General features: G+C 47.6%; 4 protein-coding genes across 14 annotated transcripts; 1 reads left to right on the top strand and 3 right to left on the bottom strand.

Annotated features, from left to right (window-relative positions):
• Window positions 1–1,309: 1,309 nt before the first annotated feature.
• On the bottom strand, window positions 1,310–43,404 carry CPNE1 (copine 1). 8 transcript variants are annotated; one of them, XR_013922904.1, is made up of 17 exons: window positions 35,998–36,143; window positions 16,438–16,566; window positions 15,674–15,853; window positions 14,868–14,942; window positions 14,564–14,635; window positions 13,835–13,918; window positions 13,307–13,396; window positions 9,564–9,662; window positions 7,808–7,894; window positions 7,650–7,709; window positions 7,112–7,245; window positions 6,434–6,488; window positions 6,310–6,361; window positions 4,805–4,938; window positions 3,578–3,814; window positions 2,050–2,471; window positions 1,310–1,938 (listed from the first exon to the last, which is right to left on the bottom strand). XR_013922904.1 is itself a non-coding variant. In XM_080354415.1 (17 exons), the coding sequence occupies exons 3-17, from the start codon at window positions 16,564–16,566 to the stop codon at window positions 2,355–2,357; spliced, it is 1,605 nt and encodes a 534-aa protein (XP_080210541.1). In that variant the 5' UTR covers window positions 40,484–40,566; window positions 43,275–43,404; the 3' UTR covers window positions 1,310–2,354. The 8 variants fall into 8 exon arrangements, 7 of the variants coding, with proteins under 7 accessions (XP_080210541.1, XP_080210542.1, XP_080210544.1 ...); XM_080354415.1 differs by lacking the exon at window positions 35,998–36,143 and adding exons at window positions 40,484–40,566; window positions 43,275–43,404 and having other exon boundaries at window positions 1,310–2,471; XM_080354416.1 differs by lacking the exon at window positions 35,998–36,143 and adding an exon at window positions 43,275–43,368 and having other exon boundaries at window positions 1,310–2,471.
• On the bottom strand, window positions 31,386–43,391 carry RBM12 (RNA binding motif protein 12). 3 transcript variants are annotated; one of them, XM_080354413.1, is made up of 3 exons: window positions 43,275–43,391; window positions 40,484–40,534; window positions 31,386–36,185 (listed from the first exon to the last, which is right to left on the bottom strand). In XM_080354413.1, the coding sequence occupies exon 3, from the start codon at window positions 36,161–36,163 to the stop codon at window positions 33,530–33,532; it is 2,634 nt and encodes an 877-aa protein (XP_080210539.1). In that variant the 5' UTR covers window positions 36,164–36,185; window positions 40,484–40,534; window positions 43,275–43,391; the 3' UTR covers window positions 31,386–33,529. The 3 variants fall into 3 exon arrangements, with proteins under 3 accessions (XP_080210539.1, XP_080210537.1, XP_080210538.1); XM_080354411.1 differs by having other exon boundaries at window positions 40,484–40,566; window positions 43,275–43,326; XM_080354412.1 differs by lacking the exon at window positions 43,275–43,391 and adding an exon at window positions 42,948–42,999 and having other exon boundaries at window positions 40,484–40,566.
• A 1,631-nt stretch (window positions 43,405–45,035) lies between the features above and the next one.
• Window positions 45,036–60,210, bottom strand: NFS1 (NFS1 cysteine desulfurase). The gene is made up of 13 exons (XM_080354881.1): window positions 60,091–60,210; window positions 59,930–59,997; window positions 58,573–58,689; window positions 57,921–58,004; window positions 57,125–57,277; window positions 56,027–56,120; window positions 54,006–54,140; window positions 52,463–52,620; window positions 50,317–50,422; window positions 50,064–50,145; window positions 48,627–48,710; window positions 48,414–48,503; window positions 45,036–47,799 (listed from the first exon to the last, which is right to left on the bottom strand). The coding sequence occupies exons 1-13, from the start codon at window positions 60,197–60,199 to the stop codon at window positions 47,736–47,738; spliced, it is 1,344 nt and encodes a 447-aa protein (XP_080211007.1). The 5' UTR covers window positions 60,200–60,210; the 3' UTR covers window positions 45,036–47,735.
• A 22-nt stretch (window positions 60,211–60,232) lies between these two features.
• Window positions 60,233–62,765, top strand: ROMO1 (reactive oxygen species modulator 1). Of its 2 annotated transcripts, none has more exons than XM_080354879.1 (3): window positions 60,233–60,296; window positions 60,749–60,879; window positions 62,419–62,765. In XM_080354879.1, the coding sequence occupies exons 2-3, from the start codon at window positions 60,749–60,751 to the stop codon at window positions 62,525–62,527; spliced, it is 240 nt and encodes a 79-aa protein (XP_080211005.1). In that variant the 5' UTR covers window positions 60,233–60,296; the 3' UTR covers window positions 62,528–62,765. The 2 variants fall into 2 exon arrangements, with proteins under 2 accessions (XP_080211005.1, XP_080211006.1); XM_080354880.1 differs by lacking the exon at window positions 60,233–60,296 and adding an exon at window positions 60,317–60,373.
• Window positions 62,766–121,481: the final 58,716 nt, after the last annotated feature.

The following is a 121,481-nucleotide window of genomic DNA, read 5'->3' as shown; positions in this document are numbered from 1 at the left end:
TCGTTCACATTTCAGACCCTTACCTGTGGGTAAACAGCATCTCCCTCAGACCTGCCCCTTCCTGCCCAACACAGGGAAGGTCTCTCCTGCCATCAGTAGGACCAGCACCTGGTGACACCTCGGCTGGCTGCAGAACAGACCCCACTCCTCAGAGTCAGGGCAGAGACGGAAGATTCACTCTCTTCCTGGAGTGGAACTAGCAGTTCAAAAAAAGAGGTGAAATGAACTTCCTACTGTGCATTCTGCCATCTCAGAGCTCATCTTCTGGCCCTCAAGGCTGGAGCAAAGCAAAGTCCCCATGTGCTTCTGACATCTTGTCAAAGAAACCATTCACTGAAGCCAAGCACTACACACTGCCACTGGTACCTTGTCCAAACAAGGGACTGGTGAGCCTCCAGAACTGCTGCAGCAAATACCCTTTAAAGAACACTTCATTTAAAAGAAAAATTTAAAAAAGATACACAAACGTACACAAAAACCAACCATAGGTTTGCTTCTACACATAGAACGGAAGGAGAGCTCTGCCCACGGGTTGTAAGCAGCTGAACATAAGAGTAGAGGACGTTCTCAACCACGGTGCAGTTTCTCAGAGAACACTTAGCAGTTTTCCTCCCTCTCTTCCACACTTATAACACATCTCCGTTTAGGCAGCCACTCAAGAAGAGAGGTTGCTTGGTTTCCTTCCAGGATCTAAGTTCGGTGCAAACTGGGAGCTGCAGGCTGGATGCTGGAGCGTTTCAGGAGAGGCAGTTGGGCTTTCTCTCGAGGAAGCTGCCTCGGAGCAGCTCTGCTGCCTGTGGAGCTGGGAGAACACAGCGTGGGCAGAGCCAGGTGGGAATAAAAAAACCAGCACATGTTCACCTTTGCCAGTTTGGTGGCAGGTACCGTCTGGAACGACCAGTCTAGCTGAGGATGAGGATTGAAACCCAGGTTCTGCTTTCACACGGGTTTGTCACCTGCTGTTTTCATAGCCTGAATCATCAGAGCAGGCTCCCTCCTACTCTCACAATTTCCTCGTTTACCTGGTAGAACAGACAAGTTATTTCATAATTTCACAGGAAAGAAACAGCTTGTCTTACTGCAGGATACACATTCAGCAGTCTCTAGTGATTAACAGGTGACAAAACTAAGGACGGGCAACTTGCTGTGCTTTTGCAGCTCATCACACTCAGCCCACGCTAACTCAGGCCAGTACTATGGCAAAGACTTCCTATAAACCTCTATTTCTGCAAACCATCTACAGTGCTGGAAAACCAAAGGAAAAACTCAGACAGGAAATGAGTCCAGACACGGTAAGTAAAAGCAGATTTTTTATTTATGAAACTGAAAGCGATGACCACTTGTAGTGCAATGACAGGCCCAAGTTTCTTAATCTCTATTTTGAAGTGAACCATCAACTCCCGTCTCTCAAAACAATTCGTGCTTTGCTCTTACGTTCCACAGTCCTCAGGCCACGTAACACACACCTCACACTTCCGAGGACATGGAAGCGCCTCTTTGGAGCTCCACAGACAGTTACTTCTTCAGTTTGTAAGTTCTGTGATGCAAAGAAATCACTCAGAGCATCTTTTTTTCAGTGTTTCCAGTTGCTGGATTTTTAAAGTCACATTAATGTGACTCATTAATCCCACCCCCCTGATCAATTAATGGCTAATCCTCGTTAATCCCACCAATAATGAGCAAAGTGCAGTGTTCTTAAACTGTAACAGTGGCTCCAAGCAAGAGGCCATCACAGAAGCAATTTTTGATAATGTGATTAAAAAAAAGATCGCACAGAATGGTCACTGAAATTTAAAAATAAACCTCTACGTATAAAAATATACTGGCACTTCATGAAGGCACAACAGAACTACCTCAGGCATCCAAGCAACAGACTTTGGTACCAACCAGTACAGAGAGGTCCCCGTTTCCAAGGCAGCTGGATAGAAGGAGAAACACCTATGGAGGAAGACATGGTAAGTCTAATTACAGAAAACATGACTGCAGTGCTGCTTCTACCAAACTCAGGCTGCAGCAGCGCTGCGGGAGCGGCTCGGTGCTCGTGCTCACCCCGACACCCAGCACGGCCGGGCTGTGCCAAGCAGTGACGCGTGGTGTGATGTGTCAACAGCGCACGGTGGAAACCCAACAAGGGTTTCTGTGACAAAAGCTGCCAGCAGTTGTGTTTTTTCTGTATTTACAGTTCTTCCAATAGGGAACACAAAAGATCAGAGATACAGAGCACAAGCAGGTAAGCGAGTTAGTGTGACTGGTACAATCTTGAGGCGCTGAGCATCCCAAGTGTGCAAGGAGAGTGTGGGTGCAGCTAGCTCCCTTCACCCCAGCGATACAGGTGGCCAGGGGCAGGCTGCAGTCTACAACTTCTTTATTTCTGGCGGTTTCACTGGTGCCCATCCCTGCCACTTGTAGTATGACACCAGCTGCTTTGGCACTTCAGCTAGAACCATCTGGGAAAGAGCTTCCCGAGGAGCCTGCAAGGAGAATGGGGAGAATAAATCAGAAATGCTGCAGAGAAATGGTTTATCAGCCCGGTGACAAACTCTCCTGCAGATTTCTGAGTGTGGTCCCCCACTTACCCTGTTTCAAGAGTTCCTTGCTGCAGATCTACGAGCACTTCCCATCAGGCTCAGAGAGCGCTGCTGATGAAAGTCACTTGTTCCCACCCCTGCGCTGCTCCCACCTAAAGCCCAGGCTCACACAGCCTCTGCACCACAGAATCCCAGAACGTCAGGGGTTGGAAGGGCCCTGGAAAGCTCATCCAGTGCAATCCCCCCATGGAGCAGGAACACCCAGGTGAGGTTACACAGGAAGGTGTCCAGGTGGGTTGGAATGTCTGCACAGAAGGAGACTCCACAACCCCCTGGGCAGCCTGGGCCAGGCTCTGACACCCTCACCGGGAACAAGTTTCTTCTCATATTTCAGTGGAACCTCTTGTGTTCCAGTTTGAACCCATTGCCCCTTGTCCTCTCACTGGTTGTCACCCGAAGAGCCTGGCTCCATCCTCCTGACACTCCCCCTTTACATATTGATCCCCATGAATGAGTCACCCCTCAGTCTCCTCTTCTCCAAACTATATGGCCCTGGTCTGGGTGGGAAACTGCCCCAGCCACAAGCAGTTTCTCTTTTCATTTGACTCCACTCATCAACCCAATTCACTGTGCAACGTGCATGAACGCTTGTGCCAACAGTGGGAGTCAGGATGAGCAGGGCAACGACAGGACTGCTTTCAACAGCAGGAAAGACTTAGCTCAGCTGAAACCACTCATGGGACTCAACAACAGACTGATCTCAGGTCCATGCCTAAATGTTTGCATCCAGGAAACATCTCATTTAACTCTGCAATAGCCACGAGACAGTACATTACATCAATGACACAAGGAGAGCTCTGTAAGAGAAGCTGCAAGAGCTGCGAGAAGGCACACAGCTTCAAACACAGAAGCAAACACCTCAGCTCTCTCTGGAAACAAGCAGCTTGGACAGCACTTTGAGCATGCTACCTTGCCATGCTCGTTTTTTTAGACATAATAACTGCATATATACTGGCACCAGGACCCCTCTCAAGTTAAAGACAACTCACATTTTTGAACTGTCGGAAAGGCACGAACTGGACAATGTCTCGTGCAGCTGGCTCTCCTGCCGGGGACCTCAGCACACCGTTGTCTCCATCCAGGAACTCCATCGCTTTGAAATCAGCTTCACCGACTCCAACAATGATGATGGACATGGGCAGCTTAGAGGCGTTAACAATCGCTTGCCTGGTTTGGTCCAGGTCAGTGATCTCTCCATCGGTGATGATCAGCAAGATAAAATATTGCTGAAAAACATTAGAGAACACCCAGTTAGGGAGTTCAACAGCAAAGCTCACATAACCGAAGGCAGATGGAACCATTTTGTTCCTCTAAGAAATCTGAGGGGAGACCTTCTGGTCTCTGAACTGCCTGAAAGGAGCTTGGAGCATGGAGGGGGTTGGTCTCTTCTCCCAAGTAGCAAGTGACAGGACAGCAGGAAACAGCCTCAAGTTGCACCAGGGAAGGTTTAGATTGGATATTAGGAAAAAATTCATCATGGAATGGGTTGTCAGGCATTGAACAGGCTGCCCAGGGCAGTGGTGGAGTCACCATCCCTGGAGGGGTTTAAAAGGCGTTTAGACACGGTTCTTAGGGACATGGGTTAGTGCCAGAGTTAGGTTAGGTTATGGTTGGACTTGATGATCTTGAGGGTCTCTTCCAACCAAAACGATTCTGATTCTATGACTGAAGAGTTCTCCGACTACTTTGTTCACCTGGTCCGCCAGGTACCCTGATTCTGCGTGCCACCATGGCAGGACAGATGGTTGAGCTCTCTGATGTTTTCCTTGGAGGCCGTCTGTTTACACTCTTGAGAGCAAAATCGTTTGGAATAAAATCTCTAGGAGCCCTGTATACCATCCGCATGCCCTGCAGGTGGTGGAGCTTGGCCAGAGCGGTCAGAGCGAGGCAATCACTGACAGAGTGCAACTGCTCTGAAAGCCAACGCAGCACCCCTGTGTACTTCAACAGTACGTACAACACCAGCAAACCGCGAAAAGATAAATAATATCACCTGAGCAATGGAAACTAATGTCAGTGTCTACCAAGTAGAGGTTCATGTCAGTCTGTACCAAGAGAGCACCAACAGCCTCTCTGGAGGCTGGGAGGAGAAGACTAAACTTGGGATCCTAAGGAAGGAACACAACAGCACTTTACCATCCCATTCTATCCCATCATGAACATGAAAACAGAGACAGCAACCCAACGCAGATCCCCAGGAAAGGACACGCACTCACTGAAGCAGTTCCCTGTTGTGCCGAGTGCGCTGCAAACCTTGCCACGTGGTTTATAATCGGGGAGAAATTGGTTGGCCCATAGAGTCGGATCTGTGGAAGGATCTGGCGATAGGCGTCCACTATGCCTTGGATCCCTGGAACACAAGGAAGGCGAGCTGCCAAGAGAGCCCCACAACTTCTCCTGTAATTATTGCATAAGCATTACTAAATAGTACAGCAAAAGTAACTAATAGTACTAATAGTACAGCAACTTTCACACAGCTGTGAACTCCTAAAGGACAAATAAGCAGCAGGATAACAGCAAATATGCAAAGCACAGGGCAGAAACCAGTGGCCATCTGTAGAGAAGGGATTTGCAGATTTCTCCTCCATTCTACATTCCTCACAGTATGCTTTGTGCTTCTAATATCATAAAGCTCATGGAAGCTGCAGGAAAAACTATCCAGTGAAGGTCTGCTGATGCATATGTTTACCTTGTTATCCAATTTGTCTTGCTTAATTGCTTACAGTCTAATTAGACAACAAAGTCAGAAACTCCCTGGAACAGCAACTTTTCCTTGCATGAAAGTTAGACAATGATCTCTGATTCAGTATTCAAATATTTCTGTAACAGAAATAGCAATCCCTAAGGATTTTCCTACACAATAAGCTTTTCTCAGGTTAAACAAAATCTTTTTAGAAGTCTGATTTTTAAATGGTACATATTAGTCTTTGAATTCATTGAAATTGGCCTGTTCCTGGCCTGTATCAACGTAGCTTCATTTGCCGCTGCTACCTGCATTGTCCATCGAGCAGCTTTTAGTGCAGTAACTCTCAAAACTACCGCACAGGATCCCTTACAGCATGAAGACAGAGACCCCAACGAAACACACAACGCTGAGGTGACAGAGGAATGCCTGGATTTTAAAACTGAATCTCAGATTCCGTATTTTGTTGGTCTTAGACCAGAGAGAAAAACAGAACTGAGATTAAAATGCTTGTTCAAGAACAATTCAGTGTCACGGCAGGCTGAGAGAGTTCTTAGTCCTAAAACATCACAATCCTTCTCAGAGAGCAGCCATTAAAAGCAACTGAGACAACCTCCACTAAAGAAGGTGGCTATACAGAAAATAAGCGTTGAAGACAACCCTTTAGAAGACAGCATTCAAACACAGACACACTGCCGATGGACTGAGTGTCCCTGGCTTCTGACAGCCTTAGCAGCTGGTCGCTCTGGAAGCACAACCAGCACAGACACATTGCAGACCTAGAACATACCAAAAGTATTCAAGTTGCAGGAACAAGAATTTCAGCACAGACTAACAATCAAAGTAAATCTAGACCCCTTCACTGGAGCTTACGCAGACCGCGCCATCACACATCCACTCTTCTCAGCATCCAGGTGAGAGCAGATCTAGTTCGCTGCAAGTCTTGGTGCTGCATCTGTTTTTCACCAGTCATGAGACAAATACACCATTCAAACATCTGTCCCTCTCGGTGAAACATTCATTAAGAGGTGTCCTCACCTTGACAGTAAGGGTTGCTGGGGTTGAAGTTCAAAGCAAACTCATGAGATACCTGGGAAAGGGGATATCACAGTCAGGGAACGCAGATGTGGACACTGACTGCCCGGCGCTGTGAGGGCCCTACCTGCCAGTTAGGAGGAACCTGAGCTCCAAAGCCGAATGCAGGAAACAGCTTGTCCCTGGAGAGAAAGGGCAACAACAACAAGTGAGAAAGAGCAATACTTTAATAACTCACTATTCTGTTTTATGGCCAAAAAGCAGCTGGAGCCAAGGTTCAATTCTTGCCACAAGGCATGGGTATGCCATCCAACTCCTCATGGCCAGTCACCAATTTCCCAAGGGTTTTGAAGCTTAGACCCGACAGATTCAGAATTTCTTTCAGTGCAACACTCCAAAGTATGCTCAGGAGATTTCAAAGTAGCAAGAGAAAAGCCAACCCAACCATGGTCTGGCTAAAGGACACAGCAAACATGCTCCCATTGCATCAAATGTTCATGTTTGAAATGCACCATCAGCAACAAGGGATTAGTGACCACCTAAAGCAGCATTACAAAGTAACCCAGGGCCATAAAAGGGTAGAGCTGGATGGATAAAACAAACAAATCTGCCAAATTACAAAGGGCTGCTGTTGCCCTCCTTAGCAGCAGCTGAAGCAGGAATGCTGAGGGGATGTGCCAAGGAAAGGCAGCACCTCAGTCACTCAAACACTCAGCTATGGAACAAGCTGTCAGCCGTGACCACTGACACTACCCGCTGTGACTCGTTTGATGCGGCGGTTAGATCTGTTAAGATCATTACGTACGTGTCATAATCCTGGACTACACTTCCCACACTCCAGATGGCAATCAGGTACTCATTTATCCCATCGGGGCTGATGTAGTGAAGAGAATCTGGTGATCTGGGATCTCCGTTGGAGCCAGTGAAGTCTACACCCACCTAATCAGTCGAGATGGCAACAGCAAGTCACTGGTACGTCACCATAAGGAAACGAGAACTAATAAGAAACAGAATCCAGATCAGGCCCACACAGCTCCCTCCTCCAGGCACACATGCAGCCGGATACGGGAACAAGCCTGTGCACAAGCCAGGGTACATGAGTGTTTAAGAAGCAATCCTTCCCACTGACTGACTTCTCCAAAGCTAAGAAACCCTAGTTCTGTTAAAATCACTACTTGATCACAAGTAGTAAAAATACAGTATCATTTGGTTTTTTGCAGTCTTCATGACTGCAAATTCACATTGCATTCGCTGTCATCCACACTGCAAATTAAAGTACTCATCACAACTTCATTGCTCTTGTCCTGTCATTTACCAAAACATGCCGTGGGGAAAAAACTCACCGTAAAGTTAATCTGGCAGCCTCCCATGACGTAGTCCAGAAATGAATATTCTGTCTCGATCTAGAGGAACACACACTATTACACCTCGTCCCCACAAGAACAGTTTTCATTACGATCAGAAAATTTAAAAAGCCAGAAACAAACAAAAATCTTCCTACCTTGCAGGATTTTATCCTGATAATGCCAGAGTTTTTGTAGCTCTTTTTCTTCTGCTTTTTCTCAGGATGAATGCATTCAAATTCCACCTACAGAAAGCAAGCATGCAAGAAGCAAGTTCCAGAATATCTGCATTTACAGCAGGGAAAATTATTCAAATAGACAGTGTCAGACACCACACATCTTCAGAGAGATCCAAATATCTGGCAGAATTCTGAAACTTAATTTTAAAAAGGTTTGCAACTACTTGGACTGCTATCTGACGAGTTAAACAGGATGTTTTTGCTACTAGCACTGAAGACCTCAGAAAAGTCTCTCTCCTTCACAATATAACTGGTATTCTGCGTGCAATCATGGAACAGTGCCATTTATCAGAGGGAAAAAGAGATCACAAATTGGAGTATTTCTCTTAATATAACTGGGTTCTTTTTTGTTAAGGGAAGGGAATGCAAGAGATGACAAGTAGGCAAAATCTCAGGGCGGGGGAAGCCAAAAAAGGTTGCAGGTTCCCAACTGCACTGTTTAATGTCTAGTTTCACTCACACTGGTTCTGATTTCACATGGGCCAGGGAAAAAGGCAAGAATCTTCCACCAGCTTTAGGATCACAACAACTATATCAAGCTGACTGGCGACTGGAAGCAGTCGTTGGCTACGTCCTGTCTGTGGATTCTGTCTCAGACGAGACATCTCCACCAGAACGAGAGTTCAGGTTTTCTCTGCAGACAACAGAGAGAAACCAGCACCACTAGCAAATGATTCAACTTAATCTAAACTGGATGCCCAAGACAAGGTAAGAAGAGTCCCCCTTGGAAGCACCGCTGCTCTCCATTAGCTCAAAAGGTGACCAGAGTGCTCGTGAGGGTGACAAGCTCGAGCACAAACGTTACCTGAGACAAGCCAACCTCTGAACTCATCTGTTAAAGTGTGAACAAGCCCTTTTATTTTCACCTGACTCAGCAGAGGTACCAGCAAGCTGAACTGCTGGGAAAAGCGGCTGGTGGGCAGCAGACAACAGATGTCTTCAGGAATAGTAATGGTAACAGCACCCAAGGAAAACAGAGCAGTGTAATTCTGCTCTGCTGAAACCCCCCTGCAGTGCTAGTCCAGCTCTGGGTCCTCAGCACAGGACACACATGGACCTGCTGCAGAGGGGCCAGAGGAGCCACAGGAATGATCCCAGGCTGGAACAGCTCTGCTGGGGGACAGGCTGGGAGAGCTGGGGTGTTCAGCTGGACAAGAGAAGCTTCGGGGAGACCTTATTGCAGCCTTTCCAGACTTAAAGGCAGCTAAGAAAGATGAGGACAGATTTTTACAGGGCCTGTTGCAACAGAACAGAAGGTGATGGTTTTAAACTAAAGGAGGGGAGATTTAGAGTAGATATAAGAAAGAAATTGTTGGCCCTGAGGGTGGTGAGAGCCTGGCCCAGGTACCCAGAGAGGTGGTGGATGAACCATCCCTGGAGACATCCCAGGCCAGGCTGGACGGGGCTCTGAGCAACCTGAGCTGGTGAAGATGTCCCTGCTCATGGCAGGGGGGGCACTGCGGGAGCTGTCCCTTCAACCCAAACTATTCTGTGATTCTATGATTCCCACACCAAGTTTTACTCTCCCCAGATGTTGGCTTAGTAACACAAAGGTACAGACAGAAAAATCCACTTTTGGAGCCAACAACTAGAACTATATCTCCAAGGTCAATATTAAAAAGGGTTTGTGAAAGACCGAATTCTGGACCAAGCTGAGGGGGTGCAGAAAGCTCACCGGAGAGCTGCCACCCGCGTTCTGCAGCTGAGTCAGGTTGGTTTCAAAAGCGCCTATCAAGTCATGCGACCCGTCGCTGTCGTGATCTGCACACTGTACCTGCAAAGGGAGAGAGCACAAGCAATGGACAAGTGTCCCATGTTATGGACAGCAGCAGCTGCTCGCCACATGATCCCCTGCTTCCGAGAGCGCCGCAGTCGTGCGAGTGAGCTCCCGTCACATCGCAACTGGAGGTGTCATCCGTGGCACTAATTGAAACCTGATAGGAAGAGGGACACCCGGAGTGAATCTCAGAAAAAGGGAGATGTTCAATTGCTCACTCATTTAAGTACACACAGTGAAAGTTTTAATTAAAACCCTTCCACACGTTAAATACAATAGATTTTAAACAAAAACAAAACCCCCCCAATATTTCACAGCCCTCATGTACAAATGTGAGATAATTCAGGACAAGATATGCAACTGGGATAATGGAAAGAGGCAATAAAATTTTGTTCTCTAAGCACTTTCTGAATGTACTATTTTCTTCTACCCAGCAATAGCATCAATTTACAAAGAAACTGTAATTTCCACACACACTAAGTCTGTCTTTTTCTGCATATTATACCAAGCAAATTATAAATATTTAATTCATAACCAGTCATGTTTAAATCAGCATGAAAGCTTCAGAAGCAGATAATGCAGAAAAGCGATGCCTTTAAAAATAAAAATATGCTAATAACTATGGTTTAGAGCAAACACAGTAAGACGCGTATTGTCGATAGTTCCCCACAAAATCAACTATGAGGAGCATTTATAACATGTGCAATATACATGACTGCAGAACGCAAGTAATTCCAGACACAGCCAGTCAAGAAACAGCCTGTGAACAGCTGCTTCCCCCCTGCTGAAGTTCACATGCCGGACACATTCAAAAGCTCTCTGAGATCTGCCTTCAGTAGCCAAGAAATCGATGTCACCCCAGTACAAACCACAGTGACAGCTTTTCCTCAGGATGAAAGGACAAGAAGAACCCATGGGTAACACCTCAGTAAGGATGCTAAATTCAGTGGCTCGATATTAAAATTTGAGACAAGGTTCTTCTAGGTCTACTGTGGTCCAGTAGAGATCTGCCACTGGGACAAATAGGAAACCTGGACAAAAAGCTGGGTGGATTATGGCCTAATCCAGTCACCTGAACAGGAGGCACCGTGTGATCCTTCAAGATCACCCCAAAGACTGTGCCCCTTCTCCTACTCATCCTTCCCAACTCCCCCCTTGTCACTCCTCTCTTCCACACACTCCCAAGAAGCAACTCCCCCACTCCCCCCGAGCTTCACAAACCCTCTTCCCAACAATTCCAATGTTTAAACACCACTTAGAAGCACCAGGATTACACCGGAGAGGCCAACGCAGGAGGCTCTTGCACAGCAGCCCAGGGCAGCTTCTCCTCCGCACCAACACACACAGAGAACTGGGCAGCGGCCGCCCCCACACACCTCCCCTGCCCTCCTGCTCACTCCCACCCCGCCACGCCAATAAAACTGTATTTAGGACCAGTTTTGCCATTAGTTCGCAACACAACACGGCTTAAAACAAAGCTCTTGTTGCAAGGGTTTTCTAAAACTGGCCAAGATTCACTGTGTGCAGCCCAGAGAGCGGTGCTGCTGCAAACAGCATCCTGCTGGCAATGCTGCAGGACACTGCACGTGCTTATTTACTGATTAACTATGTCTTCGCAAATGAACTATCCAATATTCATGACAAGCCTTGGAATACAGTCACAGGATAAAAGGCCCCTTTCACCTACAGGAGGAACTTTCAAAATGCACAGAGAATGGATGTGCTTTTCTGTATATGCCATCAAACGCACGAATCGGCAGCTTTAGTGCCAATACCAACACCTACAAATTCCACATTTGCTATCTCCATTTAAATAACTACGGGGGAGAGATTCTACTCACATTGGTCCCTATTTGCAACAAAACTGTCAAGATTAGGCAATGTCACAAATCTGAGCTGTTCTTAACACAGAACAAGGAGAACATCACGCTGAACAAAGAATCACCGAAACATTAGGCAGCACCATTAATTTGACCAAGAGATTTATGCTCACACACATATTCAGTACAGAACCCTCCTACACAGCTGGAAAGCTGATGTTCAGGGGACGCATCGAAACAGCCGTTTCCACTGTGCTGAACTACAGGGAGTTCTCCCCTCGCTACTGTTATTTCACGCATAATTGTTTCTATGCACATTTTCGGAAGCCTCAAACAAGAGGTTCAGAGCAGCAAATACCAGATGAAAAATGAAACACCAACGCAATATTTTGTTCTCTAGTGCTGCCTGTCAGCCTGGATTCCCTGGGCTCACTGATGTCCCTAACGTGTACGTACAAGAACAGTGTAATCCTTTTTCACAGCTGCACTGTGAAACTTGTTAGATTATTTGCACATGCACCAAGAACTTGGGCTGAAACGAACTAACAGCAAAAATCTACCCTTTTTAAGAAGCGGGTCATTCCAAAGTGAATTCCAAAGCACAGCAAGTTTCTGGAAAACAAACAAACAAACCTAAAACAAAGAAAAAATAAAGAAAAACAAACAAAATATAATTTCTAAAACACACACAAATCTTTTTGGACTACAGCAAGCGCAGCCTCATGTAACAGCATGTGTAAGCCATGCCATCCTGGGTCAGTTTTGACAACAAAGTCTCTTTTTCCCACAGCCCTGCCACGTTTGCTGCTCACTTTTAGACCAGGATTCCTGCTGACCCAAGACTGTTGACTCTCCAACAGTAAAAGCTCATAAACACCACTTAGAATGTGGCCACACACCAACAAGCCCAGCACATGTGAACATCTATTTCCAGGTTAATAACCTCAGTAATTCTTTGGCCCTGCCATGCTGCACAAATAAAATATTGGCATGCATGCATTTTGCTAAACCTTTCAGGTCAAACTTCCAGCATGAGATGTCTTCACAAACAGGACAAGGCAGGAAAATTCTGCAAATGGAAAGTGTTTAGGAGTCGGATAAGCAGAGAAAGACTACACGGACATAGAACTATGTATAGATTTAAATGCCTTCACAGTATCTATGCATTGCTTCAAACAGAAGTTAAAAAATTCATTTGCTATCAGATTTTCTTTTGTAGAAATTTATTTAACAAGATGTAATTGTCCTGCTATCATTTCTATAAGCCAAGATCAGAGAGAATTAGTCATCACATACAAAACCACAAGGAACTGCAGTTCTGACTCAAAACTCCATTTCTAGTTGGAAAGACAGAAAATGAGTTGGGACAAGCCTGCTGGGCTCATGAACGGAGGAATCTACACAATGCATTACAATCCTCTCCATGTCAGCATCCTAAGGCACTCAAGCTTGTCCAACATATATGAGCTACTCGGTTAACTTAGAAACAGTGCTAGAGAGACACAACTAAAAAACAAAAACAATCCCACCACAACAAAAAGCAATACCTGAAACCTTGGCCAGAGTAGTGAGAAAACCAGCTGTAATTGTTCTTATGGCTATTCATTAGAAAGTGTCACTTCTGCATTTCCCAACTTCTCAATCTGACAACTCATAGTGTTTTAATACAGACATCATATGTAATAGACATATAATCACTTATCTGTCACACTACTGCTCTAGAAAGGCAATCTAAACATTTAAATATGACTAGACAACGTGATAGTTAACATCAAAGATTAGATTACTTATAACAACAAAGAGACTTCCCGAAAGCTGTACCTTGATGGGTTTATTAAAATCTCCACCACAAAACGTCTGCAAGGGAACACTGAACTTCCTCCAGCACGGATTTAAGTTGTTCTTAATCACCTTAAAAAAAATTACAGCATAACGTCACATGAGGGATGTGACATGCGAGTCACTATGATCCATAACCTGAGGGTTAAGAACAGCCTCAGACAGCCCACCCCGACATGCAGGGACAGCCAAGCAAAAGCCCTCTGAGAAATAAAAGCTTGAAGTTCAGGGTAAAGTTAAATTTTAGAGCCAAGCCAACCTAACAGCTCATCACCACTGAAAGGGAGGAGAGTCCGGCCACTCTGCTCACGCGGTGCACGGCTGCACCCTTCACTGAGCCACCACGCGGCAGATCAACAGTTTCCTGCCAAGCCAATGAGCAGAACCCCTTTTTTAGCGCACAAGACGACTTTCGTCGCAGAGCTGCAGCAGCGGGACTCCCAGTTTCAGGAGGAGTAAAATGTCTGATCAACTCAAGAAAAACATCAGCATAGAGATACTAAATCCTACCTCCGATCTGTACACCAGCTGCCACGTTCCAGCATTGCTCTGCTTGTAAAATTCCAAAAATGGATCCGATTTACCTAAGAAATCCTGCAAAGAAAAAAAAAAGGCAACTGAAGTAATGAGCCTCCTGTATTTTACTCAGATGAGAGAAGAGCTGGCTAATCACTACACAATATTTCAACCAAACTATAAATCTGTTTTCTTCTATTTTCTCTTTTAAACTGCTGCACTAAGTCATCAAAGTCATCAGCTCTGATTCCAAGACGGTCTTCTCAGACCATTTTTGTCAGTATAAGTCACATAATTTTGCCGACTGAGGAGTGAGGTCACTAAATCCCTGGACTGGGATTTAAAGAACATTGAGGAAGCATACCAAAATTTCCACCTTTTCTTCCTTCCTAACATTACAAAAAATGCAGGTCACAGCTACAATATTCATTGGACACAATTATGTAATTGAACTGTATTAAAATCCAGAATATTGCAAAGATTAAATAATCCCGCAAAACTAAAACTCGGCGGTGGAGTTTCTGGTTTGACATTGTGGTTTTCAACAAGAAATTACATCTCCAGTTTACATCGCTTAAGTAACAAAACACAGTGAGCCTTTTGTCATCCATGGATTGCCTAGCTTAGTTGACTGTCTGCAAAAACAGAAAGATTCCTGCCCAAAAGCCACTGACTGTAAAGTATCGTAGAAGCACGCAATATGGTTTTTAAAAAAATCAATACCTTTTTGTCCAAGTTTTGGGCTTCAATTTCCAAGCACACAACTCTGGTATCTTTGATCTCCTCTGCTGAAATCTGTGCCACGGAAATTTTTAAAAGAAAATAAATAAATAAAATTAACCAAGAAACCCCACAGAGTTTTGCTTGTATTTTGTCTGTGAAATAAACTGCAGTTCCAATATCTATTTTTCCTGTACACATATAGCATTTGAAGATATACTGACAGAAGCACAGAAATGTTACTTTGTGCCAGACAACATACAGAAGAATAAGAAACCGTTTTTTTCTACGCAGAACCTTTACTTACTGTAATGGTGCCCTTCCCTGCTGGCTTTCCCTGCTTCAGTTCCAGTGGTCGGGTGAACACCGAGCTGGACACCACCTGATGTTAAAAGACAGGTAAGAGAAACATCGAGTTAGACAAAAAGCAAAGAGGTACTTTTCAAACTCTCCTAAAAGATCTAAAAGGATTTAAATGCATTTCCAACAGTGACACAGTTTGTGCTCCTGAATTGAAGAGTCTGAAAATTCTGAAGTTACCTTCTCTCACTATCTACCAAACATTACTCACTAACGCCTCCAAACTTCAGCCTCCTGTTTTTATAAGACACACGAATCATTTTCTACACAAGTAACCAAAACACTACTAAAAATCAGAAAATACTATTTATCAAGTCGTCCTTTAGTAGCACAAATCCTGCTTTTTTTCTCTCCTACCTAGCTGTACAAACCCCTCCTTGGGAAACGCAACCAAATCTCAAACAGCCTGACTTCCCCAGATTTACTGCCTGTGATTGCTTTGTGCAAAGGAAACTCCACCGGAGCTCCCCAGGCACCACGCCCTCTCCACCCCAGCCTGCCTGCAGTGCCACAAGTGCCTCCGAAGTTAAGCAATTAACTGCAAACCATGTGTACCTCTAACCTTCACTTCACGATTGACATCATCATTTTCTAGCTAAGTTCAACAGTAACACAAACCAACCTGTTCAACAAGATGTTTTCAGATTTGAGCATGTTGAAGCCTTTGATACAGCAGTCTTCCACCCCATTTTTCATAACAAACCCAACACTTGCTGCTGCTTTGTAGATCACTTAACCCGTGCCTTTGCGTACCTGTCCCAGCGTGCATTCAATCCCCCCAAGGTAGTCATCATCACTTAAGTCAAGGGACTTGTTATCGATATCATACACGCCGAATTTCAGCTTCTGCACTTTCTCGAAGTAGTAATCCACAACCACTTTCTTGCAGAATTCAGGGTCCTGGCAGTTCTTGATCCTCTCCGTGCGATCTAGCTGCACAAACACAGAAGCAAAGCTGTTGATGGTGAGCAAGAACCACGTTTTCTCCCAGGCAGCTTTTCATCTGCGTCCCCAGGCCCTGTGCTGGCTGAACGCGGGCATGGGCTGGGCTACACACCCCGGGCTGTGCCTGGAGCTCAGGGGGGACCCAGGGCACTGCCGGACTGACCGACAGCTCGCCAAGAGAGGGAATTGCACTGGATAACAAAACACTGCAGTACGGGGAAATTCTGAAAATCAGGGGAAAAAAGGCTGGTGCAATGCTGTGTTCTAGACTGCGTGCTGTGGGGTAAAGAGGACAGGCCACATCGTAACAGGCAAACCAACGTCCTGATGCAACTCTAAGCAAACACATGAGCAATTAATGAAACCAAGCAGTGTAAAACCCCAGAGCTGGAGTGTGGGCATCGGGGACTGCTCAGGGAATGCAAATCTGAATTAAACACATCATGTGCCCACTAGGAAAACCAGTGCCATGGAAACGGGGAAAGTCGGTGTGTTTGCACCCTCACCTCAGCCCTCTCCTCACCTCAGCCCCTGCCCCCCCCTCAGCCCTCCCCTCATTCCCCTGCCCTCACCTCAGCCCACTGCCCGCCCCCCGTGTCCTGCAGCAGCACACAGAGCGGGTCGGAGCGGGAGCCCAGGTCCTTGTCCAGGAGGCTCCGGCAGGACACGGACAGTTCCACGCGGGACACGCACCCGGCCATCTGTGGGCAGAGCACAGCGTCAGACCGACCGACCGACAGACCGACCGACAGACCGACCGACCGCGACCGCCCCCACGTGCTCCCGGCGGCGCGCGCGGTCGCTGCCGGGTGGGGCTGCTCGGGGCGCGTGGCCAGCGCGAGACAGCGGCGGGAGCGCGCCCCGCCCGGCCTTGCGCGCCCCCGGCCAGCGGCACCGAGCGCGGCCCGGCCCGGCCCCGCCGCCTCCCCCTCCGCCGCTTCCCTTCCTGCCTCTCCCTGGGGCTCCGGCCGCTGCTCGCGGCAGCTCCCGCTCCCCGCAGCCCCGGGCCCGTCCCTCCCCCGCCGTCGCGCTGCTCCCCCGGGAAAACCAGCTGTTAGCAACTGTCGCGCATGTTGTGACTCCGTCGGGCAGCTGTTGATTCACCCATTCCCGCAGCTCAGGCTGCGCCTGTGCAGACGCTCTCGCAGCGCGTCAGTGCCCGGGGACACGACACCCGGGACAGGCCGAAATCCGCCGAACGGCCCCGGGAGCTGCACAGCCCAGGTACCTGGGGTGCTGCCCCCTTCGGAATGAACTAACCCTCCTCTGGCAAGGTGACAGCTACATTTTATTAGACATCAAACTGCGGGCACTGCTGTTCAAGGAACAGCAAGAATTCTCAAAAGTGAATTTTGAAGATAAGCCTTCAAGCATCAAAGCATTAAAGAGAGCTTGAGAGCTCTAACACGTACTTCAAAAGTGAGTATTTCACAGAAAAGCTCCTTCAGAGTTTGGAAACAAAGAAATAATTGTTTGCTCTTTCTAGTATCCAAGTATTCACACAGCTTTCTCATAGTCACAGGGTGTAAATATTTATCTCAATGGAAAGATGAGCTTTTATTAGACAACATTTAATCTCTTAGACCTCCCAGTCTGCCCTGGACAGATGTCAACAAGGTCACTTAATACACTATCACACAGCACTTGGATGCTCTGGTGATGGGGCAGGACAAAAGTGGCGCTCAGCAAGAATTAGCAAAGCTTTAGGCAAAGAGGATCATCGTTCAGCTTTCTACTAAGGTCATCGTCATCATGATCGGCTTTAACACTGGCATCTTCAAAGAGGCCAGTTTGAAGTAGGCTGCTCAACTGTCCAAACTACTAGTTAGAGCCATCCATCTTCCACCAGAGTCACCTTCAACCCCAAGTAAGATCCACAAAGAAACCACTGCCTTGAATAAATATGTTCCTCCGCAAACCGCAAGTCCCAGGTATCAGGTTTTTCCTTTACCCACACATACCATTCCAGCAGAGCAGCCTCGTGTCTGTGGTTCTACAGACAACATACCGGCTCTAGGGCACCAGGGGACATCAGCACAGCCAGCGCTGGCTCCCGCACCAACATCCCTGCTCTGCGTTCCTCTACTGCATCAGACGTTTCTGTACCAACAGGAGACAGAACCAGGAGCCACCTTTCCTCCCCACGAGAGTACAAAGGATCAGGAGTAAAGTTAAGCTCAAAGCATCCCCAAGCAGAAGGAAATGTTCCTACAGGTTTCAAGCTGCACGCAGAACAAGTCTGTATGTATTTATTCCATGTTACAAAGACACCCCCAAGGAAAAGCTAAAATTTTGAGATGCGAACTGTCAAACCACACAACGAAGCCAGGAGCTGAAGTTACACACAAGCCCTCAAACCTGACCACCTCCCATCTGCCATCTGAATCCCTTCTCCAGATCAGCAGCAGCGAAATTACAAAAATACTCCTCTGTTTTAAGCATTTATCTTTCGATACACTAACACCCAGCAGGCTGTCTCATCCTAATGTTGTGGGTTTAGTCATGGCCCAGGATTTCCCTTGAAACACAGCCCAGATGTGCTGCTGAAGCCCTGGGAAGTCGCAAACCACAAGGGATCTTTCCCACTGTGTCCTCAAGGCACAAGGTGACGCAGGGGACAGCTCAGCCACCCTCCTCACCAACTCGGGGGTAACCAGAAAGCAGGTTTAACAACTAGAGGCAGAACCCATATGGAAAGCAGAGGGATAGCTCCCTAACAGATTCAGATTAAAAAAAAATCATGTTTCATTTGAAAACATCAGTGTGAACCCCAGCCAGCACTTGTTTATGTATTGCTGCCTACGGACAGCCTTGACGAGCCCACACAAAGTTTCTTTACACTTCACAGCTTTCCAAATACACTGCACAGTGTTCTCCAGCTTCAATCCAGCCCTTGAATAATTGCAGCAGAAAATCCTGATTGCAGACTAGTGTGAGTATCTCAGCAGCCAGGGCCGGGAGCAGCCTGGTCTGTGAAGACACAACGTCCATTCCAGTCCCAGCCGCAGACGTGCTCAGCTCCAGGTAAACACCCTCACTCCGCTGGCCCCAGTTAGTGAGAGAAGTGCAAACCTCCTGAAACCTGCCTACGTCTGAAAAGCTTAAAAAGATCAAAAGCTTCATATATTTTAATTGTCAAACACACACACACACGAAATAGTAAATAGAGATCCTCAACAATTAGGAGAACTAACCCCAACTTCCGTTATCAGCTGTTTTTAAAACAGGATTTAATGATGATAAGCACTGGTTCAAATATTCTCTTTTCCTGCCTAAGCAGGAATTCTGGAATTTACTTTCATTCTTCACAGAATCAGAATCACACAATCAACTGGGTTGGAAAAGACCTCAGAGATCATCCAGTCCAACCCTTGGTCCAGCTCCAGTCCATTGACTAGATCATGGCACTAAGTGCCATGGCCAATCTCAGTTTAAAAACCTCCAGGGCCGGTGAGTCCAGCACCTCCCTGGGCAGCCATTCCAATGCCTGACCACTCTCTCTGCACAGAATTGCTTTCTAATCTCCAGCCTCAATTTCCCCTGGCAGAGTTGAAGCCCATGGCCCCTTGTCCTATTGCTGATGCCTGGGAGAAGAGACCAATCCCCACCTGGCTAGAACTGCCCTTCAGGTAGTTCTAGAGAGTGCTGAGCTCACCTCTGAGCCTCCTCCTCTCCAGACTAAACAAGCCCACAGTAAACTGTATTTTACTATAGCAATTGGCATCTCTTTTCCTATAAAAACCTGACTTGCCTAAGTGAAGTGCATCAGTTGACTTCCATCTCTCTGTAAAGGCTCCATGCGCCTCCTCCGGGAGCAGTGACCAGCCCAAATGCTTCGAAAACGGCACCGAACAGCCTCACACCCAACACACCACCCATCCTGCTTCTCCGAGAACCCTGCGATACCTTCTCTTTCCTCTTAACCTTCTGTGTTCTGAGCATCCGCACAACCCTGCAACACCCTCCTGCTGTTTCATCTGGAGAACACCCATCTTATTCAGCTTGCGCTTTCGAGTCAGTATTTCAAAAACAAATGTCATGTTGTTTCACTGAGTTTTTGTACAGCATGCTTATACCCATTCACATACACAAATCACTTCAGCTTCTAGACTTTCAGTAATTAATCTTTACTATGACAGAATATTATCTAAATTCTATTTTCCAACAGTTCCAGAAATTCTAAGATTCATTGATTTCTTATTTTCCTTCCTCACAACCATGCTGATAACTAATATTGATGTCTATTATTTGAAACTTCTGGTTTACAGAAGACAATGGATATTCCTGAAGCAAACCCAGCAGTTAAAGTGAATTGCTTTCCATAAAGGTATCTAAACATATTCAATTTAGAAAGGATTTCTTATAGATCGATCCTTAACAGCTTGTAGTGACGACAATTTAACAACCTCTCCAACTTACTCGCCACTGGCACTATAAGGTACAGCATGGCCTGGAAGTCACAAAACTATTCCAGCAGCAGAAATTCAGTTTGCCAAGTAAAAAGGAACTCCAAAAACAGTGAGAAATTCAAACTCTATTTAAAAAAATACATAAACCAGAGGCACTGGGTGCATCCCAGCATAGGGGGTTCAGAAGATAAGGCAATGCAAGCAAGTACCGGGTAAGTGCTGCTAGAAATAGCCCATAAAACCACAACTGATGTTACGTTAGGTTATACCCTCACAGTCAATTTCTATTGCCAAGAGCCACACGCACCTGATCCAAGGCTCTCACAAGCCGGGGAGCTCGCTGACCAGAGGCATCGCCCATGGAGTGTCATCTGGAGCCAAATCCTGCACGTTCCTCTGCACCCCCTCCTCTCCAGGGGAAGAATGTTCAACACTCAGCTTCACATCCAACACGCACCTGTATTTTCTTGCCTTCAGTTGGAATTGCACATGATATAACACAACATTTTGAGGAAAAATAATACATCACCAATGTTATCCCTATGAACTCTAGAGCAGAACAGTGTCCACAGACACCTGTGCAATCCTGAGCACATACTCACTGCTGAACGAGACATCATTCCCAGTTATTCAAGTAAAACTGGGCTAAGTACACTTTAAGAAGTGCTTAGACAACCAAACTGAGGTCCACCTTAAAAAGTTAAAATTACTTTTATGATGCATACCACCCTGTAAAGAGGCTCATTAACTCCAGCACATGTGGAACACAGAAAGATAAACCCCGTATTTGCAACAATGCTCTTCTACACTGAATTAAAGCACATCATGGTCCCAAATAACCAAACCAACACCAAAAATGTGGGACATTCTAGGAAAATCACATAGGAGATCCATGTTATACATTCAGAAGAATAAGGAGTTAGCTGCTACTTTCTCAAGTTTTATATAAGCTTTGCAGAGCTTCCAACCCTTTTCACACCATTCTACAGAAAAACCAGCTTCCTTTCACACAGAACAGTCTCCCATGCAAACAAAACCAACTCCACAGACAAGTCTAATATTAATTTTATAATTAATATTCTAGCAATTCAGCCTAAGCAAAGCTACAAGCAAATCAAATCTAAGACAAGAAAGCACTGCCCATCTCTGCTTGAATAAAGCTCCAGAACAGGAGTGCTGAAAGACTTTCCCTGTCCCAATTCAGAGCTTTGGAGCGTCTCACAGTGCCCCAAAACGCCACATACGGGTGTTTGATGCATGAACAAACTCCTCTGTACTCATCCCTCTGCAGTAAGAGACCCACCGTTTGATCTACTAAGGATCAAGCATTACACGGCACAGGGTGAGACTTAGAGAACGACATTTCTTGTTCAGACGCTTCCAGGCCGCGCTGGGGCTGTGGGAGCACAGGGGGACGGGAGCGACGCAGCTCACAGAACCCACGGACTCACTCGGCGGACAAGAAAAATCTACCAGCTTCATACCACTGCCCTGCCTGCGTCTGAAAAGCTTATTCCATGTTACAAAGACACCCCCAATGAAAAGCTCAAATTTTGAGATGCAGGATTTGTAGAGGGCCAGGAGCGAGGACTTCCAGAGGGAAAATGTTCATGTTATTGCAGAATCCAGTCTCACCGGTCACCTTGGTTTCAATGCTCCACGTAAGATGGAACATAAGCAAGGATTCGGCACAGGAAAACCTGCAGTTTGTTCCTAATTACAGTAATAAATTCTCATCGACTATATCACTCTGTACAGGATACCCTACGCACTCTATTTTAGTGTACACCAAATATTACCCACTAATTCAGAAGTGCGGCTTTAACACACATGCTTAAGGACAGCTGATTTCCCATGAGCTTGTTTTGTACCAGGCTGAGCACAGCGTCTGCCTTACATTCTGCTTATAGACACAACAGCAATGCCAAAAATCGTGCCAGCCGTACGTACCAACTGCAATTTTCACCGTCTTGGCGTTATTCTACCCCAACAACTCAAGAAATACACCAACAGAACATCCCAGTTAATAGATCCTGCACTTCCCAACAACCCATAGTCCCCTCCTTGTCCATTGCTTACTAATTCCACATTTTACAGCTAGCACCCTACCTCCTTCAAAACAGCTTCTCCATCCTGCTGCGGCCCCTGAAGGTGCAGGCTACCAGAACCGATGCTTTCTCACAATACCAGCTCAATTTTCAGGGAGCAGCCTGTTACGCTTCAGGTTTTGATATTATAAAGCTGATGCTGGTGCCAAGGTAGTATCAGCACCACTTTCTAAACACATTATCAACATAAAAATTCTCATGTGATCCTGAAGCCCCATAAGGCTCTAAAAGAAACCATAAAGCTAGCTTTGTATCACTAGACGTACTACGAAAGTGTCTTTAGTTTAAACTATCAAGAGTCTCACGAGAAAGGCCACAGTCCACAGAAGTTCTTAGTAAATACGGCCTCTTGCCAGCACACCAGCTCCGCCATGGACCACACAGCTCTGCAGAGAACAGAAATGGCTACTGTTTTCTCCACCATTTCATTATTCCTGGTGGTTTGGAGCTGGGACAGTTAAGCCCAGCATTACTACAGGCAGATAATAAATCAATATTCTCTATATGGTGTTCCAGCACACCCAGGGCACCACTGAACATGCACAGGAGCCAGGACCTGGTTCCACTCACCGAGATGTCTCCATGTGAAGCTCCAGTATCACCACGAGAACTGGGGGTTCGTATCTGAAGGCATCACGGGCGCAAGTGCTGAGCGTGCGCTGGGCAACCCGACCTCCCAGGCACCCATAGCAACCGAGAAGGCGAAGCTCCCATTTACAGAACCACAGGGCTGTTCAGGTTGTTCAGACCTTTAAGATCATCAAGCCTAACCATTAACTTAATACCGTCATGCCCACCACTAAACCATGTCCCTAAGTGCCATATCTATATGTCAACAAAATATCTATGTGGTAGTATATACATTACCTATGTGATAATAAAAATAAGTTCTGGACAGTTTGAAAAAAAAGCTGAAATAAAGCACAAAAATCACAAATGAGACTGTAATTCCAAGCATAAAATGCAAAAGAACTTCAGTCATTTCATCTCCTTCACTGCAGCTTTTCCCTCCCAAGGACCAAGAGCCACGTCCCAAATCCAGGGAAAGACCTTCTACCCACTGCTGTTCACCTCCAACTTACCACCAATATCCCCTTAACCACAACCAACAAGCTCAAAGGCCAGTGCCAGCCTTTACTATCTACCTCTGCTCCACTTTTCTGAGAAATACATAAACAAATGGATAGGTCAACACTGATTCCATTTCAAATATAAGTTCATAATATATTAAATTACAATGGGGTTCAAAGTAACACCTCAAACAAAACCTACGTTGCTTTTCCAAGTAACTTTTCTTCATGCAAAAGAAAACACATTTCAAAGTCTTTCATAGCACTCAGGAGCAGAATATCAAAACCTGCTTCCTTGAAAAACAAACTTAAAGCAGGTTGGGCTTTGGAGTCAATCATTCTTTAAGCTGAAGCCGGAACAGTAACTGTAACACTAGAATTGCTCACCGATTTCTCCCAACAAGGAAGATTTCTTTCAACCCTTTCACACTCTTTCATTCAGCTCCTTTTTCCACCTCTCCACTGCGATTCTCCAATATTTATTACTGAAATGTAAAGAGCAACCTAACTGAAAAACAGACTTAAGCTGAGACTGAAGACTATACCACACTCCTCTTCGGTTCTTCAACTAAACTGCAGCTTCACCCACAAGTATCTCTAGGTACCACTTGCTATTTACACGCACCCACGATTCCTGAGGCGACATCTCGGCCCCCATCCCGCTGAGCCCTTTACAACCCCTGCCCTCCCCATGGGCTGCAAACCAAACCCACCCTGTACCCACTGCAGAGCCCATGGGATCCCACCCATTCCCTCAAACAGAGTCGTGATGTTACACTTCAAGGCACAAACTCATCAGGGTCCATCTGTTTGGACTAGTAAACACTGTATGAACAGCATGTGTTCAAAATGAGACTTTAAAAAGAAATATGCCAGCAAAGCATCCAACTGATATGTGCTGCTTTATCAAACAAATCCACATTACTGAAGAATTTCAGGGACCACGCAGCATCATTAGCCACTCAGCTAATGAAATGTTTGCCATATTTCTTGTTTGTATTGCACTGCTGAATGATCACCAAAAATGGCTGAGATACCCCAGATGAATTTTTCAAACCGTTCTCAGTTGCCCTGGAGTTATTACTGCACAGTGACAACTCTTGCCCACAAAATGAATAAGGATATAGATTAGAAGTGGCCTTTCAATTTCTCACTCATTATAGAACATGCTCTCACATGATATTCAGGATTTCTTCTTTATGGACTTCAGTTTTGAATCTAGCTCCTTGTGAAATACAATCTGGTAAAAAAATCCCATAATATTGCTTCTGCAGCACTCCTAAGAAACTGATTTCAATTTATTCATTGCAAGTTCAGCCTTTCTTACATCTTATTTCAGTTCTTTCTCCTTCTGAGCAGATGCTTCGTTTTACAAACGAGATTCACACCCCCATCATATTTTTTTTGTGACTTAATTATTACCATCTGTAATATGAACATCTTCAATTCTCCGTTCTAATCTGTCGCAGAATAATGATGCTTCAAACCAGAAAAACCTACCAAAAAACCACCACCACAAAAACCTGACGTCAAGTAGAACAAAGGAAAGGGTTGAAAGGGTTTGGCAGGGACTTTAAAGGTTGTTTTTTCTCTCCTCCAGCCAGACTACAACCAGAAGTATTGAAAGGCCACAAAACACCACGCTGACCTCCCATCCCTTTTCTGGGCTCCAGATCCACCTGCTCCCGCCAGTGTCCCTTCCCAAAAGCACAAGCTCATTATGATGACAGATCCAACCTATTCCCCTTGTCTCGGTGCCAAAACGACCACAGCACCTCCCTGCAGCAGCTCCACCACAGCAACAGGCATTTCTTCAAGTGCTTCTTCCACATGTGCTATCGTAGTATATATAGCACGATACTTTCCAACCTGGACCCTAGAAAAGTCTGTTGTCAGTAAGTTTGAATTTGCTACAAAAGTGTTCCACACCCTTTAGAGTCATCATGGAATCACTCTGGGTGGAAGAGACCCTCAAGATCAAGTCCAACAGAAAACATGCCTCTGCAAGTCAAGAACCTGAAAACCCTATAACCCAAGAGTGGGAAGTCTCAGATTCTCCCACGGGGCAGCATCTTTATTTTCTCCAAGTCAAATGAGTAGTTCCAACAATTTTTTCATAACTACGACCAAACTAAGGCAGAGAAAAGTTCTCTGAGCAAAACGTTATCTGAGCATAAAACTCATCCGATGAAAAACCTAAATTTAACAGCTGTAAAAGTATGAACTGAATTACATCTACTCTAAGCAGAGAGGCTGGGAGTTGTCAGCGTTAGGTGGAACCTGGACACCTGGGTCACAACCCGCAGGTTCTCTGGGCAACAAGCACCATCTGTGCAGGAACAGAACAGCTCAGCACCCGAGACGGGCAGCGCTGGGACAGACCATCAGAGCAGCTTATTCATCACCAATCCCGCACCAGCAGGGCTTGGACACCTACCTAACACAGCAGCAGAGGGACTCGAAGGTCACAAAGAGATGAAAACAGTGGCTGTTTTCACGTTATACATGTAAACAACCTTGGAGTGCGGGCTGCTCAAAAACGTTCAAACCAACAGGTTCTTACTCCCTTTCCAAGGCTACAACAGAGAGGACGGTTCCATCCCACAGCCCCAGACCATGGGTGGCACAGGGATTCCTCTCCCCTTCCAGTCACAGAATTCAATGATACCACAGTCACATTCAGTCAAGCCGCTGCACTGAGAGTAGCTGGTATTTCATACAATGTTATCTGCAGACTCATATTAGGATTTATGTTAAATTGATTTACTATTTTGTCTAAACCAAAGCATTTTTGGTTTCAGAAAAATTTACTCTTTTCTCTGCTGAAAGTTATTTTACAGGCACGACCAAAGACAAACTGCAGAAGGAAAACAGTCTGCACACTCTCCTTTCTGCTCCTGGAGTAATTAGGGCAGCCAAATACTACCTGCTCATTCAAGAAACAGCATGACATATTGCTTGTGTTGCAAGGAAGAAATGCCATTTGGATTATTGTCTTAACAAAAACAGTGTCAGTTATCCAAAGGGAGGGATGAGCATCCAGATGACAGCAAAGGCCTCCAAAAAATCCAGGACACTTGTGCAGCATGTCGTGGTGTTGCGTAATTTTTCAGATACATTTAAAAGTCTTTTTCCTTTAAGAAATGCATCCAGTTTACTCAAAATGCTTTTATATAACATGGGTTAGCACTGACTTAACTGACAACAACTACAGTTGGTCTTTGAAAACCTTAAAACAGACTTGACCATCAAAACCAATTCGGATTTACAACCTAGGAATATGTAAGACTGTGCAGGGCTCAGGTTTAACCGTTTAACAGCAAACCACTTAGATAATTACACAGCTCATACATTCTATCATTAACAACTGAATTTAAATTTCAGATTAGTTAAAGAGTTTAACTATCTACTCACTGTTTTATTCTGCTCTTTTTCACACGAGCTCGGTGCTGAAGTTTCTGAACCAAAAACATTCTTCATGAGATAAGGGCATCACTTGGTTGTTTTCACTCAAGCTAAAGAGTGAAGTTTGGCCTCAAACTTTCAACTTCAACCTAACGCCACTTCACCGTTAATGGGATGTGCCTTGAAGGTGAGGACGCAAACATTCGCCACCGGCTCCTGGTTACACACGAGCTGCGCACCAGCATCCCGCACACACACTTACCTCCCGAAAGCACTCGCATCCACAGCTGAAAACAGCTCTAAGAGCTAGAAAAACACTCCGCTTGTTCGCATGACATTGGACCTATAACACAGACAAGTGGCGCTGCAGCACTGCTGGAACGTAGCGGAGGAATCCTGGGCAACTGAGTTACTAATACTGAACAACTCCACCTTCCCTCCTTGAAGAAGGGATTTCACCTACATTCAGTCTAATTTTACTCTGTGCTTTTGTAGCTGATTGCATTAGTGTTCCTCAAGAACACGGGATTCTTAAGTACTGTCCTTTTGTTAGAAATATTTGGCTAATAAAGAAATGGTATTGACAACCATCATTTTCAATTGCAAGCTGAGCTTTCAAAGAAGCAAGGACTTTGCACATTTCATATCCACTGTCCTGTCAAAACAAGCAGCGATGCTTCGGTTATACTGCTGAAAACAAGAGTTTCATTAACAGCTTGTATTATGGAGCACATTCTGGCAAATGCCACCCCAGGGGGAAGGTCATCAAGCAAACAGATGGTACACAGAGGCTTGAAATCTTAGTAAGAGACAGCAGTCCTATGAATTCTGTGCAACCTACTCTGGTGAACCTGCTTTAGCAGGTGGGTTGGACCAGATGATCTCCAGAGGTCTCTTCCAAACCCAACCAGCCTGGGATTGTGTGTGAATTTTATCATAAGCAGCACTAAATCAAAATTACCTAGGAGGAATTCTCAAAGTAGTTTAGGTTCTGACTATACCGCTCTGTGCCTCCCCAATTCTGGTGTCATTTCTAAGCAACTAGAAAGCATTTCCAAGCTTTCTAAAGTCACTCAAAGCAACAGTACATCTGCATAGTCACATTTAATGGGAAACGGCTGAAATCAACCTCATTGTTCAAAACTATGAAATATCTAGCTGGAAGTTCCACCTACCTTCAGATGGCCACAAATCAGAGCAACACCATCCTACCAATTCTTCAGTTAACAGTTCTGTAACTACAACATGAAGATTTCAAAAGTTCACCAGCCTTCCAGAAGCAGCGACAGGTCCAAAAAGCCAGGCTATGCCGACCAAAAGGGTTTTAGGCAGGATCAATTCCTTCCAAGTCCTTCTCAGCTTGAAACTTCCCAGGGAAATGGGGCTCCCTCAGCCGTGGACTCTGTGGGTGATCCCCACCGTACCCCGTGGAGACACCCTGGCTGGGTTCCGTTACCAACTGAGTGAGGAATGCCAGCCTAGTTCACTGGTCACTCGTAACAAAAGACCCCCCAAAAGTCAGGGAAAAAACAATGAAAGTGGTGTGACAGCGGTAAATAGAGATTTACAAAATCGATTTTGCAGAAATCAGACTCACGTTGAAAGGAAATATACTCGCTGTTCCTGAAAGCTTACTTGAACATAGTTGGGAAGCAACTGGTGAGACCATTTGAACTTAAGGCTGTAGACATGAGAGCATACAAGGAAAAACAGGGAGCTTGGGACAGAACTCATCTGGTTGCTTCTCTCCTAAGCTGCCATGCTGTCAATACACATAGAAAAATAGAAGAATGATAACAAAAGAAGCTGCACAGAACTGAGAGCCAGCGAGTGAAGAGAATCGCAACTAAACCATCCGACATCTATTGTCAGTCCGGAGCTACCGAATACAACACTTCAGGGCTGCGCTTCTTACGCACGGTATTTATAGCCAAGTCAGGAAGGTGAAAAGCTCTCCCTGGCCAAACAACACCCAAACATCGCACACAGTAACAAAGCTCTGAGAACATTACTGACAGTGTCACCTGTACAGAAAACAAGCTCCAGAATACCTACCTGACCATGAGATAGGGAAAGAGCAGCAGAGTTCAGTACACAGCCACAAATATTAAGTCAAATGCATACACTACCAACCAACACATTTCCATTCCGTGGGAAAGCCAAATCTTTCACCTACAACCATGTTCTCACTGCCAAAAACAGATAGGAAGATAATCCCATGAGGTTACTCTTCCTGCAGAAGCATTTAACAGTTTCATTTCCTCTTGTTCCAGGAAGAGTCATTTGCTCCGTACACAAACTCCAGCTCAGCTTTCCCAGAACCATGAAAGAACACGCAGCCACAGGACAGAAGGGAGCAGCAGCAAACCTACGAGAGGGCAAAGACGAGCACATGTATTTGGCAGCGCTGCCTCCTGGCCCAAGGCACCATTTGTGTAAAACCTCTTCCAGCAACAGAATTTAGCATCTCTATTTTCTTTTTAAAGACCTGCACAATACCTAAATAAACTGACATAAAACAAATTCGCATCTCTAGACTCAAACTAAACATTTCCTAATATACCAGTCCAGTTTCAAAACTGCTTCCTTCCAACCGATTATCTTTGTCAGAAATAGAAACTAGTCTTTTGCTTGTACTAGAGTCTGTATTCAATAGGAATTACAGTTCCTTGATTCAGGGTCTAATCCATATATCTGGATAATCACCCTAAAACACCTGCTCTCAGGGTGGTCCACTGGCCAGCCAGGGGCTTTAAGAGCTCCATAATAAGGAGTAGTTTCAATTTTGCAGAGCAGAGACGCGCACAGCTGAGGACCAACAGCATCTGCTGCGGGAACCACCACAGAACACTGAGGAACAACAAAACACAGAAACTGAAAGTTATTCAGTCAGTCCGTCGCTGCTGTGCCCAGGTAGCTAGAGATTTTTTTTCCCCAATTCTTCAGTGTACTAAAATAGTCTGAGCGGAACAAGCTGCTCATTTCACACAGTATAGGCAACAACTTGTGTAAGGCCAGCCCAAGTAGTTCCAAAGTGACCGGCGCCAACGTTCGTTAGAGGGCAGACCTTCAAGAGCAACTGGCGCACCACTACTCTTCATTTTTGGATCAATCTTCCTGCCCACTCACAACAAATTCACAGCACAGACATTCAAGGAAAACATTCAATGCTCCAAAAGGAACAGTACTTAGAACAAAAGAGAAGTTTCCTTCCGTTTTCTTTAAACCTACAAAGCCTCAAACCTCTCAGAAATCTACATTTAGAACATGGCAACAATCCATCAATAAAGAACTGGCTTTAATGTCTGTGATATTACAGAAAAGGAAAACTGACTGCGACATTTACATGTAACTGCTTGTAAACTTGGCAACTTTTAAGTCACACTTTCATCTAACCAGTGCAGTTCTTCCATGTAGGTCACAAGTTAATCACTGAAAAAATGTATTACAGTCATACCTTCTCCTGTGAACGGGACAACAAAAATAAGTATGTTTACAAGAAATCATGTTGTGAGTGTAACATTTTACCACTTTTTTTTTAAACAAGTAGTAATTTAACACTTAAGGAACTGCTAAAAATGCCATATTAGCCAGTTATATAAACCCAAGTACCTTCTTTCTATAGCTTGAAGAAATGGGGACACCAGTGTGACTGACTGCATTGATCTGAGGAGGTTAAGCAGGGGGTCAGGTCCTGACACTCAAAGCATCAAGGCTAAAACAGCTGCGGCTTGGAGCTGTGTCCACCAGCCGAGTCCTCCTGTCGCTACCTTGACGTGTCTGTGCAAGGGCAGTTTGTACCCCCCACAACAGAGAGGGGACCTCAGAGGTCCGACTCTCGTTCTTAAGGCTGTTCACTAATATAATCATGTGCAAAGTAAGCAATTTTATCAAATCCAGCCATGTAGTCGTTAACATAAGGGCATCCCTCATAATTTAGCATGACATGGTTTAAAGCTGCTTCTGACATGACAGAAAGTTCTTACATTTGCAAGTGACACTCGATAATGAATTTTTCTTGACACACACTTTAAAAGATCAACCGTAACTACTTGGGACAGCAGCTGTATTTGTTAGAATATATACGGAAAGTCTCAATATGCTACAACTTCTTGTTTTTTCCAAGAGCCGACTCTGGAGGAGGAGGGGACATTTACTGACTAATTTATGCTACAGGACATGGAGCATCAACTGCCTGGCAAGACAAAGAGCCCTGTCCCCAGCCCGCATCCTCCGCTGCAGCATTCCATCCAGGTCAGCGTTCCCAACACCAATGGCTTTTTGTACCGGTTTGCATTGTTTTTTTCTTAAGACAAGCATTTAAACATCTTTAGACCATAAAGAAAATCAAGAATCAGAAAATGAAAGATTTCCAAACCAAACCTGCGCTTTGAGCAAGTCCCAAGGACCAGGCACGCAAGCACGCTCCGCAGCACACGCTATGTCGAACGCAAACACTAATCACCCTGGATCCCTTACCAAGGGGATCGAGACAGGAAATCAAAAGACAGAACTGTGTATCTAATCCCAGACACCTGTAGTTTAATTACATTTCACAACAAGTCAAGCATTGTTGTGATTCATTTGAACTTGGATAAAAAATAAACAGTTATCACCAGTTTCCACAAGGCAACACACACTAATATCTTAAAATCAATTCTGTGAACAATGAAGCCAAGTTTTCCTTTTCAGTAATTTTATTCTAATGTGAAACATGAAGAAACAAGCACCCAAATAACTCCGATATAGTATGAAACTTTAATAAAAGTTGTTTAAAAAAACAAAGAGCAAAATGTTAAAAAATAAACGGAAAGGCTTGACTCCTAATCACACATCTTTCTGACATCAGCAAGAGAACTTTCAGACTTTCAAAGAAAAATAAAGGAAAAAAAAATAAAAAAGAAACAAAGATCTGGTGTTGAAACATTACTCCCAAAGACTGTTGAAACGCATAACATGAAGCTTCAGAGACAGACAGTTTTATTAACAGGAGGCTTAATTTTAAACAGTATATACAAATCACATGACTTTTCCAAAGTTGGGACCACCTAGTAATCCGTCAAAACAAAATTATGCTAATGAATTACAGAAGCATCTGTGTAACGTGACCGCCTCTTTATTGACGTACACCTTTGCACACTCCTCGCACAGTCCTGGCCTGGGAAATCCTCTGGGGATGCAGCGCCGCACAGGTTTGCAAATCTCTCCTACACACCACGGGAATAAAACTGTTGCCACTTGCACCTCGCAATTTTGCCTGACCATACACTTCAGTGTTCCATGATATGCAACACCAAAAGGCACTGGTTTTCTTTGTCCAAAAAACCAAAACAGTTTCAAGTTTGCTATGTTTAAGTACAATGATTTGCAGGGAATAGTAGTGTTTTTCAGGCAATGCCCAAGCTTTAGAATTTATCATAAGCCAAGCAAGGATGAACAACAACAACAACAGAAATCTACTTTTCACGTGTGTAAACACTTCCTTTCCAATTCTCTGGTTTTCCGTGGAAGGTTTTACTGCACAGCAAAGAAAATGGCAACTCTTTACAGACTTTGAATACACACAACTTTATTGCAAAAATATATAGTAAACTCAGTATTTTCAAGTTTTGGAGAAAAATAAATGTTATCTCTGAATTCACCCAAAGCAATAATTCTTGACAGAGTTGCTGAAGATAAAAATTTCTTTCATATATAAACTAATTTAAAACTTTAGCTGGACTCCAATCTTCTACTAATAATCACCACTTTGGTTCTCTTAGCAGAGACTACAGGAGGAGTTCGAGAGACACATGAGAAATACAATGCCAATATCCAACTAGTGTCAAAGATCCTATCCCAACGGATTCACATAATCCTAACAAATCAAGCTACTTAAACAATAATGAATATTTTCAAGTTGTTGCTTCTGCTGCAAATGTTTTATAAGTGTACTATAAAACTCAGACGATAATGTTTGAGGTTAGCTGTATTTGTGGCAAAAGTCTTATTCTGCACAGTTATAATTCCAATATATAAATAACTAAAGGTTATTCCACAAAGAAGCAGCTTGAATTTTACAGAACGATTCTGCTCATACTTATAGGAATTAGTTTCGTAGACACACCAGCAACGGGCATAATTCAACTGTTCATACAGTGAGAATCTTGGAAAAAATAAAGATACATACACAAAACAATTCATCTGTGTACACTGAGAATTCGTTCAGTTGCAGAGTAAAATCAGGACTTTAAACAAAGCTTTGACCTGTAAACAAAGCAAATTCAGCCAGCTTTTAACCAAATCTAGAATGAGCTATCTATTTTACAATGGCTTGCAAGAGCACCCACCGAAGAGCTTCACTGACTTCATCTAGTTCCCTTATCCAAAACTACGTAAAACCAATCTAGAATCCTCGAGAAGCACTGCGTCCAGTACAGTTTACCAGACTTCTATGACGAGTAAGAATCTGCCTGGTTTCTCCACATATCTGTACGGGAAAACCCACTGCACATCTGGCCCGGCAGTGTTCCGTATGTAATGGCTAACGCAGTGCTCTGTCTTCTCAAAACCAATCTGTTTTACAATTTGAACAATCCACAGGTTCTATCCTGGAAATACTACAAAAACCAATCCGGATGCATTTATCACAGCACTATGAATATCTATTCTACAACTACTTCATATTAACAGTTACCCTAAAACAAGTTTTACTTTTCTGGAGCCTATAGGCCTGTCATTTAGATCAACAACAGCCGCCATAGCTTCATCACGAGACTCGAATGCAACCATTGCTTCTCCAGTGGGCATGCCTTTTTCATTGTATTTTAAGCACACCGAACCAGGGATCACTTGGTAACCATAAAAGAAATCCAAAATTTCATCCACTGAAACAGTAAAGGGCATATTTTGCACTTTAATGACTGTTGGTCCTGGCTTCCCAGACCCTGTTCCAAAACCTGGGGGTCCACTAATATGTATATTTCCTGGTCCAGGTCCAAAGCCTGGAGGTCCAGTTAAATGTCCAAGACCACTAGCAATTCCTGGAGGACCAGCACCAAAGGCAGGGGGTCCACTTAAATTGCCAGGACCATTACCAAAAGTCTGAGGACCCCCTGCAAAACCTGCCGGTCCACTCAAATTCCCAGGCCCACCTGCGAACGCAGGGACCTCGAGAGCTGCGGCAGGTAAACCGCTCGCTGCAACCGCGGGTATTCCTGGCCTAGCGTCAGGAAAGCCACCTATTCCAGGCGGCGGGAGAGGGGGACCAAACGTGCCGGACCCGCTGAAGTTACCAGGGAAGTTAAATGGTGGCCCGTTGTTTGCATCTTTAGAATTTCCCCCCAGAAAGGCATGCTCATCCCCAGCAGCGCCCTGCGCTCCTGGCACAGCCACATTTCCTTGTATTGGTATTTTCAGTATTTTTTTCCCTTGAGATGGTGGGTTTCTCTCAATATCTCTCATTTCTTCTACAGTTATCAAACGCAAAACAACATCTCTTCCATTCAGTTTTTTACGGTGCAAACGTTCTGCCTTACGAGCATCATCTTCAGCTTTAAACTGAACCAGCGCTTGCCCTAAACCTTGCCCGTTATTATCAACAAGAATTTGTACGGAGTTTTCTTCTACTGCCAGTCCCTCTAGAAACTGAAGGATTTCCATTTTTGTTATATTGTATGGAATATTAGATATATGTGCACACAATTTTGGCAAGCCTGGTTCTCCCTCAGCATTCATGAGAATTTCTCTCTGGTCATAGCTGAAGTTCTGCAACCTTTTACGAATCATATCTATCTTTTCTAACATTGCCTTTTTAGTAATTGGATGAACTTGAATAAAGCGATTCCCTATGTACTGCTTATGATGACACAAAGCTGCTTTATAATCAGCTTCATTCCTGAACTCCACAAAACCCTCTCCGATTGCCTTCCCGTTAGGTCCATAAGCTATATAAATGCTGTCTTCAACAATATCCAGCTTCTTAAAAAAATCTATCACATGTTTGTTCTCCGATTCAAAGGGAAGACCTTTCAAATAAACACAGAAACCCTGCTCATGGGGAGATCGCGACCGTGACCTTTTCTGTCCGCTCGGAGATTTGGACCTAGAATGAGGCTGGGGAGGAGGAGGGTGCGACTGCCCAGAGGGACCCATGGTTTGCTTGAAAGTTATGTGGCCTCCAGCAGCCACCCACTGTCTCTCTGTCGCAGGACTAACTTCAACATAGCGCTGAATCATCAGCATTCTGTTTCGCTTCAGTGCTTCAAACGTATCTTGAGGAGAAAAAAACTTAACTAGTCCATTTCCATTATTTCGACCTACATGATCCTTTAGCATATGGACTGCATCCACACGGAGCCCAAGGAAAAAGTCTTTCACATCAGATTCAGTTGCAGAAAAGGGCATTCCATGAATGCTGACATACAAATCGTCTGGATTGATTGGAATTGGCTTGACACTACTTTGAGAACTCATCGGGATAGGATTTACAGGATTCATGGGACCAATAAACAATGGATTCAAGCCGCTGTTCATATTCACTGCTGCTCCAGACCCATTCATTCCAGAGGGCAAAGGTGCTAGGGGCGGAGGATTCATAGGAGGCATTCCTGACATGGGAGGCATGGGCGTCATGGGCGGCACGGGGGGCACCGGGGGGATCGGAGGAACCGGAGGCAGTGTGGGTACAGGAGGTGGAACAGGTATCGGGGGGATAGAAGGCATTGGCGGCAGAGATGGCATGGCTGGGATAGGAGGGATGGGCGGAGGAGGTACGGTGTTCATTGGGGACGCTGTGCTAGGTACGGTTTGGCTAAATGTCGGGCTACCAAAGGAACCCCCAAGATTTGGGGGTGCAGTCCCCATACTGGCAGTAGAAAATGTAGATATGTTTTTATTGCTTTCATGCGCAGTAGTAGAAGCAGTTACTACACTAGGAGAAGGATTATTAAAGTTAGGTACAGTAGTAGGTAAGTTAACCCTTCCACTCATTCCAGAACTAGGGGGTGGTCCCGACCTGCTAGCGTTTGCTGGTGGCATATCTAGATTGGCCGTCTCGAAACGCCTACGACTCAGTTCTATCATGTTCTGCATTTCAGTTTTACTGCTAAGCAACAGTGTTACTTTCGACCCTTTAATTGTACCACCTGTGCGCATCATACCAAGCCTCGCATCTTCATCAGTGGCAAAAACGATGAAAGCCTCACCCAGTTCACCCCCTACAATATGCACGCCCCCATCAGGGATGGTCAATCCAGAGAAGAAGTGGCGAATGTCCATGGTCCCCGCCACAATCGGGAGACCTTGCAAGCGGATGACCACAGCCATGCTGCGCTGAAACAACACACACCTGCAGATGAGAAAAGGCAACGGCTATGTCAGACTACTGTTCATGGCACCATGCAATTACCTACAGAAACCATCTACTATATTCGTTCACATTCACCTAACAACATCTTGCAAAGATTAAGCATGTTTATATCCCAAGTTCCTTATTCATGTTTGTTTGCTTCATACAGATTGAAGTATTAAACATTTACCAACACAATTAGTATACATTTTGCACTGGAAATTCCAAAATAACTGTTAAACCAAGACTCACAAGTGTCACACACACACACAAAAAAGAACAGTAAAAAATGAGATTGTATCAGTAGTTGAATATTTAATGGAACATAAGTAAAATGAGTACTTTAGCCAAACAAAATTATTTTACCATACGCTGATATGGTATCCACTGTACCTGCCAACGTGACTGCAAAAAATTCTGCACACCTATGTTCCCATATACAGTTCTCTCACATTTGGGGAGGGACTTTATCTCCTGCCATGTGAAGACAACTAGGAAGGCAACAGTCGTTGCTTACAAACAAAAACCCATTATGGACAACTAGCAACAGTGAGACTCACACAACATCCTGACTGGCACCATTAGTTATACTGATATAATACTTTTCTCCTAGCAAAGGCAAGAGATCTAGGTGATCACAAAGCTCACTAACTTTTATAAACTAATCCCAAACATTTTGTGATTATATAGACCTCACCTAAACTAGATGAACATCCATGCATATCCTAGCTAGATATTTGGCTTTTACAACATTCAAAAACAAGGCACAAGGTTTTTAATAGTTGCAGATGTTCTGTCTAATATTACACCTTCCATCTCAGGCACAAGCAAATGACTTTTACCTCTGCAGCTGAGGTTAGTGGAAGCTTAAGATCAATCTTGAACAAGCAGATTTTAACAATTATGTTGTATATGTTCTACAGAAATGCCTGAGGTCTTATCAGAAGCTCAAGATAAACAGGCATTCTCATTTATTCTTGAAAAACCTTCAATAAAGACTGAAAGCATCTTATCAACACAAACACAATTCACCAGTTCAGAAGCCTCAACAGTCAGCAGTGGCGCCTTGTTCCACCTGAGCCACTTCACCTCTGAAACTTCTTGCCTTCCCCAGTCCCCATTCCCTTGTCCATACAAACACCTCTTGGCTCCCAGTAGCCAGATACCAATGGTGTTAACTGAGCATCTGACATCGGGGATGAACCAGGTGACACAATGGAACACCAGGACACCAGCAGACTTCTGTTCACATGCCAAGGCTAAGATCAACTACCACCAGTAACTATCTCCCAGCATCTCACATTCAGCTGGATGTTGTGTCCCAGCACACAGGCAAATCGTTACATCAAGCTGCATTTGCCTGTCCAGGTCTTCCAATCACTTTAAACACCATGAATACATCCTTCACTACCAGGTAAAGCCACTATCCAACAATTAAACCATACCAGGTAAGACTGAATTCAGTACTTAGTGAAAACATGAGTAATAATTCTTTCACATGGAGAAAAAAAAAGTTATCATTTTGTTTTCATCATGGAACTTCACTTTAGTCAAATGGATACTTAAATACTCTGTTTTGCTGCCCAGTAATCAGCACTAACCCCTTCCACACAGTGATGAACTCAAGCAATGTCCTGGGGCATTACAGGGAGCTGGTCCCATCCAGCTGCCACCAGATGTGCAAAGAACCTTCCTCTCTCAACCACACACCAGATAAGCCCTCAGGCACAGTCAGCTCTGCTGTGCCACCAACAAACAGCCCATTTCTTGCTACAGCCTCTTGAAAGACAGACTGGAATTTGAAAGATGAACATAAGAAGGTCTTTAAACAAATAAAACATCTAGCCTTACATAGCCCTAAGAAAATCCTACTCCAGCAAGGGAGGGCAGCAACAGGGGAATACGTACTTGTGTTTATCTCTTATAGTGAATAAAGTTCATTGCCTGATCATTTTCCAACAGCAAAATAACTGGCCCATATGAAAACAAAACAAAAACCAACAAGTCAAAGTAAGACCACGTGTACACATCTAAGAAAGCAGGTAAGGCTTTCTGCCCTGTTTTTAAAAAGCCCTGTTTTCCAGTGATTCTGTAGTTTGACTTTCAATCAGGCTCACACTGAAAGTCAAGTTAAAATGAAAATTCTGCCTACTTTCAGGAAGCCATACTAAATGGGATCGTAAAACTGAAGCTCACATTATGCTCCAGGATTGCTTTTGAGTTAGATGGTCCTGAGGCAAGCAAGCAGTATAAAACAATCCCTCGTTTTGTACCCATGCTTTGAAACCTAACACTGTTAGCAAATCTTGCTAGGAGGTTTACATTTTCTTGATTACTTATTATACAAATAAATGAGTGTCCAAAATTTTTATGCATCAGGAGTCAGGCATTTAAAGTTTCTTGTGTTAAATGGGAGATGACTTATTTCTTTCCTTTCTAATGCAAAGGGGGTGACAATCTGATATGGCGGTTAGTTGAACAAATGCAGCTTCAGAAGGTTTTCTGCTCAGCTCTGCTGGTTTAGAACATCATATATTCTTCACCAGAACTGACACCTGCCAGATAAGTGTATTCACTAATGACTCCCTGAATCTAGCCCAGAAGACCAATTAACAGATAAGGTCACAAAAGAATTCTTAAAAAATTCAAGCATTTGAACATTTCCATAGTTTCTGGGATAATGCAAGTTTCAAATGAGCGCCAAATTCTAAACTGCGTTATAAATGCTAAGAGATTATCTTGAGGTTTTGTTACTATTCTGTTTGGGTCCACTTAATTGCTATACACCAAAAAACCCAACCAGTTGCTAGAAAAACTAGCTGCAATGACTTAAGCACAGTTAATTCTGTGCATGACATTAAGTGAATGCTTGCTATTAAGCAAGATCTAACAGTCACATGGTATGACGAAAAATAACTGTAAGGACTTCACTCCACCAAATATTTTTGGGAAAAAATATTTAGTCAAAACATAATAGTTTCAAATTTGCCAGGATTTCAGTGCTTTACCGAAGCATTAACTTAGCTTCTATGATTTCAAGAAAAATCACAAGCGTCAAAAGGGCCAAATTTCACATTTCTAAGCACTCACAAGTCCAGTTTTCCCAAAACGCACTTAGGAGACAACAACCCACACACTCATATTTTCCAACTAATGAAAAAGCAAAGTCTGCTCAAATATTTCAGTGTTGGCTTGTGATCAACACGCGTGCAGAGGCAACATTAACATCAGAGCCGGCACAGGCTGCACAGTCGGTGTTTTGCTGGGCTGTTAGAAGTGTTCTTAGCCCGCCTGCTTTTCCCTATGTACAAAAAGGTACTTTCAGGCAAAAGGGGCGTTTGTTGTAATTTTTTTATATTTGATATCTTTTTGGAGAGACCAGAAGCACAAAATCCTACAGCTGTTCTACGGACAAGCCATCCTCATCAGCAAGTTGGGATCAAAAATGGAGCAAAGGGCTGCTGACAATCCATCCGATCCAACTCATTTGATGAACCACAACAGCACATTTATGTGTCTTGACAGCAACGTATTTTAAAACATGGATGTTACACTGGAAAAAGGTGTCCAAGGTGACAATATTACTTATTCCGTTTATGTGCTAGACAGTAAAATAATTAGAATTTAGGTCATATGCATAAATTTATAAAAAGACCAGAGCAGCCTGTTAAGATGTATGCATTTTTCAAATTAAGAGAAGTTTAGAAGACTTAAATAGTCTCCGAGGAGTAGTAAAGTACAATATCCACGTGGTACACACACAACATATGTGGCAATTCTTAGACAAAGACTAAGAACTGGAATAACACTACGATTGTAGGAGAAATATTAAGTATCCAGGACGAGATTGTCTAGCAAAAGCTAAAATGCAGACTACAGTTTTGCCCTTTTTTTAAGGCTAAAATCAATCTGTTATAGTAACCTCTGAGCTAATTTTAGACTATCTCATCCCTTTAAATGCTGCAAAATCAAATTAGAGCCAATTACAGTACACTTCTAAAACTCCAGTCGTTAGAAATCCGCAGACCTGTGGCCTGCAGCAAAGAAGCCACATTCTCCCACAGTAACTGGGAGGGTGTCCCAGACTAACCACGTGTTGATGAAACAAAACATGAGTTTAGCAGAAAATTCTGTTTACAAGAACAACATTGCCAGAACCACCATCACCAGTGGGAGTCAGAGTAAAGAGACTAGCTATAGGTTATTTGATACCAATTCACAGATGCCAAAAGCTTCAAATATTTCTTAAGATATACGCAATATGCATATAAAGAAGTCTTCAATTCAAAGGCTCTTACCTGCAAAGACAGATGTTTTTTTCTTAACAAGTAGAAGAAGCCAAGCCAATCCTGTGGGCAACCAATTAAAACCAACTTTTAGACTGCAATAAAGAATAAATGGAGGCAAAAATCAATGCAGGCAACACAACAGCAGTAACAGTCCACAAAGAACTGTATAAATAGAAAGTTCAAATCTGCAACCACCACAAGGCACAGTGACATCCACCGGTCACAAGAGCAGGAGCGCATTTCCTAACACCTTATCCCTGTATGACCTGTCGGTAATTGCACTGCACAGTTTTTATATGGTTTCGAGACATGAATATTCCTTCTACGAAGAACATAAAACGAACCAGAAAACATTTGAAGAATCTTTCAAATTTTCCCATCACCAATACGTGAACAAATAACTTTCAGAGGCAAAGAGCAGGAATATTTGAAAACCCTTAACAAACCCTTTCTCCATCAAAAATCATATTCCTTCCTCCAACTGCGCATCAACTGACTTGAACAAAGAAACATGAGCCGCACCTCAGAAAACCTCCCAACAGCTGCACATGAATAATTTTTCAGGAGTCGCACAAACTGGTGACATTTGGGAGCCAGCTCTAGGCAGCCACCTCTGCAGAGCAAACAGGAACAACTCCTCACCGAGACCCTGCCTTTTCAGGAGTAATCTGTCCTTTCATTATCCAAATCCTGATCAAATGTCCATTTTCTTCATCCCTGTATAAAAATTGTCTTCCTGGGATTACAACTCAAACAACAAGGCCAAACGTTTTAAGCGGCAACATATATTTCGCACTTAAAGGAAGGACGGAAAACGCTTGCTCTTCCATTGCTTAGCAGACCATCTCATACTAAAATGGTGATTCTTTGGACAACTATCCAGGAAAGAACTACACTGAGAACAAATAACTGACTCCTCCTCATACAACCCAAACAAGCCATTTTCTCTTATAAGCATCATTATCAAAGAGAACTTAGAGAAAAATAAACTGCCAAGCCATCCACAAACTCCCTAGCAGAGGGAATTAAAACGCACGCATTTATTCACAATCTTCCAGGACGTTAACAGAAGACTTACAAGTGAGAACGATACAACTGCACTCTTCAGACTTATATTAAAATGGCAAATGCATTTAGGAAAAGACGACTCTTTTTTTTTCTTATTAGACCTTTAAGAAAAACAAGCATTCCTATATTAGAAGAATTCAACTACATACTTGCACATCTAGCAGTGTCAAACAGTAGTTTATAATGCAGGAAAGAAAGTAATCACCTGAAAACCAGTTTCATGCAAAACCACACCTGTTTCCAGCAGCAGAGAAATCTTTCATGCACAAGGAACCTTCTGTTTGGAAGAAAAACCAAAATCATTTGATGTATTTCCAGTACAGCAACCACAGCGTGGCATATGTTCCTCTTCACAACACTCAGAACAAGCTGAAGATTTGCAGTGGACTAAGACAACATGCTATAACATGAAACAACATCAACCAAACCAAGCAGCATTCTTCAGAAAAGGTACAAAGCTCCACTCTATGTTTAACCTTTCCAGCAAACATCATCTATTTTTGTTTGCAAGTCTCAAATCTCTCAACTTCAAAGAAAACCATTCATCGCTCCGGTAGGTAAATACATCCCTTCCCATCAACCTGATACACAAGAGTATACGAACAGGCAAACACGGACTGGGGCGCAGGTGCTCCCAGGACGCTGACACCACATCTCTGGGACTTCCCGGGGGACCCTGCACAGCAGCCTGGCAGCTACACAGAGAGAACCACCATCCACTGCACAAACAGCCTGGGAAACAACCTGAGAGCAGCCAGTCCACCGAAGAAACAACCTGCCAACCTGTCTGCCTAACCCCAGCAGATCGAGGTGGGTAAGAAAATCATTAAGAAGGTAAGCTTAGGAGTGAGTAAAATTAGAGCCAGAGTTTTTTTGAAAGACAGCTCACAGACTCCTGGCATGCTCCTGGGACCCATTTCAACACTACGGTGGTTTTGGTGGCTTTGTTTTTTTCTTTACAGAGCTGATTTTTATTAGTGGAGAACAGCATTACGTTACTGCACGACAACTTCGCTGGTGTTTACAGGGTAACCCCGAAGCGGTGGCAGCGCCACAGGCACCAGGGACCTTCCCTTCTTCCCTACCAAGCGCAGCGCGTTTGCTTCGCTCCGGCCCCCGGGAGGAGCCGCCGCCGCCCTGCCGAGCTCCCGACACGGGCCCCGCCGGGACCGGGACCGGCCCGCGCCGCGTCCTCCCGCGCCCAAGGGCCGAGGAGCCGCCGCCGGGACCGCAACTCCCGCCGCTCCCGGGCTGCGCGACCCCCGCACCAACGCGGCGCCGCCCGCGCCCGCCGCCGCCGGCACAGCCCCCGCGGGCCGGCCCCGCCTCGGGCTCCGGCCCCGCCGCAAGGTCACTCGGCCGCCGCCGGGCCCTCGGCGCCTGCGCTCGGCCCGCACAGACTCACCTGCCCGCGCAGCTCCGCGGGCCGCCGGGCGCGGGGGAGGCGCGGCGGGAGCGAGGGAGGGAGGGAAGGAGGCAGCGGGCGAGGGCCGGCCCGAGGCCCCCGGCCTCAGCGGACCAGGCCGCGGCGAGGCGGCAGCGGCCCCGCTCGGCGCCCCGGGGCCTCAGCGCGGGAGGCGCCGCCCGGCCCGGCCCTTTGTGCGCGGGGACGCGCGGCAGCCGCGCCGCACCCGGCCTCCCTCCCCCGGCCTCCCCGCCTCGCCTCCCCACGGGCCCGCAGCACGGAGCAGGGCAGGCGGCCCGGCCCGCCCGGGCGCCGCCGCGCTCTTACCGAGGGATCTGTACGGGAAAAAGGGTTAGAACGGAGCCGACGCGCCCCGGGCCCCGCTCCGCGCCGAGCCCAGCGCACCGACCGCGCAGCGACACAAAATGGCCGCCACGCTGCGGCGCCGCCACCCACCGCTAGGAGAGGGCGGGGCCCGCCCCGCGCTTCCTGCCGCCCGCCCCGCCCGGGTACACTGCGCATGCGCAGGGCGGCGGGGCTCGCGCATCCCCTCAGGCGGCGCGCGGGACGGCGGGAGGTCCTGTAGGAAGGTGTGGCTCACTGTCCCCACAGCACCTGAGGGACACCCCAGCCGGCAGGCTCGGAAAGGACACTGCCGACCCGCAGTGTAAGATTCGAACAGCTGCCTCTGGTACAGCAGTAACACAGGGATAGCGCAACACATCTTCTGGAAATCACTGATGGTGTCACTGAGGGGTTTTGCTGAGGAATGGAGACTCGAAAGGAGGCATCGAACTTCGAGCAAACCAGAGAACCCTGAGGAGAGCGGATGTTTCCTGACTTCGGAAGACTGAGGGGTGACCCCATTAATTGTTATAAATACATAAAGGGTCAGTGTCAGGAGGATGGAGCCAGGCTCTTTTCAGTGACAACCAATGACAGGACAATGGGTGCAAGCTGGAACGCAAGAGGTTTTATTTAAAGATGAGAAGAAACTTGTTCCCGGTGAGGGTGGCAGAGCCTGGCCCAGGCTGCCCAGGGGGGTTGTGGAGTCTCCTTCTGTGCAGACATTCCAACCCGCCTGGACACCTTCCTGTGTAACCTCATCTGGGTGTTCCTGCTCCATGGGGGGATTGCACTGGATGAGCTTTCCAGGGCCCTTCAACCCCTGACATTCTGGGATTCTTAGTCAGGGCCAGGTTGCAGAATTAGAGCCAGATTACCCTGGGTCAGTTCCCTTTCAAACGGAGCTGCCCCATGCTGTATTTGTCACTTGCTTGGCTAAATACACCTGCTATACAAACCACCGCACAGCGGCTGAGCTGCGGGACGGCCCAGAGCTCCCAGGAGCCGCTGTCACTGCGCCTCAGCCCCACAGGGACCGCAGCAGCGCCCGTTTCAGTGACAAAACCATGCAGTCTGCTGTAAGAGACAAATGAAAATAAATCATCACCTCACATGGCAAACACTTTTCCAGCAAATTTGGGAGGTCAACAATGCAGTTAACGTAGTTATTTTTCACCACATAACAGAAAACAGGGGCAAAACGTGATAGGCTTGTTGTCCTGAGGCAAAGGGATCAGCCCTGTGGCTGATCAGCCCCGTGACCTGTGCTCCTGTCTGTCCTCTCTTTCTACTCACAGTTTTTCCTCCTTTACCACCCTCATCCCTCCCAATAAAGACTCCACATGTGTTTATCTTCTCCCTGTTATCCCTGGTTTTACAGATTTTGTACTCTATTTGGAACTTACAGATAATGGCTGCCCTGAAAATTTATCACTTCTGTCAAGCTAACACCTCCTTTTTGTCTTGCTATGTGTGTCATCTGCTTACACATCACTCCTCGATCGCTGTGGGCGGTACTCAGTAATTCACCTTCTGACAGGTGACAGCGTGGGTGACGCCAGGCAGGGTCGCTGTCAGCACAGCCTCGGCACAGCGGGCAGGCGTGGGGTCACCAGGGCTGGGAGAACAAATGGCAGCACTGGAGCAGCCCAGGTGTGTGCACATACGCAGGCATGTCGTAAGAAGAGCCAGAGGCCACGAATGCATTGCAAAGAGCAAGTTTATTTTAGTTTCCTGTACCGGGGGATCTCCGAAGTCGCACCTGAGCTCCCAGGCAGAGGTGACACCAGCGGGGACGCAGGCGCTGGTCAGTTCAGCCCTGGTAGGAGATCACCAGGCCTGCTGAGCTCGCCTGTATTTCAAGGCTTCAGGCAGGCGCAGCCTCTCGCTCTTTCTCACAACAAAGCAGGGATAAGTTGTCTGGAGTTCCTCACAGAGAAGAAACTTCTTCCTGGTAAGGGTATCAGAACACTGGCCCAGGCTGCCCAGGGGGGTTGTGGAGTCTCCTTCTCTGCAGACATTCCAACCCGCCTGGACACCTTCCTGTGTAACCTCATCTGGGTGTTCCTGCTCCATGGGGGGATTGCACTGGATGAGCTTTCCAGGTCCCTTCCAACCCCTGACATTCTGGGATTCTGTGTGATCTTCCACTACTGAAAGTTTATTTTATTCCCGTTTGTCACACTGGTTCAATTTTTATGACACTTGCAAAATGGTGACACTAAATCCTCACCATCCTGGTAGCCTCACCTTATATTATTAATTCCCTGCAAATGGCTCCAATTAATCACCAAAAAAACCCCACAGCTCCCTCACTTCTGAGTTAATGGCAGTTCCATTTGTAAATACTTTCCTCCCAAAGACATTTATTTCCCCCCACAAAAAGCCTCAACTGCATTCGGTAGTGTACGACTAGACATTCATCCTTGGCATTGCTTCTTTGTGTCATGGGGAAGCTCCACTATACATTTTTCCTCATCTTGTCCTACAAACATTTTCAAACAAACATTTAACAGCGTGTTTCCCAAACTTTCACATGTAGAACTTATATTTTAAATCTTAGCACATAAAAATGCTCCACATCTTCAAAATCTGGGGCTCCCTTTCCTAAAAATAATTACAATTTAAGCTATTAGATTTTTATTTTTTTTTTTAAATAATTAGCTGAGATCGGGCAGAATGACTCATCAAAACTCAAACGTCGACTTGATGACAGCAAGAGCTTCTAGCAGTGTTCATGGAAAACTCAGGACTTTCTCTCTGTTCTCCAAGGAAAGGCTGCAATTTAGCGACTTACTGATTGCGCTGCAGAGTTCTGCTGGAAAAGTGGATCCAAAAAGACTGGAAGTACTCGAGTTTAAGACTTATTTATATTTTTTCATCATCCATGAAACACAAAGAACAATTCCATAAACGTATAGTTCTAAAACATGCTAGGAAGTGTTATTGCATGCTTAATCTAGAAAACATGTGTGACCCAAGGATAAAACACAGCACATACAACGCCTCTAAAACCTATTTATGCATATGGGCGTTTTAAAAATGATGTGATGAAATACAAGGTGCCAGCCCCACAACACTGAAAGCGCTAAAGCCAGTAATTTCAAATAGGACAGGTGAGGATCAGCTTTGCATTCCAACCAAATCTGTCCTTGGTAACAACAAAACAAGCCTCGGTAATATGAGACTCAGCTTCAGCTCTCCCATGGCTCATCCCCGAGACAGACACCATCCAGAACTGCACATGTCCTGTCTATAGCATACGTTAAATCCAGCAGCTATTACAGCAGCCATCAATCAGCAAAACTAATTTGAGAGCTGTCTGCTTATGCAACTGAAACAAAGGCACTTTGTCAGATGGGGTTCTGTTTCCTCTTAGAAAGATCAAAAAAAGTAAAGAAGGAGAAACATTGATATGAATTAATCTCAAACTCTTTTTAACACTTTCCCCCAGCATTTGCATGGCAAGGATTCCCATGCAAGTCAGAAGCTGCAGGTTCTTCTCCCCAAACAAAACAGCCGGGCAAGACTCCCTGAAGTGACCGAAGTCAACAGCCCACAGGCAACCTCGGGGAAGAGCAAAGGACTCGCCACAAATGGAGGAAAAAACCCCAAATAAAACCCTCAGACTGCATGAAGACATTGCACTTTATCTGCTCTCCCCCGGCCCACACCAGTCATGTTTCAACTAAAACGGTGCTGAAACTGAAGTGGACATATTCTGCATATCCCCTCCACAGCCATTCAGGTTTTCTTTCCTTACTTAAAGAAAAATGCTTGAAAAAAACACAACAGAAAAAAATGGAAAAAGAGCCCAAAATACTCAGTTAAGAAAAAGGTTCTTAACTGCACATAGAACCTAACTGTGAAGGCACATAGCCACACTGCAGCATCCCTTTCCTCTAGAAACGCCAAACGTCTCCCTGCCTGAGTGCTTCTCGTAGTACGAGCCATTTGGACAGCACAAAAGCAGCTGCTGCTGCAGGACGCTCCTCTCAGACAGAAGGACAGACAGAGCAGCTGCTGCTGCACGATGCTCCTCTCAGACAGAAGGACAGACAGCCTGGCAACCAGTCTGTGCTGCAAACGGAACAGCAACACGGAATGTTTTACACTGAGAGGCAACAAACTCTCACCAGGATTCCACTGGCCCAGAGGCAACACACTGATCTCATTTTCTTACCAGAAAATACATTTCCAAATAAATTACGTTTTAGCATAAATTTCTGTGTGTCAATATAAATGCAATGGGTGTTACATCATCCTGCCTTTCTCCAGGATAAACACTAGTTTCATTTTTGGCTTCTTTGTGATCAGAAAGGGTAGTTTTCCAGTCAAACTGCAAGTGTCAAAACCCAGAAGTGCTGCATAATTTGTCCAAGAATGTACAAAAAATGCACTTTAATCCACATTCGCATCTAGTCCACAGATAGCGATGTTTTCTCAGTGCTGAGTCCATTTAATGCTTTTAAGGTCAATTCCATCCTGCACCATTTCCCAGAGCGGGCTGTAAAAGAGAAAAATGAGGACTTTTAAAATGCACAGGACATCATCAACAACAATAACCAAACACAATTTCTTCAACTACACGGGCACTTAAGAGACACCAATCTTTCCTTCTGCAGGTCAGTGAGCTTCAGATGATCGGTCTTCACCTGTCTCCTCAGCCCAAAACTCATGAGATGCAAGGACAGGTTCTCCACCTCATGTCCTGCTCCCACTTTGGGCATAAAGTACCCGTGTCTATAGACTGAGCTCTCACATTTGACACTGTCCAGAGGAGTCAGGAGCCTTTCCAATTCACCAAAATAAAACAACTTATCAAAACATAATAATACTCCCTCTGGCTTAGAAACTTCTAGGTACTGCCATGCACGCTTGCCCTACTCGTGTTCTTTCCCAAAGGCACGATCTGGGAGAAGGTTTCTTATCAGGTTTGGTTCCTTAAAACTTGGTCACTGCTAAGACCAGGCCCACTCCAAGATCACGCTGCTCTGGCAGCACCGCTTGCTTACGCACAGAGACACCACCAGAGATATGAAGCAAACAATTCCAACTAAATCCAGCTCTTCAAATGCTTATGATACCTAAGAAGTCTTTTCATTCAATAAGATGTCTCACCTCATTTCCCTCAGCCTCTTCACATGCTGTATGCACTTCTGCACTGTATAATCTACTTCTTCCTCTGTAGTGAAACGACCAATGCCGAATCTAAACCAAAAGAAAGCCATTAAGGACTAGAATAATGTGTATACAGAGTAGTAGAACAAATGCACCTACTTTCAGTAGAGAACAAAAATATTTGGAAGCATTAGGGAAGACGACTCTACGCACCGTATAGATGAGTGAGCCAAGTCTTCGTCTGTTCCGATTGCCCGCAAAACATAGGAAGGCTCCAGAGAAGCTGACGTGCAAGCACTGCAGAAAGAGAAGGCAGGAAAATGTCAAGTTTTTGTTAATGTCTGATGCTACACTGAAGTAACACCTTGCTAATCTCCTCGAGCAAAGAGCACGTCACTTACAGACATTCAATATTACTGTGATTCGTTACAACAACCTCTATCAGCTTCCCCAGCCTCTTAGAACCCCCCAGTGAACACAAGCAAGAAGAGGGGTTTCTGCTGCTGAGGAAAAGAGTGGAAGAGGCAGGCAGGGGGAATGAGGGTAATAACTTAGGAGCATGAGGTAACAGGAGAGAGCACAGACAGCGCATAAGAATAAACCCAGTGCCAAGCAGAAGCAGTGGGAATACAGACAGAGAGGGAGCTGAAGGGAAGGCCATGAAAAGGAGCCAAGATAGAACTAGCCAGAGAAGGTAACACACCAACAGGAACTTTAAACAAGAGGAAAAAAGACTTCACAAGCTGCTGTTTGGCAGCAGAACAAATCAATGACAAACAGCACACGGAGGAATCCAGCCAGAGCGAGATGATCCAGTTATAGGCCTCAGTAGACAACCTCTATCATAAAGCGGGAGGCAAAACTGGTTCCGTGTTGTTACTCGATTTTTACAGGTAGCAGCATGTGGCACAAACCAGAGCTGTTTACAGCAATCTGGTGCACAAAGCAGAGCCTTGGAAGAGATTTTCAAATCACAGAAGTGTTCTGCTTCAGAGACAACCATGAGACTTGTTCTTCCTGTTCATAGTATCAACACAGTGCTAATTAAGATATGCTGACTGCTTTGTTCTCAAAGGTGAGGGAAGGAGGGCATCTTTACACCCCATTAACATCATCATACCCATCAGGTTTGCCTTAGTAACAGAAATGTTACTGGTCACTCCCATAGAGTCAGAGCTTCATAAAAGTGTATTCAACTTTCCTTCTGCTTCTGCATTAAACACCAGCACTATGAGCTACTTGAACTCCAATACTTGTCCGGCCTCACTAGTTATGATCTGCCACTCGTGTGAAATCCACTGAAGGACAGAAGCTGCTCAAACACTGGCAGCCTTTACAATGAAAGTGTCACCAGCAGGTACAGGCCAAGGCTACTCAGACGGCAGGTAACCAGCCTGCAAGGCTGGCAGATAGGAATTTCTAAGGGATTTTTGTTTGGTTTTGTTTCAGGAGGAGTAAACTTAACATTCATTTGAAATGTGTCACTTCAGAGAAACACCATCTTAGAATGCAATCAATGCCAGGCTGACTCGTTAACTGAATAAGCAAATAGGGGGCACAGAGGAGATCAATCTGTAGTTTGTCCTTCCTTTAGCAGATACTATTTTCTCTCCAAAATACACTGCTATCCTTCCCACACATTCCACCTACCTTCCTGAAGACAGAGCCACGTCTTTCAGAGCCATCAGAAGACTCTCCCCTTCCACATATGCAAAAGATAAATTGACGCATCCTACATACAAATAAATCAGATAGAAAAAAGAACTTGATCAACTGAAATCTGGGGCAAATCCTGCCCCATACGGCAGCATTTGCACAACATGTGGCTAAAGTGCATTATTCAGTCATGGCCATTAACACAGGAGCTAGCTGGTTCCAACAGGCTCAGGATTGTGCTCGTTACCTGGATAACGATGCTCTCTGTCTCCATTCATAACCACATCAGGAACTTCACTCATTATTTTTGTAACCAGTCGTTCTGCCAGTTGGGAGATTCGCTTATGGTCGTACTAGCAAAGACACCAGAGAAGAGACCAAGATAAAAATCAGTGTGGAGTTTGACCTGACTCAAACTGCTTTGTGTCACCAGCCACGAGCGGACTGAAGCAGCTGGGTTTGGTTAGACTGGGAGAGAACACATCTGAAACAAAGAAAACTGTCACTTTGCCTACTCAGGAGACTGTTTTAAAAGAGAATGACCAGTTTGGTCCTAGCTAGCTCAACCTGCAAAACCATTTGAAACCGTTCAGAAAATTCTATACGCACAAGCTGCCAGATTGGCTTTCATCAAAGCCACGAGTTCTTTGTGCTTTAAGACAAGGTAGGTAATGCATAAGATGACACATTTTGCAAGACAAGAAAGGGCATCTATTACAGTAAGTGCCCCTTATTCGCCTAATAAAGACACAAACTCGCAAATGACTGGAAACTCAGTTTTTACAACACAAAGCCTACACAATGAGAACTGCCCATGTGCGGTGGCTCGTTCTAGGTTGAAAAATGAGGTCATTTGCACTAAGAAGCAGCAAGGGTTGGCGTCAGCCCCGGTACACAGACACAGCCATACACACCACGTGCAATTCACACCTGTTTACACGTCTGAAAAAGCTTCGGTAGAAAACAAGGCTATTGCAGATATTACTTGGTTTAGAAACACCAAAATTCTGGCAGGAGAGGAGGAGAATCCAGATGTGAGGCTTGTGCAGAATTCAGGCTCTGCAGCCCCTAACGAGGCTTCTAGAGCCCCCGCTCGGATGGTGGATCCCTGCCTGGCTCCAGGAAGCAGTGTGATCCTTCCTGTACAGATATCTGGCTTATGCATCCCACTGGCACTACAGGAGAGGATTTTTACATTCCAGCGGCAAGGGATGTGTCAGTGCTCACAGGGGCAGCGGCACCGGAGGCTCAGACACCAAACTTACCACTGAACTTTGCTGCCCAAGCTAGGAAAAATAATTAATTCTTCATTGCAAAGCTACAGTGAACTTGAACTTACATACATTTAATAGCTATGATAATGGACTAGGTAGTCTTAATTTTTCAATATACATTTCATAAACATGATTTATTCTATTTCAGAGATGCTGCTAATACATGTGTGCAGAATGGGACTTAAAGCCGTCTTTCACTAGAACTGGCAACTGTAAACCTGCTGTAGGAAACCATGATTCAAACCACTTGCGCTAGCTTGGCTGTATTAAGGTAATTTTCCATGAGCTTGTTGATAGCATGGCCCTTTGTTTTGAATGTAGTTTGAGAACAATACGATAGCACCATGGAACAGAGTTGATGTTTTCTTCCAGTAACTCCCCAGTGTTTGGGACTTTGCATAAAAGAATGTAAGAGCTCACTGATGTTGGTCGTCCCTCAGCTTCTCATGTTTTGCAAGTACAGAGGTTTATAATGCAGGGAGGAGCAGATCCAGGCCAGCTGACTCAGCTTGGCCAACATGAGTGTTCCACAACATAAACTTCATATTCCATATTTAACTGGGAAGTTGCTGGGAACGGCTCTTTCCTCGATGGCCACTGTTCCTGCTCCTGTTCCTGTGCCCAGGGCCCAATTCCTGTGACATCCCTGTGTCCTGCTCTTGATCTCCATGTCTTTACTGAGCTCACTTTGCTCACTGTGTCTGCCTTCTGGTGCTCATGGCTCAGAGCACACGTTCTAGTGGCTAAGTATTGTTCTGCATTGTCTTTCTTTTACCATTATTTTATTAAATCTGTTACTATTTCAACTCTCAAGTCTTTCCTCCTCTTTCCCTTCCAGCGAAGGACAGGTGAGTGAGCAACTGGTTTGCTGTATAGCTGCTGGCCCAGGACTAAACAGCGACACAACTTCAAGAAAAAATCAACTTCAGAAAGACGAAAACCAACTTCCAACTACCCCAAAACAACCCTGAAGATCTCAAAGAATCTGCTTAATGTTACAACATGAGAATCAAATTTAATTCAGGCCCATGGACACAAAAAGACCTACAAAATCTGGAACTTAGCTGGCCTTGTTATACTATTTTCTGGAAGGCAGGACACAAGCTTTCTCCCCCGTACCTCCATCTCTTGCTGTGCCACTTCACAGGCTGCCCCCAGGCCCACCACTAAGGGAGTGGGCACCGTCCCCGAGCGCAGGCCCCTCTCCTGGCCCCCCCCGCTCTGCAGGGGCTCCAGCCGCACGCGCGGCCGGCGGCGAACATAGATGGCACCGACCCCTGGAAAACAAGGAAAGCTGGTTTAGTACACACCCAGTCCTGAAAGCATGAAAACGCACTTCAGGGTTTGGAAACATTCCTTATTTCCACAGCAAACACATATTTGGACACCTCACTGGAGAAAAATGTAGCGAACACACACAGACGCACAATACTCTCTAGGAAATGGTGTTTCTTCCCACTTGTTCATGTTCCTCTTCATTCAGGCTCCCAGAGCTTCAGCCCTGGGAGAAGTTCAGGTCCTCCCTGTGCGCTTCAGCCACTTAAGGACTCAGCACTTCCCCCACTGCTCACAATTCTGTGCACAGCTGAAGTTCATCCCTTTGCACAGAAGTTTTTCAGTGCAAATATTTCATTCACTGATGTCCCGTTACTGACTGGCAACCGAAAGCTCTAGAGCTCCTTTCTCGGGACTAGCAGGCCAGCACTGCTCTCAGGAGTCCTCTCCCTTTCTTCTCATTAGCGAAACTCCTGAGTGGCACCAATTTGCAATGGGCAGATTAGATGATCCTGTTTTGACAGCCAGCCAGTTTCACTCTCTTGCCTCCTCACCTAGAAACCCGATTTCCACGTCTCCACGTGCCTTGGCACACCTACCGGGTGACGGTCACCACAGGGAGGATGGTGGCAACTTCTGGTCATAATAAGCTGTGAAATTTTATGTCTTTCACCTGCCCTAAGTTATTGGTTGAAACCTTAGTCCTTGTCCAGAGACAGGTCTTCAGCTCTCAGGAGAGCTCGTACAGAAAGACAACACATTGGAAAATACAATTTTGCCTGTTGTTTCTGAATAGCACATAGAATACAGCAAACCTGATTTCTGTCTGTCTACGTACCAAGTAGACCATAACAGTGATAACAGACGAACTTTTACTATTTGGGCATCAACTAGAAAACCCACAGCCAGATTTTAAACCCCATTCTACAAAGAAGATTCACAAATGGGGCTGGGAGGATGAAGCCACTGGAAGCAGAAGACAACCAAAATCACTAAGAATTTAAACTTTCCAGCTCCCTTTCGATCTCCTCGTTCCACATTACCCTTGGGTCTAAACTCTGCCTTATAATCCTGCAACTTCATTTCAACCGTTTCAGCATCAACGCTGCTTCACACCAAGCAGATGGCTCCTGAAACGCCACCGCTCCTCACGCCGGCACCACCAGAAGATGCTGTGAAGGCACCTCAGAGCCCAGCAGCTCTGCAGATCCACTCACCGCAGCGCTAAGTCTGGCAGGCGTGCCTGGACTACCCCAAGGTCAGTCCAGTGCCAGTGCTGGAATAGTTTTCGACAGCTTAAGTAACAGTCACTAGGACAGATAGGTTTGAGCTCATACCTTGTGGCAGGCATGGAAACAACTCTCTAGACAAGCACTTCAGTAAGTACCTTTGGGGCCGTAAATTTTATGGCTACTGATGCTCATTAGATCAATTTTCATATCATTGACATCCATCGGAATTTTACCAACTGCTTGTGCAGCATCTGTGTGGAAGAAAACCTTACGTGCGCGGCAGATCTCACCTGTAATAAAAACACAGAAGTAAAAACCCCACATTATCTCATCTAATCATTATGATTCCAATTATGAATCTAAAGCATCGGCTGATAGCAGAGGCCAGTTCTGAGGTGACAAAGGAAGAAATGGGTGCTGTCACGTTTCTTTGTGTAGGAGTTATTGCAGCTGGTGCCTCGCTGGACACAGGTAAGACTACAGTGAATTTCTTCAGTTGAGAAATTAAAAAGACTTCTAATGTTAAGAAGTGAGAGTGTTTGCAAACCCACACCTATCAGGTTTAAGTACAAACGGCTGCAAAGCATATCAAAGTTTCCCCTCAGCAATGAACACAGGTGAACAAAATGAAAACTTTTTTCTTGATTCTTTTCCTTCTCAGCATCAGTCCAGTATAAGGCAGCTTAACTTTCAAGTTCATATTTGCCAAGTATTTTTATGCTATTTCCTCTATTTTCCAAGTTTTGCAATTTTCAGCTTCAAACACGTTCTCAAAGCTGTCACTAGTCCGCACACACGCTGACTACTCCCACCTGAACTCACTCAAGCCTGTAATCAGTGGTTTTGCATCCAGAGCTAAAATAGACTAAGGAACAAAATAATGGGCAGTGAACTTAAATATTATTTATTTTTGTCATCAAAAACATCACAATTCATCTTCCACAGAGTCCAAACCCAGCACAGTTGCACCAAGACCTCTCCTTCACACGAGTTCAGCATCAGCTTTCCCTCCTGCGGCCCAGCAAGAGCTGCATTGATACTGTCAACAGCAGGCCTCACGCTAACCGGGCCTTAGGCTGGCTCTGCAAAGCCTCAGTCCTGGCCTATTAGACCTGCTATCAAAGTGTTATGAGAACTTACTGTGGGAACCAGAGCTTGGTACCAGGTATCTCTGGCATTTAAGTGTAGGAGAACAGTAACGCTCTTGACACTATAGGCACAGTAGGAACATAGAGAGTACTCAAGTCTATAAGCAACTCACTGGTGATTAATTTTTTGTCAGTTAAGAAATATAACCTTGAAAAGCACTTGGGGAAAGTGCTGCTTTGAGGATAATCAAGAAAAAAAAAAAAAGGAGCATCTAAGCAAGAGCAAAATGAACTGCACAACAGGCTAAGATGCCTGCACAGCCTAAGGAAACAATCCCCTTCAGAACCACGCCGTATAACTGCCAGGGCAGAGGCCAAAGCCCAAAAACTGTCTGCAAACTCAAATATCTTATCAAAGGACATCTTGGATACGACGGGGACTGGGTGGGGGGAGTTGTCACTGTCGTAAGAAATGTTATTGAGGAATCACCGGGGGATGCGGGGAGCTGCATGTGCCGCTGCTCGCCCTGCCCGCTCCAGCTCTGCTCTTCCTTCCCTGCCCCAGGTCCCTGTCCCTGCTCAGGGCCAGGCTCCCCCTCTCGCGCCTCCTCTTCCAGAAACCCAGCTCTTCCGCAGCCTTTCAACCTCCAAACCAATTGTTCATGACTGTATATGGCAAGACTGGGGGGAAAAGGTGTCTATGTGTGGTGCCCACCATCCTCTCCCACCCCAAATTCTGCATGTTTCTCCTCTACAAGTGCTCAAGAAACCATTACAACATGTAAACTCAATTTGGCCAGTGATTCTGTGCAATTTTTTCATCCATCATGCAATTCAGAATGAAACCAGAAACAGTGCAGCTGATCTGTACTACAAGGCTATAATACCTGCAAAACTCACTGTAAAAGTCCTGAATTTTGTCCTCATTTCCCTTTAAAAGAAGTTTTTATTTGGGACAGCATTATTAATTATTCCTTAAGCATACTACCCCTAATCTTTTGCATCAGTAGCCCTTAACCAGGAAAATAATTAAGTCAAATGAAGCACGAGTGACATGAGCTGGCCTCTGGAAGCCACGGGGTACTTACCGATGTCATGAATTGGCTGCTTTACCCCTATTTCATTATTCACAGTCATCACAGAAACTAAACTTGTATCGGGCTGGAACGCAGCCTCCAGCTCCTGGTGAAATATTCAAAGAGACAGAAGCTGTGACTAACAGCAGAAGCAAGATTCCTGTGCACACCTCCAGTCTGCCGGCAAATCTTCACCACCAGCCGCTAACTAGTGCTTTGCCAACAACCCGCTGGGTTCTGATGAACTGTCCTGCTAAGAGCACCAACCCACGTGAGGAGGAGAGTCCTGCAGGGTGAGGAACGTGATCACTTGGATTTCAGCCCGTCCTATCCCCGGTATGCCCTGTGCCACCTGCCTGGATTAAATCAAATCAGAATAGGCTTTTGCTGTCTCATACATTCCTCTGGACTATTTTCTTTAATGAATTAACCACCCACAAAACAGCTTAAGGCACATCTGGACCAAGTGAGGCTGGCTCTAAAGGAGCTGCGCTTTCCACAGGGAAGTGTCACGCACAGGGGCCTGACAGCGAAGTTGTCAGGGAACACAAGTGACACTTGTGTGCTCGCAGGCCTGAGCCCTCCACCCCACCACACACACATCACCGCCCCACGCTGAGGGGCCAGAAATGAACGCGGTGCTGCCCCGTACCACAGGACACAGACGAATACACAAGGCAGTTTGGCTCCTGCACCCCAGGACTGCGGCAGGACACCCAGAAGGGGCAGTTTCTGGACAGCAATGGGGAGTGTTGTCATTGCTGTGTCTGACGCCTGGAGTAGCTCAAGTGATGGAATTTCACCACTAACGCCTGTATCACAGCAGCTCCATCCCAGTCGGGTACTGGGCTCTCTACAGGGTGTGCAACAGCTCAACCTGTGCGGCTCTGAAGCCATCCAGAGATGGATTTTTTGATTGAGAAGAAGCCTAGAGCACCACGCAGAACAGAAAATCCTTCTCCAACTGTGACCGAGATTTCACCATGACTCTCACTCTGCCCTGCGATTTGTATCATTCTTTCCTCATCATCAAGAAGACACAAGGTCCTCTTGAAGCAACTTGAAGCAAAAATCCCTTCCATTTTCCCTTTGTGTCAGCAAACAACCTACCTTCAAATCTATGAGTCCATTTTTTTTCACAGGTAGATAAGTGACCTGGAAACCCTCTGTCTCCAAGAAACGGCAAGAATCCAACACGCACTTGTGCTCTGTCTGTGTGGTAATGATGTGCTTTTTCCTGGATTTATAGAACCTTGCAACACCCTGTCAGGCACAATCCATGAATAAGAAATGTGCTGTTAGACCACTAAAGAAAGCAAGTGTTCCACAAAATAACTGAAAACAAGAAATTGCTATTTAAATGCAATTCATTTGAATCTCGGCTGTTTGCCCCAAAGTCATGAATCTAAAACGCACTGACACATAATTCACACTGGATATTTCCACAGCATTCATTTTTCAAAGCATCTCCCTTTCCAAAAAGCCTGTGAAAATGTTAAGTGACTTAAGTTCTAGACACCTTTAACAGAAAAACCTTTCAAAACCCATTTGCAATGGAGCCACATGCAGTGAAAAGTCTGAACAACGGCATGCTGAAGGTTAAAACACGACATAGAGTCAGAAAATAGTCCAGAATCAGTATCTCCGCTATATTTAATGATAAAGATTTTAATTATGTAAACCAGAGGACCGTACTTGGTGCACGTAAGATAAACATGGTCCTAAAAACCATGTCCTGGCCATCCCCATATTTCCTCCACTTATGTAGCAGAATAAAACAAGGAGTGAGTCCAGGAATGCAAATATTTCCTAACTACACCAACATATTAACATTCAAATCACTGAAAGATGCATACAGTGCTTAAAAGCTTCATTTTAACAAAATGAATAACTATAAAACTTTTACCTTAAGTGCCATGTTATTTGACTCTGTTGCACCACTGGTAAATATAATTTCCCTTGGATCAGCTCCTATTAAATCTGCAACTTGCTGTTTTAAAGAAATACGAATTTGATTTGCTGAGATAAAACACAAGGAACGCACCAAAGCAAAACACATGCAAAATGATTTTAAGAATGCCCCCTTCAGCCTTGAGAGGATTACAGCTGGTATCTAATGAAGTCATGTACATTTTCTGCCTTAATAGAAAATGCATAAGGAATCCACAGTCATTAGCAGTCGTGGTATTGAGCACTGGCTTGTCATAAAAGAACAAAAAAGTTAAATAGACAAAAACCCAGTAAATATTGCTTCCAAAAAAACAACAAAGACCCACACCTAATCCTAGGAAAATGATAAAATATGAAGTTAGCCCATTTACTGCAGCAGCACAGCTGTGACCTCAGGAAATCAAAAATCCTGAGGCACCTTTCCCTAAAGCATTGGCTTCTGCCATTTCAGCTGCTCTTATCTCTCTATTTTTTTCTTGCAATAAATCTGCTAAAGTAGAGCTAAGGAACCGGGGAGCTGCTAAACCCACCCCACAAAGAGCTAATTAACAACAACAGTTTTATTTTGATTTTCTTTCAACACTGGAGCGTGGATGCCAACATCTCACCCTTCTCGCCTTCTCCATGGCAGCCTCGCTCTCCCAGCCGTAGGCGTGGGTGCGGGAGTGGGGGTTGCCGTAGTAGGCGGTCAGGTAGGGCAGCATGCTGTCCAGCACCCGGGGGTCCTGCGGGACACAAACACCAGCTCAGAAATGGAGGAAAAGCATCTCTGTCTGTGTATTAGAAGGGGGGTGGTCAGCAGGTCAGAGAGGTTCTCCTGCCCCTCTGCTCTGCCCTGGGGAGACCACACCTGGAATCTTGTGTCCAGTTGTGGCCCCTCAGTTCCAGCAGGACAGGGAACTGCTGGAGAGGGTCCAGCACAGCCACCAAGCTGCTGCAGGGAGTGGAGCATCTCCCGTGTGAGGAAAGGCTGAGGGAGCTGGGGCTCTGGAGCTGGACAAGAGGACACTGAGGGGGGACTCATTCCTGGGGATCAATATGGAAAGGGGCAGTGTCAGGAGGATGGAGCCAGGCTCTTCTGGTGACAACCAGGGACAGGACAAGGGGCAATGGGTGCAAACTGGAATACAGGAGGTTCCACTTGAATTTGCAAAGAAACTTGTTCCTGGTGAGGGTGGCAGAGCCTGGCCCAGGCTGCCCAGGGGGGTTGTGGAGTCTCCTTCTCTGCAGACATTCCAACCCGCCTGGACACCTTCCTGTGTAACCTCATCTGGGTGTTCCTGCTCCATGGGGGGATTGCACTGGATGAGCTTTCCAGGGCCCTTCAACCCCTGACATCCTGGGATTCCATCCCTGCTGCCCCGCCCCCTGTGACCAGGATCAGCAGCACTTCTGCTGCAGTGTCTGGGTTTAGCTCGGGCCAGATCTTGAAAACTGGAGGTCACTGCACATTACAGACGCCACCTCCGGCAAACACGAGTATCTGGAAATTATGTTTTGTGCCCCTGCATGAAACCCCGATGTGCATCAAGGCAATCACAGAAAAACGGGGTTTTGCGAGCAGAAAAATACAATGTCCTAAAAAGCCAGGAAAAACGGCCATTCATTTTGGTCAAATAAATTTCTTGCTGCCTCTCAAAGCGACACCCAGCCCGCAGGTGCTGGTGTCGCTGTCACCGGTCCCGGGACGGCGGCGGGACGGGGCGGAGGAGCTGACCGGGGGTGGCCCGGCCCCGCTGTGCGCCGGAACGGGGTTCGCTGCTGTGTGTTGTTTGCGGTTCAAGCGCCGCCGCTCCCGCAGCGCGGGGGCAGCGCCGGGCCCGGGGAACACGCGAGCGCCCCAGAGAAAAGGGCCAGAAACGAACTTCATTTCTGCCCCTCCTGCTGCTCCGTCCGCTGCGGGACCCGCGGGCCCGGGCGGCGGCTGCAGGTGGGCGGGGAGCCGGGCCCGAGCGCAGCCCTTACCAGCGGGGTGGTGGCCTGGACGTCCATGTAGAGCGGCCGGAGGGCGCCGCCGCCATCGCCGCTTGGCCCTGAGGGGAGGAGGGAGGAACGAGCCGCTGTCAGGGGCCGCGGCACCGGCCGAGCCTGCCCGGGCAGCGGCTCTGCTCCCCCCGCGGCCTCACCCGGTGCGGGTCCCGCTCCCTGTCCCGGTGCCGGTTCCGGTCGCGCCGTCAAGAGCCGCCGGGGGGCGGGGAGGACCCGCGGGGCCGCCAGGCGCCGCCACAGCAGCATGGCCGCGGCGCTGGGAACGGGGCGGGCCGCCACTTCCGGCTACGTCACGGTGCGCGCCGGAAGCGGAGAACGGAGCGGGCAGCGGCAGCGGAGCGAGGTGCGGGCGGAGCAGGGAGAGCGGGAGGAGCGGGAGGAGCGGGAGGAGCGGGCCGCCGGGCGGGCCGGAGCGCTGAGGTGCCGCGGGCAGAGGGGCCTGGGCGGGGGCCGCTCCTCCCCGGGGAGCTCCGCGGGGCCATTCGGTGCCGCCGGGCCGGTGGCAGCCCGTGGGGACGGGCCCGTTACCCGGTGCCGCCGTGCGCCGCACTGCTCGGGGTCCAGAAGCAGCTCAGGGGACGCAGCGGCGCTCACGGGGCCGAACGGGACCGTCCCCCGGTCCCTCCCGGCTGTTCCTCCCTAACGGGCCAGGACACGGCCCCGAAAGCCGCGAATCCTCCGGCTCTGCCCCCGGGCGGCTCCGGACGCGCGGGTCCCGCTCGCAGCGGGTCCGGTGACGGGAGCGCGTCGGGCACAGCGGTAAATCCGTGTGCGTTTCTGTGCTTTCTCTTCTAGATGCCTGTGACCGTGGGGCCGTACGGGCAGTCGCAGCCCAGCTGCTTCGACAGAGTGAAGATGGGTTTCATGATGGGCTTTGCGGTGGGGATGGCGGCCGGAGCGCTGTTCGGCACCTTCTCCTGCCTCAGGTGAGCCGGGGAATTGTCTCTGGGAACAGGTCACGGCGGCGACAGCCGGACAGAAACGCTCCCCTCGGGGAGGGGTGTGGGTCTGCGGGTTTGCTCTGGGGTCCGAACTCACCACCGGCCGCAGAGGGAAGGGCTGACGGGATCAGCTCCGGGTCAGCACGCACGGGGGCCGCGGTTCCGCAGCCTTTTCCTGCCGCTCGCGCGGGCGGCTGCGCCGGGACGCTGCGGGAGCTCCGCTCGGGGAGCTGTCTGCGCAGCTACACGAGCAGCCCTGGGCGGCTCTGGCGCTTCCCGGCGTGCTCTGCCTGCCCCTGGGCGCCCGCATCGCCGTAGGTTTGGATGTGTCATCACCCCGTGCGGAGGCAAAGATGTCCTGACCCCGAGGCTTTAGTGGCAACAGTGTCTGCAGAGCCGCGGCCGGCACTGGCGCGGTCATTGTGAGGGACAACGTTCCGCCTTCCCCCAGCACTCCCCAGCGCGGCGGCACAGGAACAAACAACGCTCAGCTGCTCCGAGTCAGTACTCGTGCTGCTCAGTGATGGGTTTTGGCACACAAGGAATTACTGAAATACGCTCTTTTGTATTTTGCAGGACTCTTTCTGCTTGGCGTTTTTTGATCTGTGATTAAACGTGGGTGGTGATTTAGTAGCGGGCCTAACAGGAGGAAAAGGCACAAAGCCTAATCTTTGACAGAGTTTAAAAGGTTTTCTGGTGTCTCTCAGATCCTGGAGAGTGTTTGTAAGCAGTTCCGTGTTAGCAGAAAATGCAGCTTGGGGTTATTTGGAAGAAGCAGTAAGGGTGGTTGTGTCGTACTTGAATGACACAGCCACATTACTTCTGCTGAACCATTTTTGAGGGAAAATCTCCATGCTTTAAAACTCAAGTGCAGTGACCCTACAGTCACTGCCGTGCTTAGAAGCAGAATATTACAAGAGAAGGAGCAATGCTTTTTGTGTCAGCCTGACCTCAGGTAACTGGGAACTGCAGAACAGAAATGCCTCTGGACACCCCCAGGCCTTCGAGTTTCTCTCATATTAAAAAAATGGTGTCAGTGACAAATAAAAAGTTAGTTTCAAAATTGTTTAAGTTGGTGGTATGAAAACGTACTGCCACTGCAGCCAGACGTGATGGTAATGCAACCGCTCAAACCCTTCGTATTTTCTGGCAAATCAAATACACGGACAACACAATAGTATTTTTTTTTCCCCAAATTAAGGTTATTTGGGGCCCTGGCAGGTGAAGCTGGTCCTGCTGGTGGCAGGGCAGGAGGGAACAGCGGGTACCACTGCGGGAAGAACACACGTGGGCCATTAGTGACGGTTGCTCTGGTGCCCTGAGGAGAACAGCAGCCCGGGCTCAGGCACCGCAGCCCGTCCCACGGAGGCAGGAGGTGTCAGTTTAACTTTACTCAGAGGAGGAGGAGTTTGATTTGGGCACTGAGGCAGCCAGGAGCTGGTTGTATTGGGTGTTTCCTGCTCTGTGTCTGGTACCTATCAGGCTTTGGCTTTTATATAATTCTTGTGGTTTTCTTTGTCTCAGGATCGGCATGAGAGGACGAGAGCTAATGGGTGGAGTTGGCAAAACCATGATGCAGAGCGGAGGGACGTTTGGGACGTTCATGGCTATTGGGATGGGAATCCGCTGCTAACCTGGAGCCTGGGTTGGGACCGGAGCGCCCTGGCCAGCCATTCCTCCTCTGTACCGTAATAAAGTCTTTCGATATCTGGAAGTGAGAGCTCGTCATGAAATGGGGAAGCACCATCCTCCTCGCTCTGCTGATTGTAAATGCGCTTTTTACCCAATTTCTACTTTCCTCCCATCTCTTACTCCTATGACAATGAGAATTAATAATCCTTTGTACCACATTAAAGTTCCTATTTCACAGACTTAAGTACAGCGCACACATTTCTCCATTGGGTACTTGGCAGCTCATATTCCCAATGTGCCGATGCTCCGTTGCGTTTGTGCGTTCCTGAATTTAGGAGAGTTACTCCGTGGCAAATGCAGATCAGCTGTCGAAATTCCTCTTGCAAAAAGAGGAGCCTGAAGCTGGCCCCGTTTCTGAGTTCCAGGTAATATGGGGTAAACACACAGAGAACGAGGGACCCTGAAGGACTTGGGCAAGCGCTGCAGCTGAGGACAAACGGCAGCAGCTCCGGCCCCTTCCTGGCAGCCGGTGGGTGCAGGACACGGGTGGGAGCAGCACGGAGCACGTCCAGGAACAGCCATGGCTCTAGAAACACTCAGACTGCTGGAGAATGGAAAACCACCCATCACATGGCAGCTAAAGGTATTTAGTGATGAACCAGGAGGGTGGTGTCAACACCAGACTCTAATCTTCTCAGGCCTTGAGCCAGGCCTTTCCTAAAGCTCATGCTCAGGCTTAGCTGTGCTGCAAGTCCCTGTGTTACAGCTCAGCTGCTGCAGCTCTGTGGGTGCAGCCTCACCCCTCACTGCGCTGTGCAGCCCTCCCAGGACAGCAGGGATGGTCACAGCTGCCGCCCCGATCAGAAGGTGCTGTGGCCATTTTCATTCCCTCGGCAAGGGCTGGCACAGGCTGCACCGGCTGGGGTGGCGCTGCCAGAACAGTCTCATCCACAGCCCGGGTGGCTGAGGAGCTCAGGGTGTCCCAGGGAGAACAGGGGATCATGTGCCTTTGTGTGAACATAAAACAGCCATCTATACACTCGCAGCCACAGGAACGTGAATCAATGCAGTCACATAGGCACCAGCTTTTGAGCACAGGCTCTGCTGGTTTTCGCACTTTTCAGGCACAATCCCGAAAGCCGCGCACACTGCAGTTCATTCGCTAAATGCCATCTTCGGAAACATTTCTCTGGTCAACCTACCGCTCAGCTTTCTTCTCGTGTTACTGAGAAATATCAGCACAGGGAATCCGTCTCTGTCGAGCACACGTCAATCCCTCTTCGCTTTTCCTTTGTTGCCTCTGCCTAGATGATTTCCCTGGTCTCTCTTCACCGGAGCAGTCGTGGCTGTGCTGTGTTACACACAGGCACAGCCAATGCACACCAAGTGTCAACAGACACACTCCGCTGAGCAAAACACTAGCGCAGATGCACATGTGTGACGAAATCAGCACACAAGCTTGTGGAGAGAAAGACATGGACTCATACGCATGTGGAGCGACGGATTGATACAGCAGGCGCCAGGAACACAGACTGACTTACAGGCACACTGTCTCCACACCAACAGGGACCGTTCTGCAGGTATCCTAGACAGTGATTATTGAGCTTGAGCAAACATGGTCCTGAGCAAAACTCCCAAACACTTCCAGGAAAGACACATTCTCTCCCACAAGCACACAAGTGTCTGCCCTCAGCTATAGATCAGGGATAAGCTTGTCAGGAGATGCCCTGTTGCTCTTTCATGTTATGGCATGATCTGTTTCATTTCTCTTGTAGATCGGCTGCTGAGCGCCTTTCCTCAGGCCACTGTGAAGCATTTGCCATAGGTGAGAAGTACCACGGAGCAGCATTCAGTTCTGCTTACGAATGTCTTTGCTCCTTTATTAGCAGAGCTCCCTTGCATCTGTCCGCATGAGAAATGCAGGACTGGGCAACATTGTGCAAAATGGTAAGGCACAAAAAGGCAAAAGGGCAAGGCGAGGCATGACAAGAGAAAAAGGCAAGGAAAAACCAGGCAAAAGGGAAAAGCAAGGCAAAAAGGAAAAGCAAGGCAATGCAAAAGGTCAAGGCAAAGCAAGATAAGGCAAAAGCGGAAGGCAAGGCAAGACAAGGGAAAAGGGCAAGGCAAGACAAAGGAAAAAGGCAAGGCAAGGCATGGCAAAAGGGAAAAGCAAGGCAAGAGAAAATGGAAAAGCAAGGCAAGGCAAGGCAAAAGGGCAAAGCAAGACAAGGGAAGAAAAAAAGCCAAGGCAAGGCAGGGGAAAAGGGCAAGGCAAAAAGGCAAGGCAAGGAACAACCTGTGTGCAATCCACCGAGTGTGGGTGTTCAGACAGCGGCATATATTCAGACGTGCCTACAGACACCCTTCTGAAAGCCTTACACCCCAGGACTGAATGTATGTGCAGCCACTTGCACCAGTGTGCGCAATCACAAATTTAGACGGCAATGTTAAATCTCACAGAAGCACCAACGTCTTGGTGTTCAGCCTTCGTCACAAACAAGGTTGTGAACGCCTCTGCCATTTTTTGGTCTGTGCAGCGTGTCTTCTTGCATTTCGCTTTCCGATCGCAGGCTTAGCGGTTTTCTTTGTACGACTAGGTATACCAGAAGAAAGAGATAGCATAGGAAATGTTGCTGTCTGCCTTCTTCAGTGTTGGAAACTAGTTGCTCTCCCTTCTCTCTGTCTACGTGCACACATAGGACTCCTCACCGAAAACACGCTGAAACGTTTCCACAAGCGTCCTGGTATGTGCACCCACCTCCACGTGCATGCACACACAGCTACAGAAAAGCACATAACTTTGCACACACTGATATATAAGCAAAGGAGTGGCCACGCACACGCACACTTCTGCAATCACGCCCTCTCACCTCTCTTTACAGAAAGAAGTACGTGGAACGCACTTTCCTGCTTGAGGCTAAAGAAGTCTATTGATGCTTGGGATACTGCGCGTGGCTTCAGACGAGGCGGAAAGCCATCAGACCTTTTAGATTAGGCCCAAACAAGAACCCCAGCTACTTGAGACACTTAGACTAAGCCTAAAACACAAAGAGCTCTCCGTAAGGATGGTGTTTATACTCTACTTTCACAATCTGCTGGCAGTACAAAAAAATAAGCTGGACTCTGTGACTGTGACTCTGTGACTATGTGACACGGTCACTGTGAGTATGTGACTATGTGACTGTGACTCTGAGTTTGACTCTTGGACTCTGTGACTGTGACTCTGTGACATCTGTGACTCTGAATTTCAGTCTGTGACTTTGTGACTGTGACTCTGTGAGTCTGTGACTCTGTGATTGTGACTTTGTGACTCTGTGTGACATCTGTGACTGTGAATCTGATTGTGTGACTCCTTGACTGTGACTCTGTGACTCCCTGACCCTGTGACAGCCTGTGAGTCTGTTACTGTGACTCTTTGACCCTGTGACTGCCTGTGAGTCTTTCTCTCTGACTCCATGATTTTGTGACTCTGGGAGTCTGTATCTGTGCCTCTGAGACAGCTGAGACTCTCTGACTGTGAGTCTGTATCTCTGTGACTGTGACTCTGTGACATCTGTGACTCTGTCACTCTGTGACTGTGACTATGACTCTGTGTCTGCGACTCTGTGACTATGTGACTGTGATTCTGTGAGTCTTTGACACCATGTCTGTGACTACAACTCTATTACTCTGATTATGTGACTCTGTTTGTGACCCTCTAACTGGGACTGTGACACTGTGACTGTGACTCTGTGATTGTGACTCTGTGACAGTGACTCTGTGACTGTGTGACTGTATGACTCTCTAATTCTGATGGTGACTCTGATATTGTGAGTCTTATTCTGTGACTCTGTGACTGTGAATCTGTGACCCTGTGACCCTGTTACTGTGGCTCTGTGACTGTGACACTCTGACTATGTGATTATGACTCTGACTTTGTCACTGTGACTGTGACTCTGTAACGTCTTTGACTCTGTGACTGTGACTCTGTGACTATGTGACTCAGACTCTGTGACTCTGTAACTCTGACAACGACTCTATGACTCTGAGTCTGTGATACTGCGACCCTGTGAATGTGACTCTGTGACTCTTTGACTGTGTGAGAGTCTGTCAGAAGATGGAGCAGTATTTGCCTGAACATCGCCATCAAGAACTTAGAGAACTGAAGCCCTGACTAAAGGAACACATGGACAATGACTTGGAGAGAGACCCAAGGAGAAGCATTGTGTTGAACTGTTTTCTCCAATATGGGAGGGCTCCTTCTAACAATGGCTGTTGTGTGGACTTTGCCTGCTGCTTCAGCCAAATGAGCCTCAGCCTCCTGAAAGCTATTGTTATGAGGGTCTCTTTGACCCAGGAACAATAGCTGCTGTCCAGAAGGATGTGTTCTCACCTGCAGCCTCAGTTACACATGTCCCTCACCTGCTCCCTCAAACAATGGCCAACAAAAAGGAGCATGCCCAGAAGCTCACCAAGAGTCCTGAGGTCACCCAATGGACCAGAGAAAGACACCTGAGTGTTGGACACATAAGCGTTGGCAAAAGAAAGCGTGGATATTTTGAGCCTGCGCAGTATGAGCTTAGGTTGCAAAATCAAGGCAACAAGTGTAGAGTCTTGAATCTGGGCAGAAACAACCCCAGGTTCCAGCATAAGTTGGGGAATGACCTGTTGGAGAGCAGCGTAGGGGAAAGGGACCTGGGGGTCCTGGGGACAGCAGGGTGACCATGAGCCAGCACTGGGCCCTTGTGGCCAGGAAGCCAATGGGACCTGGGGTGGGTTAGAAGGGGGTGGTCAGTAGGTCAGAGAGGTTCTCCTGCCCCTCTGCTCTGCCCTGGGGAGACCACACCTGGAATCTTGTGTCCAGTTGTGGCCCCTCAGTTCCAGCAGGACAGGGAACTGCTGCAGAGAGTCCAGCGCAGCCACCAAGATGCTGGAGGGAGTGGAGCATCTCCCGTGTGAGGAAAGGCTGAGGGAGCTGGGGCTCTGGAGCTGGACAAGAGGACACTGAGGGGGGACTCATTCCTGGGGATCAAGATGGAAAGGGGGAGTGTCAGGAGGATGGAGCCAGGCTCTTCTGGGTGACAACCAGTGACAGGACAAGGGGCAATGGGTGCAAACTGGAACACAAGAGGTTCCACTTAAATTTGAGAAGAAACTTGTTCCCGGTGAGGGTGGCAGAGCCTGGCCCAGGCTGCCCAGGGATGTTGTGGAGTCTCCTTCTCTGCAGACATTCCAACCCGCCTGGACACCTTCCTGTGTAACCTCATCTGGGTGTTCCTGCTCCATGGGAGGATTGCACTGGATGAGCTTTTGACATCCCTTCCAATACCTGACGTTCTGTGACTCTGTGATTCTGTGAGGTCCAACAGTAAGGTAACGTTTAATAGTTAGGCTGAAAAGATCTAGAACAAAAAAAAGCATCTCTTAACAGCTTGAATACAGAAACCTTGAGTTCAGTAGCTATCATTTTTAGGACAAAAATGGTACACTTGTTAAAAACCTTACTTTCAGAGATTTAAAGAGCTGAAGCCAGGCCAAGATGAATGACTAAATGTTAAAATTCAATTTTAAAAGCAGATTTTGGACACCAAGAGAAATAGAGTATTTTTCTGAGGACCTGCGTGTAGACCTTAGATCACATTCTCTCCAGAGACAGATTTACCCTTCTCCTCTCCCTCTTTTGTTAATCTTTAAGGTCAAGCAAGGAGGAGGAATTAGCCCCAAGGTTTCCCCAGTTACAAACTGCATTCCAGGGCACCTCAAGAGACTTGTCTGTAAGGAGAATGCCAAGATTCGTCTCAGAAGTATAATAATTTCAAAAGACTTTGATGGGGGCCACAAACAAAACATGCCACTATATACAGGGGTTTTCCAGCACTAGTCCCGTGCTTGTTTTCCACCTACAGATTCACATGAAAATCTCAGGAGCCTATAGAGGAGACAATGGCTATTAGGCAACTATACAGCAGCTTTTTGTACTCTGTTTATTTTGCGTGGAAAAGGCTGTGTCATACAAGCAGTGACAAAAGTACAATCCGAAAGTTTTGTCAGTACAACTATTCTTACACTAGTGACTCTTTCTGGAAGAGACAACTTGGCCAAAAACCACAACACATCCCATCTCTGCCCATCATTTCCCTGTTAGCACATGTCAGCTCTGCAATGCAGGCTCTGTTGGCTGAACTACAAGCATAGGTTTTCTATTCCAGAACACAACCCTGATGCAAACCTGCAATCAGCTTAGAAGTAAGAAACTGTAGAGACAGGGGTTACAAACAAACAAACCAACAAAGGTAAAATCAACCCCCGAAGTGTCTAGAGCTCTTTGTTTCTTTTGATTTCCCTAACGGTACCAGATAAACTTTGGAAGTAGCTACAGGGATAGAAGGTAGAGTCCAAAAGGCTCCCAGTTCACATTGTCAACATCTTCATACCTCTGGCAGGGATATGACATTTGCAGAGCGCTCCCAACACTGGAGGTCATTCAGCTGGAAGCCTTTGCGTGTGAGAAAAAACTTCTCCACACTTCTGTTTGAGAAAAAACTATGTGACTATTTTATTTAAGACAAGGGCTTAGCTTTATCTTCCAGGCCAAGCACCAGACTCCTCATCAACCTGTGCCTCTCCAAGTTCCTCCTGCAATTACAGTTAAATCAGACACTGTTCCCTCTGTGTCCCCAATGCTGAAAGAACAACCTAGTTCAACTGCTTCAATAATCCACTCCAGTCACCAAAGAATGTCTAATTGCAGGAAAAGCCAAAACCTTCAGGATGGCACCAGCCACAAAGCCAAGAGTCCCACCTCAGATACGTTCCATATACATCCTGGAGCTGGTTGACCTTCTGGTCCTCATCTTGGGAGGCAGCTCAGGAAGATTTGTCGCTGCTCTGCTTGGCCTGGCTTATTTTCCCCAGTTGGATATGGTGGCGTGAGCATTGCCACTTTGGACACTGTCCCCAAGCCCTTCACTTTAAAGCCCACTTCACCAAGTTGGCCAGGCTGCTGCCAAACATTCCTTCACCTTTCTAGACAGGTGGATCCCATCCCTCCCCAGCTGCTTCTAGTCATCACACGTCCCATTGTCAGAAATCCAACATCCTTCAGGACGGCACCAGCCACAAAGCCAGAAGTTGATGTGCATTATACATTTCTGGCTGCCCCCTTTCCTCCGAATAGTAGAAGGGAGGAGAAGGTGACTTGGGCACCACTTGAATTCACTGGCACCCCCAGGGCTTTTGAGTCTTCCATGATTCTACCCAGGTTGCGCCTTGTGGTGCCGTTGGTGCCCACATGGAAGAGCGACTGTGCTGTACAGGGGCAGAGCGAGACCAGAGCCTGCAAAGGGATGGCCATGGACAGGGAGGTGAACTTCAGCTACTGCAGGAACCAACTGGAGAACAACATTTCTGAGGCGTGAGGATGGCTGCCGGGCGTGACGGGATGGTTGGGAAGAACCGCTCAAGGCTGCATGGAAGTAGAACTGACTGGGATGATGAAATTGGTGAAAAGGTAGGTTAGTTCATCCATAACCACCACTGAGGGGGTGTCATCCCCATCCCTGCTGTGCAGCCAACACCAGAGTGCCCGTGGAACCCAGGTGTGATGTCACGGCCCGTGTTCCATCTGCAGCGCTGGTGCCCGGCAACGAGCACAACACAGCGACCCTCTCCAGCTCCCAGCACTGCCCACCTTGTCTGCTCCTCTTACTTTCTTCCCGCTTACCCTGCTCCCAGTCCAGCCCTTCTCTCCCAGTGCCTCGACCACATAATCCAACCCTTCTCGCCTACACCCAGCACCTCAGTCCCTTTTTTCTTCTCAGCCCGTCTTTTGTTGTGAAGCTCCAGAGGAAGAGGAGACTTGTGTTGCTGGAGGTACAGTCCCGCTCCATGGCTTTGGGCACCTCCACTGCCCAGGCAGGCTGGAGCAGGCACCGCGGGGATGGCGTGGGCTGGGGACCCCACTCTGGGGAGCTTGGGGACCAGGAGTTCAGCTCATCCTCTCCACCCACCCCTGCAAGGCCACGGGCTGGGAGAAGCCCTTCTGGGCTGCTCGTCCCCTGCTGAAATCGAGCATTCCTGCCTGGGGAAACACATCCCCATGGGAGCCCAGGGCACCCCGGGCTCATGTCAGAGGGATGCTCAGCGGGAGCAGCTGGTGCTGCCCAGAGCCTGAGCCCGTGCCTCCTCTGCCCCTTTCCAGGCTGGAGCCAGGGCAGCCCAGCCCTGCCCGGGGAGCAGCGCGGAGCCAACTAAACACCTGCACAAGGTAAGGAGCTTCTGGGCACCAAGGGAGCTGTGGGGCTGGGGTCTGTGCCGCTGATGCCCCGCAGGGCAGGGACATGGCTGCTCACCCCTGCCCTCTCTGCTCCCACAGACCCGCAAGAACACCGAGCTCCACACGATGCCAAAGCGCACAATGCACAGGATACTCCGGATGCAGGTGTCGGCCTGTGGGTGCTGGTGGCCCAGGAGCTGCCCAAACTCCAGGCAGCTCCTGCTGGTGAAGTGCCCAGGGGACCCATCACCCCACAGCTCTCCCTGGGCAGCGAGAGGGGTCAGGGGTGCTGAGACCCCCGTCCCACAGCTCTGCTGAGCTGTCCAGGGCAGGACCAATGCACTTTTCTGCTTGGCCTTTGCCTTAGGTTACACCACACTGTGCTGGGGGCTGGCGAGCCAGTTGCTGCATGGGGACCAAGCAGGTAGAGGAGATGGAGGTCGATGAAAATATTGAAGAAGAAATGGAGGTGGATCAAGTGCAGATGGATGAAAACATGGAAGTGGATGAGGATGCGGAGGAAGAAATGGAAGTGGACAATGACATGTTAGAGGAAATGGAAGTGGATGGGTAGATGATATGTTGATGGTGGGCTTGGTGGGGTGGGATAGAGAGAAGAGGGAGTTATAGTTTGTTGTGTGTATTTACGTAGTGTATTGATTTGTAGCGTGTATTTATTGATAGTGTAGTGTATGTTTATGTTGTATGTATTAAGTAGTATGTTGATTCTATTTCGTTTGTTGTAGTTCATGTTTCTTTCTCTAAATAGGTTTACTTTTCTATTTTTTTCCTGTAAATATATTTATTCATGTTTTTCCAGACCAGTGCTCTCTGTCTTTTTCTGGTATTTGCTGAGCTGTGGTTTCCACTCGCTCTGGGTTCCTGGGGCTGGAGGTGACTGGGGGTGCTGGCGCGGCTGCCCCGGGGACAGGGGGTCCCTGTGCACAGAGGGCTCCCACTTGCAGAGACATGGCACTGGGCACCAGTGGGGTTGGTTCACGGGCTGCTGGAAAGCGGTGTCCCCAACAGCAAAGCTGCCACCAGCAACAAGTGAGCTCTTCCGTGACCAAGACCTGCATGGATACCATCAAAAGAAATACAGAGGACTCGTGGGCAACGGGGAGGTCGCCTTGGGCATAGTGACCATGAAATGACGGAGTTTTCTGTTCTTGGAGAAGTTAGCAGGATGCTCAGCAGAACTGCCACCTTGGACTGCCGAAGGGCAGACTTTGGCCTGTTCAGGAGCCTGGTTGGCAGAGTCCCTTGGGAAGCAGTCCTGAAGGACAAAGCAGCCCAGGAAAACTGGTCTCTCTTCAAGAAGGAAATCTTAGGGGCACAGGAGCACGCTGTCCCCGTCTGCCTAAAGACGAGATGGCGGGGAAGAAGTTCCGGCCCGGCTGAATAGAGAGCTGCGGCTGGAACTTGGGAATAAAGGGAGACTTGATAAACTTTGCAAGGAGGGGCAGGCTGCTCAAGAGGAATACAAGAATGCGGCAAGGTTATGCAGGGAGAAAATTAGAAAGGCCAGAGACCAACTAGAGCTGAGCCTGGGCACCACTGCGAAAGGCAACAAGAAATGTTCCTATAAATATATGAGCAACAAAAGGAGGGCTAAAGGGAATCTCCATCCCCTGATCGGTACGGGGGGAAACACAGTGACAGAAGACGAGGGCAAGGCTGAAGTACTAAATGCCTTCTTTGCCTCAGTCTTTAAGAGTCAGAGCGGTTGTGCTCCAGGTACCCAGCCCCCTGAGACAGGAGACAGGCTTGGGGTGCAGAATGAAGCCCCAATAATCCAAGGGGAAATGGTTAACCACCTGTTACACCACTTGCACACCCACAAGTCTATGCTATGGGGCCAGATGGGATATACCCAAGGGTGCTGAGGGAGCTGGCCAAGGTGATCACTAAGCCACTTCACACTATCTGTCAGCAATCCTGGCGAACTGGGGAGGCCCCAGTTCACCGGGAGTTGGCTAATGTGACGCCCATCCACAAGAAGAGCTGGAAGGAGGATCCGGGGAACTACAGACCTGTCAGTCTGGTCTCGGTGCCGGGGAATGTCACGGAGCAGAACATCCTGAGTGATATCACACAGCACATACAAGAAAACCATGCGATCAGGCCCACTCAGCATGGGTTTGTGAAAGGCAGGTCCCACTTCACCAACCTGATGTCCTTCTACAACAAGGTGACCCATCTAGTAGATGAGGGAAAGGCCGTGGATGTTGTGTAATTAGAGTTCAGTAAAGCCTTTGACACCGTATCCCACAGCATCTCCTGGAGAAGCCGCAGCCCATGGCCTGCATGGGTGACTCTTTGGCAGGTAAAGAACTTCTCCACAAGCAACAAGAGACAAGACAAGAGGAAATGGCCTCACATTGCGCCAGGGGAGGTTAAGATGGGATATGAGGAAAAAATTCTCAATGTCCCTGCCTCTGGCAGAAAGCACCAGGAGAAACCCGAGGTCGACCCTTAGGTTTTTGGAGTCGAGGATACAAAGGATCTGAGGCCAACTAGACTCCGACTGAAAAAGAGATACTAGCAGCGTATGAAGGAGTTCGAGCTGCTTCAGAATGATCGGTACTGAAGCACAGCTCCTCCTGGCACCTCGACTGCCGGTGCTGAGCTGGATGTTCAAAGGGACGGTTCCCTCTCCACATCATGCAACCGAAGTTACGTGGAGTAAATGGATTGCATTGATCACGCAACGAGCTCGAATTGGAAATCCCAATCGCGAAGGGATCTTAGAAGTTATTACAGACTGGCCAGAAAGTAAAGACTTTGGGATGTCTCCAGATGAGGAGGAAGTAAAACGTGCTGAAGAAGCACCACCGTATAATACGCTTTCAGAGACTGATAAGCACTATGCACTGTTCACAGGTGGATCCTGTCGTCTTGTAGGAAAACATCGAAGGTGGAAAGGTGCTGTGTGGAGTCCCACACGACAAGTTACAGAAGCCACTGAAGGACAAGGTGAATCTAGTCAGTTTGCAGAAGTGAAAGCCATCCAGCTGGCTCTTTGACTGTGAAACTCTCACTCTATGACTATGTGACTCTGACTACATGACTCTGAATCTGTGACATCTGTGACTCTGAATCTCAGTCTGTGACTTTGTGACTGTGACTCTGTGATTGTGACTTTGTGACTCTGACTGTGCGACTCTGGGACCCTGGGACTGGGACTGTGTTACTGTGACTGTGACTCTGTGACTTTGACTGTGACTCTGATTTTTGTGACTCTTTGACTGTGACTCTCTGACTCTGAGTCTGTGACTGTATGACATTTGTGATTCTGTGACGGTGACTCTGTGACTGTTGCTCTGTGATACCTGTGAGTGCCTGACTCTGCTCGGAGCTGACAGGCTCCCCCTCCCCTAGGAGGCGATCGGCTGCCGCACCCAGCAGTGTCTCAGCTAGCTGGGGTTTTTGTTTGGGCCTTATCCATAAGGTCTGATGGCTTTCCTCCTCGTCTGAAGATGAATGTGCTAGAAACTATAAAGCAAAATAAAAGTCCTGCAGCCTAGCCTTGCCTTGCCTTGCCTTGCTTGTCCTTTCCTTGCCTTATTTCCTTCTCATCCTGTTCTCTGTCCCATCCTCTCTCTCTAACCCCTCGTCTGGCTGCATGGCTCTTCTTTCCTCTCTTCTTTCCTTTTCTCTCACTCTCCTGCTTCCTGCCTCTTTTCTTTCAAATCCTCCATTTCAGTCCTGCGGGTGAGCTCTAGTTTTTCCTCTTCCCTCTCTTTGCCCTGCTCCTTTCGCTTTCTCCCTCTGTCCCATATCTTTCTTCCCAGCTTGTGTCTTGGAGACTTTGGGCCACTTTGGCCCCAAGTCTGGGCATGGTTTGGCCAGTTTTCATTGGCCTGGCTGGTGACACAGGGACAGCAGGCAGTGACAGGCTCCCCCTCCCCTAGGGGGCTCGGCTGCCTCACCCAGCTGACATGACCCTTTGTCACAATGCCCGCTGCCGTGGCGAGGACGCGGTGACTGCAGGTGACAGGGACGCTGCAGGACTTGGTGTCAGCTCAGCAATTTCTCAGTTCCCAAAGAAGCTGAATTCTGCCAATTGCTGCCTTTGCTGTTGAAATGATGTCATGAGGTGGGTGTTTGAGCGTAATACACTGAAAACCAGAGCAGAAATGTTGAAAAATGCCCCTGATATGCATGATCCCGGTACCAAACCACCAGGACTCAGCCTAAGGAGATCTGCAGCTTATTTTTTTATACTGCCAGCAGATTGTGGAAGTACAGTTGTCGAGGGTTTAGATTGCAGGGTGACAATAAAACCCTGGCAGATGTATTGTTAACCTCCTTCCCCCCCACCACTTCCCCCTTTTGCCCGTGCCTCCCCCTCTTTCCCACTCAGCACAGGCGATTGGGAGGGAAAGAAGGGCAGAGAGAAGAGAGTTGGAAAAAATTAAAGATGTTTTACTAATGCTACTAATGAGAATAGAGAAAATAATACAAAATATACAAAACCAATCTTGAAAGTCTCAGCAACTGCGGAGCCGGCACCTGAAGTCCTGGACTGGACTCTGCAGCCAACCGGAGCTGGATTCAGTCAGTCACTGGCCTCAGTTCGCAGGGACGACTAGCCAGGTCCACTCCTAATGTCGCCATAAGCAGAAGGGAAAAGGCAAAAAGGGAGGGAAAAGGGGGCATGTGTACTGCAGGGACTTTATCTCCTTCTACAGTCCATAGAATTTCTGACTGGGCAGGCCCGGCTCGATTGGTTGATCCCCCTGTGTTGACCAACCAAGTGGCTTTTGCTAAATGTGAATCCCAGTTTTTAAAGGTTCCACCACCAAGTGCCTTTAGTGTAGTTTTTAGCAAACCATTGTACCTTTCAGTTTTCCCAGAGGCTGGTGCATGATATGGAATATGATATACCCACTCAATACCATGTCCTTTGGCCCAATTGTTTTTGACATGAATACCATTGTCTGATTCAAGTCTTTCTGGTGTACCGTGTCGCCAAAGGACTTGCTTTTCAAGGCCCAAGATAGTATTTCAGGCTGTAGCACAAGGTACAGCATATGTTTCCAACCACCATTGTAAGTACATAACGCTTAGCTTGACATGTTTGTGGAAGTGTAATATAATCAATCTGCCAAGCTTCTCCATACTTATACTTTAACCATCGCCCCCCATACCATACAGGCTTTAACCGTTTCGCTTGTTTGATTTTGGCGCAAGTTTCACATTCATGAATAACCTGTGAAATAGGGTCCATAGTTAAATCCACCCCTCGATCACGAGCCCATTTATATGTTGCATCTCTCCCTTGATGTCCTGAAGCACCATGGGCCCACCAAGCTAGGAGAAGTTCACCTTTATGTTGCCAGTCCAAGTCCACCTCAGCTACTTGAATCTTAGCAGCTTGATCTGCTTGTTGGTTGTTTAGATGTTCCTCGGTGGCTCGACTTTTAGGCACATGAGCATCTACATGACGAACTTTCACAGGCAGGCTCTCTAGCCGAGCAGCAATGTCTTGCCACAGCGTGGCAGCCCAAGTGGGTTTATCTCTGCGCTGCCAGTTGCTTTTCTTCCATTGCTGTAGCCACCCCCACAAGGCATTTGCTACCATCCATGAGTCAGTATAGAGATAAAGTATTGGCCACTTCTCTCGTTCAGCAATGTCCAAAGCCAGCTGGATGGCTTTCACTTCTGCAAACTGACTAGATTCACCTTGTCCTTCAGTGGCTTCTGTAACTTGTCGTGTGGGACTCCACACAGCACCTTTCCACCTTCGATGTTTTCCTACAAGACGACAGGATCCACCTGTGAACAGTGCATAGTGCTTATCAGTCTCTGAAAGCGTATTATACGGTGGTGCTTCTTCAGCACGTTTTACTTCCTCCTCATCTGGAGACATCCCAAAGTCTTTACTTTCTGGCCAGTCTGTAATAACTTCTAAGATCCCTTCGCGATTGGGATTTCCAATTCGAGCTCGTTGCGTGATCAATGCAATCCATTTACTCCACGTAACTTCGGTTGCATGATGTGGAGAGGGAACCGTCCCTTTGAACATCCAGCTCAGCACCGGCAGTCGAGGTGCCAGGAGGAGCTGTGCTTCAGTACCGATCATTCTGAAGCAGCTCGAACTCCTTCATACGCTGCTAGTATCTCTTTTTCAGTCGGAGTCTAGTTGGCCTCAGATCCTTTGTATCCTCGACTCCAAAAACCTAAGGGTCGACCTCGGGTTTCTCCTGGTGCTTTCTGCCAGAGGCAGGGACATTGAGAATTTTTTCCTCATATCCCATCTTAACCTCCCCTGGCGCAATGTGAGGCCATTTCCTCTTGTCTTGTCTCTTGTTGCTTGTGGAGAAGTTCTTTACCTGCCAAAGAGTCACCCATGCAGGCCATGGGCTGCGGCTTCTCCAGGAGATGCTGTGGGATACGGTGTCAAAGGCTTTACTGAACTCTAATTACACAACATCCACGGCCTTTCCCTCATCTACTAGATGGGTCACCTTGTTGTAGAAGGACATCAGGTTGGTGAAGTGGGACCTGCCTTTCACAAACCCATGCTGAGTGGGCCTGATCGCATGGTTTTCTTGTATGTGCTGTGTGATATCACTCAGGATGTTCTGCTCCGTGACATTCCCCGGCACCGAGACCAGACTGACAGGTCTGTAGTTCCCCGGATCCTCCTTCCAGCTCTTCTTGTGGATGGGCGTCACATTAGCCAACTCCCGGTGAACTGGGGCCTCCCCAGTTCGCCAGGATTGCTGACAGATAGTGTGAAGTGACTTAGTGATCACCTTGGCCAGCTCCCTCAGCACCCTTGGGTATATCCCATCTGGCCCCATAGCATAGACTTGTGGGTGTGCAAGTGGTGTAACAGGTGGTTAACCATTTCCCCTTGGATTATTGGGGCTTCATTCTGCACCCCAAGCCTGTCTCCTGTCTCAGGGGGCTGGGTACCTGGAGCACAACCGCTCTGACTCTTAAAGACTGAGGCAAAGAAGGCATTTAGTACTTCAGCCTTGCCCTCGTCTTCTGTCACTGTGTTTCCCCCCGTACCGATCAGGGGATGGAGATTCCCTTTAGCCCTCCTTTTGTTGCTCATATATTTATAGGAACATTTCTTGTTGCCTTTCGCAGTGGTGCCCAGGCTCAGCTCTAGTTGGTCTCTGGCCTTTCTAATTTTCTCCCTGCATAACCTTGCCGCATTCTTGTATTCCTCTTGAGCAGCCTGCCCCTCCTTGCAAAGTTTATCAAGTCTCCCTTTATTCCCAAGTTCCAGCCGCAGCTCTCTATTCAGCCGGGCCGGAACTTCTTCCCCGCCATCTCGTCTTTAGGCAGACGGGGACAGCGTGCTCCTGTGCCCCTAAGATTTCCTTCTTGAAGAGAGACCAGTTTTCCTGGGCTGCTTTGTCCTTCAGGACTGCTTCCCAAGGGACTCTGCCAACCAGGCTCCTGAACAGGCCAAAGTCTGCCCTTCGGCAGTCCAAGGTGGCAGTTCTGCTGAGCATCCTGTTAACTTCTCCAAGACCAGAAAACTCCGTCATTTCGTGGTCACTATGCCCAAGGCGACCTCCCCGTTGCCCACGAGTCCTTCTGTATTTCTTTTGATGGTATCCATGCAGGTCTTGGTCATGGAAGAGCTCACTTGTTGCTGGTGGCAGCTTTGCTGTTGGGGACACCGCTTTCCAGCAGCCCGTGAACCAACCCCACTGGTGCCCAGTGCCATGTCTCTGCAAGTGGGAGCCCTCTGTGCACAGGGACCCCCTGTCCCCGGGGCAGCCGCGCCAGCACCCCCAGCCACCTCCAGCCCCAGGAACCCAGAGTGAGTGGAAACCACAGCTCGGCAAATACCAGAAAAAGACAGAGAGCACTGGTCTGGAAAAACATGAATAAATATATTTACAGGAAAAAAATAGAAAAGTAAACCTATTTAGAGAAAGAAACACGAACTACAACAAACGAAATAGAATCAACATACTACTTAATACATACAACATAAACATACACTACACTATCAATAAATACACGCTACAAATCAATACAATACGTAAATACACACAACAAACTACTAACTCCCTCTTCTCTCTATCCCACCCCACCAAGCCCATCATCAACATATCATCTACCCATCCACTTCCATTTCCTCTAACATGTCACTGTCCACTTCCATTTCTTCCTCCGCATCCTCATCCACTTCCATGTCTTCATCCATCTGCACTTGATCCACCTCCATTTCTTCTTCAATATTTTCATCGACCTCCATCTCCTCTACCTGCTTGGTCCCCATGCAGCAACTGGCTCGCCAGCCCCCAGCACAGTGTGGTGTAACCTAAGGCAAAGGCCAAGCAGAAAAGTGCATTGGTCCTGCCCTGGACAGCTCAGCAGAGCTGTGGGACGGGGGTCTCAGCACCCCTGACCCCTCTCGCTGCCCAGGGAGAGCTGTGGGGTGATGGGTCCCCTGGGCACTTCACCAGCAGGAGCTGCCTGGAGTTTGGGCAGCTCCTGGGCCACCAGCACCCACAGGCCGACACCTGCATCCGGAGTATCCTGTGCATTGTGCGCTTTGGCATCGTGTGGAGCTCGGTGTTCTTGCGGGTCTGTGGGAGCAGAGAGGGCAGGGGTGAGCAGCCATGTCCCTGCCCTGCGGGGCATCAGCGGCACAGACCCCAGCCCCACAGCTCCCTTGGTGCCCAGAAGCTCCTTACCTTGTGCAGGTGTTTAGTTGGCTCCGCGCTGCTCCCCGGGCAGGGCTGGGCTGCCCTGGCTCCAGCCTGGAAAGGGGCAGAGGAGGCACGGGCTCAGGCTCTGGGCAGCACCAGCTGCTCCCGCTGAGCATCCCTCTGACACGAGCCCGGGGTGCCCTGGGCTCCCATGGGGATGTGTTTCCCCAGGCAGGAATGCTCGATTTCAGCAGGGGACGAGCAGCCCAGAAGGGCTTCTCCCAGCCCGTGGCCTTGCAGGGGTGGGTGGAGAGGATGAGCTGAACTCCTGGTCCCCAAGCTCCCCAGAGTGGGGTCCCCAGCCCACGCCATCCCCGCGGTGCCTGCTCCAGCCTGCCTGGGCAGTGGAGGTGCCCAAAGCCATGGAGCGGGACTGTACCTCCAGCAACACAAGTCTCCTCTTCCTCTGGAGCTTCACAACAAAAGACGGGCTGAGAAGAAAAAAGGGACTGAGGTGCTGGGTGTAGGCGAGAAGGGTTGGATTATGTGGTCGAGGCACTGGGAGAGAAGGGCTGGACTGGGAGCAGGGTAAGCGGGAAGAAAGTAAGAGGAGCAGACAAGGTGGGCAGTGCTGGGAGCTGGAGAGGGTCGCTGTGTTGTGCTCGTTGCCGGGCACCAGCGCTGCAGATGGAACACGGGCCGTGACATCACACCTGGGTTCCACGGGCACTCTGGTGTTGGCTGCACAGCAGGGATGGGGATGACACCCCCTCAGTGGTGGTTATGGATGTACTAACCTACCTTTTCACCAATTTCATCATCCCAGTTAGTTCTACTTCCATGCAGCCTTGAGCGGTTCTTCCCAACCATCCCGTCACGCCCGGCAGCCATCCTCACGCCTCAGAAATGTTGTTCTCCAGCTGGTTCCTGCAGTAGCTGAAGTTCACCTCCCTGTCCATGGCCATCCCTTTGCAGGCTCTGGTCTCGCTCTGCCCCTGTACAGCACAGCCGCTCTTCCAGGTGGGCACCAACGGCACCACAAGGCGCAACCTGGGTAGAATCAAGGAAGACTCAAAAGCCCTGGGGGTGCCAGTGAATTCAAGTGGTGCCCAAGTCACCTTCTCCTCCCTTCTACTATTCAGAGGAAAGGGGGCAGCCAGAAATGTATAATGCACATCAACTTCTGGCTTTGTGGCTGGTGCCGTCCTGAAGGATGTTGGATTTCTGACAATGGGACGTTGATGACTAGAAGCAGCTGGGGAGGGATGGGATCCACCTGTCTAGAACAGGTGAAGGAATGTTTGGCAGCAGCCTGGCCAACTTGGTGAAGTGGGCTTTAAAGTGAAGGGCTTGGGGACAGTGTCCAAAGTGGCAATGCTCACGCCACCATATCCAACTGGGGAAAATAAGCCAGGCCAAGCCGAGCAGCGACAAATCTTCCTGAGCTGCCTCCCAAGATGAGGACCAGAAGGCCAACCAGCTTCTTGCTTGACCTTAAAGATTAACAAAAGAGGGAGAGCAGAAGGGTAAATCTGTCTCTGGAGAGAATGTGATCTAAGGTCTACACACAGGTCCTCAGAAAAATACTCTATTTCTCTTGGTGTCCAAAATCTGCTTTTAAAATTGAATTTTAACATTTAGTCATTCATCTTGGCCTGGCTTCAGCTCTTTAAATCTCTGAAAGTAAGGTTTTTAGCAAGTGTATCATTTTTGTCCTAAAAATGATAGCTACTGAACTCAAGGTTTCTTTATTCAAGCTGTTAAGAGATGCTTTTTTTTTGTTCTAGATCTTTTCAGCCTAACTATTAAACGTTACCTTACTGTTGGACCTCACAGAATCACAGAGTCACAGAATGTCAGGGATTGGAAGGGATGTCGAAAGCTCATCCAGTGCAATCCCCCCATGGAGCAGGAACACCCAGATGAGGTTACACAGGAAGGTGTCCAGGCGGGTTGGAATGTCTGCACAGAAGGAGACTCCACAACCCCCTGGGCAGCCTGGACCAGGCTCTGACACCCTCACCAGGAACAAGTTCCTCCCCATATTCAAGTGGAACCTCCTGTGTTCCAGTTTGTACCCATTGTCCCTTGTCCTGTCACTGGTTGTCACCAGAAGAGCCTGGCTCCATCCTCCTGACACTCCCCCTTTCCATCTTGATCCCCAGCAATGAGTCCCCCCTCAGTGTCCTCTTGTCCAGCTCCAGAGCCCCAGCTCCCTCAGCCTTTCCTCACACGGGAGATGCTCCACTCCCTCCAGCATCTTGGTGGCTGCGCTGGACTCTCTCCAGCAGTTCCCTGTCCTGCTGGAACTGAGGGGCCACAACTGGACACAAGATTCCAGGTGTAGTCTCCCCAGGGCAGAGCAGAGGGGCAGGAGAACCTCTCTGACCTACTGACCACCCCCTTCTAACCCACTCCAGGTACCATTGGCTTCCTGGCCACAAGGGCCCAGTGCTGGCTCATGGTCACCCTTCTGTCCCCAGGACTCCCAAAACCCTTTCCCCTACACTGCTCTCTAATAGGTCATTCCCCAACTTATACTGGAGCCTGGGGTTGTTCCTGCCCAGATTCAAGACTCTACACTTGTTGCCTGTGTTATATTTCACTAAATTTCTCCCCGCCCAGCTCTCCAGCCTGTCCAGGTCTCTGATGGCAGCACAGCTTCCAGTGTCACCACTCCTCCCAGCTTGGTGTCAGCAGCAAACTTGCTGACAGTGCACTCTATTCCCTCATCCAAATCGTCGATGGCCCTGCAGTACTGAGGCTACTATTCCCTGATAGATGATAGTGAGATGGAGCAAAATAATGTTTATTGGTAGAATTCCAATAACAAATTTTACCTGTGGAGTGACTGGCACTTCATCTTTGAAATACTGAATGAAATACTTAGTTGAGATACTGAATGGTATGGAAGCAGATTTCCTCTACAAGCTGTTATTAGCTGTTGAGGGCACCGAGGGAGCAAAGGCACAAGGACAGTCCTTTGGTTGAGAACAGTGATTTGGGGGCAGCTGGTTTATCTCATGGTTGTTATGCAGCCTGGTTTCATTCACTCCAGAATTTCCGTCTGCAGTGATTTGTTCTTCTCTTCTGCTCCCCCAACCTCATGACGACACATTGCTTGTTTTAAAATTTCCAGTCCATGTTTAGAGTGGAGTTTATATGTACCACCCAGGTGAGGGATTTGGTTGAGATGCTTTGGAAGGTGCCCATGGACGATGCTGATCTCATGTTGAAGTGTGCAAGTATCTCCCTAAAAATCAAGGAAAATACTTGAGGATGTGAGGGTCAGGCATCTCCTGTATATACCACTGGAGTGCGGACTTGCCCAAGTAGAACAGGCTGTCGGGCTGAGCATAAGAACACATTTTTAGCAAATTCCCTTCCCTTATCTTGGCTGTTTATGGCTCCTCTGGGAGGATCGTGACCTTCTGTCTCCTTTCTACGACAGGTGGATATTGTATGGAAAACATCTTTTTCTAGAGAAGTGTTATAGGCCATTGGAGTCAATTTTATAATCTTATTTCCCAAAACGTAGTAGCAGCAGACTCTTGTTTTTTACCTATAATGGTGACAAATGCATTAACTATGGAGCGTGTTAACCTCTCTGCAGCTGCAGTTTTATGTATTTTGCTTTTTGTTTTCTAAATTTATTTGTCTCAATTGGATCTAACCACTGAGAAACTGAAAACCTCAAGTTTAAGTGCAGACTGCTATAAACCACTGGTTTGCAGGCTCTTGTACTGACACACCATTGCTGCAGGGCAAATGTATGTGTGGTTACTTCAGATTATAGTTCTGTCCTTCTAACTGTTGAGAGCAAAATATAGAGTTTTAACTGGTTTGTGCATACCAAACCCAATTCCTGTGATTTCTATTAGTAATGGAAGCTATATTCTGTTTTGGAGAAAGGAATCTGCCGTTCCTGTCTCTCTGCAGAATCATCTTTCCAACAGAATGCTTTTATCTCAGCCTCTTGCCATGCTGAGGGTCCAGTATCTCTCTTTCAAGAACGGACCTTAAATTTTATGACAGCTTGGTAGACATTCTGCTACTGGAATGGGGCACAGAAGCATCTCGCTATAATAAGGTTTCTTCTTTCTTTCTTTCTTTCTTTTTCTTTCCTTCCTTCCTTCCTTCCTTCCTTCCTTCCTTCCTTCCTTCCTTCCTTCCTTCCTTCCTTCTTGCCTTCCTGCCTTTCTTTTTTAGGACTGGCTTTCTGAGCGCTCTGACCTCTGAAATGCAACTTGACAGTTGGTCTGTGCATTCCACTCTTTTCCAAGGACAGGTGATTATTTTAAATGGCTCGTCCTTGGCATTTGAGTTTATAATAATTTGTTAGTTGTGGGCTTGAATTTTCTCTGAGTGAAACAGGTCTTCAGCCCGTGTCTCTTAACTCACGAGTAAGTGCTTTTGCAGCTGGACAATTGCACACAAACATGTGGTTGCTGTTACCAGTGTCTCCTCCCCGTGCCATGTGTTTCACTGAACAGAGCTGCAGTTGCTTTGCACTAAACACAATGTCATTGGTACCTATTTCAGAAGGCTCAGGGAACAGTTTCTGGTGCTCTGGGACAGGGGTGCCCAGCAGCAGGTTCTGAATTACCTGAGTAAGATGAGTAAATTGCAAACTATAAGTCCATAGATGCAACTTGTATGGGTTGCTTTTCCTCTGTGTCAGATGGAATAGTTAAAAAAGTAATTGGATTCAATGACTGCAAAGTTACAAGTTGATTTATGTAAGATAGTAGGAAAAATTAAATGATGAAAGTTATGCAGCACTGGAAGATGTATCCAAGGAGGCTTAGAATTTCCTTCACTGTACATTTTTAGCAACAAATTAGATTGAAATCAATCAGAAGTGGCCTTGAAATATTTACCCAAATGTTGTGCAAGGGGAAGAACTTGCTGATCTTTTGAGTCTTCCTTTTCTATAATAATCTGCCTCAAAAATCAATCCCTTCTATTTTGCCTACAAGAAATTCAGCTTCTGAAATTTCCATGTGTGTAAACTTGGATTTGTGACTGTTTTCCACTTTGGTTGTGGTGTTCTTTGTTTGGTTGTTGGTTTTGTTTGTTTGTATATATATTTTTTTATATATATATTATTTTTCTTTTCCCCCTCTTAGATGCTCTGTTTGATTCTGCCTCACACTTGTGGATGTCTTTTGGCTTTAAGACATGCACAGAGCTGGATGAAGAATGATGTTTTCCTACACTGAAAATATACAGATTTCTAAAACTTTTTTATCTACTAATGAAGAAAGAAAACTATACTTTTCCTAACAAATTCTATAAAATTTGAGAAAGTTAAATGCAAAATATTCATTTTGCTATGTTTGGCATGTTTTGACGCCTATCAGTAATAACGTGTAGCGAGATAAATGCGGAATTAAGGTGGGAAATACTAAGGTTGTTATTAGAAGACTAGGTTCATGTTGTTGTTTCTGAACAAATTCAGCATATCTGCTAGTTAACGCAATGCTGAGAAGTGCTTCAGAGGTTCTGAAGGACACGGTTTAGTGCTAGAGTTGGGTTATAGATGGACTCGATGATCCTGAGGGTCTCTTCTAGCCGAAATGATTCTATATTTCTACTGACTGATCAAATTCAGGGCAGTTTTTCCCTTTAATGCCAATTACAGGCCTGCAGTGTGATGTGAGGTGTCAAAGCTCTCACACACCCCTACATGCACTTGGCAGGCACAGCAGGACAAGCTGCAGCCTGTGCTGTTTGACATCCATGCAGTAACGGCCAAGGCGTGTGGGACAAGTCACACAGCTTGGGGTGCTGCCATGGGGGGGTACAGGCTTCTCATGAGACGGGCTGGAAGGATCAGGGGTGGGATTCCCTCAAAGTGAAGGAGTTGCTTGGATCTATGGAGCTCCTTTCTGTGGTGACATGGGTTTTCCCTTGTAGAGTGAGAGTACCAACGACAAGGACCTGGGGATGTGGGGGCACATGGCCATGCCCCCCAACAAGCTGGAGCCACTGAAAGTGGAGCACAGCAGTCAGGGAGAGGCACCAGGATGAGGAGGAGAAAGCAGCACTGTACTAGGGAAACTGGAAATTATTTCCTTTTTATTGAATAAACTCTTGATGGAACCTGCTACTGCTGCCGTTGTAGTGGCCTCTTCCTGGTCTCAGGAGAGTCCTGGAGGCCAGGGCCCCTTTTCTTCAGGGGCCATCTGGGGCTCCCTGGGCGAGTGGTCCCTGCCCTGGCCAGCAGTGGAGGGACTGCAGCTGCAGCCGTGCAGGGAGAGTCCAGACCTTGAGAAACTTTGGGTTCCACCATCAGGAATCTCTTAAGTTTTACAAGGAGAAGTGGCCAGTTCTGTACTGGGGCAGGAAAACAACCCCAACCATCAGGACCTGACACACTGAGCAGTGACCCTGAGGAGAAGGGCCTGAGCACTACAAGGTCCCCACACCAGCCCGTGGTGCACACTCACCATGAACAAGGCAACTGCACATGGGGCTGCATGAGGAGGAGCGTGGGGACCCAGACACCTCGTCCCATTCGGTTCAGCACTGGTGTAACCCTCACACACGGGTGTGTGACAGCGTGCGGCTTCCCAGTTTGGAGAAGCAGGTCCAGGCTGGACGTGAGCAGAAAGGAATGTGATGGAAGGGCAGTGCTGTGGTGGAGCAGGTCAGCAGAGGGAGTCTGCATCAGCCCAAGGCTTTGTGCTTCGAGGAGCAGCTGGGGAGGATGGAGAGATCTCAGCAAAGGAAGGAAGATGCTCAGACAGGAGCAAGGTGGGGCAGCAGGGGGATGTCTGCAGCCTGCAGGGACAGAGGTGCGGGGGATGCCACAGCACAGGACAGGCTGTCGTGGAGATGATCACAGGATGTAAAGAGGCTGAAAGCCCCACCAGACATGAGCTCCTTCTCCCCTTGGCTATGGCTGTTGTCTCCAGCACTGATGCCTGTGAGGACACACCTTGTCCTTGCAGCACAGGGGCCTCATGGCCTTCTTGTCCCCAGCCAGGAACCTGGGAGGTGTGGGACCATAGTCCTGCCCTTGGCCTTGCACAGCCCCACATCACACTGTCCCAGGAAGGGCCCTGGGCAACGTGGGAGGGACAGGATCTGCCTTCCCAGGGCTGGGGGTCAGGGCTTGGCCCTTTGGTTAATGAAACACATCCAGGTTTACTGATCATCAAAGAAACATTCACCTTGCATTCCCTGACCTGTCATCAACGCCTCCAGTTTTCTACTGTAACCCACCCTGGGGATGGTTTCTCAGTAATGTCCTTCAGTGGAACCTATTAACATTACAAGAAACTTTGGAGTTTGAATCTGACTTTGACTTCGTCCTCAACTTCCTCCAGGGTCTGAAGTCCATGGACTCAGCACCAAACCCACCAGAGGGGTCATTAAAGCGCCTTGTGCTGCTCCTGTGCTGCTGAGCTGGGCTGGGCTGCTGGGACACAGGGAGCTCATGGCAGCGGCAGCGCTGCAGAGAGACAGCTCTGCCCAGGAGCAGCTCCTCTGCACACGCAGCAGGGCTGAGGGCTCTGCCTGGGGAGCTCAGCAGACGAGCAAGGCAGAGAGAGATTAAAGGTGCTCAGGACTGGAGGGTGACTGAGAGCTCACTGGAGGAGAAACCTTTGCGGCCCTTGCCATGGTAAGTCTCTGGTGCAGGGCAGTGCAGCTGTAGCTCCTGGAGGCATCTCCTGAAACTGGCACAGGCACAGCTTGTGAGATCTGTAAGGACGGGGCTCTTGTCAGGCCATGTTGAACAGCTGTGAAGCCGGGTGAGCACTCAGGGGTGCCCGGGGCTGTCCTGCAGAGCAGGGTCCCTGCACCCCAGGGCTGTGACAGGGCAGGGACTCTGCCGCCTGCCAGGGTCAGCGCTCAGCCTGCCCGGGAGATCCCCTTGCACTGCAGAGAGAAGCTCTGCATGAAAGGAACAACCCCAGCAATGCCGGGTTCTTCTGCTCTACAGAGGGTGCTGCCTGGGTCAGAGCTATTCACATCTCCAGATCACTGCAGCACATTCCCAGGGGGCTTTTAAACAACTACAGCAAGGTACTGGCTACCTGAAAGGGAAGGATCCTGTTCTTCCAGTCACTTAGCTCCAGGTTGATGGGATGGGCACTGGGACATACTGGTTCAAGAGGAGGCACTGAAATTCCATTCACATTTACGGAACTAAACACACCGTGGCTTACAGACAGAATCAGGGTGACTTTTCCAGCCACATCAGGGTCAGTCTGATGTTCCCATCAGAGCTGCCCACACAGAGCTGCCCCTGGGCAGTGCTGGCTGCTGGGAGGGGTCTGCAGGGCAGAGCTGAGCACACAGCACATGGGATGGGGTCTGTGACACTGACAGGAGGAGACCTGGGGACACAGACACAGCTGCAGGCAGGGACAGCTCCAGGCAGCAGGGCAGGGGGTGCTCAGCAGCTCTTTTGGTCCTTCTCTGCAGATGATACTGGGTGCTGTCTGCTGGGCAATGATCTGACTGTCCCTTGAGCACATCCCATCTTCAGGAGCCCTGGCTGCATGTCCTGCTGGGCTCACGAGCTGCCCCCAGAAAGGCCCAGCTCTGCCGTAGGATCCCAGGAGTGCTGAGCCTTTCCTTGGGGTCTGCACTCTCCTCTCAGAGTCCTTTGCTTCTGTCTGTGAGGGGTCGTGTCCTGCTCTCCCCATCACATCTCCACCTCTGGGCTGGGGCAGAGAAGAGATTGCAGATCTGTCCTTTCAAACAGGGCTCCGCTGCTCCCATAGGTGTCCAGCTTGTGGTTTTTTAAAGAGTAATTCATGTGCTATTTTATCTTCAAGGCAGCATAGGGCAGAGGAGTAAAAGCCTGATGGACACTGCTGCTCTCCTAATTCTGCACTGAACCACAGAAAGCTGAGCCCTTTTGCCCCTTCTATCTCAGGACTCTTCACATTTTCAGTCAAAAACATGGAAATTTCCACTTCTTATCAGGTGGTACCATAGAAAACAAAAAACACAGACAAAATTATAATAAAGACATGCTAAGCCTTTCCTCTACAGCCCATACTCTTGAGAGTTATGAGTGTAGATATTGAAGTTTTCCATTAACAGTGGATTACACCTGACATCCTTTTTGAATCTCGGAGCAGCCACAAACCAGCTCCCATGTCCCCAGTGCAGCAGAGCAGAGCTGGCTGCTTGGCAGCACACGGGCAGAGCTCCTGCTGCTCACAGCACTCTCAGCCAGCACACAACAGAGGAAGGAAATGCATTTCAGTTGGGGTGATTTTATAATAAACTGAGTGGTTTTGTTTGGGGACTCTGTACTAATTTCAAGTTGTCATTTCCTTTTTTGAATAGAGCCCCATGTCCTGAGGCAGCAAATGTCCAACAGCAGCTCCATCACCCAGTTCCTCCTCCTGCCGTTCACAGACACACGGGAGCTGCAGCTCTTGCACTTCTGGCTCTTCCTGGGCATCTACCCGGCTGCCCTCCTGGGCAATGGCCTCATCATCACCACCATAGCCTGGGACCAGCACCTCCACACCCCCATGTACTTCTTCCTCCTCAACCTCTCCCTCCTTGACCTGGGCTTCATTTCTACCACTCTTCTGAATTCAATGGCAAATTCCCTCTGGGACACCAGGGCCATCTCCTACTTGAGTTGTGTTGCACAGATATTTCTGCTTTCCTTCTTGATTGCAACAGAATATTCTCTTCTCACCATCATGTCCTACGACGGCTACGTTGCCATCTGCAAACCCCTGCACTACGGGACCCTCCTGGGCAGCAGAACTTGTGTCCACATGGCAGCAGTTGCCTGGGCCACTGGGTTTCTCAATGCTCTGCTGCACACGGCCAATACATTTTCACTGCCCCTGTGCAAGGGCAATGCCCTGGGCCAGTTCTTCTGTGAAATCCTCCAGATCCTCAAGCTCTCCTGCTCACACTCCTATCTCAGGGAAGCTGGGCTTATTGTGGTCAGCACCTGTTTAATCTTTGTGTGTTTTGTGTTCATCATGCTGTCCTATGTGCAGATCTCCATGGTCGTGCTGAGGATCCCCTCTGAGCAGGGACGGCACAAAGCCTTTTCCACGTGTCTCCCTCACCTGGCCGAAGTCTCCGTGTTTGCAAGCACCTCTTTTTTTGCCTACCTGAAGCCCCCTTCCCTGTCCTTGCAGTCTGTGGATTTGGTGATGGCAGTTTTCTATTCAGTGTTGCCTCCAGTAGTGAACCCCCTCATCTACAGCATGAGGAACAAAGAGATCAAAGATTCTCTGAGAAAAGGGTTTGAACACTAACTATTTCAGCATCCTTAGGGTACTCACATGCCTTATAAGAACCCCACACTATCTCAGAAGATATCAGGACTATCTTTTGTTCTTTTCCTTATTTTGTTATTTTGTTAATACCTTTGATAATATTAATTGCAATGAAATAGTAGTATTCAACTCACTTCTTGACATGTTTTTTATGAGTTACCATCCCAATGTACTGTCATGGTTTAACCCCAGTAGACATCTCAGCATGACACAGCCACTTTCTCACTCTTACAAAGTGGGATGGGGGAGAGAATTGGAAGTGTAAAAGTGAGACAATTCCTGAGTTGAGATAAAGGCAGGTTAATTGGTAAATCAAAAGTTGTGTTCATAAGTAAAGCAAAATAGAAAATTCATTTACTTCTTCTCATCGGCAGGGAAGGTCTTCAACCATCTCCAGGAAAGCTGGGCTACATCACACATGTCCCAGCCATGTCCTCTCCCAACTTCCCTCCAACACCCAGACTACTCGCTGGTGTGTTGGTATGAGAAGTAGAAAAGGCCTTGATGCTGTGTAAGCACTGCTCAGCAGGAACTAAAACATCCCTGTGTTATTAACACTGGAGCCATGGCCATGGACAGCAGTAGGACATGGCTTTGCAGTGCTGGGCTCTCCCCACTTCCACAATGTTCCCTTGTGTTCTTGAATTTCTGCTACCTCTAAGGTCTCCTGTAGCTTGTGACAGTCCTGTTGTTTCTACAGAGGTGTCCATGAGGCTGTGGGCAGGAGAAGACCATGTGAACCAGTGTGTAAGAGCTGCCCTCCCTGCTGGCACCTGTGTGATCACACAGGCTTCTCAAGGCAAGGCCAAAAGGCTGAATTCCCCTTCCATATCTGGGGTCAGGAATATACCTAAGGAGCTGCTCCCTCAACAGGACTTATCTTCTGGGATTCCTAATGAGTTCACAAGGACCAGCTCAGAGTTCCAGGGTGACATGTTAGGGACCAAAAGCTGGACAAAAATCTCCGTTCTTGCTTGCACACGTCCACACAGACAGCACCTACTGTGAGTCTGATGGCAAATGCTGCCCTGGAAAAGAATCATGCGCTGCCAGAAAATGTCAGGGGATCTCCAGGGACATTATGTGAGTCTGGATGGGCAATGACTGGCACCTGATCAACTCAGTGACCATCCAAGGAGGAGGAAAAGGTGAACCTGAGGAGCCCATGGTCTGAAAAGGGCTTTGCAATGCCAGGGGAGGTTGTGAGGAGGCTGCAGAAAAAGGCACAGAAGACTGGAAAGTGTTTCAGGGCAACCTCTTGGAAAGGCCCCAGGCTGGATCTAGTGCAGCCTCCCTTGCTCTTTGTGCCATTAGAGACACTCCATGGTCCTGCCCAGCCTTGTCCTTGGCTCCTGAGCCCTCTGGGAAGATGGAAAGGGCTCAGCAGCAGTGATCCCCATCCAGCTGGGTCTGCTTCCCAGCCCAACCAGCATGGGCAGTGCAGAGTCACCCATGGCCCCAGGGCACCACAGCCTCTTGCTCTGCAGAGCAGCATGGCCAGCTCAGAGCCCTGTGGGGAGCACAGGGAGGGACCAGGACCAGTCAGAGCAGCCTGGATGCCCTCACCTGGGGAAAGGGATGTCCCTGGAGAAGAGCAAGGGAGCACTTCTGTGCCTGCAGGAAGAGTCTAGGAGAAAGAGAAATGTCTTTCTGCAGACACTTATTTGGGGCCAGCTGCGCTGCTGCTGGACCAGGATTCTTGTTCTGGCCTGGGGAGATGGGCTGGCACTGAGGGACACAGACCACCTGTGGTGAGGATCTCCTGGAGCTGTGTCGAGGGTTAAGATTGCGAGGTGACAATAAAACCCTGGCAGATGTATTGTTAACCCCCTCTCCCCCCCACTTCCCCCTTTTGCCCCTCCCTCTCCCCCCTTTCCACTAAGGAGAGGCGATTGGGAGGAAAAGAAGAACAGAGAGAAGAGAGTTGGAAAAAATTAAAAATGTTTTACTAATGCTACTAATAAGAATAGAGAAAATAATACAAAATATACAAAACCAATCTTGAAAGTCCCAGCAACTGCAGAGCCGGCACCCGAAGTCCTGGACTGGACTCTGCAGCCAACCGGAGCTGGATTCAGTCTGTCACTGGCCTCAGTTCGCAGGGAGGACTAGCAAGGTCCTCTCCCAATGTCGGCCATAGGAAAAAAGGGAAAAAAGGGACGAGATCCTCGTGATCTCCCACTTTTATATGAAGTATTCACGTGAATGGAATGTTATACACAGTTGGTCAGTTTCTTGGTCACTTGTTTCTCGTCGCCCCTCTCGCGAGATGTCCATCCATGCTTATCAATAAGTTTGCATTCCATTGCTAGGTTTACCAAAACATGTGTCTGGTTCTCCAGGAAAATGCAGTTGTTAATATGAAGGCTTTAGCTGACAGGTAAATTCACTGAAAGAGAAACTTGTTTTTAACAAAACCAGGACAAGCTGTTATCAGGAGTCCTGGATTTCCACTGGTCTCCATGTCCTTGTGCCATGTCCAGCTCGAGCCCTGTGGCTGTGGGGGAGGCTGAGACCCGTCTGTACCTCCAGAGGGGCTGGAGCTGTGGGATGAGTGCCCAGAGCTCTGCAGCCCCTGCGCTGGGTGGGGCAGCCCAGCCTGGGCTGCTCTGCTGGGCTGGGCTGGAGAGAAAGCCGGGGCTGTGGGGAGAGCTGGGCAGCGGCTGGGCTGAGCTGGAAAGGGCTGGGAGAAGACAGCCCAGTGCTGGCTGAGCTGTGTGACCATGCAGGAAGAGGACACACTCCAGCAGGGGGACGTGCAGAGCCAGGACATGCAGGGGCAGGAGAGAGGAGGCCGCTCTGTGCCCTTGGTGCAGGGACAGACTGGGAAGGTGCGCGGGACATTTGTCTCTCCCATCACCATTTCCAGCACTGGCCACTCCCCCCAGTTGACAGGTGAGGTTTGCTCTCTGTCCATCTTCTTCCTCCTGCAGGACTCATGCCTGTGTCAGGGAACAACCAACCCTACCTGGGCTCTCTTCCTGCGCAGAGCTTGGCAGAGCCCAGAGCAGGGCTGCCTGCAGACCCTGCATGGGACACAGCTCGGGCTGGATGGAGCTCATCGCAGTCTGCACCTTCCTCAAAGGGGGAAGTGGAGGGGATTGGGTTCATCTTCTCTCTTTGGTGACCAGCGATAGGACCTGAGGAAATGGAATGAAGCTCCGTCAGGAGGAGTTCAGACGGGACATGAGGAAAAGGTTCTTCACTGACAGGTTGATGATCACACAAACAGGATCCTCAGGGATCACTAGCAGCAGGGGTCACTACATCAAGCCTCTCAGAGTTCATGGAGTGTCCAGATGACTCTCTTACTCATAAGGTTTAGTGTTAGGTAGTCCTGTGAAGTGCAGAGGGGACTCAATGAACCCTATGGGTCCCTTCTAACTTGAGATATTTTATGCTTCTGTGATCTTCAAGCTCAAGAACTATCCATCCCAGAACCATTCATTTGTGTATGTTTGTCTTTTTCTGAGTTGTCTGTGTAGATTCAGGAATTCAAGGTGAATCTCTGGATAGACTGTCAACCTAAGACCTGCTTGGGGAGGAGTCTAAACCCTGTGTGTCTCATATGGATGTATGACTAACACAGCCAACCGCAAGAAGTGTACAAGTCTTGAAGACCAGATGTACCTGACAGAAGCGACATGGCTCTATCAGTCTTCTCTGATAACTCCCAGTCCCAGGCACATACCTCAGGTACACTGGGGCCTCTGGAGGTTTGCACTGGGGGCTTATGGTCAGACCATGGAGCTCTGCCTGAAAACATGAGAACTGCTCTAAATACCTAAAAACAAAACAAAATAAAACAGGAAAAAAAAAATTCCCCACAGCTTCTTAGTCAGTTGAAATGATGCAATACTTTCAATAAATGTCAGTGGAATTTCTGGATATGAATTTTCAGAATGGACTCATTGTGTGAGGGGAAATCTTGGGCTTACATTGCCAGAGCTCTGTCAGTCATGCTGTGTATTTAATCTCCATGACCTTCAAGATATTTCCACTGGTCATTATTCAACCAAGCATGTCTGCAGTCATCTCTTCAGAAGCCAGTTTGGCCATTTGCACTTTCCATTTGTTAAGGTTTAATGCAAGGCGGCAATAAACCGTGGCAGACGCTCCCTGTTATCCCCTCATTTCCCGCCACCCCTTTCTTTAGGTCGGAAAGGTGATAGGAAAGATAAGGGGAAAGGAAGAGAGACTTAGCCTTCAAGCTGGAGAGTTTTAAAGGGTTTTACTAATGCTACTAATAAATAGAGAATATATACAAAATATACAGACCCAATCTCAAGTGCTGGATGTGGCGCTGGCGTCACTCAGCAGCAGAACTGGGTGTACGGAGCTGGCGGCTCCAGCAGCTGCAGCTCAGATTCGGAAGTCACGGGCAGGACTGCACAGCAAAGCGGAACCTGGTGCAGGATGCAGGGCCTAAGAGCTGTGGATCACAGGCAGACAGACAGACAGACGGGGCCTCTCCAGATGCTGGCCATGGTCAAAGAGAGAGTGACCCTGTGATCACCCTCTTATATAGGGGGTATGACAATTATGGGATGGAATACTTCTGTTGGTCACTTCTAGTCACCTGTTCCATCCCCCCCTCCTCAAACACGCCCCTCTCACAACGGAACATGGGAAAACTTATCAATCTTTCTTGGCTACTAAAGTAATAAATCTAAACACGGGCTTCTTCAACATTCTGTTGGTCTTTTATCAGCATCGAGTGCAGCATCCTAGGAGAAATATGCAGGCTAAAACTCAGAAAAGTACAGACACCTAGAAGAACTGAGCTGAAAGAAAAATCACTAAAAGAGGATCAGTCTTGTTTTTAACAAAACCAGGACACCATTGTTCTCTGGAGGTTCTTCCTCCTATTTGCTCATTCAGAGCCTCTCACCTTTCCCTGCTTTGAGCTTCAGGCAGGTAAAGCTGAACTGTCCTTCAGCCGTCGCTCTCATACTCCTGTAGACAATTCTTCAATGGTAGTGATGGACCTCACTGGAAATTGCTTAAACTACTCACAGAGCCAGTACTGTTGGAAGATGATGGAGAGCAGCTTGGCAAGTTCTTCTGCTAGCTCCTTCATCACCCTACGATGGATCCCATCTGGTCCCATAGACTTGTGAGGATCCAGATGGCTCAGTAAATCACCAGCTATTTCCTCGTGGAATACAAGGGGCCTATTTGGCTTCCTTTCTCTGTCAACCACCTCCAGAGGCCAGTTGTCCTGAGGGCCACCTGTCTTTCTGGTAAAAACTGAGGCAAAGTAGGTATTAAGTACTTCAGCTTTCTCCTCATCTTTGTTAACTATATTTCCCTCAAAGTCCAACAGAGAATGGAGGTTTTCCTTGTCGCTTCTTTTGTTATTAACATATTTAAAGAAGGACTTTTTATTATCCCTGACAGAATTGGCCAAATTAACCTCAAATTGCGCTTTTGTTTCCCTGATTTTTTTTCTGCATGATCTAGCTATTTCCATAAATTCTTCATAAGTAGCTAGCCCTTTTTTCCACAGTCAATAAAGTCTCTTTTTATTTCTGATTTCATTCAGAATCTCCCAGTTTAGCCAAGCCGGTTGTCTTCCCCGCCGGCTAGCCTTTCGGCACACTGGTACAGCCTGTTCCTGTGCACTCAAAACCTCCTGCTTGAAGCATGTCCACCCCTCCTGGGCCCCCTTGTTTTTAAGCATTGTTTCCCAGGGTATGCTCTGAACTAGGCTTCTGAATAGGCAAAAATCTGCCCTCCGGAAGTCCAGTGTAGAGGTTTTGTTAATGGTTCTCCCTGCATCTCTGAGTATTGAAAATTCTATTGTTCCATGGTCACTGTGCCCCAGGCGGCCTCCAACCACTACATCTCCCACCAGCCCTTCTCTGTTTGTAAACAGTAGGTCTAGTGGGGTCTTGCCCCTGGTAGGCTCATTTACCAGCTGATGAAGGAAATTGTCCTCTATACACTCTAGGAACTTCCTAGACTGCCTCTTCTGTGCAGTATTGAGCTCCCAGCAGATAGCCGGCAGGTTAAAGTCACCCACAAGAACAAGGGCCGTCGATTTTGAGACATCTGCCAGCTGCTTGTAGAATAATTCATCTCCTTCATCCTCCCGGCTGGGCGGTCTATAACAGATACCCACGAGGATGTCAGTCTTGTTGAACTTCCCTCTGATTCTGGTCCACAGGCACTCAACCTTGTCACTGCTGACCTCAAGTTTAACAGGGTCGAGTGACTCTCTAACATATAAAGCCACCCCTCCACCTCTCCTACCCTGCCTATCTTTTCTGAAGAGCTTGTAGCCACACATAGCAGCACTCCAGTCATATGTCATCCCACCATGTTTCTGTGATGGCAACTATGTCATAGCTTTCCTGCTGCACAATGGCTTCCAGCTCCTCTTGTTTGTTGCCCATACTGCGTGCATTAGTGTACATGCACTTCAAGTGGGCTGCTGATTTCACTCTTAATTCAGGCTTTCCATCCTTAGGCTGATCTTTGGAGAGCCTGGTTTCAATCCCTTCTCCCTTCAAACCTAGTTTAAAGCCCTCCTGATCAGCCTTGCCAACTTATGGGCTATAGTCCTCTTGCTCTCCCTAGAAGGATGAAGCCCATCTGATCTGAGGAGACTAGGTACCATGGAGTTTGCCCCATGGTCAAAAACCCAAAAATTTTGACAGTGACACCAATCCTTAAGCCACCTGTTGATGAGATGAGCTTTTCTACTCCTCTCTTTATTTAGCTCCTCATCCATCCCAGATAGCACAGGAATTGAGGCAAATATCACTTGTGCTCCCGTCGCATGAACTGACCGACCCAGTGCTTTAAAGTCTTTTTTAATTATCTTAGTACTTCTTCTGTTGATGTCCTCGCTGCCAGCTTGGACTACTAACAGGGATAGTAGTCTGAGGGCTGAATTAGCTCCGGAAGTCTTCTATTAATGTCCCTCACCCTGGCCCCAGGAAGGCAGCAGACCTCCCTGTGGGATGGGTCTGGGCGACATATAGGGCCCCTGTTCCCCTCAGAAGGGAGTCGCCGACTACTACCACTCTTCTTTTTTTTTTTCCTCTTACAGCTGCAGTTGTAATCCTTCTTGTGGATGAGATCCATCCAGGGGGCTCTCCAGGTGGGTCTTCTTGGCTGTCCTCTGCCTGATTTTCAGGATCCAGGGCCTCATATCTATTTGTTAAGGGCACCAATGGTGGTGGTGGGGTTCGAGAGAGGGTTCTTTTACCTCTCCAATCAGGGACCTGTTTCCATCCCCCCCATCAATTAGATCTGCTCTATCTGCCTTATGGCTGGAGGGACAAGGCTTTGCCATCTCCTGTTGCACATCCTTAGGAGTCAAAAGAGTTTGACCCCATCAGTCAATTTCTTCTTCACTCTCCCTAATGCTCCTTAGTCTCTCCACCTCTTCCTTAAGCTCTGCCACTAGGCACAGCAAGTCATTGACCTGGTCACATTGTACACAGGTGCCTCCCTTACCATTCTCTGGTACTAATGCCAGGCACAGACACTCTGCACAGCCAGAAGCCTGGGTGGCTGCATCCTTCTTGGCAGGTAGTGTCTATGCAGACACACTCTTTGTATCAATGGCAGCAACAGCTTTCCTTTTTCTAGAAACCATTACTACACTTAGTTAAATTGGGGACAAGATAACAAAATGAAACCCCGGACAAACTCACCTACAAGAGCTGGTTGTGTCCAGTCTACTTGCCCTGCCACACCCAGCCTGTGTCACCAGCAACAAGTGAGCGGTCTGGCAGCAAGGACTGACAGAACCTCTGGACCCTACTGCACGAGCACTCCCAGTCACTGCTGCAGCGCAGCGTGGGGGGCGCTCACCTGCCCCACAAGCACGTTCACCTCCCAGCGCCTGGTGGGCAGCGATGTCGCTGCCCTCCCAGAGGCTTTTTCAAAGCAAGAGGGGAGGGGGTGTGACCCGCGTCCCCGGCTCCGCAAGGGCTGCCGGGGACTCCCGGGTAGCGGAATCGAAAACGCGACCAGAAACCCCTCTCTTTACCTTCTCTTACCTCTGTAGCTTCGAGATTTCACTCACGGCCCTGGCCGTGCTTACCCTAACCCCTAAACCTTAAACCCTAACCCTAAACTTTAATCAATAACCCCTAACTCCTAAACCTAACCCTCATCTTAATGCCAAACCCCTAATCCTTACCCTAACCCTAACACGAATCCCTAAACCTAACCATAAACCTAAACCTTAACCTAGATTTCAGGCAGCAATCACAACCAACACCCATGGGAACCCTGTGGCAGCGTGTGGTGAAACGGGATCCTGGTGTGGAGCCGGGAGTGATGGCTGGGCCTCACCCGCCCAGACCATCAGGGCCCCTCGCTCACCCATCTCCAGCTGCTGGGCCATGCAGCAGCTCCTTTCTGGTGGGGCTGCGCTGGACAGCTGCTCTCCTGGGGAGCCCTGTCCTCCTGCAGGGCCACCCTGGGGGTGCTGAGGTGTTTGTCTGTCATCTTGTGGGTCCAAGCAAAGAGCTCTTGGTGGGAAAGGGGGAAGCTTTGGCAAAATGCCAGTGCTTTGCCAGGGACAGCCGGGAAAGTTGGGGGCTGCACTCGGGGAGTCTTCAGCACAAGCCTGTCAGGGGCAGATAGAGCTAGGATATGGTTGGACTCGATGATCTTTAGGGTCGTTTCAAACCAAAAAGATTCTCTGGTTCTCTGAAAGACATGGGCTACGCTCGGGGGCTCTTGCCAGCTCTGTGCTCCTGCCCTGTCCTTTCACTGTCCTGTGGCACAGTGCAGGCTGGGTGCACAGCTGCGCTGAGTGGGTGGGTGTCACCAAGTAAGGTCACAAAGGGCCCGATGTGACACTGTGCCTGGGCAGGGAGTGTCAGGATGTCCCCTTGGAAGGCACAGGCTAGCTCAGCCCTGGTCACCTGGCTGTTAAAAATGTCAATCCCAGTTTTTAAAGTTCCAGCACCCATTGCTCTGAGCACAGTCTTTAACAGTCCATTGCACCGCTCCATTTTCCCAGTGGCTGGTGCATTATCGGGATGTCACAGATCTACTCAATGCCATGCTCCTTGGTCCAGGTATCTATGAGGATGTTGTGGAAAGGAGCCCCGTTGGCTGGTTCAGTTCTCTCTGGGCTGCTCTGTGTGGCAGATGCACTTGATCCCCCAATCACCTCCAGCCAAACCCGCAGCAGTTTGGTCCAGGCTCCAGAGGAGGGAAGGTCCTGAGCCATAACCAGGCCAAGAACTCCTTCAACAAACTTCCAACACTATTCCTCACCAGAAAACACGCAGAAACAAAGTTGTGAACAGATGATCTACTGGTTATTTCTCTGTTCAGCATGATTCGTTGTAGCTCTCTTTCCGATCGCAGGCTTAGTGGTTTTCATTACACTACTAGGTATAGGGAGTGAAAGAGATAACGTGGGAAATCTTGCCTTCTGCCTTCTTCAGTGTTGGAACCTTGTGGCTATGCCTTCTGTTTGTCCACATGCACACACACGATTCCTCAGCGAGGAACACGCAGAAAGCTTCCCACAAGCATCCAGGTGTGCGCACCCGCCACCACGTGCACACATACGCAGCTACAGAAATGCACGTACCTTTTCACACACTGATGCATAAGCAAACGCGTCCACACACATGCACACATCCGCAAGCTCGCCCACTCCCATCTATTGACAGAAAGATGTACGTGAAATGTACTGAGAAGCTTGAGGGTAAACACATCCATTGATGTTTGGCATATTGCACACATGTATACGTGGCTGCAGTAGAATACACATTTGGAGTGTACCTGCAGATATGTGCCTGTTCTTGGATGACCCTGTGCGTGAAAACATTTGTGCCTCTAAACGATTGTCTGTCCACATGCGTGTGCCTTGATGCCGGCTCCATTCGTGCTTAAACTGGAGTGAGTGCACAGCTGCGCCGTTTGTTGGCAAGGTTCTGCGTGTTGCACAGTGTTGCCCAGTCCTGCATTTCTCATGCAGACAGATGCAAGGGAGCTCTGCTAGTAAAGGAGCAAAGACAGTCGCAGGCAGAACTGAATGCTGCTCCGAGCTACTTCTCACCTATGGCAAATGCTCCACAGTCGCCCGAGGAAAGATGCTTAGCAATCGATTGACAAGAGAAACGAAACAGACCATGCCATAACATGAAAGAACAGCAGGGCATCTCTTCACAAGCTTGTCCCTGATCTAAAGCTGAAGGCAAACACTTGTGTGCATGTGTCTTTCCTGGAAGTGTTTGGGATTTTTGCGCATATATATGTGCTAGGATCGATGATCAACATCTAGGATACCTGCAGACTGGACCCTGTTTGTGTGGAGACAGTGTGCCTGAAAGTCTGTGTTCGTTAGCGCCTGCTGAATCTATCTGTCTTTCCACATGCCTGTGAGTCCATGTCTTTCTGTCCACAAGCATGAGTGTTGATTTCGTCACACATGTGCATTTGTGCTAGTGTTGAGCTCAGTGGAGTGTGTCTGTTGACACTTGGTGTGCGTTGGCTGTGCCTGTGTGTAACACAGCACAGCCATGACTGCTCCAGTGAACAAAGGGAAATCATCTAGGTAGAGGCAACAAAGCAAAACCGAGGCAGGACTGATGTGTGCTTGACAGAGACGGATTCCCTGCTCTGACATTTCACAGTTACAGAAGAAGAACACTGAGCGGTAGATTGACCAGAACAACGTTTCCGCAGAGGTGATTTAGCGAATGAACTGCAGTGTGTGCGGCTTTCAGGAGTGTGCCTGAAAAATGCCAAAACCAGCACAGCCTGTGCTCAAAAGCTGGTGGCTATGTGACTGCACTGATGCACGTTCCCATGTCAGTGAGTGTATAGATGGCTGTTTCATGTTCACACAAAAGCAAATTCTCCGGTTTCTTTTCTGTGCGTGCACACGCGATTACGTTGTCTCTTCCGAACAGAGATACGTCTGCACATGGAAAACTATGTGTGAAAACACATCTGCATATGTTTTGGTAAACAACCGTGTATGTGTGTTCAGACAGCAGCATCTATGCAGACGTCTCTACAGACCCAGTTCTGAAAGCCCCGCACCCTAAGACTGAATGTATATACAACCAATTGCACAGGTGTGCGCAATCACATATTCAGACGGACGTCTTTAATCTCACAGAAGCACGAACATATTTGCATTCAAGCATATATCAGAAACAACGTGTGAACAGATGAGCTGCTGGTATTTTCTCTGTTCGGCATGCTTCATTGTAGCTCTCTTGCCAATCGCAGGCTTATCGGCTTTCTTTGCACAATCAAGTATAGGGAGAGAAAGAGAGATCATCGGAAAACTTGCCTCTTGACTTCTTCAGCGCTGGAACCTAATTGCTACGCCTTCTGATTGTCCACGTGCACACACACGATTCCTCACCGAAAACCATGCAGAAACCTTTCCACAAGCACCCAGGTATGTGCACCCGCCACCACGTGCACGCGAACGGAGCTAGAGAAAAGCACCTACCTTTTCACACACTGATGCTTAAGCAAACGCGTCCACACACATGCACACATCCGCAAGCGCGCCCACTCCCATCTATGGACAGAAAGACGTACGTGAAATGTGCTGATGTGCTTGAGGGCAAACACGTCCGTTGATGGTTGGCATATTGCACACTTGCATACGTGGCTGCACGAGAAGACACGTTGGGACGGTACCTTCAGATATGTGCCTGTTTTTGGACGACCCTGTGCGTGAAAGCATTTGTGCCTATAAACGTTTGTCTGTCCGCATGCGTGTTCCTTGATGCCGGCTCCATTCATGCTTAAGCTGGAGTGAGTGCACAGCTGTGGTGTTTGTGGGAAAGGTTCCGCGTGTTGCACAATGTTGCCCAGTCCTGCATTTCTCATGTGGACAGATGCAAGGGAGGATGAAATTATTTGCATTCAAGCATATATGAGAAACAATTTGTGAACAGATGATGTGCTGGCATTTTCTCTGTTCAGCATGCTTCGTTGTAGCTCTCTTTCCGATCGCAGGCTTAACGGTTTTGTTCACACCACTAGGTATAGGGAGAGAAAGCGATAGCATTAGAAAACTTGCCTTCTGCCTTCTTCAAGTGTTGGAAACTTGTGGCTACGCCTTCTGTTTGTCCATGTGCACACACACGATTCCTCAGCGAGGAACACGCAGAAAGCTTCCCACAAGCATCCAGGTGTGCGCACCCACCACCATGTGCACGCATATGCAGCTACAGAAATGCACATACCTTTTCACACACCGATGAGTAAGCAAACGCGTCCACACACATGCACACATCCGCAAGCTCGCCCACTCCCATTTATTGACAGAAAGACGTACGTGAAACATACTGACAGAGCCCAAGAAATCCCAACCAAACCCTACAGAGCTAGACAAAGATTGACAGAACCCAATGGGACTTGACAGAGCATGACAGGGCCTGCCATAGCCTGACGGAGCGCGACAATGTCTGACAAGGCTTGACAAAGCCTGCAGAGCCCTACAGGGACAGAATGAGCCTGATAAAGCCCAACAGAGCCTGACAAAGCTCGACAGGGCCCACAGAGCCACACAAATCCTGACAGAGCACAATAGAGACGGACAAATCTCCACAAAGCCATGCAGAGCCAGACAAAACCCGACAGAGTCTGACAGAGCCCGATAGAGCATGACAGAGCCAAATAAAGCCGGACAGAGTCCCACATTGCCAAACAAAGCCTGGCAGAGTCCGACAGAGACTGGCAAAGTCTGACAGAGCCAGATGGAGCCTGACAAAGCCTGACAGAGCCCAGCAAACCTGGAAGGGATTGACAAAGCCTGACAAGGCCCGACAGAGCCTGAAAAAGCCCATCAGTGCTCAAGAGGGATCGACAGAGACTGACAAATCCTGACAAAGACCTACAAAGCCCAAAAGAGCTTGACAGAGCCCAAAAGGGCCTGAATGAGCAGACAAAGCACAACAGAGCTCAACAAAGCCAGGCTTATTGAGGCTGTATAAAGCCCTGTCAAGCTCTGTCAGGTTCTGTCAGTCCCTGGCAGGCTCTGTCGGTTCCTCTCAGGACATATCAGGCTCTGAGGGGCTCTGTCATGTTCCATGAGTGCTCCAAAACTGGATGCTCTTGCAATACTTGCATTCACACGATTATTGTATATTCACTACAATTTGGAGGAATTTTTAACATACAACGCATCTATAGTAAAAAAGAATTGCATAAACCTAAGGCTAGCGAGACGTTAGTTATTTCACGGTCTTTGCTGCCATCTATCGTCTTTTACAGCGTTTGCAGTCTGTGTCACTTCACGAGTGTCACTTCACGAGTTTGGGGTGTAGGGTTACGTTTTTTGAGTGCAGGGCACAGATCTTTGGGGAGCAGGAATTTAAGGCTGCAGGATCTGGGCTGCAGGCTTTGGGATGCATTTTTGAGGGGTGCAGGGTTTGGGGTGCACGGTTCAGGGATCAGGTTTTAGGGCTGCAGCAGCTGGGGGTGCAGGATTTAGGAGTGCAAGATTTTGGGGGTAGGATTTGTGGGGCAGCAGGAGCTGGGGTGCAGGATTTGGGGGTTCTGGGTTTAGGGTAGCAGGATTTTTGGGTGCAGGAGTTTGGGGTGAAGGATTGGGTAGGGCATGATTTGGGGGTGCAGGGCTTTGGCGTGAGGGTTTGGGGGTGCAGATTTTGCCTTTTCAAGAATTTGGGGGGCAGAATTTGGGGGGCAGGTTTTGGGGCTGTAGGGTTCTGGGGTCCAGGGTTTGGGACTGCAGTTGGTAGGTGGAGGATTAGTGAATGCAGAGTTTGGGGGGCAGGATTTGGGGTACAGGGGTTTGGAGGTGCTGGATTTGGGCACAGTTTAAGATGCAGGTTTCGGGGGAAGAATGGTCTGGGGTGCTGGGTTTTTGGGGATGCAGGATTTGAGGGTGCAGAGTTTGGGGGTTTGGGACATGAGGCTGGAGGAATTGGGGGTACAGGATTTGGGGGTGCAGGATCTTGCAGTGCAGGGTTTGGATCTTGGAGTGCAGGGTTTGGGGGGTCAGGGTTTAGGGCAGCAGAATCATAGGGTGCAGGGGTTTATAGTGAAGGGTTTGGTAGGGCAGGATTTGGGGCAGCAGGATCCGGGGTTGCAGGTTTTGGGGGTGCATTGTTTTTGGGGTGCAGGATTTGTGGGTGCAGGCTGTTGGGGAGCAGGATCATGGGATGCAGGATTTGAGGGTGTACAGTGCTGGAGCACATGGTTTGTGGGATAGGCTTGGGGTGGCAGCATTTGGGGGTGTAGGTTTTGTGGGTTCAGGATTTGGGGGTGCATGGTTTGGACTGTAGAACTAGGGTGCAGGGTTTGGGGGTTAAGGACACAGGGGTGGAGGTTTTGAGCATGCATGGTTTCTGGGTGCAGTGTTTGAGGGGACAGATTTGGGGGTGCAGGGTTTGTGGGGCAGGAGTTAGGGTTTAGGGCTGTAGGGTTTGAGGGTGCAGGGTTTGGGGGCGCAGGGTGTTGGGGAAAGGATCTGGGGGTGCAAGATTTGGGGGTGAGGTGTTTGAGGGTGCAGGGTTTAGGGGTGCAGGGGTAGGGTTTGCAGGTGCAGGGTTTGGGGGGCCTTGGTCTTGGGGTGCATGATTTGAAGGTGCAGGATTTGGGGGTTCAGGGTAGCTGGATCTTGAGGTGCAGGGCTTTAGGGTGAGGCTTTGGGGATGCAGGTTTCATGTCTTTAGGAACTGGGGTTGCAGGGTTGGGGGAAAGGATATCAGGGTGCAGAGTTTTGAGTGCAATTAAATATCATATAAAGATCAAATATTATATAGAGATCAAACATTAAAATATATTAACTCCAGAAAAGAATTGGTGGGGAAAAAAGTTCACATATTTATTATATAAATGTTAAATACAGATTATGTATTATATACAGATCAAATATTAATAGATATTAACTCTAGACAAAAAATAGTGGAAAAAGTTTATATAATATTTAATGTTTCTATAAAAGTATGTAAAGATTAAATACAATATAAAGATCAAACATTAAAATATATCAACTCCAGACAAATTCATGGGGAAAGGTGATTAGAATAATCATATAAAAATTAATTATTATATAAAGATCAAACATTATATTGAGATCAAACATTAAAATATATTAACCCCAGACAACAAATGGTGGAAAAAGTTAATATACTTATTATTAAAATATATATTAAATATTACACAAATCTCAAACATGATATAGAGATCAAATACTAAAATTGGTGGGAAAAAAATATGTACTTATTATATATGTATTAAATATTATACAAAGCTTAAACATTATATAAAGATCAAGTATTAAAATATATTAACTCCAGGCAAAAAATGGTGGAAAATTAGTTTACACTATTCTATTCTATTCTATTCTATTCTATTCTATTCTATTCTATTCTATTCTATTCTATTCTATTCTATTCTATTCTATTCTATTCTAAAGATAAAACATTTAAATACATTAACTCCAGACTAAAACTGGTGGAAAAAAATTATGTACTCATTATACATATATATATTTAATATTACATAAAGATCAAATGTTAAAATATATTAACTCCAAGTAGAAATTAGTGGAAAAAAGTTTACACAATATTGAACGTTTCTATAGAAGTATGTAAAGATTAAATATGATATAAACACCAAGTATTAAAATAAATTAACTCCAGCCAAGAATTGGTGGAAAAAGCTTACATATGTATTACACAAACATTAAATATTAAATAAAGATTAAATATAATATGAAGATCAAACATTAAAATATATTAACTCCAGACAAAAACTGGTGGAAAAAAGTTTACATACCTATAAATAGTAAATAATACATAAAGCTCAAATATGATACAAAGATCAATCATTAAAATATATTTACTCCGGGCTCCTCATCTGGTGCAGCTTTTCTTCTCAGGATGAAATCCAGGTTGCCCCCGCTGTTGATGGCGTAGAACACGTTCACCTTGGGTGGGATCACCAGCTCTGCAAGAGAGGGAGCAGAGCAAGCGTCAATTTGCACACCACTCAGCGTTAGGGGTTTATTCTCACCGGCAGATGTGACAACGTGTCGATGGCGCTTCTGACGTTGCTTCACATTTTACTCTTTCCTTCAAGCAGCAGCAGCAGAGTTCTGCTTCCCCACTGTAATAAGTAATGGTCAAAATTGTTATTGTTGAACAAATCGAGTAGAACTCAATTATATTATGCATATTGTTGTAAGCAGTAACTGCGCTTGTGCAAGTCTGATTATGTTTTGTAGAACTTTGTAGGGGCAGTTAAACCAAGGCCTGAATGCCTGGATAAGGCTGCAAGGTCAAATAGGACAAACACCCCCCCAGTGACTCAGCTTCTCAAAGCCAGAAAACCAGCCGTGTCCGGTTTCTCAAAAGGCAACATCTTCCACAGCAACACCTTCCACAGCAACACCTTCCACAGCAACACCTTCCACCAATCCGAGAGCTGCTGGATGCCCGCGAACAGCATCAACCAATGCGTGAACACATGTATAACTTATATAAGCACCTACGAAGAGTGGAGGGTGTGCCCGTTGGCGGAACCGAGTTCCCCCGGTCACCCAGCGCTGTTTTGCCTAATTACCGCTTGCTTTAAATTCGCTTGCTTAATAAAATTAATTGATTGGCTCAAAAACTCGTCTTCATTTATAACACCACCTTTGTCCTCGGAGATGATCTGTACCAGCTCGTAAGCAGCTGAGCCAGACTCCAGGTTGTGCTTCTCCATGGCTCTCTGGATGACAGCAGGAGCCTTCTCTTGGTTAGTCAGCTGGAAACAGAGAGTTGCAATGAGAGCTTCTGCTTTATTCAGTCTATAATGATTTAATAATTAGCAAAGGCCTGTCTTTCTGCAGACTGCTTGGTCCTGGAAAGACTTCCAAGAACTGAAAAATTACAATGGGTTAGTAACTAAGTCGTAGATTCTGCCAGATACTAAAACATGCTCTTTGTGACATGTGGTGGTTGATTTACTTCAAGACAATAGACGCTGTTCTAGAAGATGCAGCTGTAAATCACAATCTCTGCTCTCCTGAGCAACCACTTGGAGAGGTGAGACCTTGTTCTCAGCAGCCATCAAAGTCCACAGCAATAGCTGCCCCAGCTGCTCTTTGCAGACATCCATTAATCCACAGTTTCCTGTGCTAAACACTTCCTTTGACATCCTGCAAATATTTTAGGCCTTGTAGCTGGGTTTGCTGGGGAAGTGGCACCTTGTGTCACAGTCACGCACCCCAGTGCTGAGCTGGAGACACAACAGTGGGCGCTGGCAGAAGAGCAGGAGCTGCAAAGCCAGCACTTGCTCAGAATGCTTCACTTGGCATTGTTGATTAAATACAAGCTTCAATTTCAAGAACAAAAACTTTGAGAGATGCTCTTTGCAAACCTCCCATTCATACCCTGCTCCACGTTTTGATTTGTAACATTTGTCATTTTCCCTGTCAGGGAGGTTTGACCAGTGAACAGGTGTTTCCAAAACTAAAAGCACCATTTAAATCACCTGGGGTGAAAACATCACCCACAGTAACAGCATTTTGCTGTTCCACAGCACTCACCAGGATGCTCTTGTAGATGTTGCCACTTCTGTCACCTTCTAGGCTGGTCCGGATGATGCAGGTGTCTCCATTCTGCTGGTTATAAGCTGGCTGCACTGGGGGCACTTCTTTTGATGTAATGGGTGTCACTGAGTCGAGGCACTTCTTGGAACACTTGGCATCAGATGGCAGCGAGGGAGGAGATGAGATCAAACATGACACTCCCATAGAAGATGTGTCTGTGGTGTGGTCGGTGGCACAGGAGGAGAAGGTTTCAGGGAGCTACACAGCGGAGAAAAAGGAAAGTATTCTCATAAACCAGGCTCTGGAGGAATACATAATAATCGAAATCACACTAACAACTGCTCCAGCTCAGCAGTTTAAACCTTTGATGGATGCCAGAGTCCAGCACCTCATGCTTCATTTGGTTTAAGAACATTTAGTACAATTTCATTTAAAAGATCCATAAGCTAAACCCTGATATGACACCCATGAGCAAAACATCCTTAAAAAGGGCTTCAACAATCCAGTTAAGGCAGTTTAGGTCAAAAGAGCAGAGTCTGTAGAACAAAGCTCCCTGGGAACGGAACTGAGCCCAGGCAAGGCTTCCTCTGGGCAGTTCCTAGCAGATCAAACCACAGGGCTGGCGAGCTCTGATGTCACCTGCTTCTCACTTGCTCAGCTGCTCTACCTGCCCCAGAATTAGGCTGGGCTTATGAAGATGAGCTTTCCCCATGGAGCAGGTTTGGGCTGCGCTTTGACTGTGCTGTGGATGCTCACCTCCAAGCCCAGGAACGGCCTAGGGGAGAAAAGAAAGCACAAAAGAGCTGGGCTGAGCAAAGCTGTCACTTGCTTCAAAAATCTGACATAATGTTGTGTTTTCCTATCTCAAGTGGCCTATTATTTCTATTTGTATGTCAAATTAGACTCTATTTACTCTCTTTTGCTACTGCAAATTTGAATTGAATTTATAATCCAGCACTAAAATTGTTCCTTTGTCTGACACCTTAGGGTTATTTCTAATGTCTTTAGTCAATAATGCTCATGACTACTTACACCAATAGAAGGGGACAACTTCAGACAGAAATATGTATTTCTAGCCCATGGTGTCTCCTTACAGTACTGCAGTGCTCTGGATCCCCAGCCAGGTTTGTCAGCTGGTGTTTGATTTGCCTCAGTTCATATGCACACACCAAACCCCCCTCTCCCTGTCGTACTTACAGGCTGAATCTCTTCACCACGCTCTTTTGAGATTTGGCTGATGTGATGCTCTTGTCTGCAGCTGCTTCAATTTCACGTGAAAGACGGAAACTGCAGAACAGGCAGTACTATTAGTTATATATCTCAAAGTGGCAATATTTGAGAAATTTGAGAGACCTTGGGTTATTCCCGCTTCACAGAGGGTTGCATCCCTACAATGAGGAAAGCAGCTCTGTCCGTGTGTATTTCCACTCTCCGGGAGCAGCAGAGTGTGGCAGCTCCTGGTAGCACAGCACTCAAGGCTGAGAGATCCTGCCTGCAGGGGAAGAAGAGCTGCTTCGCCAGCTGGGCTGAGAGCCTACGTCTCCTCATCACTTAAATGCTGCTGCCTCCTAAACCACTGCAGAAATTTGTCATCTGGTGTCATGCAATAGCTGTTACATGCAGACTGCAAGAGCTTAATTTGGGTGATTACTTCAAATTCCTAAGAAAACAAATAATAAAATAGGAATTCTAATCAGAAAAATAAAGCCAGACTCATTCATAAAAAAAGTTTCTGCTGACTTTTCAGAGAGCTTCGTTAGTCAAAACACCAAGACTATTGGTTTGGGAGACCTGAGACAGGTTCCTAACAACAGAAATGAGCCACAGCCAGTGCAAAATCATTGACAAATATTCAACTTCCCAGGCCATAAGCTAAACCCTTATTTCTGCACTAAGAACCCTCTGACCCACAGCCCCTACTGGTCAAAATCTTTTTTACAAATCAAGAAAAGAAGAAGAGTCAACACAAGGAGAGAGTTATTTCAGATGATCCAGACACACAACTTCGGGGGTTTGTTGTTTTGGGTTGGTTTTGTGGGTTTTTTTTTTTTAATAGTAAGAGCAACCAGTGCTAAAAGTTAATATTATGACAATCCCTGTGGAATTCAGCTCACTGGAACATGCTCCAAAGTCCATGAGCAGCCATCTGAAATGCCACCACGCCAGCTTGACCTACCCCGAGCCATCTTGCTCCTTTCTCATCAGTCTGCTGGATCTGCACTCTTTTCAGGATGTCACAGTCAACAGCTCCTTCTCCACCTCCATCCTCAGTTATGCTCTGCCAGGAAAAGGGCAAAGAAAAACAAGTAATAGAGAAAGAAACATGGTCCCTGCACAAGCACCAGCTGCAGACGCCAGCATGCCAGCACCAGGATCTCAAACCACCTCAACCTTCAGTTGCCACTTTTTAGCTGCCTTTAGTTACCGGGGGTTTTTTGAACTTATAAATGAAAGCAGAGAGGAGCTGAGTGCACAAATTACTGTACAAGCCAATGAAAGAGGTAAGAATTAAACCAGAGAGTCCAGATCTCCTGAACCCCAGCACTAACACCCATTGCATTAATATGCTGATACATGTTGAGGAGCAAAGAAAAAGAGAATTGTAAAAACAGATGTAACAATTTACTTTAGAAATACATACACTGGTCCCTCAGCAACAACATAATGCTTTTTCATCATACATACCACTTGAACAATTAAAATTTCAGGGCTTTACTAACCACCACAGCCTTGAGCATAGCAATAACTAAATTAGAAAGGATTTCTTCTGAGTGCAGTGCAACAAAATCCAGGTTTGGGGAGGCTGGAGTTTGAGGCTTTTTGAGTTGCTTTTCTGTTTGTTTTTACCTTCTTTATCTCTAAAATATCCCCTAGTCATATAGAACTGTCTGTACACCAGTGACTTGCCTCTTGAACGCTCTGTGGAACCTCCACATCTTCCCCAGGTTGTTTCCTCATATTCTCTTCAGGGCTCTGTGGAGCCTCAACATCTTCTTCAGTTGGCTTGCCTGGAGTCTCCTCAATGCGCTCTGGAGTCTCCACTTCTTCCTCTGTAATCTTGCTTAGACTGCCCTCAATGCACTCTGGGGTCTCCCCATCCTCCTCTGTAATCTTGCTTGGACTGCCCTCAATGCCCTCTGGGGTCTCCCCATCCTCCTCTGTAATCTTGCTTGGACTGTCCTCAATGCCCTCTGGGGTCTCCCCATCCTCCTCTGTTATCTTGCTTGGACTGTCCTCAATGCCCTCTGAGGTCTCCCCATCCTCCTCTGTTATCTTGCTTGGACTGTCCTCAATGCCCTCTGGGGTCTCCCCATCCTCCTCTGTTATCTTGCTTGGACTGTCCTCAATGCCCTCTGGAGTCTCCACGTCTTCCTCTGTTGGCTTGTCAGACTCTCCTGAAGGCTGTGCAGAGACTCCACATCTTTCTCACGTGTCTTCCTCCTGGGTGTCCTCCTTTGTCTCCTCCAACATCTCCAAAGAGACAAGTTCTGAAAGGAGAAATTCCAAGCCTGTTAGAAAACAACAGAAAGGCAGTTTTGAATTACAGATAGCAATACATTTACTTTTAATGTTCTTGCAAAAGTACCAGGACAAGATCATATGAACCCTGACCTTCAGGCACGATTACAATACAAAAAATAGATTGTATGACAGAATCATAGAATCACTTTGGTTGAAAAACACCTTTAATGTCATCAAGTCCAACCGTTAACCGCCCACCCCTCCGGCACAACCCCTCAGAACCTCATCTCTGTCTGTTCAACTCCTCCAAGGATGGTGACTCCACCGCTGCCCTGGGCAGCCTGTTCCAGGCTCTGTCACCCTCACTGAGAAGAAGTTTCTTCTCAAATTTAAGTGGAACCTTTTGTGTTCCAGTTTGTACCCATTGCCCCTTGTCCTGTCACTGGTTGTCACCAGAAGAGCCTGGCTCCATCCTCGTGACACTCACCCTTTATATATCTGTAAACATTAATGAAACGTTCCCAATAACCAATCTGAACCTCCCCGGCACAACTGGAGGCCATTTCCTCTCATCCTGTCACACAGGAGCAGTCACGAACACCCTTCTCTCGGCACTCTGTGCAGCCACCCGCTGGCCCCGTGCTCCCCGCAGGCCCAGGGGAGGGCGGGCGGCGGAGCCCGGCTTGCTCATCCCCATCCGCAGCAGGGCCCGCAGCTGAGCCCGCACATGGCGCTGCGCCCGCGCCCGCAGGCAGAGCTGTTGCCGGCTCCGCCAGCCCCGCGCTCCCGCTCTGGCCCTCGCACCGACCGCTCGGCCCGACGGCAATGGCGGCAACCGCTCCGGTGGCACCACCAAATTGATACTTAAATGTGTTTTATTTGAAATCTTTCTAGAAAGGGCTGGGGGACAACACAGCTGCCTGGAGCCAGCTGGATAAATCCATCATCGGTACACTGGTGATAATGTAATTTATAAAAATTAATGAAGTTAATAAAATAAAATTAATTTACTGATGAAAAATACATAAATAATTTAATAACAATTTTATTGCATGTTTTGTCTTGATCTCCTTCCATTTTTTTTCAGCCAAAATGGGCTGCTCACTCGGGCAATTGGAATTTACAGCCAATTTCTTCTTCACCTCTTTCTTATCGCCTCTTAAGAAAGTTCACCGTTTCTGTAGGCGTTGGGTTTGATTCGTGGGTTTGAGCAACACATCATCCTCAAACTCATCCTCTCCTTGTTACCCAAAATCTGCTGCTTTGCTTCTGAAGAAATGGGGGAATTCTGGAGATTATTTTCTTTTTCTCATCCTGAGAAACCCTCACTACACCAAATAAAAAGTGTAGTTGTTACTATTGAATTATTTTTTATTATTATTTAATTATTCTTTATTATTATGGAATTATTTTTTCATTGCAGGCATGTTGGAGTTTAATCTCTTTGGAATATCTTACATAAGGTCCTGATTTATTACTTTATATTTCAGCTATCTTTATTAACAAAATAGTATTGCCATTGGATTTTTCAGACAGGAGCTGATATCTGTGGCTCCTTTGGAGACTCGGAGTACGAGCCGTGCGCTCGGTGGATGGAGCTTGGTGCCGGTTACCCACGTTTGAGGAATCACGATGGCAAAGGATCAAAGGTGGGCAACTTCTGCATTTGCTTTCACCAAGTTGTTGGAGTTTTTTTCTCATATTTTCCCCATTTCATTTATTTTTTTTTCCCATTTATGCCATTTTCTTGTGAACACACCACAACTATAAGAATAAAACTATTTTTCATGTGTTCCAATTCTATTTAAACATACCAACTCTTCAAGACCAAGAGTGTTCTTTTTTAAATGTAATTAATTTTATTTCAATTTGCCACACTTACAAGACTAAAACAATTACTTTATGACTATACAGATTTAAAGGGTCAACACTGACCTTAGTATTGTCATCCCTAATTATTAATAATTTTCCAGCAAATTAGAAAAGGGATCAGTTCAATACCTGAGTATCTAAAATTCCTGTACTTTGCCCAGTTCATGCTCTAAAATATTGTATTTCTTTTATGAATAAAGGAAAACAACTGTCTAAATGCCGGACTATGCTGAGGAGTGTATGATAAAAAGCTGTAAAACTGGGAAAATGACAATAAGGAAATGGTGGTTTTATTCATATTAGAGCTTTAGCTTGAGCAGAGCTGTTTGGTTTTCATTAAAGAACAGGAATAAACAAAAGTACTTGAAATTGAAGGCATTTGCAAAGTTCCACCCAGATCTCCTCAGCTGTGCTTTGCTACCTTGATTTTAAGGCATGTTTGACAATTACTGCCACTAAGTTATATGAATTGATGGGTAATAAGATGAAAAAAAGATGCTAAAGTCATTTTTTCCCCATCGTTTCCTAACAAAATAATCCTAATGAATAACAAGAGATTCTTTTGTTTAGAGGCAAGATCTTGTTGCCTGGAATTCCACATTTGAAGACATTTCCAGGCACGTGTTGAATACCCAATGTTCTGTCTGCCGTGTCTGTACCGGTTGATGTCCGAAACCACCGCCCGCGGCAGCACCGTCGTCTTAACCAGCAGTTCCCAGGGAAACCCGCCGGATCGAGGTCAGGGATCTAGTTAACCCCAGGGACTTGTGGATGACACCACGTTGGGCGAGTGTTGATCTGCTGGGGGTGGGAAGGATCTACAGAAGGATCTGGACCTGGGGGTGCTGGTGACAGCAGCTGAACACGAGCCAGCGTGTGCCCAGGTGGCCAAAAAGGCCGCCAGCATTCTGGCTTGTGTCACCACCAGTGTGGCCAGCCAGACAAGGGCAGTGACCGTCCCCTGTGCTGGGCACCGGGGAGGCCAAACCGCAAATCCTGGGGTCAGTCTTGGGCTCCTCAGCTCAGGGCTCAAAATGGCGGCATCAGAATCACCTCAGGGCTCAGAATGGCGGGACCACAGGTGGCAGGGTCGCCTCAGGGCTCAGAATGGAGACCACCATTGTTTTCTTCACTGCAAATAGACTTAATATAATAAATTTTAAAGTTCATTCTCATCGTTTGGAGTGATACTACTGATACAGGTGTTTTGTTCGTTGGTTGGGAATTTTTTGTTTAAGCATATTTTTAGAGTCATAGGACTTCATTTGTACCTATTCAGAAGGGGCGGTATGTGCCAAAAACTGTTTAATGTCTTAACGTTAAAGTCTAATATTTACAGATTCTTCTGATATTTTGCCTTTCCCATCTTGTCGGCTGCTAAATGTGCCATCCGCTCAGTCAAAAACTTAAGTAGAGTCTTCTTTATTTATGCTGTCATTGAGGCACCTCGAGGTTGGTTTAAGGGACAAGAGGGTCCAAAACAACTTTATTAAACTGGTGAGAAACAGGGTTTTAGCACTCCAAAAGTGACTTGAATACAGGTTTGGATATCAGCTGAGGAAAATTATTAAGGGGCAGCAACTAATACAACAGGAGGTCCACAGTGTGCATGCACGTGGCTTCACCAAAAGCAATGCCGGAGCTGCCCCTGAGTCTGGGAAGAGTCCACACCTGCCTGAACACGGCGTGGGATTATTTTAAAGGGATACACGTACTCGTATTGAGTACAGAAAGTGTAGACTCGTGATTCTGCGAGGGTCAATTTATAATACACTCACAATCCTGCGAGGAGAAATACACATGCTCATATTGAGCATGAAAAGTTACACATGCTTATGTGGAAGCACGGGAAGAAAATACACCCACAATTATGCGAGGATTAATTTTACACGTGCTCATATTGAGCATGGAAAGTACACATCCAGATGTGCATGTAAAGTAAATACACTGGCAGTCCTGTGAGGAGAAGTTTTACTGGCACCCGTGGCAGCAAGGCAAGCGGAGCCTCCGTCCTGGGGGGCCTCGGCGGCAGCACCTCACTCGTGCTCCGAGAGACCCGTGACAATGGGCAGAGTCTCGATGAGAGTCCTGGTTTTTATAGGCTGATCAGATCTGACTGTGGGCATTCCAGAAGCTTCTCTGCACCCCCACCCTGGCTGTGGGTGCCCCTGAAGCCTCCAAACACCCCCCACACTGGCCACGGGCGCCCAGCGGCTCCCTGGCGTCTCGGCACTGCCTTCTCCTAGTGGCCTTGGCCAGGGGCTCTGGGGCCAAACAAAAGAAGCTGCAGCAGAGAGAGAGGGAGATGTGTCTACTCCTTCCATACCGAAGGAGGGAGGGGTAGAGGGGGGGTTTGCATCCTGCCACATATGCTAATATTAAAAAATAATTACATTAAATTAATACAAATATTATCAGGAGAGGGGTTAAGATTGTAGAGAACTTTAAAAACCTCATTAAACTAGAAACATTATCTTTCAATCAGACATTATTGAAAGTAGGCATCAATATGATTTGGTATGAAATATATAATAACATTAGCCTTGAGATTGAGAAAACAATTTCTAAAAAGGAAAACTTAGACACACAATTTACATTTCAGAAGTCAAATTTTCCTTTTCAGCACCATTTCATTTATTTTAATGAAATTCACTTAAGAATGGTTGGATTGTAGGTTATATTTTAATGTTCACTTTCCTTCCTGTGATGCAAGGCCAAAAGAAGCTCAACACTATAATAACCCAATTTTTTGCAGAAATAAAAAATGTTGTGTACTTGAACTACTCAAATTATCCACAAGTAACTGAATTGAAGAACTGAAGATATTCAGATTAATAGAAAAATTATGAGATAAAAAGATTTCTAGGAAATAACTCTGAAACTTTCAGTCATGAGAACAGAGACACCAAATATTAATTCACAACATATTTTGGAAAGAATGAAAAAAAAAAGAGACTTACTGGAGGGTGGATTCTGTTTGTGATCATCTGTAAAGGTTGTGGACATTGTAGTGATGGACAGGGGAACGGTCAGGGAGGAATTAGAACGCGGGTAACTATAGACCGGTCAGCCTCACCTCCATCCCTGGGAAACTCATGGAACGACTGATCCTTGGTGCCATCTCAAGGCATATCAGGGATAAGAGGGTCATTAGGGGCAGTCAACATGGCCTCACCAAGGGGAAGTCGTGCTTGACCAAGCTCATTGACTTTTATGAGGACATAACAAGATGGATGGATGATGGCAGAGCGGTGGACGTGATCTACGTTGACTTGAGTAAAGCCTTTGACACAGTCTCCCACAGCATCCTCGCTGCTAACCTGAGGGAGTGCGGGCTGGGTGATCAGGTAGTGAGGTGACTGTGAACTGGCTGAAGGGAAGAAGCCGGAGAGTCGTGGTCAATGGGGCAGAGTCCATTTGAGGCCTGGATCTAGTGCAGTGCCTCAGGGGGCAGTGCTGGGGCCAGTCCTTTTCAATATATTCATCAATGATTTGGACAAGGGAATAGAGTGACTGTCAGCAAGTTTGCTGCTGACACCAAGCTGGGAGGAGTGGTGACACTGGAAGCTGTGCTGCCATCAGAGACCTGGACAGGCTGGAGAGCTGGGTGGGGAGAAATTTAATGAAATAGAAAAAGGGCAAGTGTAGAGTCTTGTATCTGGGTAGGAACAACCTCAGATTCCAGTAGTTGGGGGTCCTATTAGAGAGCAGCGTAGGGGAAAGGGACCTGGGGGTCCTGGGGACAGCAGGGTGACCATGAGCCAGCACTGGGCCCTTGTGGCCAGGAAGCCAATGGTACCTGGGGTGGGTTAGAAGGGGGTGGTCAGTAGGTCAAGAGAGGTCCTCCTTCCCCTCTACTCTGCCCTGGTGAAACCCCATCTGGAATATTGTGTCCAGATGTGGCCCCTCAGTTCCAGCAGGACAGGGAACTGCTGCAGAGGGTCCAGTGTAGGGCAACAAAGATGATTAAGGGAGTGGAGCATCTCCCTTATGAAGAAAGGCTGAGGGAGCTGGGGCTCTTTAGTTTGGAGAAGAGGAGACTGAGGGGTGACCTCATTAATGTTTATAAATATATAAAGGGTGAGTGCCACGAGGATGGAGCCAGGCTCTTCTCGGTGACAAACAATGACAGGACAAGGGGAAATGGGATCAAGCTGGAACACAAGAGGTTCCACTTAAATTTGAGAAAAAACTTCTTCTCAGTGAGGGTGGCAGAGCCTGGCCCAGGCTGCCCAGGGGGGTTGTGGAGTCTCCTTCTCTGGAGACATTCAAAACCCACCTGGACATGTTCCTGTGCGACCTCACCTGGGCGTTCCTGATCCAGCAGGGGGATTGGACTGGATGAGCTTTTGAGGTCCCTTCCAATCCCAAACATACTGTGATACTGTGATACTGTGACCTGGGGCTGCAGGATTTGGGGGTTCAGGGGTTTGGGGTTCAGTGTTTGGAGATGAAAGTTTCATGTGTTCAGGAACTAGGGGTGGAAGATTTAGGGGTACAGGGTTTGGAGGTGCAGAGTTTGGGCATTCAAGGTTTAGGGTAGCAGAATCTTGGGGTGCCAGGTTTGGGGGTGTAGGGTTTGGGGGGAAGGATCTGGGGTGCAGAATTAGAGTGTTCAGGGTTTGGGGGTTCAAGTTTGTGGGGGATAGAATTTCGGGGTGCAGGTGGGCAGAATTTGGGGGTGCAGGTTTTGAGGGTTCGGGATTTGGGGGTGCAAAGTTTGGACAGCAGAATTGGGGGTGCAGGATTTGGGAGGGAAGGATCTGGGGGTGCAGGATTTGGGCTGAAGAGATTGGTAAGGCAGGGTTTGGGGGAGCTGAATTTGGGGGTTCAGAACCTGGAGGTGCAGGGTTTTGGGGTGCAGGATTTAGGAGGGCAGGATTTGGGAGTGCAGGGTTTGGGGTGCAGAGTTTGGTGGAGCAAGATCTTGGGGTGAACGAGTTTTGGATGTAGGATTTGAAGAAAAATTATTTAGGGGTGCAAGGATTGGGGATGTAGGGTTTCAGGGGAAGGTTTTAGGGGTTCCAGGTTTTGGGGTGCATGATTTGGGGGTGCTGGGTTTGCAGGAATGGTTTGGGGTGCAGGGTTTGTGGGTCAGGATTTGGGAGTACAGGATTTTGAGTCTGTAGGGTTTGAGGGTTGGGGACGTAGGGTTGGAGAATTTGGGGTGCAGAGTTTGGGGGTGCAAGATCTTGAGGTGTACGAGTTTCGGGTGTGGGATTAGGATCTGGGGAGGCAGAATTGGGGGTGCAGGGATTGGGGGTGTAGGGTTTTGGGGTTGCTGGTTTTGGAGATTCAGGACGTGAGGATGAAGGATTTGGGGGTGCAGGATTTGGGTGCTGGGTTTTGAAGTGCAGGGGTAAAGGAGGCAGGATTTGGAGGTGCAAGATTTGGTGGTCCAGGGTTTTGGGTTGAGGGATTTGAGGGTCAGGATGTGGCGGGGGGGAGGGATTGAGGGTCCATGCTTTTGGGGTGCAGAGTTGGGGGATGCAGGGTTTGTGGGGCAGGATTTAGGATTCAGGGTTTAGGGCTGTAGGGTTTGGGGGTGCAGGGCTGTGGGAGGCAGGATCTGGGGGTGCAGCATTTGGGTGCAGGTTTTGGGGGTGCAGGGTTGGGGGGAATGATCTGGGGGTGCAGCGTTTAGGCGTGAGGTGTTAGGGGGTGAAGGATGTAGGGGTGCAGGGTTTAGGGGTGAAGGCTTTTGAGGGAGTAGGGTTTGCAGGTGCAGGATTTGGGGGGGTAGGGTTGGGGGAAGGATTTGGGGGTGCAGGGTTTAGGGTAGCAAGATCTTTTGGTGAAGGGCTGGGTAGGGCAGGATTTGGGGGTGCAGGGCTTTGGGGTTAGGGTTTGGGCTTGCAGTATTCTGGGGTGCAGGATCTAGGATGCAGGGCTTGGGGTGTAGGGTTTGGGGTTACAGGTTTTGGGGGTGCAGGGTTTGCAGGAATGATTTGGGGGCATAGGGTTTGGGGTGCAGGTTTTGAGGGTGTAGGGGTTTGGGGCTGCAGAGTTTGGGGGTTCCAAACCTGGTGGTGCAGGGTTTGGGGGTACATTGTTTGGGGGGGCAGGGTTTGGGGTGGAGGGGTTGGGGTAAGGATTTAGGGTGGAGGGGCAGGGTTTACAGTAGCAGGGTCTTGGGGCGCAGGGGTTTGGTAGGGCAGGATGTGGGGTGCAGGGTTTTGGGATGAGGTTTTGGGTCTGCGAGTTTCATGTCTTTAGGAACAGGAAGTGCAGGATTTGGGGGTGCAGGATTATGGGGTGCCGGGTTTTAGGGTGGCAGGATTTGGGGGTACAGGGTTTGGGGGTGCAAATTTTAGGGGAGCAGGGTTTGGGGGAAGGATATCGGGGTGGAGGGATTGGGAGGCAGGATTTCAGGTGTAGGAATTTGGGGTGCAAGGGTTTGGGGCACAGGGTTTGGGGGTTCCAAACCTGGCAGTAGAGGGTTTGGAGGAGCAGGATTTTGGGGTTCAGAACCTGGGGATGTAGGGGTTGGGGTGCAAGATCTAGGAGGGCAGGATTTTGGGGTGCAGGGTTTTGGGTGCAGAGTTTGGGGGCGCAGGGTTTTTGTGTGCAGGGTTCAGCTGGTCAGGTCCTAAGGATGCAGGATATAGGCATGCAGGATTTGGGGGTGCAGGGTTTAGGGGGCAAATTGTGGGAAGAAGATTTGTGGTTGAAGTGTTTGCAGGTGACGGTTTTGGGGTGCAGGGTATCGAGGTGCAGGTTTTGAAGGTGCAGGGTTTGGGAATTCAAGATCTTGGGCTGTATGGTTTTGGGTTGCAGAATTTGGTGGTGCAGGGTTTGGGGGTACAGGATTTAGGGTGTAGGGACTGGGGGTGCAGTCTTTTGAGGAGCACTATCTGAAGGTACAGGATATGGGGGTGCAGAGTTTGGGGGTTCAGGACATGGGCGTGAGGGAACAGGATTTGTGGGTGCAGGGTTTGGGGTGTGCAGGATTTGGGGGTGCAGCATTGAGGGGCAGGATCTGGGGGTGTAGTGTTTGGGGATCCATTTTGGGGAGGGAGAGGATTTGGTGGTTTAGGGGTGAAGGGTTTGGGGTTCAGGATTTAGGGGTGCTGGGTTTTAAATTGCAGGGCTTGGGGGTACAGGGTGTGTGGGAAATTATCTCAGGGTGCATAGTTTGGGGGTGCAGGGTTTAGTGGGGCAGGATTTGGGGGTGCATGGCTTTGGGGTGAGGGTTTGGGGGTGCAGAGTTCTGGGGTTTTGGGTTTGGAGGGCAGGATTTGAGGGTGCAGTGTAAGAGGGTGGAAGATTAGGGGGTTCAGGGCTTGGGGGTGCAGGATTGACTGCTGCAGGGTTTGGGATTTCAGGATTTGGGGTGCAGGGTTTTGGGGTTGAATGGCTCTGGGGTGCAAGATTTGAGAGTGCAGGGTTTTGGGGTTCAGGGTTTAGGGGTGCAGGATCTGGAGTGCAGGGTTAGGGTTCAAAGTTTGAAGGTGAAGAAGTTTGGGGTGCAGGGTTTGGGGGTGCAGGGTTGAGGTTAGAAGGATTTGGGGGTGCATGGGTTTAGGTGAAGGGTTTGGTAGGGCCGGGTTTGGAGGGACAGCGTTTGGGGGAGGAGGATCTGGGGTTGAAGGGATTGAGGGTTCAGGATTTTGGGGTGCATAGCTTGGACAGCAGAATTGGGGGTGCAGGATTTGGAAGGGAAGGATCTGGGGATGCAGGATTTGGTGGTTCAAGGTTTAAGGTAGAAGGATCTTGGGGTGCAGGGTTTGGGGTGAAGCATTTGGTAGGGCAGGATCTGGGGGTGCAGGGTTTGGGGTTGCAGAGTTTGCAGGAATTATTTGGGGTGTAGGGTTATGGGGGTACAGGATGTTAGGGTGCAGGATTTGGGGGTGCAGGGATTGGGGGTGTAGGGCTTGGGGGGGCAGGGTTCGGGGTCCACGGTTTGGGGGTCAGGGTTTGAGGGTGAAAAGTTTAGGGCGCAGGGTTTGAAGTGAAAGTTTGGGGGGGGCCGATTTTGGGGTGCAGGGTTTATGGGGGCAGGGTTCCGGGTGCGGGGATTTGCTGTACAGGATGTTGGTGTGCATTATTGGGGAAAGTGAAGGGTTGCGTTGCAGTCGGCAAAAGAATTTAGAAAACGTGGGACTCATTTCATATCTAGAGATGTAAATCAATGAGTCCCAAAGGGAGCTGTAGTCATGATCACTCGAAAGAATGAATCCTGCCAGCAATTGCTGACCTAAGGATACATAAATCCTCTCAGTTTCGGTCACTCTGCTCCTCTAACACAGATAAGAGTGACTTGCAAAACACCTAATCAGGAACTACAGTGTCCTGCAGCGCAGACGCTGAAGCCTGCACGTTTAGTTGAGCTTCAACAAAAACCTCAGAATGTCCTTTCGCTGAACGTTGCTCATTATATGCTCATTTTAATACTAAAATACACGCCCCTAGGACAGGAAACCCAGGCCCCCTCCTCAACAAGCCTGTGTTGTGGCAAAAAGATTATGTAATGCAACATGCAAATGTGGAACTGGTTGTCTTTTAGGACTTGCCCTGGGGGGTGAATGTAGTGACAATGCATACAATGGCTGTTACTTTTCTTCCTGGTGTGCTGCCTTTATTCCAGCAGCCAGGCTTGTGCACCCCTGTCATAAACAATATCTCGTCTTTGTGTGCTATGATTTGGCTTTTTTGTTTTTCCTACACCAGGTAACAGAACCCTGGTTTTGGGACAGCATGGGGGACCATACAAAATCAAACTGTTTGAACCACAAGGACAACGCATTGATGCTACACAGACTATAGGTCACATAAACTGTATGAAGACCACAAAGACATAGAGACCACTTGGAACATGGGAAGATAAGAACAACCTATAGGACACACTGCCTTGAGACGAGCATAGGACAAATTTCAAGGGACGCAGTGGGACACCTCTTGACGGAAGCGTCCTCACCTTCTTCCTTCTGCCACTTTGCCCCTGC

The sequence above is a fragment of the Nesoenas mayeri genome (genome assembly GCF_963082525.1).
Source record: "Nesoenas mayeri genome assembly, chromosome: 16".
NCBI classification, from domain to species: domain Eukaryota; kingdom Metazoa; phylum Chordata; class Aves; order Columbiformes; family Columbidae; genus Nesoenas; species Nesoenas mayeri.
This window is presented reverse-complemented; position numbering and strand designations above follow the sequence as displayed.

What these genes read in the sequence shown, in the direction of transcription:
- RBM12 (XM_080354413.1), bottom strand. Translation starts at nt 36,163, where the DNA reads ATGGCTGTGGTCATCCGCTTGCAAGGTCTCCCGATTGTGGCGGGGACC.
- ROMO1 (XM_080354879.1), top strand. Translation starts at nt 60,749, where the DNA reads ATGCCTGTGACCGTGGGGCCGTACGGGCAGTCGCAGCCCAGCTGCTTC. An exon ending in GGCACCTTCTCCTGCCTCAG is followed by an intron (nt 60,880 to 62,418) that starts GTGAGCCGGGGA and finishes TCTTTGTCTCAG; the next exon opens with GATCGGCATGAGAGGACGAG.
- CPNE1 (XM_080354414.1), bottom strand. An exon ending in CAGGGAAGGGCACCATTACA is followed by an intron (nt 14,636 to 14,867) that starts GTAAGTAAAGGT and finishes TCCGTGGCACAG; the next exon opens with ATTTCAGCAGAGGAGATCAA. An exon ending in CACAACAGGGAACTGCTTCA is followed by an intron (nt 3,815 to 4,804) that starts GTGAGTGCGTGT and finishes AATGTTTTTCAG; the next exon opens with CAATATTTTATCTTGCTGAT.
- NFS1 (XM_080354881.1), bottom strand. Translation starts at nt 60,199, where the DNA reads ATGCTGCTGTGGCGGCGCCTGGCGGCCCCGCGGGTCCTCCCCGCCCCC. An exon ending in ATGGACTCATAGATTTGAAG is followed by an intron (nt 56,121 to 57,124) that starts GTAGGTTGTTTG and finishes ATATTTCACCAG; the next exon opens with GAGCTGGAGGCTGCGTTCCA. An exon ending in AAGAGGCTGAGGGAAATGAG is followed by an intron (nt 47,800 to 48,413) that starts GTGAGACATCTT and finishes TCTCTTTTACAG; the next exon opens with CCCGCTCTGGGAAATGGTGC.